This window comes from Scleropages formosus, chromosome 19, assembly GCF_900964775.1.
Source record: "Scleropages formosus chromosome 19, fSclFor1.1, whole genome shotgun sequence".
NCBI lineage: Eukaryota > Metazoa > Chordata > Actinopteri > Osteoglossiformes > Osteoglossidae > Scleropages > Scleropages formosus.
In genome coordinates, this window is record NC_041824.1 from 25,604,892 (window position 1) to 25,721,857 (window position 116,966).

Here is a 116,966-nt window from a genome sequence, read left to right on the forward strand (position 1 = left end):
TCGTGTTTTTCCACTTAAAAACAAAAATGGTGAGCAACAGCATAAAAGCAATGAGAAACTCGTGATAATACCGCAGATTGTGTTGCAAGTCACAAAAATAAACAACTGCATGTAAACACATTTCAGCCAACTAACCACAAGCAAGGGTGACTGACTCCATTTCTGCACTTTCACTTCTCTTTACAAACCACTTCCAGGACTGGATGTCAAGCAGATCACGCCGGTTGGAACTTGCAGTGAATCCAGCGGACATCCCATCACTGGGCTACTCATCTAGAATAAGCTATTTGTGAGACCACCTACGTGAGACATTTTATGGGGAGGGGGGCTGTCATACAACCCTTAGCTGATGTCGCTTTGTACCATGACAACACTGACATATTTACCTTAATCAAACACTAAAGTATCTCACAATTTTAAGCAAGTTGGGTGGCTGTGCTGTATTTCAGGTAAGCACCTTGGTATTGTGATTCAGGGACCTCAACACAGAAAACAAAACAGGCACAATTTAAAAAGGTACAATTCAGAGTGAACACTGTATTTGATGCTAAAATCACACTCATGTCTGTTCTGTGCAGATTCCTACAGGGTTATTACGCCATCCAGTGGTTCATTTCTACGAATGACAGCACAGTGTCACACAATGCAAAAAGATGCATTTGATTTTAAAGGAGGCACATTTTAATCAAAAGATCCAAACAATCAATACAGGAGTATTGGATGTTGACCTCTGGACAAACTGAGAAATAGTGGTATAATAAACCAGAAGGAAGAAAGCAATAATTGCATAGAGGATAAACATTTGCTCTGCACACAAGTACTGTACATAAGAAGTGAAGGCTGACACTATAATTATTATTTTTGTTAGGTTTACACAACAAATAGTCACCAGCCAATGTGAAGCAAACTCTATAGCCTGAAACACACACACCGGTACTGATGTGTAGCTCTAAACATAAATTAATATTTACCCATGAGATTTATGTTAAACAGAAATTTAACAAAATATTAACTTTTAACCAACTCTGGAAATGCAACAAAGATTAAAATTAAATTTTTGATCAAGACAACAAAACAGTTGAATTAAACCAATAAAAAATGAAATAAAAAAATATAAATATATATTTACTTATAAGACTTTTTGGAAATTCAGAAAGCAAACTAAGGTCCTGGAGGTTCGACTCTACTGTTTGTATACAGTCAGTGTCAAGGCTAATTCAGCGTATATAATCAATCACATTATCTGGCATTTTAAGTTACTGCTGCACTTGGAGCATCTCATTAAAAACAACTACGTTAGGTCCTTTTGAGCTATAGATTTTCAAAAATACAAACAACTTTACAGTAGGCCCCCTCCCAGTCAGCGGCCCTAAACTGAGCAGGAGTGTGGGATTGGATTCATTCACCAGATGCCCAGTGTTTGCAGCTCGTGCCTGGAGACTGTGAGTGGCCACAAGAACGGACAAGGTGACGAACACGACACACATTTACGGGACACATCTGTCAACAGTCCGAAGGTTATGGAAACACTACATTTTTGTTTTCGGTCATTTAAAATGATATTTAACTTAGTTTAAAAAAAAATTTTACTAATTTTTTGTTATAGCTACATTCAGGACTTATACAGAGTTTTAACAGGGAATAATTTAAGGCAAATCTTAAGTATGAAACATTTATAGATTGCATAAATTGCTAACAAAGAGATCTGAAAGCAATCAGATGTTGCCCATGTTTATGGAATGAACTGGTCAGTTTTGGGAAACAATGTAATTTCCTTTTCTGTAAATTTAAAATAAAGTTATTTTTATGCTGTTTCAAGTAAATAAATAAAATAAATGTCCTGTGATGAACTGGCATCCTGCCCAGAGTGCACCAGGCCTTGTGCACTGTGTTTCTTGACCACTGCAACCCTGAGTGGACAAGAGGCTGATGGAAATGAAATAAATAAAATTCTTCCAAGAGAATTCACTGTATTCACTGTAGTTTAATTGGAGGTTTCCACAGAATCTGATCCTAATCCATGAATACATTAGAGGGGGATTATTTCTATTATTAAAGTTTTACTGACTGTGATTTAGTGGGAAAAGCGACTGTGGATTTATAACAAATCAGTTCACAAAGACTTCCAGATCCAAATGTATTCATGAGCTGAGGACCCAGCACATGCACACATGGTCAAAGCTAAGCATAGTTCTAACTACTCTGCAAACACTGATACATACATCTCCTGCCATACTGTGCAGTACAAGGAGCTTTGCAAAAACCACAATGTTATTTGTGTATTATAATCTCTGACTTTACATGGATTTAGTAGTTTGGCATAAAATACAGTCATTGTTTTGTCACAATTGAATATTAAACATTACCCTTTACATTTACATATTACATTTATTATTTAATTATTATAGCATTTGCAAAATGTCGTTTTGTAATTATTTAACTGCAAGGTGCAAATATGATAATTTAACCTTTTCTTCAAGATTTCTTCAATGAAATCTGTTAAACTTTTAAAATAAACCAGAAACAATTTTTCAATATAGTACTGAAAACATTAAAAACAGAAGATTGTATCTTATGAAAAACACATTCAAAATATAAATATTCAGCATTTTATGTTACAATTAAAAAACATCCAAATAAAGCTTTTTAAAAATAGAGCACTTGAGGTATGACGCACCTCACTGCAGATGTAAAATGCACTGTTGTCACCTCCCCTACATAAGAATGGCCCCAGCAGCTATGCTGACCAAATTATAAGGTACGGCACATGAGGCTTTATCTGCTCTGCCATAGCACTGCTGAAAGGAGTATTCTTTATCACTTTAAACTAGGACAACTATCCGCACTGCACCTGTATTTCTCTTCACTGCGTTTGTAAAAAATCCACTCAGGTATATTAGAATAATGTACATATGAGACCAGGGGCAATACATAAAATTTCCTCCAGAGGAAAGCTTGGGACTTCTGAAGCTCCTACATACCACCATAGGGCAGTCTTCATGAAAAAAGGCAAAACACATTTGATGCCACTAAAAATACAGAAAACATAGATTTGACAAATATATGGAAAAGTATATAAAACAAATCAAAATTCAGAACCAACTACATTTTCTACAAAGAGACTCACAATATTTTAGCTACTGACAACTATTTACCCATGTACACAGCTGGGTACTTTACTGGAGCAATTCAGTAAGCATCTTGCTCAAGGGTAGAGACAAGATTTGAACCCGCAACCTTCGGCTCCAAAAGCAGCAGCCCAAACTACTACCCTGTCGACTGCACCTGCACCAATCCTTAGGTGTACGTGAGCCCCGTGTCAGCAGCCTGCTGAGAGCACAACGCTCAGCTGTCCACACCAAGCTTCCTGAGAGGGCTGTTCAAGGGCACGGAGTCTGGCATCTGCACTCTCCCGTTGTCTGGCTGTCTCTCGGCACCACCCAGCTCGACTGTGGGCAACAGCGATGCCTTCAGTCTCTGAGGGGGTCAAAAAAAGACAAGTGTGCCAATGGGGCTGAGAGTGAAAAAGATTAGCCCCAGCCCCATGCCAACTATGGCTTTTTGAAGGTGAGAGGACATAAGAGTTCCAGCTAAATGGGACAAAACCTATGAAGGTAACAGAATGTCCTTTTGCAGTAAGAAAATGTTCTGTCAGCAACAGAACCAACTCATTTCTTCATCAGGAATGCTGTGTTGTGTTGAGTTCATATGTATCTCACACTGTTATGATGGAAATAATTCAAGTAAATTTATTTTTATAGAGCTCTTCTCATGTAGTGACACAGAGCACTTGAACACAGGCACAGGGCAAAGAAACAAAGAGAGTTCAGACAAACAATGTGGCATCAATGGCCATTGCCCATTGAAAACGCCATCAAGGTTCCTTGAAACTCTGCTATGTTGTTTCTTTAGCGAAATCCTTGTCTTGCTAATGGTGACCTACTGTTAATATTTGTTTGTATCTCATGTTAACTTGTAATAAATTAAACCTTGAACACGCTGTCCTCTGAATGAACTGCACATTCTACAGCAGGACAAACTGAAGGTACTGTCTGAGATCACCTAGAGTGGTTCAGTAAATGTCCTTTTCTGTAGTAAAACAAAAATAGTGCTTATGATTACACTTAGCGAGTGACTACGAGATACTCAAGTTTGAGCAATTAAACCTATTTAAAAAGCCTTTATTAAAACAAGCTTAATAATTCTTATGTATGATTGCTTCATGGTAATGTAATAATTCAAACATTCATTAATCGCAGCCTTAATGTAAATCAAGGACTCCTAAACAAGCCCAAAAAAATCAAAAAGAAAAAAGTCAAAAGAAAAAGTTCTTGCAAGTTTAGTGTTTTAAGAAAAGTGTTCTGTTTCAGGGAGGCATCCCCATAAGGCCTGTTTACTGTCTGTATGTCCACATTTTCCAGAAACAAACGTGAATTTGTTGGCGCGTGTATAACTTTTTCACTGCACATGCAGCAGCACGCTCCATCTGGCACCGCTAGAGACAACGTGCCTGTCAATATCACAGTGTGCATGTGTCGTGCACGTGTGTGCAATGTATGAGACTGTGCTGCTCACATGCAGGAGTTTGCCCTTGCTGGTGCACAGCTCATGCAAGGCTCCCAGGGGGATCCACACAATAGACAGCAGGGAGATGAACCAGCCCAGCACTTCTGCCCATGCTGGATAGGTGTACGTCTTGCCGTATCTCGCTGGGGTGTATTGTACAATGCTGGAGATAAGGATACACTGCAGGAAAGAAACAACACCAGCCCAGTCAAAACAAACTCAGCAACATTCAGCTCGTAACACTTCTTAGTGGGGGCTTCCCACCAAAATGACCCTTTTACAAGACAGAATATTTTTAGTGCAGTTTGTATTGTGGGTTTGCCCTTTATGTGAGTTTAAACTAAGTAGTTTCAAAATACCACTATAAACCCTCAAGCATATTTTTGTTTAAACGCCTATACGAGAATTACAATACCAAGTATAGTTGTGCCGCTGGCCTCCAGAAGTTAATGCCAAGAGTGTCATATTGGAGATGTTAATTGCTCTGTTTCCACTGTTATTTTATGTAGTAAACATTATTTTTGTGCGTAATTTCTGAGCAAATGTAGCGAACAAGCAGCCTGCTAAGAGTGAAAGTGTTGGTAGTGACACATTCATGGCATTACATGGTGATACACTGAAGATGTCCAGTGCAAAGCTTCTCTCATCACTCACATCTGTAGGGTCAAAATTACACAAGCAATATTATTTTAAAAAATTAAACTTAACACTGTGGCATTTACCGTTATTCTTATGTCTAAAGTACATGAAATCTGAAATATTCACTATTATTACACATATATAAGATTCAATTTCTGGAACACAACTCTCACGTCAGAATCTTCCTCTATACCCTCTGTAGCTTCACCTTTCTCAAGAGCACAAAAGATGGAACTGACCAAAACTAAGAGGGGTGAGACAACCAGCCAGCAGATCTGGAAGAAGGCATTTGGAGGTTTTCCCAGCATCCTCTCCACCATGCAGGCAATGCGGCGGACTCCTGGAAGATGTACACCGGAAACATCATTTGTAGCAAAGCACTGTTCCTGTCATTCCCTTATTGCCAGGAGTGAACCACACACACACACATTTTCAGAACCGCTTGTCCCTTACGGGGTCACGGGGAACCGGAGCCCACCCGGCAACACAGGGCGCAAGGCCGGAGGGGGAAGGGGACACACCCAGGACGGGACGCCAGTCCGCCGCAAGGCACCCCAAGCGGGACTTGAACCCCAGACCCACCGAAGAGCAGGACTGCGGTCCAACCCACTGCGCCACCGCACCCCCTAGGAGTGAACCAGTAAGGCCTATTACTATGATCTCAACACAGACAGAGCAAGTGAGCCTTGTTAGACATAATGTAACAACCCAGCACTGCCTCTCAAGCCTTAGACAATCTTTTATCCATCCATCCATATTCCTCCGCTTATCTGGGACCGGGTCGTGGGGGCAGTAGTCCAAGAAGAGCCCCCCAGACTTCCCTCTCCCCGCACACCTCCTCCAGCTCCTCTGGGGGAACCCCAAGGCGTTCCCAGGCCAGCTGGGAAACGTAGTCTCTCCAACGTGTCCTGGGTCTGCCCCGAAGCCTCCTCCCAGTGGGACATGCCCGGAACACCTCACCAGGGAGGCGTCCAGGAGCACCTCAACTGGCTCCTCTCGATGCGGAACGCCTTGGGGTTTCCCCAGGGGAACTGGAGGAGGTGTGCGGGGAGAGGGAAGTCTGGGGGACTCTGCTCGGACTGCTGCCCCCGCGACCCGGCCCCGGATAGTGGAGGAAGATGGATGGATGGATGGATGAAAGTAAAATCATTCTGCCCAAATTTGACTGATTCATCACATGAGCATGGTCAGCTTGTTGCCACTTACAGCCTTACCATGTACACTACCAACATAAGCTTATTAATGCAGAGGCCCTTGCTTTGTTTGCAGGTCTGGTTCTGTAACAGTCCTTGATGTAGCCATAAGCAAACACGAGCTGTAAACACCATGGAAGCCAGCTTAATGAGGACAGTCCTGAGATCCTATTCTACTTCTGTGACTTTTACTGACAGCAAACATCAGGCTGCTTTTGCTATGCAACAGACAAAAATTTCAGAAAAAAGGTAAGTGACGAAAATGCAATTAAAAGACACACAGACACACACTGCAGCCTAACCCAGCAACACAGGATGTAAGGCTGGAGGGGGAGCGGACACACCCAGGACAGGACACCAGTGCATCACAAGGCACCTCAAGCAGGACTCGACCCCCAGACCCACCAGCAAGCAGGACCCAGTCAAACCCACTGTACCACCACATCCCCTTGCAATTATAAGAGATAATTAAAATGAAAGCAAGCAAACACTGAAAAAGTAACTCTTTAAAATATGAACATTCCTACCATGAGGAGTCAATATGCAGTGCTGTTTTTTACCTAATCTACCTGCTTCTATTCCCCGGACATTTCTGATTTAGTTCACTAAAACACTCCTGTCTCAGCCGACGGAGACAAAGCCAGGACTCAGAGGACCCAATCCTGTCCACTGGTCTTGCATTACTGTAATCAAGTCTGGAATTATGTACAGCATAGAGGGGGAACTGCACCTTGTGGGTTCTTCAAAAAATCTGCTTATCTCCTGTGACTGATGTCTCTAGTGATGTCCACCCAGTCCAAGCAAGCATCTATACCCAAGTTCTCATCTAAGTCCTCATCCAAGCCCATTCCTGATCATCGTGTCCATGTTCCCTTTCATCCTCGTTCCCACAAGTGATCACTGGGTCATGACCTGTACCACTGCACTTCTAACGAAACTTTTTACTTGGGCTCAAACACTTAGCTTACCTCTGGGTCTGGTTTCACAATTCCAAGTGTCCAACAGGTCTTACATACTTCTCACAACAAACATTGGCAGTCATTAACTTTCACATGAATAATTTCTGTTTCTTTGGTTTGCTGGTGTTCAGTGGATACTGCTTATGACTAAGCTGCAGGTTGTTCATTATTATGGCAAAGTGATTATTTTAAAATGATGAGTTTGCCAATTGTCAACATATTAGCAAGTGTAAAAAGGCTCAAATTCTGCTTTGATCAACGTATGAAACAACCGAGAAGCATCTGTTTCACACATGTTCAACACAAATTCTACATTAACTCTGTCCTGCTCAAATTCCCAAGGGGGGTGAAGAAGAATATAATCTGTAATTTATAAATTTATCACCCAAGCGATGCCATGTAACCTTGAGGATTTAAATATCTGCTTATGCCTATGACTCCAAGGCCTCAAGTGTACAAAGGGACAGAGAGTGTGTGGAAGAGAATGTCCACATCCTTATCTTTTCTCTCTGCAGCTGCCTGCTGACTCAGGACTACAGTCTGGCTGGAAGGCTTCCTCATCACAGTTTCTGAGCACAGCCAATGAGACCCAAAAAGTTTTTCAATTTAAATTTTTTTTTTTTTAAAGCACATATCCAAGTGCCCACTATCCTACCGATAGATACATAATAGACAGGCAGACGATTCTGTAAAAGCAACATCAGCTGCAGAAAACAACACTCCCGTTTTATTACATTCTCCGCCCTTTAACAATGTTACACAGAATGTAAACTCTTCTCATCTACACTGCTCAAATCTTCTTAGCCTCACCTCATTTCATCTTTAACATCACATAAGTACCCATAACTTCATCCCATTACCCACACACTATGAACATCTTCACAACCTTATCGCATCGACCACGCTGGCAACATTGTACTGAAATGCGACGGGCTGTCATAGTTACCGAAGATCCAGCAAACGGCAAGCACCTCGAAGAAGGCCAAGAACATAAGGGACACCACGGCAGTGTAATGATCCATCAGCTGAAAGACGTAGATCCCTCCCTGTTTTGGGACAACCGTGTTACAGCTGGCCAGCATCATACTCACATAGCACTGACGAGGATGGCAAGGCCCTCTGAGAGCCATCCGGCCAGACAACTGCAGGGTGGTATTCTCACCTGAGTGATGTGAGGGATTCCAAGAAGAAATCCAATGGTGCACACAGCAAGCACAACCAACTCTTTGTGCTTTAAGACCTTGAGGAGCTTTGGACCAACGCAATCCATGAGGCATGTCACTGCTACCTCCACCATGGCAAACTGCAGAGGAGCAAGACTTCTTTAAATAAATCCTCAAAAAGCTAGCCAAAGCTATCCACTAAATGACTTCTTTTCAGAAGTGGTATACATGTTACTGTAAGGGATAACTACAACTGATCACTTCAAGGAAACACTGATGTGAAGATTTATGCATAATAATCTGGAAGGGAGCACCTAAAAGTACTACTAACAGTCCACCCTCATTTCCTTTAACATAAACCCATTAATGCCCATAAATGGTCCTGGCAAGAGAGTAGTATCATTGCACTAAACTAGGATGTTTGGGGCAAACACTGATGATGACAATTATTTTGTCAAAATTTCATATTAAGATTAATAAAAAACAAAGAGCTGCAATGTGTTCTACAAGGCACATAATGACCAGGAAGCCATAGATTACATTTTTGTGTAGTACCTACTAATGCAAGTCAAAAACAGGCTTTAAAAAAGAAACATTAAGGGTTTAAAAAGTAATATTTTAGACTCCATAACAAAATCAGTTTATATATCTGAATGATCACTAGGATCTGAAAGGATTACTGTATACAGTTGTTAACTTTTCTTTATAAACAGGCATTCTTACATGATGTGTATCCATGTCTTCATTTCAAATCATTTCTGAAAGCAGTTTTACCCTTCAATGCCAAAAATAACTAGTGCTTATCATCTTTCCAAAGTCACAAGTGTGTGTGTGTGATCATACCTGTTTTTAAGGAAGTCTGTTTTTATGAAAGTACAGATCCATGTATGCCTACACAGCATGTGTTTGAGTGTGTGTGCACCTGGCTGTCCAGTCCCAGGCAGAGGAGCATCAGGAAGAAGAGGGAGGCCCAGAGCTGGGACACAGGCAAGGTGGAGAATATCTCAGGGTAGACTACAAACACCAGACCAGGCCCTGTAAACACACCCAGACACACACGTCTACTGAGACACACATCTCCTGAGAATCCTAGGAAACAAGGATCATGTTCAGCCTCCATTGTTAACAGGAAAGAGATAAAAGGCACCATCACACTCAAGTTACATTTCTCAGAAAGGTGAAACCAGCAGTAATCTGATGCAGAATTACTACGGTAGGATTGTGACCAATAAATCATGCCAAGGGCACATAAGATTTAGTACAGCGCTGGCCATTCACAAAACAGTACACTCACCATTCATGCAGTTTAATGTAATATACTGAGTTATAAAGTAATTCCAGACAGCTACCTGCTCTCTCTGATTAGCTTAATGACCTGCTTTACTGTCATTATAGCAATATGAAGAAAGAGAGCCTTGAGGTGAACCCTTGACCATAAACACAGATTCTCAGGCCGCTTCTATTATTGGTACTGCAGCTACAGGTTCACAATCTCTTATTCATCCCACTCACTGTGAATATTCCTGTGTTTCGCTGCAGAAATATTAATGTGTGTGATTACAGGGTGCTGCCCCAGACCCCCCTGGGGGTGTTACGTAATATACAGTACGTATATGCACCTTAATAACATTCTAAAATCTGAAAAATTATGAATTCCAACAACACATCTAGCCCCGAGGGTTTGGGATAAGGGATGGTGGACCAGTACATCCCAGCCCATCTTTCTATTAGAAGAGGACATATGGAAGCACTTTAAAAGATGAAAAAGCAATATCTGAATTATAAATCAATTTAAGAGATATCTGAAGAGGGACACATTATTAACTGCCCTGTGCTACTTACCATCCGTGGCAATGTTGTCCACTGGCAGATGGTGGACATGAGCCATGTATCCAATTGCTGAAAATATCACGAAGCCAGCAAGAATGCTGGTTGCCGAGTTGGCCAAAGCCACGATTAAAGTGTCTCTGTGAAAGAGCAACACAATTCATTTAAATTCTTGGGAGCAGGATCAAGTTGTGATACATTGCTAGTTGTTTCTACTTTATATGCACTGGTTCTTCAACTTACAAACACAACTGGGACTGGAAGCCCGTTTTTAAGTCAATTTGTTCAAACACCTTATGTCATTTTACCACTAATTCACAATCAGTAAAAGCTCAATAATACAGACATCTCAAATTACTTGCCAGTTATGTTCTGTAAAAACTTCAATATGTGTGTATACACATATGCAAATACTCCGACTTTTAAAACACAATTTTGAATGACATTAAAATTAAAACTATTTTTAAATATTAAGTCTCTACAGTACGCATTCTTATTGAATGCCAATAGTTGGCTGATTCTTCGCACAAAGATGCAAAGCATTCACTATCTTTTTATTGACCGTCAACATTTAGGAACACCAGATATGAACTGGAAACACTATTTGAATGAATCCAGTCCACCACTGCTGTACTACTTTGGTGCATCTTACAGCCAACAAAAAGTTGAGTCTACAGTGAATTAAGTTCACTGAATTACGCTGAACTTAAAAGAACAAGTAATCTTTCATGTGAATCGCAATGTCATTAATTTCCAGGTTCAAATATGTACAGTACTGTAAAAGCAAGGTCTAAAGTTCACAATAGAGCAACTGTATAAATAGGTTAATGTGTTCATATTCCAGGGAGTGGGTTGGACCGCAGTCCTGCTCTTGGGTGGGTCTGGGGTTCGAGTCCTGCTTGGGGTGCCTTGCGACGAACTGGCATCCTGTCCTGGGTGTGTCCCCTCTCCCTCCGGCCCTATGCCCTGTGTTGCCGGGTAGGCTCTGGTTCCCCGCAACCCTGTATGGGACAAGCGGTTCTGAAAGTGTGTGTGTGTGCGTGCGTGCATATTCCCTTATCACTGACTCAGTCATTTGTGGTGGATGAGACCATAGGTTGTGGCTGGTGCTGAGGAGGCTTGTCACCTGATGATGTTGTTGTTGAACTTGTTGTAGCTGGCCATGGAGATCATGCTGCCAAAGGCGATCCCAATGGAGTTAAAGATCTGGGCAGCAGCATTCACCCACACCTTAAAACAGAAATTTGATGTCTGCCTGTTTTGCAAGTGTGGCGCTGCGGGTTTGGCTGATGTCCGCTGTGTGGCGGGTCCAGGGCTCGAGCCCTGCTTGGGATACCTTGCGATGGACTGGTGTGCCCCCCCACATTTCCGGAATAGGCTCTGGCTCACCGTGACCCCGCTGGTTGTTGACATTGGTTGGTTGGTGTTTTCCACATATACATGCACTATACGAGCTACAAACGAGCTTTGTAAACAGCAGCTGTCATATGCAAATGTAGGCTGTATTTTCACTGATGCTACATAAACACCACTAATCAAGAGAGAGATCATGGTCACCTGGACTTCCAGTAGCTTGCCCCAGTTGGGCATCAGAAAGTAGAGTATTCCATCATTGGCCCCAGGGAGCTGGACATTGTTGATCAGTAGGGTGAACAGTATAAAGTAGGGGAACGTGGCTGTAAAATACACCACCTGGAAAGGATTTTAAGATGTTAGAGTATATATAAAGAAAGATGATAAAACTGATTTCATAATTCCTTTTCAGGTGTATACATTTACATTTTTTATTTCTCAGATGCTTTTCTCCAAAGCAACATAGATCTCATAGAAAATACAATGTGTACATAGATTCTTAAGTACAGTTAGTTTGTTTCTTTCCCCCATATGAACCATGTTATATGTTCATCACATGAGTAGCTGCACAAAATTTTCTCAGAATATTCATGATTCGTGATCACCTTCTTAGCCATTTTTTTGGGGAGATACATATAAACATTTCCATTACATTACAGAAGTAGCTGTGTATAGGATTATCCGGGCATGATCTTAAAGTTATAGTGCATGAATAATATGTATAACTTCTCATTGATCATATCTTTTTATTTTGCTCAGAGGTTAATTTTCCTGTGTATATCGATCACTAAAGTAGCACAGGGCAACTTAAGATATTTGGCAACATTTTTTCAATAACTATAGGTGATCCTTCACTTTTGATGGGGTTCTGTTCCATAAACCTTGTCATAAGCTGACTTTGCTGTAAGTCTCCAGTTCCCTTATACTGTATGACATAAACCATAAGTATATAAATTATAAGTATATAAATAAACAAGAAACTTGTATTAATGAGTAGCATAATGTATAACAGGGCTTTGAAATGTTTTTGCACTAATTTCACACATTATTCATATTAAATACTAAGAATACAGTATGAAAATTAATATTTCCATGTTATATTTTCATGCTGCACTGTTATTTTTAAATATGTTTTCTTTTTCTTTACTGCACCACTAGAACATTCTTGTTTTCATTTACTAAACATTGTAAAACCATGTAAAATGATGCGTCCTTCTTCAAATCTCTCTTGAATGGAATCAAAAACTAAACGTTCTGTAAGTAAAACCTTTTCTTTGTAAACCACTGCACACCGTTGCTGACAGACACTCAAACAGTGACTGAGACCAAACAATAGAAACACAGGTGTCATGGTTCAGTGTGGCTATCATGCTATCACAAAAGTGGAGCAGTTTGCAAAAGATGGGATGGCTGTCACAAGTACAATCTGTCAGAAGTTGCATAAGAAACAAGATGAGAATCACCTGTAGTTCCAATATCCACTGGTGCATATAAAAAGGGAATGCAATGAATTAATGGGGCTTTTTAAGGGACGGAAAATAGCTTATTGTGGTTTCTAAGATACTGCAGTATCCCAAAAAAAAAAAAACTGCATCAGTACAGTCCACTACGGATCAATTTCCTTATCTACGAAAAACACCAAAATAGACAGTCTCATTGTCCTCTTTCTCTGCTCACTCAGAAAGCAAAGTCCCCAGCTAAAGCCCTGCAGTATACATTAACACAGAAATACAAATGAGCAAAGGTTAACTTAGCTTTTGTAGACATCCATTTTAACTGAAAAATTTGCATCTCATTCCCCAAATCATATCGGAGACATAAACAGCAATGGTAGCACTGCTGCCTCTGCAGATAAGCACAACAGTCAATCCACCACCCAGTTAAAAAACTCCTGCCCACATGTGATTCTGAACATCTATCTCTGGAACAGTTGCAGATGAAGGGAACTCCACAGAGGGACAAAGCCATAAAAGAAAACACTGCAATATGGTGTGCAGAAAGGCTACACATGCGTTTCAGTGTTCCCTTAAAAACACACGAGATAAAGGAAACATTGCCTTTATGACTTCCATTTACATTAATTCATTTACCAGATGCTTTTCTCCTCAGGGAAATAAAGGGCATTTTACAGACAAAGCAAATTACATTTACATTTATTCATTTAGTAGACGCTTTTGTCCAAAGGGACATACATCTCAGCAAAAGTACAATTTATGCACTACATTAAGAGAAAGAGACGTAGCTGCAGACATAAAAGTCTCAAGTAAACCTAGTTTGTTAAATTAGATGTCAGATGACACAAGTAGCTGCCTACAGAACTACAGAACTGAGTCAGATGGAAAATACAAAGGTTAAAAGGGATTCAGCAGCTCTGAAGGATGGAAGGAACTCATTTCAAATAGGAGCCTAAAGTAAGAACCTGAATACTTTGGATTTCGGACTTGTGGTGGGCAAGACCGCCAAGCAGTCAGTGGTGATGGAGCAGCACAACATGGGGTATATGGAGTGGTCAGGTTCTGTAGGCATCAGTTGGATGGGCCTTCTAGGAGATGATCAACTGCAAAATCTTCGTACAATGGGTTCAGAAAATCGCTTCGGCGCTGTACTTAATACTGCCACAAAAATAATTTCATTTTGTAATAACAATGTGTTCTTGAGGGTTTATTCAACATTTAATTTTCACATCCTTTTGCAGAATAAACTGTCGCTACAACCATTCCACATGTAAAGGCTGTTACTGTTCACACCAAACACAAAGAACATAAGGCTTGCGTTCCACTTTTCATATGGTTAAATCTACAGGTAAAAAGATATTTTCAGTTGAGTCTTCTTTCATTCACAATTTTTTATTGTGTTCTGTTATCTTTTTTTGTGTCGCTTCTCCACCTACATTGCCTACTTCTGTTCCAAACTAGTGTGTGCTCCCTGGCAGGACATGTACTGGCACTGTTACCTGATTACACTGTTATTACCTAATTATTGTTATGTGTAATGTCAAAAACATATTATCATTAAGAAATTACCCAACAGGGGTCATCACTGGTACTAAGAGGCTTTATGCTTAGTCCTATTTGGTTCTTCCTTCTTTCTCCAAGCATATTTTAGTTGCAGTGGATGGGAGTCAATTCCCATAAATACACAATGTCTTTAGTATTTCCTGTTATTCTTAGGAATTATTGAGATATCCCGTCACTCTTCTTGCCTAATTTATTAAATTACAGGATTAGTCAAACAGTCAATTACAATGTGTAGATTTTACTTTATATCTGTATGACTAACGCATGCATAGTTTTTCAGTGACTGTATTGTTCCTTACTACCCTTTATATTACATATATTTTATCCAAATTACCTTAGAGTTAAAAACGATACAGTGTTACATTTTACACTCTATTCAAGTGCATCTTTTTACAGGGACAGCTTGTAGTGCAGGGGTTAGAGCTGTTGCCTTTGGACCCAAAGGTTGCTGGTTTGAGCCTCACTTCCAGCTGTAGTACCCTTGAGCAAGGTACTTACCCTAAAATTGCTCCAGTAAAATTACCCAGCTGTATAAACAGGTAAATAATTGTAACCTCAACACTTTATGTTGGCTTTGGGGAAAAGTTCTGGCTAAATGAATAAATGTATTGGAAAAAATGTGTAAAAATAGTCTGGCTCATACAATCTATAACCTTTCCTATTGCTAACTCTAGTACCTTGACCATTACAGTACCTGCTGCTTGGAGAAGCTGGCCTTGAGAGGACAGAATATTCTTTAGTTCCCCTCATTGGTAAACAGCCCATAGTGGTTAAGAACAAGTACAGGGACCTTTCTCAAGAACACAAGAGCAGGGAACCTTCAGCACTGTAGGCAAGCTGCTGACCTTCCCAGTGGACTTGACTCCTTTGAAAATGCAAAGGTAGACGATGATCCAGGCTAGCACGAGCAGGCCAAAGAGCTCCCAGCGTAGCTCCCCCATCTGCTCGATCCCATCGGTCATTTCCAGCAGCTTGTAACTGAGACAGAGAAATAGGGAATTTATCACACACAACCAGAGGGCCAAAATTATAGCCTGACACACATGAAAGTTCTGAACAAACCAGGTCATATGTCTAAGACTAAGACTGCCAGCAGAGACATTCAATAAAACTCAACGAGGCTTTGAGGTTACAGACTGGCAGAGCATAAATGGGAACTGGAAACAACAAATGTCAGCAGTGACATGTGGTCAACTGGGTTCCAACACTAGGGCAAGACTTAAAAGTACAGAGATCAGGCCATATATCACAGTAAAATTATCAGTGTAAGAATGCTCTTTTCATCAGTGTTCCAAACCAGGCTATCACACACACATTTTCTGAACCGCTTGTCCTATACGGGGGTCGCAGGGAACCGGAGCCTACCCGGCAACATAGGGCGTAAGGCTGGAGGGGGAGGGGACACACCAAGGATGTGACGCCAGTCCGTTGCAAGGCACCCCAAGCAGGGCTAGAACCCCAGACCCACTGGAAAGCAGGACCCAGTCCAACCCACTGCGCCACCGCATCCCCCTACCAGGCTCTCAATCTTTCTTTATTAACACACTTTAAAAATACAGAAACTTCTGAAGAAGTAATAAAAGGCAGACTGAAAGACATATATTGTCTCAAATGTGCCGAATGCTCAATCACATTCATTCTGACCACTCATCACACATTCCAGTCCATTTGATGTGCATAAAAATTGACTGGGGTAGACCAAGGCCGTGCCAATGTGCTAGGAACCTCAGATAGAGCTGGAGGTGTGGTGTGACTCACTCAAAGAACTGCTGGCTGGAGGACCAAAGGTGAGTTGCATTGCCAGGGAAACCCGTGGAGCAGTTGCTCACGAGGTTCCATGTGTTGTTGCAGGACTGCCATGGCAGAGGTGTGCCAAAGGAGTTGAAGAGATAATAGAGGGCCCAGGTCATGAGGACATTGTAGTAGGTGCAGAGTATGAAGGAAATGACCACAGTGGCAAGCCCCACACCTGGGGGTAGCGGAAAACTAAATGTAAATAATAGATCTGCAGTACCACATTACATGCGCCACAACTCCATCTTCTACCATGTGCACACATGTTCCAAGTTGTGATTCTTTCAAATTCTCAAAAAATTTAACATTTCTGCTACCGTTCCTCTTGGCTTATGCAGAAACACACAGACAAGTTGAATACTGGACTTTCTCATTTGAAAATGCCTAAAGATATAACAGTGTTACATTATTTTGTCACTAACAAAACCAAAGGCTTTTTCAGGAACAAATTACCAGAGGGGAAATAAGATCAGATCCAGGGAGCTTTTCTGAAAGGAAATGTATCGGAGCTAGAATGCATTTGTCTGCTTCAAAGTGGTCTGGCATGAGATGGAGGGCACAGTGGAATTTGAGCGAGCGATTTAGTACAGGAAGTCCTCAAAAAACTTCACAACAAGTTTGTGCCAAGAGACCAGGCGACACAGCACCGTTCCACTTGACATGAACCAAGTTTTGGAAATTTCACAGTCCCTCCACTCACCTGAACCTAAAGGTTTGGAGAATCAAGCATAAAGTCAAACTGCCTGTGAACAATGGGTGTGATTCTTACCGGACAAAAAAATGTCATTGCCCGAACCAGCATGTCACAGTGCATTTGGGCGGCTCATCGGTGAGTCGTCATCTGGCAAAACCCCCTTTTGTGCCCTACTGTACCGACACAGACAGGCCCCCCGTGTACCTTTTTGGTAATTGTCCCACAGCTTGCAAACAAAACCACAATACATTCTCACCCTCTCAGCCACATTTTGACATTGCAAATCATGAATTTATCACATAAAGAGAATAACACATGACAACTGGGGACCATTAAGATAACACAAATATTTTTACAGTGGCCAGTTTATCCCACGTGTTCTGTATTGTAATAATCACAATAATCACTAAGTAATAAGCTAATAACATATTTTTGCACAGATGAAACTGAGCACACGAAACCCTGACATTGCAGGTATTTCATTCAAACAATGAAAACCGGTGAAATTCCTCCATAACTTTCTATACTTTCTACTTCCAATTTAATGCAGTAGAATTTATATTCAGCATAGACACATCATTTTTTGTGTATGAAAGAGGCTTAAGGAGGCAAAGCAAAGGAATTTCCCACATAATCCACACAGTAACAGCCAGTGTATACATAAGCCTGGAAAAGGTAACCAGTTTTTCAAACTATAACTATAAATTCATTATGAGCCAGGAGTGAACTAAGAATTAACAACTACCGTAAAATCCATATCTAGCGCCCCCGGGGGCATTACATTTTCCAAAAGGGGGCGTTTATTTGAGGTCATATGGTAGTGAAATCAATCATCATTTCTCTCCCTAAAAAGTTCATGCAAATGCCACAAGTACATCAGGTATTACCCCCTAGCATCCTGTCAACAAATGACACCTTTTGATCTTTGCCGCCACTGTCCATTGATCTTCCCAAGAAGAATCGGCGGCAGACTGTGATGGTTTTGACCCAGATGAACTTCATGTGAGTGAAAATGTGCTTGAGAATGTTGCCGGGGGTAGTACTGGCCTTGCTGAGTGTGAAATTTCGGACTGTGAATCTGACCACTCGCATATGACAGATGGTGGACATTAATAAACCAGTGGATTATCTTTGTTGTTTACGGTGTGTAAATGTATTAATAGAGTTTAACAGTTGTCAATGTCAGTGCTTTCATGGAAGTTTTATGTGTTCGCATAGTTATTAATGTGTTTGCGGGTTGTTTCGTGTTACGGACTACGGAAGAGAATGGGATTTAAAACTTGGTACCGGTAATTTTTTTTTTTTTTCATTCTTTTCTGCTTACTCGAAAAAACATATACTGGGTATTTTCAGAAATGGGTGGGGGTGTTAAATAGGGATTTTACGGTAGTTAAGACACCCAGCACCTTGACCATACCAAGGTGAAGGAACCTGGAGACAGTCATCAAGAGAACATTTAATTATTGCACAAAGTAATAGGAAACCTTGCATGCAAGTTTTTTGGTAAATACATCATTTCTCTACTTTTAGTGCCAATGAAAGCAATATGAACAAGTGTAATGCACAATTTAATAAATTAAGTGAGGTGGACGTAGGCCAGTAATGCTAACAATAAATGAGAGTCAACACAAAAACTGTTCATTGTACTTCTTTTCAGAGATTTTGGTAAGGGTAAGACCACGTGTCATAATGTAGTGGTAAATCACTTTGGAGTACAAGTCTGATGCATTTGTTTCTTTGCCTTATGCTTATGTTAAAGAACTCTGTGTCACTGCATGAAAAGAGCGCGCGTGCACACACACACACACTGTCTGAACCGCTTGTCCCATACGGGGTCGCGGGGAGCCAGAGCCCAACTTGGCAACACAGGGCATAAGGCTGGAGGGGGAGGGGACACATCCAGGACGGGACGCCAGTCCGCCACAAGGCACCCCAAGCAGGACTCAAGCCCCAGACCCACCGGAGAGCAGGACCCGGTTCAACCCATTGTGCTACCGCGCTCCCGCATGAGAAGAGCACTCTATAAAAATAAATTAATTTGAATATAATTGTAAAAATCCTCAGCCCGTGAATCCTAGGAAGTCATGACAAATCAAATCCAGAATGCACAATCATTTGGGGGAAAACTTGAATAGCAGTTTTAACAAATTATGAGAACATAAATTCAAATACGGAACAGAAACAATTACACCAGGAAAAAATTATGCATATAAATATGACAGAAGGATAAAGGAAATCAGCTTTTTCTATAGCTTACTACTATTGACAGCACAATAATATATCAACAACCATGTGAAAGGATCAAAAAAATATACAGAAAGGACTACCTGCTCCAGGCCCTCGCTTAGCACTGAGCCAATATCAGGCTGAAATGATCGAAAAATCAAGTGACGGACCCATATGTTTTGACCGGGTAGACTATCTCTGTCTTTGAGGAGATAAAAACTAAGAAGAGAAATCTTCAGGTTAGAACAGCTGACAGAAGCAAACATTTTGCCCCATGAAAGGTGATGTCCGTTGATGGCTGAGTTTTTATTCCAGTGTCAAAGAGAACCACATCTGCATGTGCTTCTGAAGCTCCATAATTTTCAGAACAAATCTGTGCAGAAAGCTGCATGATTCTACCACAGAAGCCCGTGTCCTGAGGGTTGTTCCTTTCAGTCCCAGTTTATGCTGAGCTGGAAAACATTCTGGCTCCGATGTGCTGCAATCAACTCCCATCTCACTACACTTATGAAGGGTCTTAAAACACCTCTTCCGGACTCAGTTCTCCAGCAATCTCTTAAGTGCATCATAAACATGTAAATGTTTACACTCAATAATGTTGTGATTATAACTTTTGAATAACCTTTCTGGAGCTACTCGTGTGATGTACGTTGGTTCGTATGGTGGAATGCGACAAATTAACTGTACTTTTGAATCACGTGTCTGCATCCAAGTCTCTTCTTCTGTTGATGTAATGAACTCATTGTATCTTTCTGTGAGATGCATGTTGCTTTAGAGAAAAACATCTGCTAAATAAGGCTGTATAAATAGATATGACTGTAAGAGTCAACAGAAAAAGTAAGAGGTGTAGTCCTTCAGGGAGGCCAGCTAATGTGAGCTTCCTGTAGGTCAGATGGGAAAGAGATACTCCTGGGAACTGTCCAGTGCATCATTGTGGACTAAACCCTTTACAGAGCATATGTATGGCTCCCAACACATGGTTTATCTTAAAGGCACCGCTGATAAAAAGAAAAATGTCTTTGAAAGATCGTGGAGAACCAGAACACAAGATGAAATATCCACATTTCAATTTTCGGATTTAATTTCGATTTTGCGCGAGGACAGGTACCGATTTGTTGTAATGTTCATCAACTTTGCCTTGCAAGAGAAAATATCAAATCAGAAATCTTGCTGTAGGTTCAGCACAATGGATCTGAGCTACATGTGTAAGAGCTCCTTTCCTATCAGTTACTCTACACTGACAGCACATTACTGCCGTGTAGGAAACGCTTCCTGTTTTATGTCAGTGCAGAGCCAACATGCGTACAATGGCTCTGAAAGGGGTCACAAAAGGGTTACACGCAAAAGGCAGTCCCAAGTATATTTAAGAAGCTCTCAGCCATCAACAGATCATCAGAAAGAACTGTCACAGAAATATGCTGCTACAAAACAATTTTTCAATGACATTAATTTAAAGAGGTGGACTCAAACTCATTCAAATATGAAAAATGTATGTTAATTCTTTTGATTACAGTCCAGCAAAATGACATTAAATGAGTGCTTACAAGACAAAATACGACAGATTTCTCAAGTTTTGGTCTAAAAATTATGGCAAATTGCTGATCAGAAAACGTTCTTCTTTCTCAAAAAGTCTGAATTTTTCTTTGATGGAAATAATGGATACTTATTGTTTTTATTTATTAACGTAAAAGAACTGGGAATTTCTTTCTAATAAACATTTTTTCATGGTTTATGGTTTTGATGCATACCTACTGTCACTCTTGTATGAATATATTCAACTTTAAGGCTAAAGTTTCATTTATAAGTGAGTTGCCTGCATTCCCTTGCACAGTCACTTAAAGGGACATAATGTGTTCAAGTAAATAAAGAATTTATCAATTCAGCTGCATTGGAGACTTTTACTACTGCAGTTAGTTAAACATCAAATTATTGTTCTAAGTCATCCCCTTTCTTGTGTTTAACAGCAAGTACTCTCTCCAAATTCATTTATCAGTAAATAAATTTAAAAATGTAACAGAAACAAAGTACACTGGTTCCTCAGGTTATGAACTGTAGAATTACAAATTTACTCAGATAAAAAGTTATTTTTCTTTGTGGAGATGAGATTTGAACTGGCAACTTCTAGGTTTAACATTAACAGCCTTTGCTACTATGCAACCAGCTGATTGCCCACCTCCAGCTGTAGTACCCTTGAGCAAGGTACTTACCTTGAATTGCTCCAGTAAAATTGCCCAGACATATACATGCGTAAATAACTGCAAATAGCTTAACATTGTAAGTTGCTTTGGAGAAAGTCAAATCATCAAATAAATAAATGTAAATGTTGTATGTTTTTCTATTTCTTAACTGTTTTCTGTAGTTCCTATTTGCAGCAGAGAAAATATCATCTATGTTTACCCACCAAGCCAACGGTAAAGTTCACTAAAGAAGAATATAATGTGTGGGCCCACCTTAATTCAACTCAGTTCTATAGTGTTTACAGCTCACACTATATGTGTGCGTTTTTCTGTTTCCCATAATTAGGGACCCACAACTAAAGTGGGGGCTACAGTAGATTTACAAAGTGAGTTAAAAGTGATGAGGTGACTGAATTGAAGCTTGTGAAAACAACCAGTTTTCACTGTGAATAATTTTAGTTCTAATGTCACTTAATTAAATCAAAGGTAATCAAAGTCTTATGCGGTATTTTATTTATTATAGCTACATATAAGGTTTTACCTGCCTTATAATAAACAGAAGGACATTTATATTATCAGGTTCTCAAGATATCATGACCCTACACTGCACAAGAGCTGATTGTCAACGGATTGATGGATGAATGCATGGGCGTCTGGAAGCTTTTACTCACAGCGGCTTTGGAGCTTTGAACAAAATGAGCTGCAAACAGCCTTAGAGTCCTGAATGCATTTATAACTTGAGGAGCCAGTCTATTTTAGCTATTCAAAGATCCTGATTTTTTCCTCACCTTTTGGACACATTATTCTTAGACAAATCACTTTCAGGCTACCACAGGACTACAACAGGATGCTCCTTTTTCATGATGTGACTGGTTATGATGTCTCATTGCATGTCTGCTCTCAGTAACTGACCAGTATTTCAATATTAATTAAACACTGTGGAAGTGTTGATGGTAGTCATACTTCAGCTAGCGCATGCAGCGACATCAGTTCAGATTCTAACCTTCCATTAACTGAAAAAAACAAGCTGTGTGAGAAACTCATTGATGCCTTACAGAAACAAAACCCATAAAGTGAGGACACCATTCCCATGGGATGCAGTCCTAGCAGAAAACAGGAACAAGCTAGGACTGCAAAGTCCCTCCGTAGAGCCTCAGTTCCAGCTTTTCACCTTCCGTTGCCCAGATCCCTATAAATGCTCTCAAATTGCAGAGCACTCGTGAAAGAGCATCACCTATTTGCTGGACTGACTCACGGCAACTTAAAGAGGGGAAAGGACAGAGATGAAATTAAATGAAAATACAATGCAACATCACTTACTGCACATTGAACCCATTAAGTTCACCAGAACATATGATTCACTTACCTTTTAGCAAAGGGCAGATTTTGGCAAGCGTGAGTACTGGTCCCAGGCGAGTGTACTGCCCAATGGCAAATTCCATCAAGAGCAGTGGAATTCCACAGAGAAACAGCATGATCACATATGGGATGAGAAAAGCACCTGTGGTACAAAGAGCAATGCACAGAGGTAAAGAGACCCTTACTTTCAAGGGATCTTCATCGATAACACATAAACATGATCAGCTATTTTAAGCAGGACTTAGAATGTAAAGAACATCAGAAAACAAACAAGTCCTCTGCTAGTCCACTCAAGTAAGTGTTCTGCACCTGACTACAACAGCCAGGAGTAGTAGATAATCCCAGAGGGGGTTATAGGCATCTGATTATCAAGGAAACATGGTCAAAAAGAACATCTGAAAGAATTAATTTAATGCTGGACTCAAAGATTTTCTGAGAAGGTTGCAACACAGTCACTGACACAGCCATTAAGTCTACTAAAACCCTGTGGGTTAAAATAATATCCAACCCTGTTCCTAAAACAGAGTACTATACAGCACAATTTTTAGATTACACCCTTATAGAGGCAGTAGTTAATGCGGTACCACAGGGACATGAACTTGCCACCTGTAACATCAGGAATGCTGGGTCAAGGCCTACTCCCTCTTTTACTGTAGTACTACAGCAAGGCACTTACTATGAAAATAGGTGTGTAAAACATTAAATACCACCCTGCTTTGGTATACATGTCAGTTAAGCAACAAACTGTGTAGCAGTTGCAACATTTTATTACTTTACATAGGATTTACAACACTTTATTTTAGATTGGTGGATGAGTGCGAAAAGTCCTGAACCATCAGTGTGTCACTGGTAATAAAGGGGCCAACACAGCTTAAACAAGTCAGAGCAAAATAATATTTGATCAAGATTTTTCCAATAAACCCATCACCTTGAGCTGTGCCACACAAACTCAACCAAGAGTAGTGTGAGAAACCACGGGTGCCTTCCAAATTCCAGAGTGGTAATGGTGTAAAAGTCATGCTTTACAACATTTGGGGTTATATGATTACCGTGGAGGGACACAGATCTGCGGTACATTTAAGACCTCTGCATCTCATAGGCCAGATAGGATCGAACACAACAATAGTAACAGCAGAGCACACACAAACATAACTGTTCAGCCGGACGTTTCCTCATGCCTCCTATGCTCGACATACTCTTTGCAGACCAGTCACTCAAAGGTGTTCTGTGGGTGTGTTTGCTCTCTATGGTCCAACTAAAATAACCAGCTTGTAGTTTCAGATACTGTGGAGCAGTGGGGGTGCCCTGTATGGCCCTCAACTGCACATAAAAATTAACCAGATTAAGCACATTTCAAGACAACTTATGAAAAGAAGATGCATTACAGAATTGTACGTCTCCTCATCACCCTCAAATTATTCTGACAGGCCTTTCCAAGTGAGAACAGCTCAGCAAACAGGATTGAACAGAACACACACACACACACACACACATTTTCTGAACCACCTGTCCCATACGGGGTCACAGGGAACCGGAGCCTAACCCAGCAACTCAGGGCGTAAGGCTGGAGGGGGAGGGGTCACGCCAGTCCGTCGCAAGGCACCCCAAGTGGAACTCGAACCCCAGACCCACTGGAGAGCAGGACCCGGTCCAACCCACTGCGCCACCACACCCCCACAAATAGAACAACTCAAACCATTTTACTGTCATTCTAAATGCTATGAAGGACATCATGTTTACTTTGTTTTGTAAGCACAACCGTGAATAAACAAGAAATTAATAAATTCATGTAAATACAACATTATATGTGAGGTTTGGGGAGCGATCAGCCATGTAATGGTGATGAGTGGATTTGCAATTCTTTTTATGGATTCTTTGGATACAGCGAATGGAAGACTCCTGCCTTAGACTCCTTCTAATGAGTGATGAAAGTCTAGGAAAGTCTTTTCTCTGGTGTGGGATTCTCAAACCTGGTGAGACTGAGAACCAGAAACATGCTGCTTCCACAAGTTCATTTTGTAAATTTAGAATTATATTTATTCATTTAGCAGATGCTTTTCTCTAAAGTGACATACATCTCAGCAAAAATACAATTTGTGCATTATATTAAGAGAAAGAGACATAGTTGCAGACATGTGATTCTTAAGTAAACCTAGTTTGTTACTTTCCACTTGATGCACTGATGTTCATCGCTCAAGTAGGTGCATAAAACGCAGGACAGATGAATCCTGATAACCTGCCTCCATTTTTGTTAAAATTTGAGGTACACAAACATTCACATACAATGCTCGAATAGCGGCTGTGTAAAGGCTTATCTGGGGATGATCATAAAGTTACAGTGCATGAACATTTACACCACGCATGAGCTGGAAAGATCTTGGGCGAAGTGAGTGCGGAAATAGTGAGCTCTCAGACCCTTCTTGAATGTAGACAAGAGTTTCTGCAGTTGTGAGTGAGAGAGGGAGGTCATTCCACCACAACAAAGTCAGAACCGAGAACCTCCATGCTTTACTTTTCGTGCGTGGGACCACCAGCCGAGCAGAAGTAGACGAGCAAAGGGGTCTGGCTGGGGTGTAGTTGTTGATCAAATCTTGTAAATAGCTGGGAGCAGTTCTATTGATGCATTTGTAGACAATAACCAGGGTCTTGAATTTGATCCAGGTAGCCATAGAAAGCCAGTGCAGAGAAACGAGTAGAGGAGATACATGGAAACACTTTGGCAAATCAAACAAAACTAGTGCAGCAACATTCTGTATCAGCTGCAGAGATTTGATGGCAGTAGTGGGAAGGCCACACAGGAGAGAGCTGCAGTAGTCCAGACGGGATGTCACCATGGCCTGGACAAGTAGTTGAGCACAGTCAGTAGCGAGATAGGGACGGATCCTACGAATATTACGCAGGATGTATCTGCAGGATCGGGTTGTGGATGCGCTGAGAGAAGGACAAACTTGAGTCGATTGTCACTCCCAGACACTTGGCCGAGGAGGTAGGCAAAATGAGTGCGTTGTCCGGTTTGATCGATAGATCGTGACAGGAGGACAGGCCAGCTGGGGGGTGGAGGATCTCTGTTTTGGAGAGGCTGAGTTGGAGGTGGTGATCAGACATCCATGCAGAGATGTCTGACAGGCAGGCAGCAATTCGTGCGGAAATGTCTGATGCTCTAGGTGGAAAGGAGAGGATAAGCTGGGTGTCATCAGCATAGCAGTGGTATTTGAATCCATGGGAGGCTATGACCGGGTCGAGGGAGGAGGTTTAGATCAAGAAGAGAAGCGAACCAAGCCCTGCGGGACACCAGAGGAGAAGAACGAGAGCTCCATCAGACCACTTGATAGGATCGGTCAGATAGGTAGGACTCAAACCATCTTAGCACCACTCCTTTGATCCCAAGTAGAATCCGGTGGTTGACAGTGTCAAATGCTGCAGGCAGATTGAGGAGGATGAGGACCGAGGAGAGGGAGACAGCTCTAGCAGGATGGAGAGCATCAGACACTGCCAGAAGCGCCGTCTCAGTGGAGTGACTAACTCTGAAACCAGATGTATATCCATAGTAGATGGTTCCGGGTGAGGAAATCAGATAGTTGATCACAGGTCGCCTGTTCAAGAGTTTTAGACAGGAAAGGGAGGAGGGAGACCGGTCTGTAGTTTTGGACCGAATTGGAATCGAGGGAGGGTTTCTTTAACAGAGGTGAAATGAGAGCAGTTTTGAAGGCAGCTGGGAAACAGCCAGAGGAGAGCAAGGAGTTGATGATCTTAGAGATGAAGGTAGAGAGTTGCGAGGAAATGTTCTGTAGGAGTAACGATGTGATGGGATCAAGCGAGCAGGTGGTGGCTCTGGGCAAATATCAGGTCGGAGATTTCAGATTCGGAGAGTGGCTTGAATTTGGAGAGCATAGCTTCGCAGGGAGGTCCAGCGCGAACCAGGCAGGGTGATGCTGAGAACTTGTCAGTGATTGTTTTGACTTTGTCTCTGAAAAACAAAGCAAGGTCATCAGCAATGAGAGCTGAAGGAGGCGGCAGAGGACACAGAAGGGATGAGAAGGTGGCCAAGAGTCTGTGTGGTTTTTTAGATGCAGACTGTATTTTGTTGTGGTAGGAGGAGGTTTTAGCTGAAGAGACAGCAGAGTGAAAAGTAGCTAAGAGTACCACACCTGAGTCCATGATTACACCCCCTTGGGATCACCTTTATCTCTGACAAAACACTGCTCCAGCATTCCCAAGGTCTATGTGTCACAGAGACCATGGTGGAACAAGGTGCCATCCATGCTGTTTGTTCCCGTGGCAACAGCAATTGGCAGTGCGCGAAAAGACATGTCACTCCGTGGTGTTTAAAGGTCACCGACCAAACGCATTCCCACTCATCTTTTTAGCTAAAACCAACAGAAACCACCTCCCATCAGACAAGTAACCCTTCTTTCAGGGTTAGATCACACCTAAAATTATGAGACGGCACACCCAGCCAGTCACGTATTTCTTTATATTTTCCACTGAACCTTTGTTTTAAGATATTTTTACTTTCTTTTAGTTCCAACAATTTGCCTCTATTTTAGATGATCTTTACTTATTTTGCCTTTTTATTTACCACTGCTTATACTTTTACCATTGATGTAAATTATTAAAAACTGGTAACAAGGAAAGCACTGCAGTTAATATGTTTTACACACTCTCTGTCTCTCACACACAATGGGGAAACCTGAACAGTCTGTGGGAGGAAACTGGAGCACCCGGAAGAAACCCACGCAGACACGGGGAGAACATGCAAACTTCACACAGCCTGAATGGGGATTGGGGGTGCGGTGGCGCAGTGGGTTGGACCGCAGTCCTACTCTCCGGTGGGTCTGGGGTTCGAGTCCCGCTTGGGGTGCCTTGTGACGGACTGGCGTCCCGTCCTGGGTGCGTCCCCTTACGCCCTGTGTTGCCGGGTAGGCTCCAGTTCCCCGTGACCCCGTAAGGGACGAGCGGTTCTGAAAATGTGTGTGTGTGTGAATGGGGATTGAACTGACGTTCTCTTGCACCACCCAGGCGCTGTGCCACTGTGCTGACCACTTTACTATTCAGATGAGAATGGGTGTTGCTAGTAAACCCTTTTTTGCTGTGTCACAGCAGACACGAGGCAGTTGGTTGCAGCTGCGCTAGCAACATACTACAAACAAAACAGGGAGCTGGCCACAACAACACACATGCTCATTTTATCTGCCTAGCCATGGCTAATGAGATTAACAAAAAACTGAAAAAATCTTGTCAGTGCATAATTACTTTCAGTCTGAAAATGCTTCACTACTTTTCCATACTTGTAAACTATACTGCTTTTATTCTGTTGACAACTACAGTTCAGACATTAGAAACTTGCAGGTTTAAAGGTTTAAATATAATTATTAATTGATTAGCAGAGGAACAATTATATCTTGTTTCTATTTATAATTTTCAGAGTGGGATTTGTAACTGATGTCAACATGGAAACGGCTGTGTTTTTGAAAGGAGGGCAGACTTGGCGTTGGCACCTATAGGAAACAGGCTGCCTGTTAGTAATGAGAATGAGATAAGAAAGTCGAACAGGTTAATCACTGCTTGAGGACATGGCTGTACTAAGTTCAACAGTAAGAACACAAGATTTTCATGGACATTCCTTATTTATGTCCTTCTAATGATTCCTTAACAGCAATGATTATTAATGCAGAAACAGCCACTGAAAGACTGCAATGAGATGAACAAACCAAAACTCATTATTAAACCCCCCTCTTCACACACACACACACATTTTCAGAACCGCTTGTCCCATACGGGGTCACGGGGAACCGGAGCCTACCCAGGAACACAGGGGCGTAAGGCCAGAGGAGGAGGGAACACACCCAGGACGGGACGCCAGTCCGTCGCAAGGCACCCCAAGCGGGACTTGAACCCCAGACCCACCGGACAGCAGGACTGTGGTCCAACCCACTGTGCCACTGCGCCACCGCACCCCCCCTTCAGTGCAGTTAAATGTGTTAAACTGCTAAATAAAGAAAAGTTAATCACTCACATACACACACAGTCTGAAACCCCGTATCCCAAGCAGGGTCGCGGTGAACCGGAGCCTAACCCGGCAACACAGGGTGCAAGGCTGGAGGGGGATGGGACACACCCAGGATGGGAGAAAAGGAAATGTAAATGTAAAAAGATGGCTGTGTAAAAAGTTTTACCATTATTTGACTAGAGTATTCTCTCCTGGGGGTGTGGTGGCGCAGTGGGTTGGCCCACCGTCCTGCTCTCCGGTCGGTCTGGGGTTCGAGTCCCCCTTGTGGCAGACTGGTGTCCTGTCCTGGGTGTGTCCCCTCACCCTCTGGTCTTATGCCCTGTGTTGCTGGGTAGGCTCCGGTTCCCCGTGACCCTGTATGGGACAAGCGGTTCTGAAAGTGTGTGTGTTCTGTCCCTCCCAAAAAGGTCATTCAGCCTGGAGGAAATAACAGCTGATTGTAAATGTATTAAGTTTTCATAACACACAGGAATAAAGGCAAAAGAATGAAGGTTCCTGAAAACTAGTACTCCCAAGAAAACACTCTCATCTGGTACAGCTGACAATCTTTTCACACACTGTTTTGCTCAAACAAATAATTGTTCACACATGATCACCAAAAGGGTCTTTAACAGTATTTTTTCAAATTATGAGCTAAAACGCTGAAGCATCTATTATACAGGCAGTCCCTGGATTACAAACGAATTCCGTGTCCTCAGTCTGTCTTTAAGTCGGAACTTATAGTTATAGTGGGTATCTAATGTCAGTTTGTCAAATGTATGACTTAGTATATTGTATATCATGTACCTTTCTATGAATAAAAAACATTAAAGAAACACTTTGGATACACTAAAACTTCTTTAATGTAACAATACAGTAATATAATAATAATACAATTAAGGATAATACTATAATGAGATGTACTTTGCTTTGGAGAAAAGCATCTGCTAAATTAATAAATGTAAATCTAATAATAATGATGATAAATGTAACTATAGTATTTATAATACAGAGAGACACAGGAAGAGATAATGATACATGTTACTACTGTCATGATGAACAGAGGACACACTTAAGGAGGCTGACCCAAGTGCAGGATCATTTATTGAGAATCAAAGAACTAGACGTGTTCTCGTGGTTGGGGACGGGCAAATGGTTGGTCAATCGGCAAACTGAACAGAGGCGCGGACCAGAAATCGTGGTCGAGTGACAGGTGGGACTGGGGATTGATGGGGGGGTGTCTGGAGTGAGATTCCGCAACTGGGAAAAAATGTCTTTTGTAGCCGAGTGCTCTCTCAGAGAGAGAGAGAGAGAGAGAGAGAGAGAGAGAGAGAGAGAAATGGCACTGATAACTGCATAGAGTTCATCTGAAGTCGCTTGGAGAAAAGCATCTGATAAATAAACAAATGTAAATGTCTCACACACATTTTCTGAACCGCTTGTCCCATACGGGGTCGCAGGGAACCGGAGCCTACCCGGCGTAAGGGGAGGGGACACACCCAGGACGGGACACCAGTCCACTGCAAGGCACCCCAAGTGGAACTCGAACCCTAGACCCACTGGAGTGGAGAGCAGGACCCGGTCCAACCCACTGCACCACTGCGCCACCGCGCCCCCCTGTATGTCCAAATGTAAATGTGATAAATATAAATCACGTAAGCGATTCTTTGGCACAAAAGACCCTTGATGGGGCAGTTTTTTTTTTCCTTTTTTTTGCAAAATTTGTAATTTCAGTCTAGGACGATGACAAATTGCCAATTTGTAAACAAGCCAAGTGTGTTTATACAAAAAACCAAAGTACTTTATTTCTCTTAGAGACAGTAAACACTGGCAAGTTATACTGAACGGGAATCGCTGTGTGCGTGTACGTGCCGGTGCGCTCACCTCCGCCGCTCCTGTAGCAGAGGTATGGAAAGCGCCACACGTTTCCGAGCCCCACCGCGTAGCCGACGGACGCGAGGACGAACTCTAGGCGCCGACCCCACGTGCCTCTGTCCTCGTGCGCCGTGTCCGTCGGCTCCAGTTCCGTCTTCACAGCGTGCGCCCGCACGAGCCCCGTCTCCTCCTTGTCGCCCGCATCGCTGGCAGACAACTTCGACACGGCTTCTGTGTTCTCCGCTCCGACTCCCATTCCGACATGAGCTAACTTAAATAAAAATAAAACGGATTTTTTAAGCAATGACTCACCTCTTCAAACTGGTAACCAGTGCTATTGGAATATCACGTACACTACAACACAAACATTAGACAATATGCCTTGATGACATGTGAAATATAACATGCATTTTAAAAAAAAAACTGATAACAGCATCAGTAATTTACTGAGTAAATTCCCAGTTAGTTACACACAGTTACAGTACTGCTGACAGACTGTGCGACCATGGACCATGGCATGCGAAACTACCGAAGTTTGTCTTGCCTAAATCCCTCCGTATAGTAGTTTTCCTCCAGAAGACAGATAGAAAATCAATATTAACAAAAAACGTTATGCTTGTGTAATATAATATATCACCTGCAGTTATACAATTTCCAACCTCCCCCTTGCACCTCGGCGTCCTGCGCCGTTACAGTAGAACAGAACGACGCGTGCAGAGCTTTGAATCTCCGCCTCCTACACGTTACGTCACATACGTCGTTGAGACGTTACACGGGCAAGGGAGACGGCCTATACAGTGTGTGCAAAGTGTGTTCGGGGGGGCGGGGTTGTGTTGCTCGAGGGTCGCGTCAAAGTTGAACAGTCGCATGTTCCGAGAAAACAGACTCCCAAATAAATAGATAAAATAAAAGAAAACAGACTCCTATCTAACTTGCGGAGGTGATGAAAAAACAGATATAGCAAGAGCCGCCGGTGTCTGGACGCTGGACGAGCTCATTGTAACTGGCGAAACCAACTTGGAGTCTTTTTCCCCCTTGCAGAAGCGCAGTTTACACTACAGTACAGCACTCTTTCTGATTTAGCTCACATTTTGTGTCACAGCAACACCGAAACCCATCCTTCTGTGAATAAACATAATAACAATTAGATGAGCAAAACTTAAACTCAATTTCTGCCTTGTCTTTGTGGTTCAGAAATAAATAAAAAGCCCGCTTCATAATTTAGTCATAAAACACATACAAAAGAACAGCAAATGGTAAATATTTCAAACATCTGGAAGCTGATGAAAGATAATGTGCTTTAATGTGCTGAAATGCATCTTTACTTTTATTTTTAAAAAATTTTAAAACACCCAAGTAGTTACAAGAAATAGTCATAAGTAAATATTTAGATCCAAAAAGTGATCAGTGGGAGTGATGATGTGTTTTGTTGTGTACAAATGCATTTTTACTGTATTTCAAAAAATAAAATTTGGAAATGTGTTTTCAGGTAGGGGGTGCGGTGGCGCAGTGGGTTGGACCGCAGTCTTGCTCTCTGCTGGGTCTGGGGTTCGAATCCCGCTTGGGGTGCCTTGCGACGGACTGGCGTCCCGTCCTGGGTGTGTCCCCTCCCCCTCCGGCCTTACGCCCTGTGTTGCCGGGTTAGGCTCCGGTTCCCCGTGACCCCGTCAGGGACAAGCGGTTCTGAAAATGTGTGTGTGTGTTTTTTCAGGTATTGAAATGCAATGCTCTGTTTGAACAATAAAATTAAATCAAATTCAGCTCAGTAATGAAAAAATGTACTTGATATCACTGATGACCAATGTCCCTCTTCACAGCCTGGCCATGAATGCTCATAAATACACACACACTTTCAGAACCCCTTGTCCCATACGGGGTCGCAGGGAACCGGAGCCTACCCGGTAACACAGGGTGCAAGGCCGGAGGGGGAGGGGACACACCCAGGACGGGATGCCGGGACGCCAGTCCGCCGCAAGGCACACCAAGCGGGACTCGAACCCCAGACCCACCAGAGAGGAGGACTTGGGCCAACCCACTGTGCCACTGCACCCCCTACAAGAGAATATAATTAAAGTTAAATTAAGAAAATATACAGGGAACTGAATTAAAGCTAAAATGTAAAAAACAAAAATTGAGATTTAGGGAACAAAAAAATGTGCAGGTATTGAATATGCAATATGCTATATGCAATGATAAAGTGCAATGTGCAGCACTGATGAATGAATTGAACATTATGCCACCCGAGTCCTTAAAGTATGGGATGTGTCCATGTTGAGAAGTCTGATGGCCTGAGGGAATAAGCTCCTCTTTAGCCTCTCAGTTCTGCCATCAGACTACGATAGCGTCTGCCAGATTGCAGCAGGCAGAAATGTGAATTAGCAGGATGGCTGGGGTCCTTAAGAATCTTATCAGCCCTTGCTCTACATCTCCTGGTGTAGATGTCATGCAGCGAGGGAAGAGAAGTCCCGGAGATGTGCTCAGCTAAGCGCACCACTCTCTGCAGGGCTTTGCGGTCTTGGGTTGAGCAGTTCTCCTACCACACCGAGATGCACTGAGTCAATTCAATATACTCTCTATAGCCCCGATATAGAAAGCTTCCAGGATCGCTGGAGAGATCTTGAATTTCCTCAGCTGTCTCAGGTGGTACAGCCGTTGCCTGGATTTTTTCACCTGTGTTTGAGTGTGATGAGTCCAGATCTATTGGAGCGATAGGCAAACTGTAGTGGATCAATATTATTAGGGATGCATGATGAGCAGATAGTGGTTTTGATGAGCCTCTCAAAGACCTTCATAACTAACGATATAAGTGCTATGGGTCTATATAGTCATTTAGGCAAGAGGGCTTATTGTTTTCAGGCACAGGAACAATGACTGATTTTTGAAGCACGTAGGGACCACTAAAAATTGTGCCACTAAAAATTACACACTTGTTTAAATAGGTGAATAACTGTAGATAGCTTAGCATTGTAACCTACTTGTGTAAGATAAATGTTTAAGAAAAAATTATTAGGAATATGATTTATTAGGAATTGATTATTTGGATAAACCCATGCAGCCACTCGTGTGAGGAACGTTGCTAAATATAGTGAAAAGAAAAAATTAACTGCACTTTAGAATCACAGAGTCTGCATCTAAGTGTCTCTTTCTGCTAATATAATGCACACATTGTATTTTCTATGAGATGTACGTCGCTTTGGAGAAAAGCGTCTGAGAAATGAATACATGTGTGTAACGGTTACGCCCGGGTGTTTCGTGCGGGGCTGGCAGCAGAGGGCGCTGCAGCCTCGCGGACCCGCTGCGCTTTGGCTCCTGTCCTGTTCCAGGTGCTGCTGTTTGATCCCTTCCGGTCTCCGTACTGGAATGTTAACTGCATGACGTCATCGCCCGTGCCGACTCTACTTTGTAACTCTGTGAAAAAAGAGAACGAAGCGAACCTTTCGGTCGCCGAGAGAAGCGTGAGGGTTCCGTTGGCGCGGGACGTACTTTTCGCTCGGAGCACCATGTGAACTTCGGAGGAGAGACTTGTCAAGCGTGCAGCACTTAGATGGAGGAAGGTGAGCGGCGAGTGAACCCCGTCCAACGACGTCGAGTAGCTTTGTTTTACTGCGATGAACCGTGGTGGAGCTCCGAGTTCGAGCGGAGAATTCGGTAAACTCCTCACGGTTACGTCCTGTGTGTCGGTGCTTTACGGTCCCGGTCAATATCTATTTCTCTGTTGGTGCGGATTTCGAACTCTGCTTTACTCCACATCATTATCATGATCAAGGCTTATGGACACTTGACTGCGCAAACTGAGGCACTGCCTCCGCTGACCTTCCAGACGCTGCGCGAGTCGAGTGGCAGGTAAACAAACAAACAAACAAACAAACAAAGTAAAGTGTAGCCTGCAAGTGACACACACGGTCGCGGGCGGGCGCTTTTTTTTGTTTTGTTGCTTGTCACTTGTGTTGTGTAAGAATAACTCGTTTTTTGGAAGAGCCCATTCCAAAGTGTGACGCAATAAAGTGAATAAAGAAAGGAGCAGGTTTAACGAGTGTCCTCTTTTGCTTCGTGAAGCTCGTCTAGTCACTGCTTTGCCAGTGGGGGGCACAGTGTTTAGGACTCAAGTTCGAGTCCCAGTCCTGCGGGTTGTCGCCCTTTGACCTCTGCCTGCCGTCCTCTCAGTTCTCAGTCTTTTGCAGCCTTTCTCTAAGTGCGATTTCTTTACTCCCATTGCTGTAGGACTTCATGATTCGTCCTTCCCACCATGAATCTGAGCACAGAAAATCAGTGATGACCACTCATGTGCTCATTCATTGTATGTACGTCTGGATCTGTTCAGAGGAAATGAATGCCGGAGACTAATGAAGAACATCAAACGCCAGCTTTAGTTATTCTCTCTCACACACTTTTTTTCCCTTCGCTCATTTAGCAGATGCTTTTCTCCAAAGTGACTTCCAGTGAATGCGGTGTAGCACTACACACTTTTCCTACACAGAGACCTTTTCCCTCACGGTGACTTAGTGCTAGATACTCAATGAGTCACTGGACACTGGTGAAATACTCTCTCTCCCACAGGCAGTTTAGTCACCATTTGTCTTTGGACTATGGGAGAAAACCCACACGTACACAGGGAGAACATGGAGATTTCACACAGACTGAGCGGGGGGGTCGAACCCATATCTTCGGGCATCACCTAAGTGCTGCAAGACATCGGCTCTACTCTCTTTCCACTATGCTGTCCCTTCATTCGTTTAGCTGACACTTTCCTCCAAATCAGTGTAAGATATTGTTACCTACAGCAATTCATACTGCAGGGTAGTTTTGCTGTATCAGCTCACAGTGAGTACCTCACTCAGGAGTACTAAAACACTGGGAGGGTTTCGAGCCGCTGAGTCCAGAGGCAGCAGCATGAACCACTTCGCTACGTGCAGCTCCCAGAACAGAGGGACACACGGATGCAGACACATGATTCTCAACATACAGCCACTTAGTCCAAAACCACTGTTTACACACACACAGACAAGTGTTATTGTTTGCTAAATGAGGCCTATGAGTTATAAATTCTAAAGAAACAAAGTGTAAAACTTGCGATCCTGTCTAGGAATGAGGTTGGGTCAGAGGTGTAACACAACATGAACTCTGTTTTACTCTTGTTTTTATACACAATTATAGTTAGCTGCCAAATTTTAGACAAGAACAGCGAAAGCAGAGTGCAGGGGTTAAGGTACTTAAGCTGAGACACTTAAGAATACCCTGCTGTACATATGAGTAAATCACTTTGAAGCTGCTCACCTGTATAACATTATAGAGGTGTCAGCTAATAGTTGTAATAATAATACAAATACATACTGATATTTGTGCCAGCAGTCTTTTACCAGGCTGCCAGGTGCAGTCCCAGGTATTTAAAGTTCTCCTTGTTCCTGGTTCATAGGTAAAGAGGAGCTTCGCTGCGTTGGATGCCAAGGGACCATTCAGGACTCATTTTTTGTAAAGGTTGGCTGTGAGTCATGGCACAACGGCTGCTTTCAGTAAGTTTACCGCGGTACCTGTGCTTGGTCTAACCTTTGCACCTGCCAGGGTTCAGCTCCATGGTAACCTGTCCTGTAATTTCCAGCGGTCACCATGGCATCTGTGGACCTTGTAGGCAGGGTAACACCTCTCACAGAAGTTCAAAATTAACATGTTTGTAGTGTTTTTCCTTCCCTTTTTGTTAAACACTTGTCCTTTGCAGGGTCACCTGGGTCCAGAGACTATTCCAGAATGATAAGGCTTGAGGCAGGGTACACCCTCACTGGGTCAACAGTACAGTACATGGTAGGGCAACCACACACATTCTGTGCACCATTTAGAGCCACCAATATTTAGTGCAGATAATTGGATGTAATCGACAGTATTCCTTCCTTTTTTGTGCACACTTCTTTTAATGTTAAGATATGAGTGGGAGGATACCTGCTATTTTACATGGATGCCCTCCACCATGGCAATCCGTAACGCCGGCCGTTTAACGTGGTTATTATTTACCCTTCAGTCTAGTAATTCAGGTTTAGGCACGATAGTAATGTGTTCACTGTCAGCTTGGACAGAATCAGACATCTCAATTTCTGTGGACTTATTGTTGGTATGATGTATGGTTGGTTGGTGTCCAGCCCCCTTAAATCCCCAGCACAAGGGTTTGAACATCTTTCCCTGTGCATTATTGTATGATTAGAATTGCCTTAATTAGCAAATATATAGTCGTGATAAAAAGCTGGGACCCTTTAGAATTTTCTGGATTTCTGCACTAATGGCTCCTAAAATTTTATTCAATTTTCATCTAAATTATAATAGTCCTATTTAAAACTAAAATTTTACATTTCCATGTTTTTACAGAACATTTTTTGTGAACAGTAAAGGTCATTGATAGAGTATAAATCTCCAGTATAATCCAGTATCTTAATAAAACGGGGGGTGTAGATGGCTTTATTGTTATGGCTTAGGTGTAGTTGGAATGTAATTTTTACTGGTTGTGTGTCATCTCAGAAAGGAACAGAGCTCCACATCCCTACTGTAGGTCCAGACTTTACCACAGTTGTTGCAGACAGTTCTAACACACACTCTTTCGCCGGACACTTTGGCTTAATCATTTCCGAAGATTTAACTCTTCCAGACTCACCACAGGACTTTGACCACATTCTTTTATTTTATAAACCTCAGGTTGTTTTCAGTTCAGATTTGACTTGTGTAGCTTTTCTCTGATTGCCATAAGACTTTTTGACACGCTCCTGACCAGGTATCTGAACACAAAGTGAATGATGACCGTTTCATTGAACTTTGTGTGTTTTGTTCACATTTCATACATGTGTGGTGTGTGTCTCTTTAGATCTGGTTGTAGGAAATGACTGGGTGAGATTATAATAATAAGAGTAAATGGTGTAGAAATGCAGAATTCGAGAGTTCTGTCTTTCTCACATACACACACAGTATATTTAACCATAATAAGGTCTATAGACCATAAATTCCTAAAAGAAGTGTAGAACATGTGATCGTGATGAGGAATGAAGTTGGTTAGAAGGCATAACACCTTGGATGGGAAAAGCAAAAAGAGCCATATTCAACACAGCCCAAGAATTACATTGCAAGCAGCCTGTGCTTGGAGGTGATGTGCACTCCTCCTTCAAGAAGCTAGCTGAAGATGACTGTGAGATGGGCTGCTGCCGGAATGCCAGTGGTGAGCCCCTTCAGACGAGCCCGGAGGAGGAATGTGGCGAGAATACTTCTTCAGCCCCTCGCCAAGCAAGCACTTCCATAAGAGAAAAAGGAAACATTTCTAGAATTTAAAAAAAAAAATTTTAAAAATCTTGACGCAGTTAGGAGCCATAACAACAGACAAGGTCTGAGTGTTATTTGGAAAGTGTCCCAAGCACAGCAGAAAATAAACACTGTCTCCTAAACACTAAGTGGTAAAATTAGGCTAGGAAACATACACATTTTAAGGTGAAATTATTTAAGCGCGATTAAATTTTAAAATGTCCCCACAGCTGAAGCTCTACAGGTGTTAATGTGCTGCATCAAATCTATTTTTGGAGATGCCTGTTGTGCAGCTGTCTGCCTTTGGTTGCTGCACACAATTGGTTTTCAGGATCTTTTCTGGAAAATATAGTTTTTCTGCTTTTCTACCGTACTGACATCGTGCCATATGAGCCCTGCTTTGGCAGATGGACCACAGGCAGCTGTGTGTGTATGGTGGGATGCTTTTCTGGCTCTTTAGTGCAGTTTGTTTATTTGGTCGGATCAGTAGGAATTCCTCCTCTGGAATGTGAGGAAACCACAGAGAAACTGGACAATTTCTAAATTCGGAAAATTTGTTTTCATTTTTCACCCCTTATCTGTTGTTTGCCATGCAACACCCCCTTCCTGAGGGACCCCCTCCCCCCACCAAAATTTTCACAATTTTGTGAAAAGCAGCTGTTTTCTCCCCATCCAATAAAGTGACGCAGCTGGTTGTGTGAGAGAGAGGCGTGGGGCGAGTATTGTGCACAGGGCTGCCACATTCCCAGACACCGAATCAGAGCAGCGGGTCCGACAAGGCGTGTGTACCGGGGAACGTTAGATTGTGCACAATTTGCAGGGAGCAAGGATGAACATGTGTGTGCTTGTCCTAGACAGTTTTCAGCACTGCTCTTGTGGGTAAAACATTTGAGATTCATACTTGCTGGCTGCATGAACTTCATGTACACTTATTATTATTGACTGGGTATGTAGGCTGCTTTGAGTTACCAGGTGACATTCGTGGTAGGACCTTGTGTTTTAAACTCTTTATTGCATAACTGTTGTCGTTCATGAATTTCTATTTACTTTTAAAAAAAATTTCACACAATTGATGAATCCCTTTGCCAATGCTTGCTTGCATTCCTTAATTTAGAAATTCATTAATGCGGAAATGTATCTCAATCTCTCTTTGTTATAAAAATATAATAGCCCCAGGATGAGTTCTTCCACTGCTAATGTCTACATTATATATGTTCTGACATAAACACACTTTTTTGTAAAACTTTGTTTCAGTACATCTACAGTATGTGTTAGAGCTACTTGGCCAGTTAGGAGCACATTTGGCACAGAGGAGGTGACGACTGTGAGAGCACATGGGCGTGTTGTCAAAGCTGTACGTTTAGATTTACCATGGTTGTCTTGTACTGGGTGTGTCCCCAGCTGGGAAGGAGCAGGACTGTCGGCAGCGAAAGTGCCGGCAAAGGAGCTACCCGCCCCCTCCTTGCACTCAACAAGCTGCTCGGCCAGGGGTCTTTGGAACTAGAGCCATGTGTTCAGTAAGAGTCAACAGTTTTGCCAGTGTCATCACTGCAGTAGCTGCTGCTCTCCATTATGGAATGGATCTGTGAACATTGACCGATTTACACAGCGATGTAATTTTTACTGGAGAAGTTCAGGGCAAGTACCTTGGTGGGAACATGGAATAACATCGCATTACATTGCTTAATTTACACTTATTAATTTAGCTGATGCTTTTTTCTAAAGCAACTTACAATGTTGAGGTATTTACAGTTATTTAGCCATTTATACACCTTGGTAATTATACTGAAGCAACTTAGGGTAAGTATCTTGCTCAAGGGTACCACAGCTGGAGAGTGAACTTGTGACCTTTGGGTCCAAAGGCAGCAGCTCTAACCACTACACTGTCCCCAGCTGGTAGTTTAATTTATAAAGCGAAAGTCTGCTGTGGAGCACTACGTTTTGGTGATAAAGTTTGTGCCAATGATAGTGGGCAGGAAAAATATTCATATACACACAATAAACAAAAGAAGCAAATGGGCTTTTGTAATAATTAGGAAATTACATGTGAAATGCCTGGATGCCAGAGGAGCTGCGACAGTTCAAGTACTTGCAGGTCCAGTAAGTGCCCTCTTTCATTTTCTTGGAGCACTATCTGGGTTGCAAACCCCTCACTAAATCCCTCCTGTCGGTTTGTTAATTTTTAATTTTTTAAAAAATTGTTTTTTTTATTATACACAAACAGATTGGTTCATTGCTGCCAGTCTGAGCACGTCGGGGGCTACACGCTTCTGGTGTCGCATGCAGGCGATTCATTGTGTGTTCAAACTTAGAGACCTCTTTTCATTTGTGCTTGACAGTCAGGTGTTTTTAATAGATCGGTGACAATGGAGCTCTCCAAGGGGCCCTCACACGGCTCCTCCTGTGAACCAAGAGCCCCCAGGCTACCAGCTGGTGTCCCTCACTGTTGTACAGCCTCTTTAGAACTCTGGCGAGGTTGTTTTGTCTCGCTCCGGGACTTAAATCCCTGAGATTGTTGACACCGTGGTACACAGAGTATCCAGGCACAATGCCAGCCCCTGCCTTTCCCTGGGCTCCTTGATTTCCATCAAGGCCTGCTTTCATTGTGGAAAAACTGGAGTTTTCCTGCTCTTGGCCCCGTGTATTGCATGTGCACTGGACACCTGCTATCCTCTCACCAGCTACATGTCACCTTGGTCCCGGTGACTCGTTTTCTCCCAGATTAATTTTACAAACTAGCACTGCTGTAATGATGTAAAAACCTGTAGAATAAAAAACCTCTGGGAGCCCTGATGGCATGCAGATGCCAAGAGGGAGCGAGAAGCCGTGTAGTCAGTGGGTTTTTCTGTGATCCATTCATGTAGTCTTGTACAGCCGAACGCATCAACTGTGTGTCTCCCATGAATGGGTGGTTGTGAGTCACGTTGGTGGAGAGCAAACGGAAAAGCCCCCAGCACTGTGTAGGACACTTGTACATGTCTGGGGAGGTTTCTGTGTTTGTTCGGATGCATCTTACATTTTACTTGTGCAAAGTTCAATAGGACCTGTTTCATTTTGGAACATAACAGAAAGACATAACTAAGTAATTGGAACTTCACACAAAGCCCTATCACATCACATTGTCTGAACCGCTTGTCCAATATGGGATCGCGGGGAGCCAGAGCCTAACCTGGCTACACAGGGCGTAAGGCTGGAGGGGGAGGGGACACACCCAGGATGGCACCCCAAGCGGGACTTGAACCCCAGACCCACTGGAGAGCAGGACCCAGTCCAACCCACTGCGCCACCACGCCCCCTCAAAGCCTTATTGTTCTGTAAAAAATTGACAAATTATAAAAACTTGATTCTTGATTCAGAATCTTGAACTTGATGTCTTGCAGGTCATATGCTTTGTATCAAGCTGCTGTTTTCCAGGCTGGAAAATGATTCTTTCCATGAAGATGTAAATGTTGATTTACATTTTGATTTGTCGTAATTTTCTTATCAGTGTTTCATGCTTTAGATTCTTGTGCTCCAAATAAAATTCCTGATTTCTTTCTTGTACCAGTAACTGGAATGATGTTTTATTATGGAATACTGCTTACTGTTTCCTTAACATTTGAGTTGCATTGTGATCAGATTTAACCTATTTACAATTTTTGACTTATTCATAGTCTGAAGCCTTCATGACTCCTTCCACACCATGCATCTGGACACATAAAAACTAAGCATGAGATTCCTTTAACTTTCCTTGTTTCATTAACTTTTTGGTGTGTGTGTGTGGGTGGGTGTGGGGTCAGATCTGGAAATGAGTTGCCAAGAGTATGAAATCCCAGATACAGAGTAATATCATCTGTTAAATAAGGTATATAGACCATCAGTTCCAAAAAGAAGTGTAGCATGGGCTGGCAAGAAATACAGGGCTGTCTCAAACAAGGGTAGCCCAAAGTGGCAAGAATTTGGTGGTGGTTTAATTCTAGTGAGGACAAAATTTGGAATCAAAAATGGAGATAATCCAATTGTGAGTTTTTTTGTTTTATTTTTAATTATTGTGGCACTTGTTGCATTGAATTTCTTAATATTTTACCTTAATGTAATGTCTACCTGGACAACTGTTAACATTGAGTGCTACCATCCAGTCCAAAGAAACACTTATTTCCCTGAGGTGTGCAACAAGTTGAGATCCAGGTCTTTAGCTGTGGGCCAGGTTTGCCAGAACCTTTCTTTGTATGCACGCACACACTAGAAGATTTGGGGTTCTTTTGTTTTTTACCATAGTATTCCATGTGAAAATAGTTCATTGGTGTCCGCTTGTTGCGCTAAATGATCGTCAGCCACTTTAAAGTCGTAATAAAGTGCAATAAGCTGAGGCCCTGCTGAGGAATACTACGCTTGCGCTCGTCTCGTCCAGCATTTTTCTGCTTTTTCCCGGGTGCCATTGCACAGTTTCCTCGCATTGCCTGACTGACTGTGTTATAATGACGAGTGCTGGAATTGGTGCCCCAGCAGTGAACTTTGGCTCCATGTAAATTGTTCCCTTGACCTGTTTGCAGCCTTTATTCTGTTGGTTGTAAGTGTTGCCTTAGTTTCTGCTGTGAGAAGCAGCCCTGTTTCATTGTCTGTCCCGGACACAAGGGCAGTGCACTGAAAACCCATGGCAAAAAAGGGGCCTTTCCTCCTCCTGAGAGCTAGAGTCTTCAGCAGTTTCCAGGGGCGAAGAGATGGCTCCCAAAGTGCTCCACCAGTCAAAACGCTTTCCGATGAGTGCGTGGGACCGCGCCCTTCAGGTAAACGGAGCAAGCCACGTCAGGTGAACTCCGCAGGACGCTCCCACAAGCGGCGCTGTTCCAACCTTCTGTTTGTCCAATGGGGCGGGTTGCAGCACGTCTGAAGCACGCAAAGTCTATCCAGGAAAACAAGACAAAGCTCATCATTGAGCTCCCCTAGGTGACAAACACTCAGGTGTGTGTGTCAACAGAATAGTATTACCTTTTCCTAAATTTACTTTTGCAGAACTAATTTCTCTGCCCCCCCACCCAATATCTAATGCAGTACCTTGGCTTGCTAACCCCAGACCCTAAGATAAATACCTGCCTTGTTTGATTCTGCAGTGTGAAATTGAAACCCTCCTGTTTCTAGGCGCAGCTCCAAAGTTCCTGCTTTACCTGCCCTAACAATAGCGTCTTGATCAGATTTTCCCTTGTGTGCCAGGAGGTACTTTCTTCTGACATTCTTCGAAGTTTAGGTCAGCCTTATGGCTCTTGGGACTCAGATCTCATGTCTACGGTAAATCTGTTGTTTACAAAGTATGTCTTAAAGGTCTTTTGTATTGATGGCAGATTTGTATGAACTTTGACCTTGACGCTGAAGTCATCCCAGTGAATCACAGTATGTGCTTCTGAATAGGGCGTAAATAATCCGAAATGTGTTCTTTTGTGCAGGTGCTCGGAATGCTGCGACCGATTGACAAACTGGTACTATGAAAAGGATGGCAAGCTGTATTGCCGTAGTCACTATTGGGAGAAGTTTGGTGAGGTGTGTCATGGTTGCTCCCTGCTCATGACTGGACCTGCTATGGTGAGTTTTTATTCCAGTGTGTGAGAATACAAATGGTACTGCTGTTTCTGAGATGCTGGACCCAGCACATCTAGTGCTAGTAGTCATACGATGGTTAAAATTACTTAGATCACACATCTTGCCTATTTTAATGCATATTCAAGCAGTAATCAAACCTCTCGACCCTGTCTGTGCACTTTATGTATGCATTGCTACCTTGTGTTATGAACATTGCACTCTGGGATTTTCAAAGGTACAAGCATTTCTGTTTGTGCTTCACTCTATTTTAATAGTATTTTATTCACCATTTAGAAGTTTTGGTCTCTTATGAAGAGAGAACCTGCATTTCTGTGCAGTGTCATTAGTTGGCAGCAAAACGCACTCAAGAGAAATGCAGTGGTAGTGTGGGACGGCCATCATTCTGTGTACCTCCAACAGTGTCTTCAACTCTTTTCTGTGGTTCCTGATGTTGGTGACCAATACCAAGATGAGCAACACTGCATACATTTATGGGATGAATCAGTCAACACTTCTTTGAATAGGGGTTTGTGAAGGGAGTGCATTTTTTATTGTTGGTCATTTTTAAAATAATTTTAATTTGAATGTAGCTCTGAGTGTTGTTATTTTCCCTTGCTATGTCCATCTTACCTGTTAATAAAATAGCTGTCAATCAATTAATTATGCTTACATTGATGGTGTAGATGAAGAAGTTGTGTGTCCTGTAGCTAAATTAGTGGTCATGTGTAAGAGTGGTGCCAGATTCCTGCAGAACAGCTCTGTAAGCCTCTTTAAGCCTCTTGTCATTGTATCCTTACAGCACTAACAGGAAATTGTACAAAGTCACAATGAGATTATAATTGGTTCTCCCACTTTCATTCCAGCACCTTAAGAATTCAAAACACTATAACAGAGCAGACAATGTGTAACATGCTGATAAAGCATGGTAAAACATGCCTTATTTTTTTTTCCAGAACTTTGTCATCCCCACATTGCTATAAACATTATGTAATGACAGTTTTGCTTTATATATGACCTGTACCTATTGCCAGCTTCTACACTGTATTCTTAGCAAGGAGTCATGTCTCAGCAGAGGGACAGCTGGTGGCATAGTGGTTAGAGCTTCTCCCTTTGGACTGAAAGGTTGCAGGTTCAATTCCTACATCCTGCTCTACCCTAAATTGCTCCAGTAAAATTACCCAGCTATATAAATGGGTAAATAATTGTAAAATAACATGTAAGTCTCTTTGGGGAAAAAAAGCCTCAGCCAAATGAATAAATGTATATATATCCTGTCTAGCCAGGCACTGTAGTGCTTCCACAACCAAAGTGTTCAAAGATGTACATAGACAATGCAAGGCTTTAAGATGTGTAATTTAACTGTCTATTAAGTGGATGTGATCATGTAGTGTAGGATTTAGAGATGATGCCCTGCACATGTAGGACCTCGGTTTGAATCCCACCTCCTGCTGAAGTGCCTCAGTCAAGGTACTTACCCTGAATGCAAGGTAGGTAGGTTTGTATCCAAACTTAACATGTTAGTTGACGGGCATCGCGAAATGAATAGGTAGTAACTTCTGTATGAACGTTTACCGAAAAGCTGAGTGCAATAATACTTCAGCAGAAGTGTAGCGAGTCTGTTGAATGCAGCCACTCCACCAATGGCATCTAAGCACAGCCATCATATGCAGTTATGGTGGTACTTAGCAAAATCACAATCTGGGTTTTAGCAGACAGGAGCGATTACTGAGCCGTTTGCGGTCATTCCCCTCTGTAACCCGTTTAACAATCTCCAACAAGCCCTCCTTGTTTGCTAAAGATTTGGAACAGTCTGCCTTCATTTCTTCTCTTAGCTTTCTGTAGCAAGCTGCCATGAAAACATAAGTTGGAGACCATGCATGTCCACAGTGCTTATGATGGTCTCAGGAGATCAGCTCTCTCCTCTTCAGGTTCCCGTGTGACTGTATGCTCCATGGGAGCTAGTAAAACTGTTTATTTTACCATGTTATGGATGAGCTCATGGCTTCACAGTGGGAGCGTTGAGGTTGGGGATCTCTGGGAGCCTTGAATATTGTGTGCCTCTTAAAACAGCCGATTTTATCTGACAGACCAACAAATTTATACCTGACCAAGGTATAAATTCTGCAGAAACCAATCATAGCGAAATTGCTTTTTTTCGTAATTGGTTAAATGCAGATCCTAAAGTGTGCTTATAAAAGGTCTGTCGGTAGCCAAACAAAATAATAGGCCCTTCTATTTAGAATTGGCCACATGGCTTCCTAGAGAGATTGCCAAGTATTTTTGGCAGGGTCGTGTTGGCAGCTCTGTTCCTCGACCAAGAACCAAGTTGGCAATAAGTGTCGGAGCGTTTGTTTCCCAGGGATCCACACGGGACATACGCTTGCACTCTGTGTTTATGCTCACAACATGTGAAACACCCCTTTGTGTGATAATGAGGTAGCTAGGCTATGCAGTTCTGCCTCCACCCCAATGTTCACATCATTACTTCCTATTGACTAATATTTTACAAGTATAGCAGCAACATGCCTGTAAATGGTTTGTTAGGCCTCCTTCCATCCATTTTTTTGTTAGTGTGTGACCTCTGGTAAAATGGGGGTGAGGGGTTCTGCAAAATACTGTAAACATAATATTGGAATGCTTTTCTGTTCAACAGTTGTCCTGCATCTTACGGCAGCAGGGTTGTGTGTGTGTATGTGCATACAAGTGACTGTGTGTGAATTACATAACACACTAAGCCCCTGGTTTCCTGTGGCTGTTTCTGAAATGGGTTGAAAGGGGTTTGTGAGGAGGCCTCCAGGATGAAAATCGCTGCAGCGCAGCTTGGAAATCGCGTGCAGTCTGGCACGTTAAAGTTCCCGTGCGTGACATCAGTGCAACGGTGGCATGTGTGCAAAGCGCAAGTCTGCACTGTGACCATAAACGTGCAGGAATAAAACCGTGCAACTCAAACAGCCGGGTTTCGGCTGTTCGACTGTTAACGTTCTCTTCTGAAAGTGGGAGTTCTTTGCTACAACGTCTTGACGGAGTGTAAAGGCATTAATTGTCAGTGTGGGACTGTCTTTTTGAGAAGATGCAGCATGAAATATGAATAGTGAACCTGTTTTGTCCTTTGCTTCTTTCTAAGCCGTACGCACACGCACACACGAGATATCTCCAATGTCGTGCAATAACAACGTGAAGCAAACCTCCAATGAGGAGCTGTGGTGATTGTGTGTGTGTGTGTGTGTGTGTGTGTGTGTGTGTGTGTGTGTGTGTGTGTGAGAGAGAGACTGTTTGCAGTCCAAGACATGGGCGGTTCCTGATGTCACACCTGATTACTCAGACTGACTGACAGCAGAACAGGTGCTATCTGGTTGTTTTTTCGAACAGCGAGGGGGTGAAGACTGGGCAGGGCACTCACAGCCCATAGTCACTTTCATTAGAATGACACTTTACGTCGAATATCGTGGGAGAGCTGCGATATGTGACGTACTCTCTCCCCCCATGCTTCCAGGTGGCTGGAGATTACAAATACCACCCCGAGTGTTTTGTGTGCTTGAGCTGCAAGGTGATCATTGAGGACCAGGACACATACGCTTTGGTCGAACGCTCCAAGCTGTACTGGTAGGTTTTTCTGTCACGTTCTCCCTCCTGTTTCCTTATCATGTTACACTTTCCATTCGACTCTAGCAGATGTGCTGCCATGCGACAGAGTTCACGACAGAGTTACGTTAATGTAAACAGAGCTACTTTCCTAACTACATGTGTCAGTTGTTGCTGAGGATACAGGCCCCGCCTATTGTGGTATGTGATGATGTGACTTGTTCTGGGTACATCTGCCAGAGAGCTGTATCTGATGTATTTGACCCCATTTTTCCTAGTGGGAAGTGCCACCAGCAGATCGTGCTGACACCCATGCTTGAGAAACGCTTGTGCGACTCGGCCCTTGACTCCCTGCCACACACCGTAACGCTCATCTCGGTACCAGCTGCCACGAACGGCAAGAAGGGCTTCTCCGTGTCTGTCGTCAGGGATTGCGGCACTGGTTCTACCAGTGTTCAGGTCAAAGAGTACGTTGGGAGAAACCTTGTGTTAAAGAGTATGTTGGGCTAGCATTTTGCAAGGAAAGAGGTGAACAGCAGAAGTGTAGAAGTTAAGCATGGTATGCTTTTGAAATATAATGGTGGAATGATTTTGTGGTGACTTCAGACATAAGCATAATATGTTGTAGGTGGTACCTTGGGACCCTAGATTATAGATATATGTGTGTGTGTGAAGATCTTATATTTTTTTTCTGCTTAAGGGTTCGAGGAATGCATATTAGTCCAGAAGTGAGGAATGCCATACATGTTGGTGACAGGATTCTAGAAATCAATGGAGTCCCAGTAGGGCCGTTGATGGAGGAAGAGGTAGGTGAAGCTTCTGTCACTTTTACTGCAGATATTTTTTTTTTTTCGTTCTGCTCCCCCCCATCTGTATCTATGCTAGTTTGAGACCTGTCCCACATGTGCAAGACATGGTGCACCTCCAGCGAGAACCTTTTCCGTTTGTTAATGTCAGACTGAACATTAGGTTCCAAGATTGAATTACCCTACCCCTCATGGAATAAAACATGTCACTGTGATAAGACTTTGAAAAGAAATTTTTGCATTTTTCTCTGGAAACTGGGAAAGTAATAATGCATTGTTTCTGTGGTTTTCATTTGATTTAATCAGTCTTATGGAAACTGTGACTAATTCTTCAGGAAGAAACTACAATGGTGTGAAAATGGAGCTGCTAGATAATTTATCTATTATTTATGCATTACTGGGCTGCAAAAGGATGGTATTTAGAATACAGTAATGCCATAGTTGCTCAGTATTCTCACAGTTTTGACGCTGGGGTTATGTATCTGTGCTGACTTCATACTTCCATGTCTCAGCTTTAGTTAAGATTTCGCTGTGTCGTTCCTGGAATTCCCCTGGATATCCCTGTCTGTTTCGTACAATTTTTTTTTTTTGGTTGTCTTACAGGAAACATGTTAGTGTTGAAATCCCAAGCTTTCAGTTACCTTGTTAATATTCATTTGGAATGAGACATGGCTATAGTCCTAGACTCTTGGTCCTCTCCTCTTTACTGTAACATTTTGAGCTTTGCAGTTTAATAACTGCTTTTTTTTTTTTTTATTACCTAAGAAAGATGGGTAACGCTAAATCCCTTTAGCGGGTGGTTAAACTGCTAATACCTGAAAGTTGTGTTTATAATTGACTTGTCCAAAAGTAACCTTTGGGGAATAAGGTGTGAGCTAATACTACTACAGTGTTCATGAAGTCGCTTTGGAGAAAAGCGTCCTTGAAATTAATAAATGTAAACCTAGTGCACGGGCTGACTAAATTCTCCTTTTTTCCTCTGTGTCAACCAACCTGTAAACTGGACAATCCTGCTTAAAAATATGGCATAATCATAATATTGAGATATCTGACCAATCCAGCTACACAAGCATTTATTGAAAGCAACATTTTAAATGCATTTTATCATCTTTACGAATCAGCAGTTTTGTGGAATATGTCTATGAACAGCATTGTGGAGAAGTAGTAAACGGCTGTAAACTGACTGAATTCATTTAATTCTCTGTCTAGAGTAAGACTTGTCCATTTGATATGTAAACATATTTCTGTTGTTGTTCCCCACATGCCAAGTGTTTCTGACCTAAAGCTGTGTTGTAATATAACTTAGATGAACAAAGTTGTTTACATTAATTCATTTCGCTGTAGCTTTTCTCCAAAGCAACTTACAATGTTAATTTGCCTGAAACTACTTACCCATCCATCCATCCATCTTCCTCCGCTTATCCGGGACCGGGTCGCGGGGGCAGTAGTCCAAGCAGAGCCCCCCAGACTTCCCTCTCCCCGCACACCTCCTCCAGCTCCTCTGGGGGAACCCCAAAGCGTTCCCAGGCCAGCTAGGAGACGTGGTCTCTCCAACGTGTCCTGGGTCTGCCCCGAGGCCTCCTCCCAGTGGGACATGCTCGGAACACCTCCCCAGGGAGGCGTCCATGAAGCATCCAGAACAGATGCCCGAGCCACCTCAACTGGCTCCTCTCAATGCGGAGGAGCAGCGGCTCTACTCCGAGCTCCTCCCGGGTGACTGAGCTCCTCACCCTATCCCTAAGGGTGCGCCCAGCCACTCTGCGGAGGAAACTCATTTCTGCCGCATGTATCCGTGATCTCATTCTTTCGGTCATGATCCAGAGCTCATGACCATACGTGAGGGTAGGAACGTAGATCGACCGGTAAATTGAAAGCTTTGCCTTACAACTCAGCTCCTTTTTCACCACAACAGACCGGTACAATGACCGCATTACTGCCTACGCCGCACCGATCCGTCTGTCAACCTGCCGCTCCATTTTTCCCTCACTCGTGAACAAGACCCCGAGATAGTTAAACTCCTCCACTTGAGGGAGCAACTCCCCCCTAACCCGGAGGGGGCAATCCACCTTTTTCCGACTGAGAACCATGGCCTTGGATTTGGAGGTGCCGATTCTCATCCCCGCTGCTTCACACTTGGCTGCAAACCTCCCCAGTGCACGCTGCAAGTCTTGATTCGATGAAGCCAACAGGACCACGTCGTCGGCAAAAAGCAGAGACGAGATCCTGCGGCCACAAAACAGACACCCTCCGTTCCCTGGCTGCGCCTAGAAATTCTGTCCATAAAGATAATGAACAGAATCGGTGACAAAGGGCAGTTCTGGCGGAGTCCAACATGCACCGGGAACAGGTCTGACTTACTGCCGGCAATGTGAACCAAGCTGCTGCTCCGGTCATACAGGGAACGAACAGCCCGTAGCAGCGAGCCCCGAACCCCATAATCCCGAAGTACCCCCCACAGGATGTCACGAGGGACACGGTCGAATGCCTTCTCCAGGTCCACAAAACACATATGGACTGGTTGGGCAAACTCCCATGAACCCTCCAACACCCTAGTGAGGGTATAGAGCTGGTCCAGTGTTCCACGGCCAGGGCGAAAACCGCATTGCTCCTCCTGGATCCGAGGTTCAACTATCGGTCGGATTCTCCTCTCCAGTACCCCGGCATAGACTTTCCCAGGGAGGCTAAGCAGTGTGATCCCCTATAGTTGGAACACAATCTCTGGTCCCCCTTCTTAAAAAGAGGGACCACCACCCCGGTCTGCCAGTCCAGAGGCACCGTCCCTGAACTCCACGCGATGCTGCAGAGGCGTGTCAGCCAAGACAGCCCCACAACATCCAGAGACTTGAGAAACTCGGGGCAGATCTCATCCACCCCCGGAGCCTTGCCACCGAGGAGTTTTTTGACTACCTCAGCAACTTCAGCCAGGGTAATGGACGAGTCCCCGGCCTCAGCTTCCTCTACGGAAGGCGTGTTGGAGGGATTGAGGAGATCCTCAAAGTACTCCTTCCACCGACCGAGGACATCCTCAGCTGAGGTCAGCAGCGCACCACTTCCACTGTAAACAGTGTTGGCGGAACACTGCTTCCCCCCTCTGAGTCGCCGGACGGTTTGCCAGAATCTCTTTGAGGCCGACCGAAAGTCTTCCTTCATGGCCTCACCGAACTCCTCCCAGGCCCGAGTGTTTGCCGCGGCGACTGCCAGAGCCGCGCTCCTTCTGGCCCGCCGGTACCCGTCAGCTGCTTCAGGAGTCCCATGAGCCATCCAGGCCCAACAGAACTCCTTCTTCAGCTTGACGGCATCCCTTACCTCCGGTGTCCACCACCGTGTTCGGGGATTGCCGCCGCGACAGGCGCCGGAGACTTTATGGCCGCAGCTCCGAACCGCCGCCCCAACAATGAAGGTGTGGAACATAGTCCATTTGGACTCAATGTCCCCAGTCTCCTTCGGGACCTGGTTGAAGCTCTGTCGGAGGTGGGAGTTGAAGACCTCTCTGACAGGGGCCTCCGCCAAACGTTCCCAACAGACCCTCGCTATGCGTTTGGGCCTGCCAGGTCTGTCCAGCTTTTTCCCCCCGCCATCGAATCCAACTCACCACCAGGTGGTGATCAGTTGACAGCTCAGCCCCTCTCTTCACCCGAGTGTCCAAGACATATGGCCGAAGGTTGGAAGAAACGACTACAAAGTTGATCATCGACCTCCGACCTAGGGTGTCCTGGTGCCAAGTGCACTGATGGACACCCTTATGCATGAACATGGTGTTTGTTATGGACAAACCGTGACTAGCACAGAAATCCAATAACAACTCACCACTCGGGTTCAAATCAGGGAGGCCGTTCCTCCCAATCACGCCCCTCCAGGTGTCACTGTCGCTGCCCACGTGGGTGTTCAAGTCCCCCAGTAGAACGACAGAGTCCCCAGTGGGAGTGTTTTCCAGCACGCCCCCCCAGGGACTGTAAAACGGTCGGGTACTCTACACTGCCGCTAGGCGCATAAGCACAAACGACAGTGAGAGACCGTTCCCTGACCCGAAGGCATAGGGAGATGACCCTCTCGTTCACCGGGGTAGACTCCAACACATGGCGGCTGAACTGGGGGGCTATTAATAAGCCCACACCCGCCCGCCGCCTCTCACCCCGGGCAACGCCAGAATAGTGGAGAGTCCACCCTTGGTCGAGAAGAGTGGTTCCAGAACCCAAGCTGTGAGTGGAAGTGAGCCCGACTATATCTAGACGGTATCTCTCAACCTCCTGCACTAGCTCAGGCTCCTTCCCCGCCAGTGAGGTGACATTCCAAGTCCCAAAAGCCAGAGTTGGCGCCCGAGGTTTGGGTCGGCCGGGTACTCGACCCCGACCGCTGCCCAAATCACAACGCACCGGCCCCTTATGTCCTCTCCGGCAGGTGGTGAGCCCACCGAAGACTACTTACCCATTTAATTTTACTCTAGCAAATTAGGGTAAGTACCTTGCTCAAGGGTACTACAGCCGGAGGTGAGATTCAGACTTGCGTCCCTTAGGTCTAAAGGCAGCAGCTGTATCCACTATGCTACCAACTGTCTCTTGTTCAGCAAAGTCCCTGCCTCCCCACACGCAAGCACACACTTTACATTGCATGAGTCAAATAGGCACTGGAAACACCAGCATCGTGAACAACAAAAATAACAGTAGTAGCAACAAATAAATACTGAGAAACATGTACCTTGTGTAGCTGACCTTAACTGATGCACGCATGACTTTAAAATGTAAGAAAGTGAATAAGGCTACAACAGAATGTATACAACAACCAAGTGACAGAGAACCCTGGAGCAGATATTACATCACAACTAGAGAAGCGCAGGAATCTGCAGATACAGTGTGCAGAAGAATAAAAAACAGCTCAGTGGGACCAATCTACTGACAAAAAAGGCTTTGGAGAACACAGTGTGTGTGCTGGGTTGCTTTGTGACTGCAGTTTAGATGTCAAATGCTGCCTTTGTGCCTGCAAGCAATGGGTGTAAAAAAATCATGGTGTCTGGGTTGTAGTTCTCTTCCCCAGTCGTGACGTTTGGACTTTCACCGCTCTGTTCATTTCAAGCCCACCACCTCTCTTTACCCTGCACTGTTTGTGATCTCCATCTGCTTAACCTGTTCAAAAACTGCTCAGTCACTCCTCTGCAGCCCTGGTATTTGTCCTTAAACCCACCCAGGACCCCAAACTTATGCTGGGCAAACAGACATCCCCCCCCCCCCCCCACATAAAATCCAACCATTTTCAAAGCCACAGCCCTCAGTGGGATAAAGCATCCAGTGATGCAAGGACAGAACAATTCAGTGAAAAGCAGAAGCACAAACAAGCCTCACGGCTATTATACACTCATTGCAAACAAAACAGACAAGTATGTATTTCAAGGTAAAGAGTTGATTGTTTAATTTCCTCATGTTTATGTATCTGATGCTTTTCACCAAAGCAATCTGCAGTGATTTTCATACAGCTGCATAACTTTTACTTGAGCTTGCTTTTGATGGAAGTGTTTTACTCAAGGGTACCACAGCAGTGGATGGGATTTGAACCAACTGGCATGCTGCCTCACAAACACAAGTCCCTGCATCACACCGAATTGTCATTTTCAAGACTGCCATAGATGTGCTCACATGCCAACGCTGTGATGGATGCTCGCAGGTGGATGACCTGATCCACCGCACCAGCCAGACGCTGCAGCTGCTCATCGAGTATGACCCCGTGAGGCAGCGATTGGACAGACTGCGCCTCGGCTCCTCACACCTGCGCCTGAGCGGGCCCGCTACCTCCCGCATGCGCCTCTCCTCTCCCGCCGGCGGCGTTCTAGAGAGGACAGACCCCAGCGATGACGGTACCCTAAAGAGGAGAACACTGAGGTACAAGTAGCTGACATGAGTTTAGGGTTAGTGTAGTGAGTAACTCATTTAACAACATGCCCAAAGAAGCAGGTTCAGTGATGATTGACTAAGCTGCCCTGCAGGCCACTTTCAGGTTGTTGTGTTCTTTTTGAAGGCGCAGTAACAGCATCTGTAAATCGCCGGGGCCGGCCTCCCCGAAGGAGAACCCCATCCTGTCGCGGGACATTGGGCGTTCCGAGTCACTGCGGTCCACCAACAGCTGTTCGCACCGCATCTTCCGGCCTTGTGACCTCATACATGGAGAGGTGCTGGGAAAGGGCTTTTTCGGCCAGGCCATCAAGGTGCGTTCACCTTAGGACCTTTGTTCTCTTCATGGTGGAGGACACCGAGTTTTGACCAACTCTTTGTGTTTTGCATAATGCGCTTGTTGACATGAAGCTCATTGGGGAAGGCCAAAGTGCCGGTCCTACTGGGCTTCATGTCACTCTTGTTTAAGGAATGCACTCCTCATGCTCAAGGTGAAAAAAAAACACAGTTTTAACGGGTACAGTTTGGGGTTCCATGACAGGTTACGCACAAAGCCACAGGGGAGGTGATGGTCATGAAGGAGCTGATTCGCTGTGATGAGGAGACCCAGAAAACATTCCTGAAGGAGGTCAGCATCCACCCTGCAGGGACAGCAGTTTACCTCACATATACTGAGGATTATGTTTGCATAAAGTGAAATATTTGTACCCATGGTTGGAAACATTTGGCTTATATCTTCAAGTACAGGCTTTGGAAGTAATTTTAGACATTTTCACACACAGAAAATTTCATCCTGAATGCAGGACTGTTTTATTTATTTGAAATACTGAAAAATTAACTGGGTTCAGTGTCTTCCCCCCCCCCTCCTTCCCTGCCCTCCAGGTCAAAGTTATGCGAAGTTTGGACCATCCTCATGTTCTGAAGTTTATTGGTGTGCTGTACAAGGACAAGAGGCTGAATTTAATAACGGAGTTCATTGAGGGTGGCACGCTGAAGGATTTCATTAGGGACATGGTGTGTATAGGCCGCAGTTCTGCTGCTTACATTGTCGTGACACCCAATGGGTTTACGTGTGCCACGCTGTAATAAAAGCAGGTTTCAAGACATCTTCATCGAGATGCCTAAAGGGACCATAAATGGGTGCATGTCATTGTATTTGGGTTGCATTTTGTCCAATAGGGCGTTAGGCAATTTGGGTGTTGTGCCAACATTATAGTATATATACTATACAGGTGCCACAGGTGCCTATATCTTATACGGAAAAATTAACAACATGGATTTAGGACCAGACCCAGAAGCGTATCCCCCTCACCACCATGATGTTCATGTGCCTTGATCAGTAACACAGATGTTTAATATCGCTATCGAGTATTGTGTATAGATATGTACTGTACCATTATACACCTGGCAGCACAATCGCTTTTACATAGGATACACTCGCTGCGGGAAGATGCACTACGGCCACTTACATTAGCCGATTGAGTTTCCTCAACTCTGTTATAACCTTATGGGACGTCAGCCGTTGTGTGGAAGGACGTTAAGTGACGCATACCTGTATACCAGAGAATTCCTTCTTGCAGAACACTTCTGATTTTTATTGGAGAATACTTTGGATTTAGTTTGGGTAACCCACTCAGCTCATTGCTATATACACTCGGCAAAATTTGTATTTCCTGAGCATTGGAGCACATAATGGAAATTCTTGGAACTTTGAGTAATCTAGTGTTATGTGTGACAGTGTAACCTTTTCTTTGTTCATTCAGGTGACACCCTTGCGTGACCTTCACAAACTGAAATACTGAGATAAAATTTTACTAATCTGTTTTATACCAGAAAGAATAATATAAAGGAGGGAGAGTATGAAAAACATTTCTGAATTTTTCCATTGACACCCTAATGTACTATTTGCTGTGATTTTACTGGGAAGTTAAACTCCATGATTGGAGTCAAGTTGGAATAGAGGCATTATTCTCACCTCTGTCTTTCGGTTGTGACAGGATCCGTTCCCATGGGAACAGAGAGTCAGCTTTGCCAAGAGCATCTCCTCAGGAATGGTGAGTTGGCACGTCCTGAGACACACCTCTATTGTTTAAGGTTGTCGTCAGGGAAAGGATCGAGGAACCTACCAGCGCGCCACTGATTGTGAGTTCTGTCAGGGAAAGCCAAAGGGTTACATGTTGCCTGAGGTGCCTGGTTTCCGTGGAGATCGACTGTGTGTGATAGTAAGATGCAGTTTTAACTCTGGGAGCCAAAGAGCACAAATGTGGAGAAGAGCTCAGGGTGCTGTTGGGATTTCTCCCAAAGTGAAAAACATGAGTTCAAGTCTCGCTGGTTACCCTTCTGCCAGTGAGCCCCTTTCCCTGCTCTCAGCTGTGTGTGTGTATTTTTAACCTGAAAGTGCCTTGCTGTCCTAAAGCTAAACATTTCATTTTATTTGTGACCCCACTAATCTTTTAGGCTTACCTCCATTCAAGGAGTATTATCCACCGAGATCTGAACTCTCACAACTGCCTGGTTAAACTGGTACGTATCTCAGAGCATCTCACTAAAGACAGGAAGTTGAAAAACATTTCCCTCACACCACTGCAAAGCATCATGGGAACATTTCCCGTGACACACTGATACAGGGCTCTGACTCTTATCTAGAGATGAAGTAATAATCAGTGGGTGGTTAAATTCTGGGATAGAACCCCCAGCAGGTCCTTTAAGAGCCCCCACATGGGGTGCTGTTTGTATTCCTGAGCTGTTGTCACAATGCAGCGTGGGAAGATGCTCAGTGGCCAATCAGCAGACACCAGGAGTATTTTGTTTTGTGTGCTACCGTTAATCAGGACCCTCTCTTTCTCCCTGGAATCCTTTGCGGGAACTGCGGAATTTGACAATGCAAGCTGGCGGACATGGGCTCTAAAAGACTGGTGTAAACTGTGAGAAGAGTAGCTCATTAGTGGGATTTTTTTTTTTTTTTTTTTTTAAGTGAGACCACGTGTTATTCCGTTAAGTGTTGGTTTTTTCCTTCAGTTAATGTGCATTTGCTGCAGGTGAATCCTTCTTATACTGCTTCCTCATTTTATGAATATTCAAACTAGAAATTTGATGGTGATGGCGCCCGGTTTTTTCAGTAGTATTTTCTTTGTTGATTCCGTTGACTGAAATTTGACAAAAGCTACATACACTTCCACCACCGGCCACTAGGTGTCAGAAAAGTCCACAGAGGACACACACACACACACACACACACACACACATTTTCTGAACCGCTTGTCCCATATGGGGTCACGGGGAACCGGAGCCTACCCGGCAACACAGGGCATAAGGCCAAAGGGGGAGGGGACACACCCAGGACGGGACGCCAGTCCGTCGCAAGGCACCCCAAGTGGGACTCGAACCCCAGACCCACCGGAGAGCAGGACCCGGTCCAACCCACTGCGCCACCGCACCCCAGAGGGGGGGACATATGTAGTTATTCTGCGCTGCAGTGAGCTTTTTGCTTACGGCGAGTTACACTAAAAGTGAAGCCCCACATGATGACAAATAATTCCCCATAATGACTAGCAGTTTTTGTTCTTGTTTCTTGCAAAGCTTTGATCAATATTGATTTCTAGCATTTGCCTCTGTAGCTTGCCAGTCATACAATTAACATTATTAACACAATTAATGTGTGGATGGGCATCAGTCAGTCAATCTCATGATTTTATTGTATGCGCAGATGTGGTCAACAAAATGAATGTGATGTATCAGAGTAGAAAACTATATCATTACAACTTGAACAGTCATTTCCCAAGTTCTTTGGCTGAAAGCAGTCTGAAAGGTCTTTATAAATATTAGTTTTGAAAAGGAAACATTTTTCTGATCTGCAGTGTTTATAATATTACAACGAAAGGAAGAGGTTTTGTAATGTTTAGATTGTTTGGGGTCACAACTTTTAATTCTTTAAAATGGGTTTTCTTACATCTCACTTCCAAATTTCTGTGGACAATGATAGCCAAAGTTTTAGTGTGAAGAAAATACTAGTGTGTCATTGTGCTCTTTAGTGCATGATTCCAGCTTGATCATCTCACACAAGGACAAGTTTTTAAAAATGCCCTGTCCACACGTCTGTCATTTGAGGACACAGTTTCCAAAACTAAAATACTTTCATTTGTGACTGCATGTGTGTTTGAGATTAGGGGGTATGTGATTTGTGGTTTGGTTTAGGGGTTGGCTTTCAGGCTTAGGCTTCCATGGCTAGGGTTTAGAGCCTCTTTTTGGGTTAAGTTTAGCTTTTTAGGGTTAGGGGTTTAAAGGGTTTGTATTTTTAGGTTCAGTTTAGGGCTTTGGTTTCAGGTTCATTGGCCCCTGGATTGACAGGTCGCTTCTTCTCAGGACAACACAGTGGTGGTGGCGGACTTCGGCCTGTCTCGTCTTGTTGTGGACGACAAGGTGCGACTTCCACCCACAGAAAAGCCCAGCACTAAGAAGAGAACGTTTCGGAGAATTGACCGCAAGAAACGCTACACAGTTGTGGGAAATCCATACTGGATGGCCCCAGAGATGCTTAATGGTGAGGAGCACCTCTTTTCTCCCACATTGCCACGTGTATCCTCCAGTAGTCTGTGTTGGTGACAGTGACACATCGTGTTTCAGGTAAGCGATACGACGAGAAGGTGGACGTCTTCTCTTTTGGAATTGTGCTCTGTGAGGTAAGAAGCCACTGAATGTTCAGCAGGAACATGTCAATTCTCACATGCATCACATTTACATGTAATCATTTGACAGACACTTTTCTCCAAAACAACGTACATCTCAGAGGAAAAAGTCAGTCACAGAGATTCTCTCTTCTGTTACTGAAACATTGTTGAATCTCTTGTGTTTCTGCTCCTCTTCTGAATGCTGTGATCAAGTGATGCCTCCCTACTACAGGTGTGCAGTGAATCTGTATGATACACGCTGTGTGGAATAGGTCCCCCTCACAAGACCATCTGGTCTTAAACACTCATACCCTTGACTGCAGTGGGTGTCTGGGCAGAACACGAGCATTCCTTGCGTAATGAAGTTGTTTTCTGGGCGAGTTGCGCTCAGATTACCTTTGTTTCTTACAAGGGAAAAAGCATTGGCTCCTGGTTGGAAAAAGTCACCTTAAAGTTGTTAAAATTGGCAAAGAAGGTGTTCTTAGGTATCTTTATGCATGATGATGACTACACCACCATATTTGGTGCTATTTCTAACACAAATGAAGTATGCATCCACCACCTTTTTTTTTTTTTTTTTTGTATGGTTGTAGTGAGCACATTTTTCTCTAACAAAGATGTATAGCTTGTCTTTTAAGGCTGTATTTTCATTCCTCCATCACATGTTCAGTGCAGAATCATGGGCTTAGGTTCCCTGTTCCTGCCACATTGAGTTCACGTGTGTATGGTTTGTAAACTGCATACATCTACGGCAAAAGAGATCACAAAGCGTCCATTGTCCAGTCATCAGAGAATTCAATTGCTGATGTGCGCTGTTACCATCAGAGTCCTGCCCTTCTCTTTCATGCTCTTTTATTATTGTTGTTGTTGTTGTTGTGATATTTTGTTGGATCATTAGACTTTGTCATCAGAGCACTCGCTTTTGTCACTACAACACTTACACTGAAAGCTCATTGCACATTTTGTAGAGGCAGCAGTGCTGCTGAGTCACCCTGGTTCCCTTGATTGTGGTACCTAATGTTTACACTGCTGGATAATTTCTACCGCATTAGCACAGGGTTAATCACTAAGTGGCTCAATATTGTAAGTCATGTTGGAGAACAGCATCAGTTGAATACTTGAATGGTGTTGGATGTCTTTGATTGTGATAGTGTTTACAGTGTTTACCTCATTAATGCTTGTGATTAGCTGTGGTATGAGGTAGGGAATGTACACAGCACTTGGTTTTGGAAAGGTGAAATGCAGTGAACAATGAATACAGTAATTAATTTAACAAAAAAAAAAAACCCAAAAACCATGTAACGGACAGCTGGTACTGTAGTGGTTAGAGATACTGCCTTTGGACCCAAAGGTTGCAGATTGGATTCCTACCTCTGGCTTTAGTACCCTTTCATGAATTGCTCCAGTAAAATTTCCCAACTGTAAAAATAGATAGATAATTGGTAGTAACAATAATGTGTGGTGCTTTGGGAAAAAGTGTCAGGTAAATGAATAATGTAAAATGTCCTTGTACTGAATAAGCCCATGTTCTACAATGTATATTACAGAACATTTATCTTATGCCTTTGTTCAGTGCTCTGTGTCTGTATAAGAATAAATTGAATTGTATAAAAGAGGTAAATATAATTTTTGTATATGAAATTGTAGTGGTTTTTTACTGCATGGACCCACTACATGAATGCTAAGGGTACAAAAAAATTCAAAGATGAATGCTGGTGTTCTGCTCTGATACCTGTAACAAGAATTTAACTGAAATATATATCTCAAAATGCCAATGCTAGGAATCCAGGCTTATAGCTGCTGTTTCTTACAAACATCACATGGTGTCCTTATCTGACGTACACAGAAAAGCTCCTTTATACCAGTTTGTTGATGAGCAGATAATGTTTCTGTTTCTTGACAGCTGGTTTGTCCTGGAATTCCGGCAGTAACTGTTTATCTGTCCTAGTCAAAGTTCACAAAGTCACAAGGGTGATAAGGTCTGTCATGTTGTATTATCACGGTTGTAGTAACAGCAGTGTCTGTCTGGAAGATTATTGGGCAGGTGTACGCTGACCCAGAGTGCCTGCCTAGAACTCTGGACTTCGGACTCAATGTGGGCAAGTTCGTGGAGAAATTCCTGCCCGAGGACTGTCCAGTGGCATTCTTCGCCCTAGCGGTGGCATGCTGTGACCTAATCCCTGACAACCGGTGAGTTCAGCTTCCTTTCCTCCGGTCCCATTGCCAGGCCGGTCATTCGTGACATTTTCCTTCGATTGAGCTGTCGCACTCGAGGTTGCCCGTGGTGTCAGGCTCCGAGCCACCCTTAGATGGCATTAGATTTTTGAAAACAAATGGCTCCCTTACGTTTCTCTGGCAATGCCGCCACTCCATGCTGCACTCATATCCATGACCCCTGTCTTCTCCCTGCCAGGCTGGCCTTCGAGAAGCTGGAGGACTGCTTTGAGGCCCTGGCACTCAACCAGGAACTGGGCATCCCTCTACCTGCCGAGCTGGAGGAGCTGCACAGGAGCCTCTGTCGCCTCCATGGGCGTGCCGAAGCTGACGTGGCACAGAGGGCTCCCAGCCTGCGACCTGCAGAAGCTACATCGTAGCATCTCGCAACCTGGCAGCCAGTGACTTGTGCACTAGTGCTGGGGCAGGGGGGGAGGCAGGGTACGAGCTCCACTCACTCGTGTTTACTGGTCCACTCTGGAGACAAACATTTCAGTACCAAGTAGGTGCAGCGAGGAGTGTGTTCCGGGCTTTGATGGAGGATTACGCTTTCTGGAAGAACATGTTTGATTTAAAACATTACCAATATGAATTAGCTTTTTTCCTTTCAATATTTTTTTTTATTTGAATCGCGTACTTTATTACGTCCTAGTACCTAAGTGGATGGTTCACACTTGGTCGCTGTCCTTGGTCAAATGGGCTGCACTACTTCTCCATTTAGGTTAATGCTGACTTAGCATAACTTGCTCTGAATGGGGCTGTGGACACTCGAACCCTACGCTTTATGTTGTGACACACTGCAGGGCTTTCAAAAAGGACTGCAAGGACTCCAAATGCAGGAATATGAATTTAGACACAACCACAGTCATCGCTGAAACAGTCCAACAGAACACATTTGAATGACACCTGTGTTTCTGCCAGCCAGTGGCTATGAAGGAAATGTCATTGTGTTGCTGGGCGACTGGGACTTAGGGCTTCACCCGTCTGCAGAATTTTCTTTTCTCAGCACCGATGTTCAGATACTTTGTCCTTTGAGCCAGTGTTGGAGGGCACAGACTAGAGGTTTAGTCTTTCACCAAATGGAATACTTACCTCTCTCATGGTAGGATGTTTGTGCATGAAGCTTTTTTGAGACTTTCAGATGTTTTAACTGCAGTGATTATTTTTCTCCCCCCCTCCCTGCATTAACCACAGCAGGTGTTACAAACTTTTGTGAAAGTGGCTTGCATAAAACTGGATTTTTTTTTTTTTTTTTTTTTTTTTTTTGGATAAATCAATGTATAGAATGGTGTGTGTGTGTTAGCTCCCTTTGAGAGAACTGGGTTTACTGGTCTTCAGCGTAAAACTTCTGAATAGGATGTAATTTATAAACAGTTTTGTAGTTTGTGTTGTAAGGTACTGATGGGAACCACTAGCATTTGTATCACTACTAGTGTCATATCACTAATATTCACTTAATTAAAGTTGTGAATGTCTCTTCAGTTTTTACTGTCTGACATTGTGCAGAATGGTTTTGTCTGCTTCAAACTCATTAGTCTGGTGAAATTACTGTGATCATCCAGCTGTAGTACTGTGATCATCCAGCTGTAGCTGACCGGTGTACACAGTGTAATTTACCCTGACTCTAGGGTGACTGTTTAAAGAACAAATGATCTACGATGTACTGTAGTATTACAGAGAGAGCGTCAATCTACAATAACTGGATGGAGCTGTTGTGGAGCTCTTGTGCCTGAAATGTGTCTACATTTTTGTTTATTCATTTAGCAAGATACTTTTCTCTGAAGCAACTGCGTTGTTCAGCTGACACCTTTTCATCTTATGTCAGAGTGCTAGAAACACTGCAGTACATCACTTATCTGTACACGAGAGCTGTGTAACACACTTAAAACACATGTCTTTGGACTGTGGGAGGAAACCAAAGCAAGGGTAAAACAACAGCACTACTCTGTATCACCCATACATTTCAGGGGATGCAGGCTTTGTGCCTTTTATGGAGCCAGCTTTCCAAATAGAATGAAAAAAAATTTCTTTAAAAATAATTGCAAGTTAGCTGCAATTTTATTTCTTAAATGGTGTTTTTGGGGTTGGATGAGATGAGGATCCCTTTTAAGACCCTCCGCCTGCTCCTTGTTTTGGCCACTAGATGGAGCCATTTAAACATTTATCGTATTGTTCAGCAACATTTTTCTCTTGTCCTAGTTGCAGTTCTATATTGTACAATGATATTCTGTAATGTATATTTCTATAACGTATATTACAGAACGTTGTGCTGATACTGTGTATTATATGTATTGAGTTCTATAACGTGTCATACATTCTGAGCATATAATGATATATACATGAGTATGCTGCTGTATAAAGTGTTACATCAATGGTACAGGTAAAGCTCCTTGGCAAATCTGGTAGAGAGTGAGGAGTCAAAACTCATAAACAAGTACACATTCTGTGAACTTTTTTTTTGATATGGCCATAAAGCAGCGTACCTGTATACACAGGAGGGCCATTTTAATATACTATAATTTATTTCCAGAATGCATTAGTGAGACTAAAATACCTTAAATGTCACAAGGTTATTAGTTTGATCTATTTTTGGCAGTACATCATGCCATACTGGACCCAAATCACTGGATTTGGAGTTTATATCACCCTCTCCTCTTTTACCATATGAACTGTACTGTGCCTGAAGTCAAACAACACTCAAGCGTCGCCAGCAGCGGTAACTAGGTGTTTGAATCTCTGCATTTACATGAGAACCCTGAAGAAACATCTGTTTCGCTCTGTATGTTTTGTGCCACTTTCTTGCACTTTTTCCACTTTTCTACTGGTTAGAGCTGCTACTGGTTTGAATCTCAGCTGCAGCACCTTTGAGTAAGGTATTCAGCCTCAGTGTAAATGTTCATGGGGTGTCAAAAAATACATATGTACTGACCTTTAAATACTTTATATTTAAAATCCTTTATTTCAATCACAGCAGAACAAACTGTTGCATTTTAAACAAAAATAGTAACTGAATTGTAAAATGGAAAAATAGAACACACCTTAAAAATATTCAGTGCATTGATGTAAAAACCACCCCCCCCCACTACCCCCGTTAAAGAAAAACTGATTTGAGGAATTGTATACTGAAAAATTTCGGACGAGGGAGTAAATTGTGGAAATATTGCGTGTGCATCTATATCTACTCAAAAATTGACAGTGACATACAGTATGTACTAAAGTGTACGAAGCCATGAGATGTCATTCCTTATGATCTAAAAGTACAGTGAGTGATTGTTCCCAATGCCCCCTGCCAGCATGATGTAGCCTAAGAAACACTAAACTGAATATGCATAATTATTATAGTGTGGGTTCCCCAACAGCAGTGCAGCTGCAATCACCACTGTTACATAGGTGTATGTCCTACTTGCTGCAGTGAGAGGAAGGGCACATCAATGTGCCCATTTCCATAGCTACCTGAGACTTGGTCTCTGCAGCATCTCGCTGGTCTGCAGGTGAACAGCCTGCCTTCGCATTTCCGTGGGGCAGCCAACCAGCAATGTGCAGTCATACGGCACCATGCAGCAATATAGGTCACTGTGTTTGTGGGGGGGTCTTAACACATTCCAACAAAATGCAAGGCAATACATGCTGGGAAATAATGGGCCAGAATCAACATGTCAGTATGTAGCCTACAGGTGGCATAGCAGTTACGGCTGAACTGTGTCCTTGAGACACCAGCATTTTATTCCCCTAAAAGACTGTTTTCTTGTTCTGTGCACTGACTGCATAAATAGTAATTTTCCAACACTTTAAAAAAAAAAAAAAAGGCTTCAGCCTTTTTTTTCCCTCTCCTGATGCACCAGCTAAACACCCCCGAATTCCGACCCTCAGCAGCGCGACATCTCCCATATCGACAGCTGAAAAGTGAAATGGGACAACTGATGTCCACACACCTGCACCTGATGTAGCCGAAATTTAGTGCCGAAAAGTCCGAGAGCAGAGCAGTGCTGCCATCTGGCTCCAGGGCACAATGAAACATGATGACATATGAGCCATAATCATGTGCATGGGACTGAAACAAGAGTTTTTTTTTTTTTTTTTTTTCCTTTTCTTAAGCTCAGTGTCCTGCTCTTGTACAGAACCCCCCTCAACGTGTGTCTCTTGTGATGTTCAAAACATGAGTGTCTGTGTCACAAGTACGAAAAGAGCAGAAGCATCTCCAAGTTCCAGCTCAGTCCACATCGGGATGTTCAAGCAGACCTTCTAGCATAAAGGCTCTCAGGTCCGAGATAGGGGAATTCTGGGAACTGCTGCTTGTCCACAACCCGTTGCTGTCAGTTTCAGATTTTCACTGCGGCGCCGTGATCTCATGCTCCAGGAGTACCGGCCCTGCCCATAAGAGGGTCAGCTCCCCCCGCTGCCCCGTCCTCCTCACACGGGGTCTGCCGGGGACTCACAACAACGGCACTCTCCTCTGCCAGCTCGCAGGCCGGGTTTGAGAAGGCTGAGAGGGGCAACGTGATCCGTTGCATCTCCCGCTCGTACACGCGCTGCTCATGCTGCCGTTGCAGGTCCCGGCCCCTGAGGAGACAGCAGGAGGCGTAGTGCTTAGAACTGCTGCACTGCACTCCAAGGGTCCAGGTGGGAATCTCACCCTGCGCTGCAGTACCCTCAACCAAAGTACTTACCCTGAAGTGATATAGTGAAAATTACCCTGCTGTATAAATGGGTAAGTAACAGTCACATTGAGAATGAGAAGCTCACTCATATTCTGGTACATCTGAGCATCTTTGCAGCACCTGTCCAACTAACAGCACAAAGCGCTGTAGTTGGGTTGAACCCAAGCACCCCTGGAGCCACTGTGAAGACAGAAATACACGCCCCCGCGGCTGTAAAGGCACGTCACCCTGCTGACGATGACAAACACTGAAGCTGCTAATCAGCTTAAGAGCGACGCGCACAACCCCAAGGAGAGCGGCACTGAGAAGCTTTAAGACGTGTCTGCATGAGAGCAGTGTCCCTCAGGACTGGAGTCCACCGCTCATTTCTAGAAACATACAAACAGGACCTTAAAATAGAAAATAGTGCAACCACGAGCAGCTCTGTTCTCCACTGTAGCACGAATGGTGTTCAATGTCTACAAGAGAGTGGGACAGCAAAGCACTGCATGCAAGCACGCATGTGCACACGGAGCTCATCTGGACCCATGTGGAAAGCAAATTACGGATGTCTAATGAAAAGAGATGCTCACAAATGTAAAAGGGGCTAAAAATAAATGTGAGCTCTGATATAACACGCACCTCTTGTAGAAGTAGCCAAAGGTGATGCCCACACCCAGGAGGATGATGATGGCCATCATGAGAATACCCAGAACATAGCCTGTCCAGAGAGAAATGGAAAAATGAGTAAAGCCAAAGCTTCCTAGTGACACATTCAAACATTTACAGATACAATCAGAGCTGCTATAAATTGCATTGCTGTGAAACACCAAATTATGTAATTCCCATTATAATAACAAATGTTAATAATAATAGGTTTCAGCATAAAAAAACAAGGTTGGACCACCAGTCACCTACTGGAATAAGCAGCACACTGTAAATTAATTTTTCTGAGAGTGCAAAAACAACCAAAAAGAGTCCAATTTCAAGAAAGTTTCAAGAAAACAGCTGAAGTGTGTGTTTGCTCAAGGTGCAATGGCGACGTGAGGTGGACGTGAGGACGCACCCAGTGTCCCGAGATCTTTTTTCTTCTTGGGAGCACCATGGACACGCTGGCTGATCCCGATGACAGGCTGCACAGCGGCACCATCGCTCTGTGCCGGGAGCGACTCCGCCGACTCAAACATCTCCTTCTCCCCCAGGGACGGTGCTGCTGGCGTCTTGGCTTCCGCTATGCCTGGAAAACAGCAACCAGAACACTGACGAGTGCAAACGGACCGCTTCGCAGCTTCCCATTGAGTCCATTTCGATGGTTAGTATTAAATAACTGGGCTGACCCAAACCTACGGACTAGTAAACTATCCATCATATCGGTAGTACAGTCACATTACAGTTGGGAGTGCAGTCAAAATGTCATCGTGTGCGGATCTTAAACAGCCAGTAGGCCAAAGACACAGTCCTTTGAAGGTGGCTTTGTTTGTGTAGAGTTTGAATGTGTTTCCCTTGAGGTGCTCTGGTTTCTCCCCACAGCCCAAAGAAATGTGTTTCAGGTGGACTGGTAACTCTAAACTGCCCATTGTGTGTGTGTGTGTGTGTGTGTGTGTGTGTGTGTGTGTGTGTGTGTGTGTGTGTGTGTGTGTGTGTGTGTGTGAGAGAGAGATCTGTTCTCCTGTATAAACAGGTGAGTTACCACAGGGCATTTAACGCAGTGTGCCCAACAATGTTGGTCACCTCGGACAAAGGTGCCCACAGTTAATCATTGCTGTGTGTCGTTTTGGAGAAAAGAATCTGCTCAGAGGTTCAATACCAGTGTAATCTGGCTGGTTTACTTTGAGCATGTAAATTGTTTCTTTTAGCACAACTTCTTTAGCATGTAGATGAGCAGACAGGAACTCCAAAGCCCAACATCTGTTTCTCTGCATATGGAGACAATCTCCTCAGAACTTGTTTACCAAGTGCTGCCCGACTCTCAAGGACTGAAGTTCCTGTCGAATGCAGCCAATGGGACACTGTCTCTGCGGGACGTGTTCTACTTTTGACCAATCAACTGTAAGGGGGCATGGCTCAAAGCTTAACTCGACTCTCTCCCACTTGGCAACTGCAGCACAAGTTTTTCCTGTTACCTTGTGGACCACCTTGCTCTGCAGAGGGTAGTTATGGCTTTTGAAAGCACAACACAAAAGTCACAGCAGAGGAAAATGGGCATGAAATGGACTTGCAAGAAATTTTTTGGCGAGTTTTCTCTCTGCAACTGCTGAACAATACCACATGCTGCATTTGCATTTTGACTTAAGTACCACGCAACTGTTGAGCCAACATGTTCATAAAACCTTTGTTTGGCACAAGTCCAATTAATATTAAAATTTAAAAATCAAGTCCTCCGCTCTCACATCAATACAAACACTTGGACTTGTATCAATTTTTGGGCCTGCAAGCTGAAGGCAGTCGACTGGTGCTCAGACATCACTATGACAACCAGAACTGATGCAAAGCAAAGGCCTTCCACTTGAGCGTCAAAAATATAAACAGGGACCAAAAGTGAGTGAATGTCCGAGAAGCATATGTCACTGCGGATAACTAAACGCCACTGAATTCAGCCTACGTATCGTTCAGCGTTTTGGGGCAAGACAAAAACAAAGGGGGAAAAGCTAAAAATAACACCAAGGTTGAGCTGCAGAGCGAAGCAGTCACCTGGCCTTCCTCTGTGTGTGTATGTGTGTGTGTGTCAGAGAGGGGGGTGTCGTACCCGTGCACATATCGACAGCACACTCTTCCCTGTGGACCCCCCCAGCTTGGTCGCTCACATAGCACCAGGGCTTCTGCGAGGCATCCGGATTGCGGCAGTAGCTGTGGTCCCCGACACCTGAGAAACAAGTATAAACAAGGTTGACTGCCAAGCTGTAGACAGAGCAAGAGCCCGCGAATGTGTGTGTGTGGACGTTCGACCAGTAAAGGCAGCTGTCCCACAGCACACAGTAATAGCAAGAGCCTGCCGGGGGAAGCAAGATCTTCCAAGGACACCATCTCCAAGGGACATCCAGGCCCACAACACACACCACAATGCAAGGACAACGGGAGGCACTGTGGACACCCACTAATGTGAGCCCTCGGCAGGCATGTATTCTTGAGAGGAGTGTGATTCCCGTGAGACACCGTGTTCTTACCAGACTGCGTGTCCGGGCTTGCGGACACATTGTAGTCCCTGGTTGCGTTCATCCAGTTGAAACACGGTTGTCCACTGGCGCTCGTCTCCTGCTCTCCTCTGTACTCAGCCCCATTCGACTGGACGCACTCTGCACACAGATCCCAGGGGTGTAGGTATGTGTGACTATTTGTCGATTACTGGGGCATCCAAGCAGTAAGACCAGCAGTACTCGGCAGAGTAACCCACAAATGGGGGTAAAAATGTGTGTGTATGTGTGTAATACTCAAAGAGGTTTCATATGAATTTTGGGGCATGGGGGCCAAAACATGCTCAATAGTGATCAAAGTGTGAGATACACTGAAATATCAGGACACATTTATCTTGTTATTCCTGTTGGAAACCAATATTTACACAATAGGTAAAATAAAATGACTCACGCTGTAGCTTTTTCCCCTTAAAAAATCTAGTTATATATATATATATATATATATAGTGTCTCAAGTTGCAAAATTATATAGCTAAATGGTAGATTCGATACTGTATTGTACGTCGTCGTGTGTATATATTTCCATACAATACACATACATCATATATAATATACAGTCACACATACTTGTTGTTACAGCTACAACGTACGTGCGGACATGATGACTGAAAAGAGTGTGTGTGTGTGTGTGTGCTAGAACGCGCACTACGAAGTTGTTTACTCGGTCTGAAGTTGCACGTAGTGAGTGCGCGCGGCCCCGTTGGAGCGGAAATGGCTTTAAATGCCGTCGTTGGGTCGCGTGCGTGAGCGCTGGCATATACAGACCCGGGGTAAGAGAGGGGTCGCGCAACATTGATTTGTACCCTTCGAAGTGTGTGTGTGTGTGTGTGTGACCACCCCCACCGTACTCGGTCTTACCTCGGAAAAGAGACGCGCAGCCCGCGAGCTGAACCCGGAGCAGGACGAAGAGCAGCGGGAAAACGGCGTCGTCCGCGAGGAACATTCTGGAAAGGGCGGGGAAGTAGTGACCACCGGAGCGAGGATGGAGACCCTGTGCACCGTGTCGCGAGAAGAGCCTGCGCTGCGGCTGTCAGTCACACTGCTCTCTCCCCCGCAGTCAGTGTTTGTGCGCGATCCGATAAACAACCACAGGAGGAGCTGCTCTTGGGCGCCGCAGGAGTACGCGAGGTCCTAGAGCCGCCTGCTCCTCGACCAACCTTATCTCGCGGCGACTTCATGCTACTGCGTCTCAAATGATCATTTCATATACGTTTTGTTTTCTTACCCAAAAGTATTAAAACGTCTTTTTAGCTCACGGAAGAGGGGGTGCCAGAACAGAAGCGCATGTGGAAGGTGATCACAAGCCTGCGCTGCGTTGACTCCTTTATTTACCAAGAAAGGAAACATGATTCAATCACTCTTGCAGCGCAAAACACATCGATCGATTGTAAAATAACGAGCGTTGTGTTTAAGATTTTACACACCAACTCGGCATTGCATGAAAAGTATGTCGAAAAATAATGTAATGCATAATACTTGGATTCAAAGTAATGGAACAACCCAAAACACACACACATTTTCAGAACTGCTTGTCCCATACGGGGTCACGGGGAACCGGAGCCTACCCAGTAACACAGGGCGTAAGGCCGGAGGGGGAGGGGACACACCCAGGACGGGACGCCAGTCTGCCGCAAGGCACCCCCAGCGGGACTCGAACTCCAGACCCACCGGAGAGCAGGACTGCGGTCCAACCCACTGCACCACCGCACCCCCATCAACCCCAAACATTTTGTATAAAAAGTCTGCAAACCATCTGAGTGTCTAGTTAAGAAAAAGTCCTAACCCAGCACCCATGTGTTCCATGAACCCATTCCACCCGTATAGGTTGCAGTGGGCACTAGCAATTTTTCTTTTTGCTCCCTGATTGTTTGAATAGGACCCAATTACTGTCATTTCCTCATTAGTTTTTGCTCAGAATGTCAAGGCCTTTAGTTTCAGAGAGAGCACTTTATAGATTATCTATAAATTATCTTTTTTTTCACATAATGGTCCAACAAAAAGGCACACTGTGGATATTTTTAAGAGCACAAGTCACCCTGTCCCAGATTCTTGCCTTTTCAACAGTTTTATGTTTTCACTGTGATTTGGGTGGCATGGTGGAACAGTGAGTAGTGCTGTAATCTCACAGTGCCTGGGTGGTGCATGAGGATGTGTGGAGTTTGCACATTGTCTATGCGGGTTTCCTCCCACAGTCCAAAGTCATCTATAGTGTGTGTTCCACTGATATATGGATGAATGACCCATTGTAAGTAGTGTATCTAGCAGTGTAAGTCACCTTGGTGAATAAGGTGTGTGGGTTGATAACACCACTTAGAGCTCAGTGGAAGTTGCTTTGGAGAAAAGCATCTACTAAATTAATGTAATTGGGGATGCAATTCAAGTAATTTTCATTATGATGTCACTAACAACCGTATTAACTGTATTAATAAAATTTACTAAACCATCCAAAAAAGACTGGATTCAAAAAACATGCTATAATGTTTTCTTGCTTACTTTGTAAAATTTGCTGTGAGATACATAGCATAAAAATGGATTTCAGTTGGAGACTGAACAGACTGCTCATAAGCAGCTGGTCATCAACATAATTCCAATGATGTGGGGATTCTGCGCAAAAACAACTGCTGCTGCGCAAGACTCGACCTTTGTGCTCCTTCCATATATAATGGGAAACCATTTCCATGTGGCAGCTACACTCACACATTCTATTTTACACACAAAACCCCACACAAGCATGTGTATGCAGTGTTGTGTCAAGATACAGTACACATTAGCTTTACCAGTGAATATTTCAGAATTGAGGGGGGTGCGGTGGTGCAGTGGGTTGAACCAGGTCCTGCTCTCCGGTGGGTCTGGTGGTCGAGTCCCGCTGGGGGTGCCTTGCGGCAGACTGGCGTCCCGTCCTGGGTGTGTCCCCTCCCCCTCTGGCCTTATGCCCTGTGTGACCGGGTAGGCTCCGGTTCCCCGTGACCCCGTATGGGACAAGTGGTTCTGAAAATGTGTGTGTGTGTGTGTATTTCAGAATTACATTACTATGTCAACAAGCCGAGACAAAATAAATAAGAGACTCAGTTTGGCTTTCCTATTTAATACAGTACTTTAAAAGTACCACTTAAGCAATGTGAGACTACTGATCCAAACAGTTGGTTCAACTAGTATGTAGCTGTAGCAGTGGCTGAAGCACAGACCCATCTAGTTGCAACATAATCCCACATTACCCAATTTACTTTACCACTCAGGTAAAATTAAAAAATAAAATGAACTTTTTTCGGAAAAGTGGCTGGTTGGTTGTGTCTGACGAGGCACACCCTTGTTGCTCAACTTTCAAGTGCCAGTTCAACTCTGTGACAGCATCACCCGTTCGACTTGCTACCCTTGTTTTTCCTAGGCAGAGGAGAACAATGCTCAGACTGGGATCCAAACCTGACTGCCCCTTGCTGCATCTTTATGCTGGTCGTCTTTGATTTTATTAATTTAACCTCATGGCAAACTGCCTCTTTTATTCAATCTTTTATAAAAATGACAGCTTATTATTGTCTTAGATTTTACAACATTTTTGGACAGCAAGCATAACTAGCTTCTTCTGCATATGTTTTAGAGAGACTCTTTGCGGACAGTGGGAATCTTCGGATTCACAGTTCAAAGATTTCCATCCCCCTCCTGCTGCAGTACCTTGCCCTGAAATGATGCAGTAAAAACTGTTCAGCTGTGTACAGTAAAGGAGTAAAACATTTCAGGCATCTTACATTTACATTTATTCATTTAGCAACCACTTTTGTCCAAAGCGATGTGCACCTCAGCAAAAAGTACAATATATGCATTACATTAAGAGAAAGAGACATGGCTGCAGACATGTGGCTCTCAAGTAAACCTAGTTTGTACCTTCCGCTTGCCGCACCGATATTCATCGTTCTAGTAGGTGCATAAAACACAGGATAGACAAATCCTGATACCCTCCTAACATTTTTTTTTTTAATATTATAAGATACACAATTAATCACATACAAACATCTTAACATTGTAAGTGGCTTTAGTGAAAAGTGACCAATAAATGAGTAATTGTAAATGACCTCTTTAATTTCGCTGTACTGTACTAGAGAGGGCGAAAACTGCATTGCTCCTCCTGAATCCGAGGTTCGACTATCGGTCGGATTCTCCTCTCCAGTACCCCGGCATAGACTTTCCCAGGGAGGATAAGGAGTGTGATCCCCTATAGTTGGAACACAATCTCCGGTCCCCCTTCTTAAAAAGAGGGACCACCACCCCGGTCTGCCAGTCCAGAGGCACTGTCCCCAAACTCCACGCAATGCTGCAGAGGCGTGTCAGCCAAGACAGCCCCACAACATCCAGAGACTTGAGAAACTCGGGGTGGATCTCATCCACCCCCGGAGCCTTGCCACTGAGGAGTTTTTTGACTACCTCAGCAACTTCAGCTATGGTAATGGACAAGTTCCCCTCCGAGTCCCCGGCCTCAGCTTCCTCTACGGAAGGCGTGTTGGAGGGATTGAGGAGATCCTCAAAGTACTCCTTCCACCGCCCGAGGACATCCTCAGTTGAGGTCAGCAGCGCACCACTTCCACTGTAAACAGTGTTGGCGGAACACCGCTTCCCCCTTCTGAGTCGCCGGACGGTATGCCAGAATCTCTTTGAGGCCGACCGAAAGCCTTCCTCCATGGCCTCACTGAACTCCTCCCAGGCCTGAGTTTTTGCCGCGGCGACTGCCAGAGCCACGTTCCGTCTGGCCCGCCGGTACCCGTCAGCTGCTTCAGGAGTCCCATGAGCCAGCCAGGCCCGATAGAACTCCTTCAGTTTGACGGCATCCCTTACCTCCGGTGTCCACCACCGTGTTCGGGGATTGCTGCCGCGACAGGCGCCGGAGAATTTATGGCCGCAGCTCCGAACCACCGGACTCCATTTGGACTCAATGTCCCCAGTCTCCCTCGGGACCTGGTTGAAGCTCTGTCGGAGGTGGGAGTTGAAGACCTCTCTGACAGGGGCCTCCGCCAAACGTTCCCAACAGACCCTCGCTATGCGTTTGGGCCTGCCAGGTCTGTCCAACTTTTTCCCCTGCCATCGAATCCAACTCACCACCCGGTGGTGATCAGTTGACAGCTCAGCCCCTCTCTTCACCCGAGTGTCCAAGACATATGGCCGAAGATCAGAAGAAACGACTACAAAGTCGATCATCGACCTCCGACCTAGGGTGTCCTGGTGCCAAGTGCACTGATGGACACCCTTATGCATGAACATGGTGTTTGTTATGGACAAACCGTGACTAGCACAGAAATCCAATAACAACTCACCACTCGGGTTCAGATCAGGGAGGCCGTTCCTCCCAATCACGCCTCTCCAGGTGTCACCGTCGCTGCCCACGTGGGCGTTAAAGTCCCCCAGTAGAACGACAGAGTCCCCAGTGGGAGCGCTTTCCAGTATGACCCCCAGGGACTCTAAAAAGGCTGGGTACTCTGCACTGCTGCTAGGAGCATAAACACAAACGACAGTGAGAGACCGTTCCCTGACCCGAAGGCGCAGGGAGACGACCCTCTCGTTCACCGGGGTAGACGCCAACACATGGCGGCTGAACTGGGGGGCTATTAATAAGCCCACACCCGCCCACCGCCTCTCACCCTGGGCAACGCCAGAATAGTGGAGAGTCCACCCTTGGTCGAGAAGAGTGGTTCCAGAACCCAAGCTGTGAGTGGAAGTGAGCCCGACTATATCTAGACGGTATCTCTCAACCTCCTGCACTAGCTCAGGCTCCTTCCCTGCCAGTGAGGTGACATTCCAAGTCCCAAAAGCCAGAGTTGGCGCCTGAGGTTTGGGTCGGCCGGGCACTCGGCCCCGACCACCGCCCAAATCACAATGCACCGGCCCCTTACGTCCTCTCCGGCAGGTGGCGAGCCTACCGAAGAGCGGCTCCACGTCTTGGCTTCGGGCTAAGCCCGGCCAGGCCCCGTGGGCATAGACCTGACCACCAGGCGTTCGCATGCGAGCCCCCCCCGCCAGGCCTGGCTCCAGGGTGGGGCCCCGGTGACCCCATACCGGGCGGGATGAACGAGATCCTTGATTTAATAGTCATAAAGGGAATTTGAACCGCGCTTTGTCTCGTCTGTCACCCAGGACCTGTTTGCCTTGGGAGACCCTACCAGGGGCATATAGCCCCAAGCAACATAGCTCCTGAGATCATTCAGGCACTCAAACCCCTCCACCACGTTAAGGTGGCGGTTCGCGAAGGGGCCCTAGCCGTGGAACACTGGACCAGCTCTATACCCTCACTAGGGTGTTGGAGGGTTCATGGGAGTTTGCCCAACCAGTCCATATGTGTTTTGTGGACCTGGAGAAGGCATTCGACCGTGTCCCTCGTGGGATCCTGTGGGGGGTACTTCGGGATTATGGGGTTCAGGGCTCGCTGCTACGGGCTGTTCGTTCCCTGTATGACCGGAGCAGGAGCTTGGTTCGCATTGCCAGCAGTAAGTCAGACCTGTTCCCGGTGCATGTTGGACTCCGCCAGAGCTGCCCTTTGTCACCAATTCTGTTCATTATTTTCATGGACGGAATTTCTAGGCGCAGCCAGGGAACGGAGGGTGTCTGTTTTGTGGCCGCAGGATCTCGTCTCTGCTTTTTGCCGACGACGTGGTCCTGTTGGCTTTATCGAATCAAGACTTGCAGCGTGCACTGGGGAGGTTTGCAGCCGAATGCAAAGCGGCGGGGATGAGAATCAGCACCTCCAAATCTGAGGCCATGGTTCTCAGTCGGAAAAAGGTGGATTGCCCCCTCGGGGTTAGGGGGGAGTTGCTCCCTCAAGTGGAGGAGTTTAAGTATCTCAGGGTTTTGTTCACGAGTGAGGGAAAAATGGAGCGGCAGGTTGACAGACGGATCGGTGCGGCGTCCGCAGTAATGCGGTCATTGTACCGGTCTGTTGTGGTGAAGAAGGAGCTGAGTCGTAAGGCGAAGCTCTCAATTTACCGGTCGATCTACGTTCCTACCCTCACCTATGGTCATGAACCCTGGATCATGACCGAAAGAATGCGATCGCGGATACAAGCGGCAGAAATTAGTTTCCTCCGCAGAGTGGCTGGGCGCACCCTTAAGGACAGGGTGAGGAGCTCAGTCACCCGGGAGGAGCTGAGAGTAGAGCCGCTGCTCCTCTGCATCGAGAGGAGCCAGTTGAGGTGGCTCGGGCATCTGTTCCGGATGCCTCCTGGACGCCTCCCTGGGGAGGTGTTCCGGGCATGTCCCACTGGGAGGAGGCCTCGGGGCAGACCCAGGACACGTTGGAGAGACCACGTCTCCCAGCTGGCCTGGGAACGCCTTGGGGTTCCCACAGAGGAGCTGGAGGAGGTGTGCGGGGAGAGGGAAGTCTAGGGGGCTCTGCTTGTACTACTGCTCCCGTGACCCGGTCCCGGATGAGCGGAGGAAGATGGATGGATGGATGTACTAGAGAGCAGATTTACACTAGTATCCCACAATTCATTCTGTGCAGGTCGTCCTCCAGGCCATGGTGAGCTATCTGGACTACTGCAACTCTCCTTTCTGGCCTTGGGTCCTCCTCCAGCAAGCCTCTCCAGCTGACCCACAATACCATGGTATGAGTTGTTTGACTTGCTAAAGCATTTTCAGGAGTCCCCCCTCCGTGTCTTTCTCCATTGGCTTCCTGGTCAACACTCTGCTTATGGCTCCCTGATGTCTACAAGATCTCATTACTTGCTACACCCCAATCAGACTGCTACACTCCTCCACCTCAGCCCACTTGGTGGTCCCACATACAGGAGGCCCAAAATCAAAAGCACAAAGGTTTTTGGTTCTGGCTCCAATATGATGGAATAACCTCACCCTGTGACTCATAACTGCTCAATGAGCAAAAATCCACTTTTTATTTTCTTGTAACATTTTGCTTAAAAGACAGCAGTTTGATAACCATTTCATCACAATGTTACTTCCATAGAGACTAAAAAATTCACAAAGCCATAACTGAGAATTTCATCCAGTATCAAGTCGCATGAACCTGAAAACAGAGGCGTGCAAGGGGAGAGCAACCAATGAGGACCTCTTCTGTACAATTTGCAGAACTGAATTATTAGTTATACTCATTATTGCTTATTTAGTCATTACCAAAGGCTACTGTGTGTTTACGGTGAGTCAAACTCAGTCCTTTGGGGTTCCAGCACACTTATGTTCCATTATGAACGCAGCCCTGCTTTGCTATCTCCTGGTATTACTGCTGTGGCATTGCTGTCTGTGGAAAATGTATTATATAAACCCTGGATGTTAATTCCTATTATGACACAGCTGCTTACTAATGTGATTAGGAAATCTGCAGATACACACCTGTGGTGAAACAGGTTCTTCTAGGGAATGTTCGTGCCTTTAGAAAAAACATACCTATGAGTGACATTGTGGTACTGCACCTTGTCCCATTGTTACAAAGAACAGTGTTGTACCATCTGCAGCTGGGCCTTCAGCACATTCCTGCGCCCTGAGAAAAGGAAGTGCTTTGGTTCACATCTCGCACGTGCCACAGTTATACAGAATTTAAAGAACGGTCTGATAAAGCAATTGCAACTGAATAATCAAATCTGCAAGTTTTGCATTGTATTCTAACAGAGAAAGCAGTGGCTTCTTACCGTTGTTGAAATTCATAAGTGTAAATGAAAAGCAAACACAAATATTCTATAATGCAGAGCAAGTAATTTCACACTATATAACAAAGTTATTTTCAAATGTTTAGGTCTTCAAATTGTTGAAATTAAGTACAAAAACACTGAAATGATTTAACAATGAAAAGTGGTTAATTTCATTTCACACACACACACACACACACTTTCTGAACCGCTTGTAATTTCATTTCATATTTTACAAATAATATTAAAGTTCAGTTGCAATGTATATCTATGTGCATGTCACTGTGATATAAAAGTGTTCTATAAAAATAAATTGAATTGAAAGAAATATATACATGTATGTATGTATGTAAGTAGGGGTGAATAAATGGAGTTCAGAAAACTGCAGTGTTGACTATACTACACAACACATACAATTAACTCAAAAGTTTCTCCTCCATGTGAAAAACCAAATTTTGCATTAGGCTCTTACTATACATTCCTGGGCACCACTATCTCACAGGACCTGAAGTGGGAGCCCCACATAGACTCCATTGTAAAGAAGGCCCAGCAGAGGTTGTATTTCCTTTGCCATCTGAGAAAGTTCAACCTGCCACAGGAGCTACTGATGCAATTCTACTCCGCAGTCATTGAGTCTGTCCTCTGCACCTCTGTAACTGTCTGGTTCGGCTCAGCTACGAAGTCAGACATCAGAAGACTACAGCAGATAGTTCGGACTGCTGGAAGAATCATCGGCGCATCCCCCCCAGCTCTCCAAGAACTGCACTCGTCCAGAGTCAGTAAAAGGGCTAGCAAAATCATTCTAGACCCCTCACATCCAGGCCACTTCCTCTTTGAACCTTTGCCATCTGGCCGGCGCTACAGAGCACTGAGCACCAGGACAGCGAGGCATAAGAAAAGTTTCTTTCCTCAGGCCATCTACCTCATGAACACCTAAATCCCCCCCTAGAGAGTAAACCAGTGCAATACATAATGCTATTAATATTTATAACTTTTTATCACATCATATCTCTTACTCACACTCCCTTGCATTTGTAACTAGTGACTATTTTTGTATATAATATTGGGTACTGTATATTTTTATATATTTTTTATCCCTTATTCATATACTCTGTCTTCTCATCTATCTTGTCACTGTCATTCTGTCTGTGCTGTGGAAGTTCCTGTCACCAAGACAAATTCCTTGTATGTGTAAACATACTTGGCAATAAAGCTCGTTCTGATTCTTATTCAAGCCAGAGTCTAAATTGCACAGAGAAAACAGTTCCTTTCGCAGCAGGAAAGGATAAGATGCTTTTGTGACGTAGTATTGCCACAAGGCATGTGGAGCGGAGCCACTGCAAGGACTTGGAAGCGATTGGTCCTTGATGTCTGACACACCCGGAAAATGGATGCTGTCTTCAGGAATGGCAAGCAGGAGGTCCAGCATGCAAGTACAGAGCACTCAGGTTTATGCTACTGATGGCATTAGATCATGGCTGGGGTCCCAGGTTCTGCGTGGAACCTAATTAGGAACAGTTGGCGCACCACCAACCAAGAATTTCACCCTTGTGACAGAAGGAGCGCCCCATGCGGTGTGCAGTGGCACTGCAGGGAAGCAGCACCGCGAGAGGCAGTTCGAACCAGTCTGGGGCGGATGGGGCCAGGCAGCTGTAAAGGGGGGCTTTGTTTTGCTGGGAACCCCGCACAGCATTGCAGGGGCTTGGGCCATGCTGAATTAAGGTTGAGAAGCATGCTGCTGCCACGCTGTTCAACCAAATATCTTGTCTGAGCTCCTCTGCATTTCCTCTTCAAACAGCAGACAGAAAATGGAGAAGTCCATGACGCATTTGGCCATTCAGACAACCATCCTCATTGTGCACAACTATTGTGCCCTTATCTGTGCAAATAAAGAAGTTCACCTGATAAATATCTTCTGTTGAATTTTATTACAATCCAAATTTCGCTCCGTAAAAAAGTCAACTAATAAATACAGTAGAAATACATTCAGAATGTTTAAAGGATTGGTTTAAAATGTTGCAATTACTGACCGATAACCCTCAAATATACATGAGACAAACAGCATTTGTAGATCAAAACATGGTTCTCAAGAAGACTGGGGAAGAAAAAGGACCTGGTCTTCTCAAAAAAAAAAAAAAAAAAAAAAAAGAAAAAGAACAGATTAGCTGTTCCCTCTCTGCATGATTGTGTGTTGCTGCTTGCTCAGGGTCATAGAAATGCAAATAAATAGTCAACCTGATAAAACTGCTGCTTAAGGGAGTGCTGTAAGCTTAAGATTAATGGAAATTTAAAGACCGATCTGGATTTAGAAGCAGCTCCCCAAGAGGAGTGGTGCTTTCACGCAGGCAGTTCTGACTCAATGGCTGCTGCGATGGCACTTGGCAAGAAGACACCGTGGCCGGAAAGGAGCTTCTGCATGAGCCGCAGGTCTGCGTGCAAAGCCATCTGGTTGCACTGGAGCGTCAGGTCCGGCATGTTTTCAAGCAGACGCAGTAGGAACACAGCCCTCACGAACAGGCCACACAGGGCCCAGTGGAACCTGGGCTCCATCAGCAGGTTCAGCCAGGAAGGGGAGTCACCTGGAACAACACAAGGAAATGTAAAAACAAGAATATAAGAATAAATTGAATGGAACAGAACACGAGAGTCTGGTTAGTGGCCAAGAAACACAAGCAAGCTCATTTATCAACTGCAGTAATTAGTCCGTCACTTGGCTAACGCTTTCATCTACTTCGACACACCTTTGTAATCTTTAAAACTTTTCCAAAACTTTCTATTTTTCTGCAAATTTACACACACACACACACACACACACACACACACATTGTCTGAAACCACTTGTCCCAAGTGGGGTCGCGGCGAGCCGGAGCCTAACCTGGCAACACAGGGCGCAAGGCTGGAGGAGGAGGGGACACACCCAGGACGGGACGCCAGTCCGTCACAAGGCACCCAAAGCGGGACTCAAACCCCAGACCCACCAGAGAGCAGGACCCGGCCAAGTCCACCGCACCCCCTCACTGCAAATTTATATAGTACGTTTTTAAGTTATACACTTACAGAGATTTGAACCAATTTTCCGGTACCACGTGACAGTTGTTAATAGCATGTTTCTGTTCTACCACACAGCAGCAGGGGGTGTAGTAGTCAGAGCTGCCCTCTTTGGTCTCAAAGGTCTATAGCTTGAATCCTACCTCCTACTATAGTACTCATGAGCAACACACTTACACTAACTGCTAAAGCAAAAGTTACCCAACTGTATAAATGGGTAACTAATTGTGGGTAGCTTACCATTGTAAACTGCTTTACAGAAAAGTGTTTACTAAATGAGTAATTTATTTTGTGTTCACAAGCTGCAAAACACTTCAAGTGCCTCAGTAAGGAAGGTCAACTACTGTGGAAATTCATGTAGAAATGATAAAGTTGCTCAAGGTAAGGAAAAGCCAAATGTTACCCATCCAGCCATCCATTTTCTTACCCACTTGTCTTACTAGGGTCGCAGTGGGAATAGGGAGAGCAGAGCAGCCCAGACATTCTTGTCCCCTGCAACTTCCTCAAGCTCAACCCGTGGGATCCCCAGCCGTTCCCAGGCCTACCAGGAGATATAATCTCTCCAGCAGGCTTTGGGGTCTCATCTCATTTGGCCGTGCCTGGTATACCCCCAAAGTATACCCCGGTATACCCTCTACTCTGAGTTCCTCCGGGATGGCCGAACTCCTCACCCTGTCATGGAGAGAGAGTCCCACCACCCTGCAGAGAAAACTCATTTCAGCCGCTTATATCCATGATCTTATTCTTTTAGTCATTACCCAGAGTGCATGACCATAGGTGAGGGTAGGGACGTAGACCGACTGGTAAATAGAGAGCTTTGCCTTACGTCTCAGCTCACCGTTTACCACTGTAGTCTGGTACAGCGACCGTAATGCTGCTGCCGCTGTTCCCAGCTTGCAGCCTTTTCCGTGAGAGAACCATGGACTCAGACTTGGAAGTGCTGATCCTCATACCAACTGCTTCACACTCGGCTGCAAACTGTTCCAATGCATGCCGGAGACAGCCGTGTGACGGTACCAAAAAGACATCATCATCCACAAAAAACAGAGACATCCACTTTCCGGCCCCCACATAGAATGCCCTCCTGACCTCGGCTGCACCTTGATATTCCGTCCATGAAAACCACAAACAGGAATGGGGTCAAGGCACAACCTTGGCGGAGTCCAATACCCACACTGAACAGGTTTGACTTAATGCCAAGTATGCGGACACAGCACCTTTCCAGCACCCTGGCAAAGACTTTCCCAGGGAGGCCGAGAAGTGTGATACCCCAATAGTTGGCACACACTCTCTGGTCCCCTTTCTTAAGAAAGGGACCACCACCCCAGTTTGCCAATCCAAAGGCACTGTCCCCAAGGTCCATGCAACATTGCAGAGGCATGTCAGCCATGACAACCCCACAACATCCAAGGCCTTAAGCAATTCTGGGCAAATCTCATCTACCACCGGTGCTTTGCCATTATGAAGCTTTCCAATAACCTCAGTGACTTCCACGAGGGACATGGACTCTGATACCCCAGAACGCTCTGGCCCTGACTCCTGTAAGGGAGGCATATCGCTCAGGTTTAGGAGTTTTTTGAAGTGCTCCTTCCACCTCCCAACAATGTCCTCATTTGAGGTCAGAGTTTTGCCACCTTTGTCATGTACAGCTTGAGTGAAGCTCCTCCGACCCTTCCTGAGTTGCCGGATGGTTTGAGGCCAACCAAAAGTCATTTTCCATAGCCTCTCCAAACTCCTCCCATGCTCTGAATTTTGCTTCTGGAACCGCAGCCTCTGCTGCCTTTTTTGCATTCCGGTACCTGTCTGCTGAGTCAGGAGTCCCCAAAGCCAATCAGGCCCTAAAGGCCTCCTTCTTCAGCTTGAAGGCTTCCCTCACCACCGGTGTCCACCAGTGGGTTCTTGGGTTGCTGCCATGACTGGCACCAACAAGCTTTTGGCCACAGCTGTGCCTGGCTGCTTCCACAATGGAGGTTTTGAACAGGGTCCATTCAAATTCTATGTTCCCTACCTCCTCCAGGACATGTGAAAAGTTCTCATGGAGGTAGGAGTTAAAATCATTCCAGACAGGGTCCTCCGACAGTCATTCCCAGCATACCCTCACTATGTGCTTGGGTCTACCGGGTCTGTCCGTCAGTTTTCCCCACCATCTGATCCAGCTCACACAACATAAGGCCTCAAATCAGATGAAACTACTATAAAGTCAATCATTGACCTTTGGCCCGAGGAGTTCTGGTATTAAGTACACTTATGAGCATCCCTGTGCTTGAACATGGTGTTTGTTACAAACAAACCATGGCTAGCACAAAAGTCCAATAACATTTCACCATTCGGGTTTAGATCAGGAAAGCCGTTCCTCTCAATCAATCATCCCACTCCCGATTTCGTTGTCATTACCAACGTGAGCGTTGAAGTCTGCCAGCAGGACTATGGAGTCTGTAGGTGGGGCCCTGTCCAGAACCCCACTCACTCTCTCCAAGAAGGTCAAATACTCTGAGCTGTTGTTTGTTGCATAAGCACACACAACAGCCAAAGTTTTCCTCTCTGTGACTTTAAGTCACATTGAAGCGACCCTCTCCTCCAACAGAACAAACTCCAACTGTATGGCAGCCAGCCAGGGGCTTGTGAGTATCCCCACACCTGCCCGGCACCTCTCACCCTGTGCAACTCCTGTTACCCTTGCTTTTGTAATCAGTTGTTCACCTTTTGCAGTTGATTTGTAACGTGCAATCATACTTCACAAAATTTTGACTTAAACAAATGAGCACCTAATTAATTGATGATGAATGGGTTGCTTGTTACCTGGGTTGAATGCTTTGCAGATGGCAATGTTTTCAAGTATTGGCTCAGTGTTCTCTCTGGCCCAGCGTGCCACCAAATCCCCGAGTTGGGCCGATTCCGGGACCTTCTCCACCAGCTTGAGCAGAAAGGGGAGCATGTACTCGGACATCGCTGCAGGTTCGCTGAATACATTGGCCTCATCCTTCTCGTATAGGCAGGACGGCCTGGCGAACCATCAGGTAGGCACAAGACAGCAATAGAAAAGTCCAAGTGTTGCGTGTTTCATGTATTAAAACACTAATAAGTGAGCAGGAGCAGTACAGTGACAAGACATTTTTGTGGAATCTACAGTCATACAAGAATAATTTAGTTTTTATTTTAACACCCTTACATCTGGCACAGTTAGTTCAGCTCATGCTGTGTTCTCACCCTCTATGAGCCAATGGTTGTTACTTTCATCTGTTATATCAGCCCCATCTGAAGTTTCCAAACAACACCTACTTGTTCAGTGAGCGCAAATTCACTTGTATTGTTTTCATCGATTTTGCTTGTCTTCAACAGTTGGTTTCTGGACTAAAGGTTCAAATAACATAAACATTGAGCATCTTTTGTGTGCATGTCTTGTTTGTGAGCCTTAAGCGTGTAGTTGTCTAACCCTAACCCTCATTGGGTTAGGCTCCGGTTCCCCGCAAGCCCGTATGGGACAAGCGGTTCAGACAATATGTATGTGTAGTTGTCAATTTTGGGGCTTGAGAATGGATGAAAAAAAAATTGCCATTGAAACTAAAGATAGTTGTCTTTGATTTAGGACCTTGCTAGAACAAATAACCTTCGAAAGATGAGGCAGGCTTACTGACCAAACACTTGAGAGACATGGAGAAATGCTAATGATCATAAAACTGATGCGAGACACTCACTCTGTGCACTGTGCATCCCTCAGTACGGGATCCAGGTCAGCCTCCGGCAGGTGATGCAGCAAGATCTCCAGGGTGTATGGACTGTCCCAGAATTCCTCCAGCAGCAGATCGAGAAGGAACAGAAGGCAACGGTTCACCTGCGTCAGGAAACAGTGTCCCCCTGTGCTGCCTGTCCTGGCACGAGCCAGTGCAGAGGTGAAGCCGGCCACCTCTGTCCTCACCTGCAGGTTGTCGTCTTTCAGCAGGTAGATTCCAGTGCCAATGAGCCTGAATAAACCACAGGTAAGAAATGATGGTTCCTTCTTTGAAGAGAAACTCAACTTTGTTTGACTTTGTTTCACTTTGTTTGCTTCATTATCCATACCATCAATAAAAGTGCTCACAATTTTCTGGGTAGGATATATAACAGTCTTGGACATGGTTATAAGAAACAAAAATATGCTGTACAACTTTTAACATTTTCAATACTTTTGAGCTGTTTTAAAATTAAACATTAGATCTATGCAGTGCCGGATGCCTCCTCTGTTCGGTTGGGTTAGAACATGGAACTGCAAGCGACATTTGCTCCATAACAATTCAATTCAATTTATTTTTATAGAGCGCTCTTCTCACAGAGTGACACAGACACATTTTTGAAAATAGACAAGTTAAGGAAGTACAATAAATAAATTAGCAAAACAAACTCATGTGTTCATAACACAAAAATTGTCTTTGCTTAAATTAAATCAAAACAGCTTTTGGATAAAACTACATAACTAAAAGTGGTTGGGATTATACAGGCATCAAGTTTGTGACATTTACACATACCTTACTGAGACATCATGAAACCTTAAGCAAATATTATTTGTTAAGGTGAAGTGTGAGACAGTACATGCAGTTTGCTCCAATTCACAGATTGTGCAGTAATGTTACCTGACGCTCAGGGCTGAGTCAGCGTTGCGGCCCTTTGGAGGTGGGCTCAACAGGAGGACCCCTGCCAAGCGCAGCGCCTGCGCACAAGCTAGTCTCAGGACCGTAGGGGCCTCAGGGACCTTGTGTATTTCCAGTAAGCGGCACCAGCGATCAATCAGCAGAGACTCAGCTCTGAGAGGGGAGGAAGGAAAGGGCTGTTACGATTATCTGCATGTTACAACTTTACAGTACACCTCATTGCCAGTTCATTTGAATTTCACGCTTATCACAAGGTTCTTATGGCTGCTGTGAAAATTTTGCTGTGAGGGGTTTGCTGGAAAAGTGGTTGGAGCTGCCTACTTGAACTCAAAGGTCCCAGGCTGAATTCCTGCTTCTTGTTGTGGTATCCCTGAGCAAGGTACTTAGGCTAAACTGACAGTTTAAAAAACCAGCTGTATAAATGGGTAAATGATCGTAAGCAGCTTAGCATTTAAAGTTACTTCTGAGAAAAAAAGTCTTCTATATGAGTGTAAATGGGATTTGCTACCTGCCACAGACAGCTGTAGCCAATATATGAGTGTGATGTGGAGTTGCTTCAGTTACAAGACCACCACAATAATAAAGCTTTTAAATGTTTTTATAGATGTCTGAATGGGACCTGCTCATAACCAAGAGGCATCTCAGGCTCACCTGAGGGGCAGCAGCAGGCTCAGCACCTGCAGGGCCTGGGAGAGGAGCTCAGGGCCCCACATGCCACTCTCCAGGACCACTAGCAGCAGCTCTGCATGCTCCCCTGAGGATGGCTGTTGGGGTGGAGCATAGGGGAAGTGGAGATCAGCATCGCTGGGGGTCATCACAGCCAGCAGCGCTGCCAAGTACATCTTTCTGTACTCCACACTCCCGTCCAAAAGCGCTGCCTTCAGGCTGGCCTACAAAATATAATTGGGGCTCTTTTAGGTGACTGATCATGGAAAGAATGTAGCTGAAATTCAGTGTACACAGTGATATAGCACAACACAACATTAATGACATTTTAATATCTGATTTTTCACATTTCTCTGCCTCACCTTCCAACTCCTGCAAGCACCTGAGGCACATTTAATTTCATCTAATGCTGGAAATACTCATGTCATTGAAATTACAGTAAGTACAACTGACCATAACATTTTAATTAGTACACTTGAATATGTGGTTGGATTATCTGGCCCTCCTCTTAAGTGGTTCAGTTTGCACTTTTCAAATCAAAAATTTGTGCAGAAATCTGATGATAGAGTACTATCATTTTTGTCTATGGTCCAATATGGTATGCTTCAGGGTTCAGTATTGGGTCCATTATTGTTCTTGCTCTATACACTACTTTTGGGGAATATAATTCCAAACATAATATTAGCTTTCTTTTCTGTATTGACAACAGACAGTTCAATAACATCTATTTGCAGTTTTGCTTTACTCTCCTCCATTGCTGGCTGGCTGCTTCATAAACACTTAATCGTCACCCTGTCACATTAAAGTACGTCGGTGCTGACTGTATTTCATTCATTTGTTGACATAACTATACTTTTTTAAAAAATCTTGTAAATTTGCATTGTATGTGTTGGCCAGTCATTTGTCTTTGGTTTGCCATTTGTTTTATCTGCAATCTGTGAACATGCCCCAAGATGTCCTCACGATACAGTGTTATATAGAAAGAAATTGTATGGTATTGTACTGGACTGCCAATAATTTCTAGTATTTAGTCTGACTAGACTACGGCTGCACAATTACTGGTCATAAACAGAGTGCTTATAAATGGCCATGTCTAAGATTAAAAATATTACTGAAGAACAAAATGTTTTTCAACTTTTTGCTACTGAGCATAGCCTTTCATTCAATTAGCTTTTTACTGTTATTCCATCAGAAAAACCACAAGTCTTAAATCAAATTTTTACTGAAGGAAAGGAAATCCTATCTTTGTTTCAGTCAGCAAAGTCTTCCTGATTAGTTTTCAGAAATCAAATGCTGAAATCACAAAACACCTATTTTTGTGAGAGAGATCCAAAACTGTATTTCCCCACGCAGCTTCAACAAATCTTGAAGGCTTACATTTCCTTGTATTGTTTTCTGCCAAAGCAAAAAGTTTCTGTAAAAATAAATTACTTTTCCATTATATGCGAACCTTGAAGAACATATTACCTTGAGGGCTTTTTGTAGCACCTGCTGCATGGTGGTACCTCTCCAGCAGTCACCCTCTGCTGCCCATCTAACCAAGGACAGCTGCACACTGGCGCCCTCTATTGGCAAGTTCTCCCACAGCTTCACGGCACATTGGGGTTCGTCGAGCTTCGTTGCTTCTTCACACACAAAGCGGACAGCATTTTCACAGAAGCAAGCTGAACCTACCTGTGAGAACTGTAAAGTTTCTGCAGTTTGAATCTCCAGGGAGATGACAGCATTGGACCCTTTAGGAATTCCCTACAACTGTTCCAGTACAAATAAGCTGATACCATAGTGGCTGGATCTAAAGGTTGCATGTTCGATCCCCACCCCTGGCTGTAGTACCCTTAAGCAAGGTACTTACCCTAAATTGCTCCAGTAAAGTTACCCAGCTGTATTAAATGGGTAAATAAGTGTAAGTATCTTAGCATGGTAAGTTGCTTTGGAGAAAAGTGTGAGCTAAATGAATAAACATAAATCCCTGCTTCCATCAATAGACTAGTTATTTTATTTATTTTATTCATTTAGCTGATGCTTTCCTCTGTCGCAAGATTTTCTAAACAGCAGGGTAATTTTTACTCAAGCAGTTCAGAGTAAGTACTTTGCTCAAGGGTTTGAAAGCAAGAGGTAGGACTGAGACAGTAAGTAGTTTGGTAGTAGCAGTAGTCTCAGTTTGGTGAGAATTCCAACCTAATTGATCATATACATGTTCACATATTCATTTAAAATCAAACACAATAAAATACTTCATATGCTAACCATAAAGAGTACAATTATTCATCAACAACCACTGTAGGCTGAGATCATAAACTATTTTTTAACTGCTCATGTTAAATGGTCTGAAGTGAGGTGTGATCTGCAGAACCAATGTACCAGGGGCTCTTGAGTGTGGCTCTGCAGCTGTAGGAGCAGCTCAGTTTGCAGCGAGTGCAGGAAGCTGTGGCTGCAGAAGCGGGTAGCCAGCATCACCACCTCCAGGTATGCTGATCGGACCAAGGGGCACAGCTGTGCTGGAGTCGCCAGCCATTGCCTGGTCTCTATGTGTGCCACCACTTGGCGCAGGACTTGCTGGTCATCACTGCAAACACAAGATACTGTTGCACACTGAAGGTAACATTCATGCACGCTAAATGCCCGAGCTAGACCTTTTACCATGTGGTCATCCACGGACATGGTATGAAGGTTACAGATCTCTGTCCAGATGGTAACTGACTCAAAGATGAGGACAAATCCTTTTATTGTAGCCCTGAGCAAGGTGTTCACCAAGAAAAAAATCCAGTTGTACAAATGGTAAACATGGAATAATGACAATTTTTGGGGTCTACATCCTTGCATAACTGAACGAATGGGGAAAGGGGTATCTGTTCATGCTACTGAACACCAATTCCCATTTCCACATAATGTATGTGTTTTTTCAGTCACTTTGACATAATAGTAATCTTGTTATACACAAATGTTTTCTAAAAAACTAATTTTAAAATTTTGTATTAAGAGTGGTAGGCTTGCAACTTGAAATACTGAAATAAACTTATTTAACAAACTGCGTTCCATTTAGTCCTTCGATTGGGGAGAAAAATTCCCAGTGATCGTAGTGACAGGAGAAGGCAGGTGCAAAGCATACAATTCCTTCTAGTTCTGCATCTATAAATTTTTTTATTCTGTGTATTGAGAGTTTTATGTTTGAAAATCACTATAAAACGTAAAATTAAGGGATTAAAAAACAATTTGGGTTTAATTTTGCCAATTAGTCAACAACTTTCTTTCAATTTCTTTTTCAAAAATTGTAGAAGAAATAATATCTTGATTCAGACTGCCCAGTCATTCAAATATCCGGTCAACCGAGGTCCTATCATGCATGGATGAACTTCAATAACAACAACAACAACAATAATAATAATGTTTTTTCCATTCCTTTCCCATCTCCCCTACCTGATGGTGTTTAGAGCTCTGTCCAGGAGAGCTCTCATCTGCAATAACTGTCCATGAAGGAGGTTGTGACAGCAAGAGTCTTCTGGGCCACACAGTTCTCTAGCCAGCTGCAAAATAACCTCCATGTACTCCGCTGGTGGTGTCATGGCAACCAAGGCTTTGGATGCCATCACTCTGACGTTGAAGATTGGGCTGCCAGCAAGCTGGAGCAGAGACTCTTGGAATGATGAAAGAAACCTGGGGGGAAAAGTCACCTTAACACTACATGAGACCAGAGGTTTAGCTTGCAGTCTGAACTCAGCAGTCCAATGTAAGCTGTCTTACTGGGTCTCCTCGCTGACCCCTGACTGCAGTTTGGCCAGAAGGGTCAGCACCGGAAACAAGGAGGGGTGCAGGCGCAAGCGGGCGTCCCCCAAGTGACCCTGCAGCTCACTGGCAGCACTCCGCAGCTCCTTCAGGAGGAAGGGCTGCAGGGTGGGGTAGTGGGAAAAGAAGGCACATGGTGACATCCTGTGATGCGTGGACCCATCATCGCCTCCCAGGCATGGACCCAACAGCCGAGAACAAAGGGAGCCTAGGAAAGGCAGCAAAAACTGGGTAACGTACAGTACAGAAGCTGAAAGCCACAAGAGCCATGGTTTGGTTGCATTTCAATGGGAGTTGACAGCATCACGGCAGCTGCAAGTCCCTCCAAGGGCCACGCCTTGGACTGTTTCCTCAAAGCACAATCTCATCTGCCACAGGCAATGGGTCTTACCATACTGAGTAAAGAAACCAGATGCTGTACATCATTACACTGAGTGCTCAACTTAACATAGCTGGGACCAGAAATCTGCTCGTAACCTGATCTATTTGTAAATCCAACAGCTACATTACAACCAGTAAAAGCTTAACATAGATATCTCCATTTATTCAGTCTGGACTGGAGTTTATAAGAATTCCAGGTAAAGCTTTAATAAATTCAAAATTCACTGCAAGACTAGTTTTTTCTACTTTCATGAACCACTCGTCCTGTGCAGAGTTACTATGCTTTAGAGCCTTTCCTGAGATTAACTCATATGTATGTTTGTCAGCATTTGGTCACTTTCACTCTGCTTTATTCCTTACACTGTCAACAAAAGTGCAATAACGACGACATACCTCGAGTTCCCTACTGTGTACCTTCTGTAAAACTCCTAGATACAGCTACAATAAATAAATATAAACTAACACTTTTTTCTTTTATTAACTTTAAGCTGCACTGAAATGCAATTTAAATTAAAAATAAATGTAAGGTTCCTCAAAATTCCAATTTAATGCTTTTTGACCAATTCAGCCCACAATACACATTGTGTCATCTTGTTATTGACCACGGATACTCACAAACACCAGACAGAAGTTGCAGACACAGTGAAAGTGACTTGAAGATTTACCCAGTCTCACACTATTATTCTGGTTGGGTGCCTTTTTCTGCCAACTAGTGTGTGTGTACTAGGCTGGATGCAAAAACACACGTGACATTCGCTTGGCAACAAACATTTTTTTAGGGACAAATGAAGATAACAATAAAGCGAAAAATGTTTGTATCTTCAAAAATTTGTAACTCAAAACATCTGTAACTTGAGGAACCACTATATAGCCCTGATATCCTTAGATACCCTTGCGGTGGTGTGTGGAGCCAGGACTCTTACTGTAGAGCTGCAGTGCTGCATTCCTCATGGCCCAGTAGGGGGAGCTCAGGAGCTTAAGGGATAGGATGGTTACAGCCGCAGCGTACTGGAGCATGGCCATGCCCAGGGCAGAGCCTCGAACAAGCGCCTGAAGCGTGTGCACTGCACATACCTGACAGAAGGGGCAGAAGGCACAACCAAAGCCATTGTCACAGACCTATACAAGGCATGCAAGATGTGATCCAAATGAGACACGACTGCCGTTCCTTTAAGCACTTTGAACACGATGCCTTAATCCTTCTATCCCCAAACTGTAAGTAATTAACATTATTATTAGTTATGTAATTTTAAAGGAGCCAACAGAGTTTAAGTGCTTTTACAGGAATGAGTGAGCGAGCGAGCGAGCGAGCATGGATACACGGTGTGTATCTGAGTGTACTGCACCTGCGGAAGGTCCAGCGTCTGGTCCCAGTCCTCAGGCAGGGGGCTACTGGCTGTGTCCATGAGGGTCCGCACGCAAAGTGCCAGCAGTGGCCTGGTCTTGTTGGTCTCCTCAGCCGCTACAATACCGAGGACGAGCATGGGCAGCCCTGCCGCCCGCCTGGTGATAGAGGCCGTGCTTGGGGACTGGAGAACTGACAGAGCCTGAGAATCAGGAGGGCAGAGATTGAGGGGTGTCAGGGAGCGATAAAGCCCTACCACTAGGTGTCATAAAATAACCAGGGAGAGTTGGGAGTCGTGTCCCTAGTATAGTGACAGCAGGGCACATAGTGGTCAGAGTTGTCACCTTGCACTTGAAGGAACCAGCATCAAATCCCAATTCCTGCTGTGGTAGCCTTGTTCAAAATACTTACCCTAAAATGATACCAGTAAAAATTACCCACCTGTATAAATGAATAAACTTTAAGCCATTAATACAATAAGTCACTTTGGAGAAAAGTGTCTGCTAAGCAAATTAATGTAAATGTGATGGGTCGTGATTCAGGGCCAGCCATACCTGCTCCAGCATGAGAGCTGGGATCTCCCGAAACTGGGGCTCTTGGCTACATAGCAAGGCAGCACAGAACCTTGCGAAACCCCCACAGCAGCCCTCCACTGCTCCCTGCCAGGGAAAAATACGGAACAAACCATCGGAGGGTGTTACACATACACACACTTTCCATGAGGATAGATCCTATTGCGGCTGTAACCAGAAAGGAATGTAATCCATACGCAGTGGCGACACTTAAGCAGGATGTCCCTGAATATCCCGGCTGCCCTTTTTAAATCGTCGGCAGTCAGGGGGCACTCTACCAGGGACGGCATTTCCAGGATCTTCCCAACCAGGCCACCAAGTAACATACCAATCTCCTATCAACAAACAAAAGTAAAGCACTCATCAGAAACAAGAGCCTTCACTCTTGGGTTGTGTTTGAGGAAAATTTCTATTTTTGGTGTTTCTGTCCAAAAGTTGAGCAGCCCTTTGTAACTATTAATAAAGGAATTATGAAACATTTACTCATTTTGATGACACTTTGACTTTCAATTATTCATCCATTTTTACAGCTGGGTAATTTTAGTGGAGGAATTTAGGATAAGTACCTTGCTCAAGCGTACAACAGCTGGAGGTGGGACTTCAACTGGAGACCTTTGGGTCTAAAGGCAGCAATTCAAACTACTAGACTATCAGCTGCCCATTAGTGACCCAGTGTTGTCTTACACCCTCTAAAGAAGTTTATTCCTAATCACTGTCACAAGTACTTTTTTTGGCATTTATAGCACACACACATTTACCTCCCCTCCGCAAACCACCACCTTAACATGGTGGAGGGGTTTGAGTGCCTGAATGATCTCAGGAGCTATGTTGCTTGGGGCTATATGCCCCTGGTAGGGTCTCCCAAGGCAAACAGGTCCTGGGTGACAGACGAGACAAAGCGCGGTTCAAATTCCCTTTATGACTATTAAATCAAGGATCTCGTTCATCCCGCCCGGTATGGGGTCACCGGGGCCCCACCCTGGAGCCAGGCCTGGCGGGGGGGGCTCGCATGCGAACGCCTGGTGGTCAGGTCTATGCCCACGGGGCCTGGCCGGGCTTAGCCCGAAGCCAAGACGTGGAGCCGCTCTTCGGCAGGCTCGCCACCTGCCGGAGAGGACGTAAGGGGCCGGTGCATTGTGATTTGGGCGGTGGTCGGGGCCGAGTGCCCGGCCGACCCAAACCTCAGGCGCCAACTCTGGCTTTTGGGACTTGGAATGTCACCTCACTGGCAGGGAAGGAGCCTGAGCTAGTGCAGGAGGTTGAGAGATACCGTCTAGATATAGTCGGGCTCACTTCCACTCACAGCTTGGGTTCTGGAACCACTCTTCTCGACCAAGGGTGGACTCTCCACTATTCTGGCGTTGCCCAGGGTGAGAGGCGGTGGGCGGGTGTGGGCTTATTAATAGCCCCCCAGTTCAGCCGCCATGTGTTGGCGTCTACCCCGGTGAACGAGAGGGTCGTCTCCCTGCGCCTTCGGGTCAGGGAACGGTCTCTCACTGTCGTTTGTGTTTGTGCGCCTAGCGGCAGTGCAGAGTACCCAGCCTTTTTAGAGTCCCTGGGGAGCGTGCTGGAAAGCGCTCCCACTGGGGACTCTGTCGTTCTACTGGGGGACTTTAACGCCCACGTGGGCAGCGACGGTGACACCTGGAGAGGCGTGACTGGGAGGAACGGCCTCCCTGATCTGAACCCGAGTGGTGAGTTGTTATTGGATTTCTGTGCTAGTCACGGTTTGTCCATAACAAACACCATGTTCATGCATAAGGGTGTCCATCAGTGCACTTGGCACCAGGACACCCTAGGTCGGAGGTCGATGATCGACTTTGTAGTCATTTCTTATGCTCTTCGGCCATATGTCTTGGACACTCGGGTGAAGAGGGGCTGAGCTGTCAACTGATCACCACCGGGTGGTGAGATGGATTCGATGGCGGGGGAAAAAGCTGGACAGACCTGGCAGGACCAAACGCATAGCGAGGGTCTGTTGGGAACGTTTGGCGGAGGCCCCTGTCAGAGAGGTCTTCAACTCCCACCTCCGACAGAGCTTCAACCAGGTCCCGAGGGAGACTGGGGACATTGAGTCCGAATGGCCTACGTTCCACACCTCCATTCTCGGGGCGGCGGTTCAGAGCTGCGGCCATAAAGTCTCCGGCGCCTGTCGCGGCGGCAATCCCCGAACACGGTGGTGGACACCGGAGGTAAGGGATGCCGTCAAGCTGAAGAAGGAGTTCTATTGGGCCTGGCTGGCTCATGGGAGTCCTGAAGCAGCTGACGGGTACCGGCGGGCCAGACGGAACGTGGCTCTGGCAGTCACCGCGGCAAAAACTCGAGCATGGGAGGAGTTCGGTGAGGCCATGGAGGAAGACTTTCGGTCGGCCTCAAAGAGATTCTGGCATACCGTCCGGCGACTCAGAAGGGGGAAGCAGTGTTCCGCCAACACTGTTTACAGTGGAAGTGGTGCGCTGCTGACCTCAACTGAGGATGTCCTCGGGCAGTGGAAGGAGTACTTTGAGGATCTCCTCAATCCCTCCGACACGCCTTCCGTAGAGGAAGCTGAGGCTAGAGACTTGGAGGGGAACTCGTCCATTACCCTGGCTGAAGTTGCTGAGGTAGTCAAAAAATTCCAGCACTGGACCAGCTCTATACCCTCACTAGGGTGTTGGAGGGTTCATGGGAGTTTGCCCAACCAGTCCATATGTGTTTTGTGGACCCGGAGAAGGCATTCGACCGTGTCCCTCGTGGGATCCTGTGGGGGGTACTTCGGGATTATGGGGTTCAGGGCTCGCTGCTACGGGCTGTTCGTTCCCTGTATGACCGGAGCAGAAGCTTGGTTCGCATTGCCGGCAGTAAGTCAGACCTGTTCCCGGTGCATGTTGGACTCCGCCAGAACTGCCCTTTGTCACCGATTCTGTTCATTATCTTTATGGACAGAATTTCTAGGCGCAGCCAGGGAACGGAGGGTGTCTGTTTTGTGGCCGCAGGATCTCGTCTCTGCTTTTTGCCGACGACGTGGTCCTGTTGGCTTCATCGAATCAAGACTTGCAGCGTGCACTGGGGAGGTTTGCAGCCAAGTGTGAAGCAGCGGGGATGAGAATCGGGACCTCCAAATCCAAGGCCATGGTTCTCAGTCGGAAAAAGGTGGATTGCCCCCTCCGGGTTAGGGGGGAGTTGCTCCCTCAAGTGGAGGAGTTTAACTATCTCGGGGTCTTGTTCACGAGTGAGGGAAAAATGGAGCGGCAGGTTGACAGACGGATCGGTGCGGCGTCCGGAGTAATGCGGTCATTGTACCGGTCTATTGTGGTGAAGAAGGAGCTGAGTCGTAAGGCGAAGCTCTCAATTTACCGGTCGATCTACGTTCCTACCCTCACCTATGGTCATGAGCTCTGGATCATGACCGAAAGAATGAGATCGTGGATACAAGCGGCAGAAATTAGTTTCCTCCGCAGAGTGGCTGGGCGCACCCTTAGGGATAGGGTGAGGAGCTCAGTCACCCGGGAGGAGCTGAGAGTAGAGCCGCTGCTCCTCTGCATCGAGAGGAGCCAGTTGAGGTGGCTCGGGCATCTGTTCCGGATGCCTCCTGGACGCCTCCCTGGGGAGGTGTTCCGGGCATGTCCCACTGGGAGGAGGCCTCGGGGCAGACCCAGGACACGTTGGAGAGACCACGTCTCCCAGCTGGCCTGGGAACGCCTTGGGGTTCCCCCAGAGGAGCTGGAGGAGGTGTGCGGGGAGAGGTAAGTCTGGGGGGCTCTGCTTGGACTACTGCTCCCGCGACCCGGTCCCGGATAAGCGGAGGAAGATGGATGGATGGACACATTTACCTGAAATGATACCGCATATGTGTGTGCGTGCGCAAACTGCCAAGTGTGACATTTCATGCTCTTTACTATGGTCTTTTCCCTTCATTTCCTAGCAATTGTCCAGACTAGACTAGACCCATCACAGATGTAGAAGTGTAAAGAAAACTCACAAGTTCAACAAAACTGGCAATGATTATTGTTGTGTTCAGATGCCTGGCATGGAGAATGAAGCATGACGCCTTGCGGCAATCAAAGAAGCCATATTTAGGATAGATTACAGTTGTGATTAGGTCAGATCTGGCCAGAACACAACCTGAGGGTTAAAGCGGCTCATGGCATAACGGATCTGTGCACAAGATATTCCTGGTAATGTGAGATATTAATAGAAGGAAGACAAATTATCAGGTAAATGGTGCTAATTTCTTCCAATTCATTGCTGAGAACTCATCAGTGTGGAAAGTTCCATACCCTCATAGCAGGCTAAATACTTAACTGGCTTCTTTGTGTATTCAAGGCGACACAGACACACAGCAATTCTTTACAATATTTTTATGAACAAGTACTTTTACATTCCAGTTCCCTCCCTTATTAAATTCCAGTTCATTAATTCGCAATCTGGGAGTGACACATGGTGCACCTTGAAGGAGACCCAACAGCAGGTGAGGACTAGGCTGTGCTCCTCCAACAGCAGTACGCAGTCATCCTGCTCCCCCACAGCTCGGTCCCCGTCCTGAGCAATGAGGGAGCGGATGGCATTTCCCATTGCACAGAATGATGGAGAGGTTTCTGACAGAGAGACAACACTTTTACACTTATTCATTCAGATCAAGCTTTTCTACAAAGCGATACAATGCTACGCTACTTTCATCAAGTATTTTTACTATTTTACTTTAAAAAATATTTTTTAAAGAGCTATAATGAGTAACAAATGGTCTTAAAATATTGGATTCAAATAAAAATGAAATGAGAAAATATTAAAGAAAATTATCTGATATAATAAAAAACCTTTTAAAGACAACTAATGAAAATGCATAAATCATCACTTCAAAACGAGATAGTGCTGCTAATGGATAAATAACCTTAAGTAACTTAATGCACTGGAACATAAAAAAAAATGTGTTTTTCACATCAGAGGAGTGACCACCTTGCTTTTTGGAACAGCCAGCCGTGTCACCGTACAGGACACCCAGCAGCAGGAGCGCTATCCTCTCCAGTAGGCCAAGAAGTGCTCCTACCTCGCGGTGGCTCATTGCTACCCCCTGCTGTGCGTTCTCCAACAGGCACCTCTGCAGCGCACACAGGACACCTAAAAGTGGGAGTACAAACTCTTGCTGAGAACTTGAAGTTACTGTCTGGTGGTCAGAAGAGTAACACTCATGTCTGGCTGTACAAACTGTTCTTTACTGGAGGACAGCTGTTTGCGGCTCTCACCGTGTATCGGCGAAGTGCGGGCAGCCAGCAATAGGTCCGACCGTGCCGTCAGGTACTGCAGTTCCAGTTCCTGAAGTAGGCGTCCAACCACTGCACAACCCCCGTTGGCATGGTCCCATGTCCTTTGGAAGGGGACAGATTAAAGAAAGCAGGGCATCAGAACTGTTGTAAGGCCTGTTCCCCAGAGACCCTGGTTGGAACACTCCATACTTCTGGATGAGGACCTTGGCGAGGACAGCTCCAGCCTGAGCCTCCGGCACACGGGGGCTGCCCAGGAGCTTGTAGGCACGCTCCAGCAGTGCAGTCGTGAGGTCGTCTGGGAAATCCACGGGGAAGAACTGCAGGAGCAATCCAGCAGCCAGGTCCCTGATCTAGATGGGGATGTGAACACAATCGATCTTGTCAGTTACTGCAGTGCTCATTTGTTTAACAGTGCCACCCAAACAGGCTTGTTTATGTTTTAACCTTAAAACAGATAATGTTTCATTAGCACTCAAAATGACAGCAGCAAGGCACCTACTGTAACATGAACCAGCACCCCACTGGACTAGCTGCTCAGTAAGTGTCAGCAAGGGTTCAGCTGGTACAAAATGGTCCTCCAAGTCATTCACCTCATTTGTTCCATCTTCCAAGCAGCTAATAAGGACCATAAGTTTGGACTTTGAGAAGAAATCCCAGCATCCACTACGTCTTGCCCAGTTGATCAAAGCAGATATGTTTGCTGCAACACAACACAAACAAGGTAGTTCAGTGGTGGCAGTTAGAGCTATGATACTGGACCCCAGAGATGCACGTTTGAAACCGACCTCCTGCTGTAGAACTCTTCATCAAAATACTTACCCTGAATTGCTCTAGTAAAAATTACCTTGCTGTATAAATAATTGCAGGTAATTGCAAGTACAATCGTCGTGAATCGTCGATATTCTGAGTTTTATGCAGCTACTCGTATGATAAACATTGGTTCATATGGTGGAAAGAAACTAACTGTACTTAAGAATCACACGTCTGCATTTAAGTGTCTTTCTGCTAATGCAATGAACACATTGGATTTTCTATGAGATGTACGTCGCTTTGGAGAAAAGTGTCTGATAAATGAATAAATGTAAATGTAAGTCACTTCGGAGCAAAGTGTTAGCTGAAGAAAAATGTAAAGAGCTACAACAAATCTGCACCTGTTCAACAGTGGAACATACTGTAAAGACAAAAATAAAGCCTGAAAATATCCTGGTAAACTGCAATGAAAGTGAGGTAATGAGGATATGACATGAAAAAGAATAACTACAAAAAGGCAAGATTAAAAAAAAAAAAAAAAACAAAGACTGAGTCTAACACAGCAAGGTATTGTGACTATGTTACTATTTCGACCTATCTCGGTCCTTTCTCACAAGAAAAAATATGCTCATGACACATTACATGGTTTATCATTTTATTGGTGGCGGTTCCTGTTTTTCTGTTGAGTTTCTCAGTATTCAACCTTAATTTATTGTCCAGAATGATTCTACCTGTCAGACAACCACTAACATTGAGCCCTGTTACACATTTATTATTACGCTATTTAGCTGACACTTCACTCCAGAGGATCTTAGTGTTAGGTTACTTATCCGTTTTTACATCAGGGTAACAATGTATTACTTCAGGGTAAGTACCTTGATCAGCAGGAAATGGGATTGAATCCTGGGTCCTTTGAGGGTAAAGGTGGGGACTCTAAACACCCCGCCACCTGCTGTCTAAGACATAAGTGTAAGCTTAAGAGTAATAACATAAATAATTATAGTACCCAAAATGGAACCGTGGGGTTTAGCGCCAATATTGTTCCATTCAACTTAATATATGTTAGGATTTAAACTGAACACATCTATATACCAAGGTCAGATCTTAATATTTATGGTCCTGTAGGATCATGCCCAGTGGTTTTTCTGGCTCGCCTTTCAGCAGAACAGAAATGTTCTGGAATCTGGTCTTACGTTTACATTTACATTTATTATTTAGCAGACGCTTTTCTTCAAAGCGACGTATATTTCATAGAAAATATAATCTGTCCATTAAAAATTTGTCTTACAAGAAGACCTCACCATCATCCACATGGAACAAAAAACACCTTCCTACCACAGACCTGGCGGCTGGCCTTTCTTCCTGTTTGGGCTCCAGGTGTCTGTGCAGGTTTCCAGAACAGCATAAAGCAGCAGCAGGGCTGTCTTTTTCCTCTGGTAACTGTAGCCCGGTGCCAGGGAGCTGAAGGACAGCAGTGCCAACCAGTCCACAAAATCTACAACAGGGCCAACAGTCCTTCAGTCAACCCATAGTCAATCCACATGAGCAACGGGAGGAGAGGACTAGTCTACACACACCAAAAAAGATTTTACAGGTGCTGTGTAATGACGTGATCCAGCTTGGGAAAACAAAACCAAACCGCACCGTGTATTAATTACTAATTATAAATTTACTCATTCAATTAGTATTCCAATTTGTCACGTGTACATTGTTTGTAATAATCAGAATCAGAATCAGAACGAGCTTTATTGCCAAGTATGTTCGCACATACAAGGAATTTGTCTTGGTGACAGGAACTACCACAGCACAGACAGAATGACAGTGACAAGACACAGATGAGAAGATATATGTGAGCAAGGGATAAAAAATATTTAAAAAATATAAAGTACCCAATATACAAAAATAGTACAAAAATAGTCGCTAGATACAAATGCAAGGGAGTGTAAGAGAAATGTGATAAATAGTTATAAATATAAATAGTATTATGTATTGCACGGTTTACTCTCTAGGGGAGAGATTTAGGTGTTCATGAGGTAGATGGCCTGAGGAAAGAAACTTTTCTTATGCCTGGCTGTCCTGGTGCACAGTGCTCTGTAGCGCCGGCCAGATGGCAAGGGTTCGAAGAGGAAGTGGCCTGGATGTGAGGGGTCTAGAATGATTTTGCTCGCCCTTTTACTGACTCTGGACGAGTGCAGTTCTTGGAGAGCTGGGGGGGATGTGCCGATGATTCTTCCAGCAGTCCGAACTATCCGCTGCAGTCTTCTGATGTCTGACTTCGTAGCTGAGCCGAACCAGACAGTTATAGAGGTGCAGAGGACGGACTCAATGACTGCAGAGTAGAATTGCAGCAGTAGCTCCTGTGGCAGGTTGAACTTCCTCAGCTGACGAAGGAAGTACAACCTCTGCTGGGCCTTCTTCACGATGGAGTCCATGTGGGGCTCCCACTTCAGGTCCTGTGAGATGGTGGTGCCCAGGAACCTGAATGACTCCACTGTTGCCACAGTGCTGTTCATGATGGTGAGTGGGGATAATGCTGAGGTGTTTCTCCTGAAGTCTACGATCATCTCCACTGTTTTGAGCGTGTTCAGCTCCAGGTTGTTATGACTGCACCAGACAGCCAGCTCTTGGACCTCCTGTCTATAGGCAGACTCGTCGCCATTCCGGATGAGGCCGATGAGTGTGGTGTCGTCTGCAAACTTCAGGAGTTTGACAGAGGGGTCCTTCGCGGTGCAGTCGTTGGTGTACAGGGAGAAGAGCAGTGGGGAGAGCACACATCCCTGGGGGGCTCCAGTACTGATTGTGCGAGTTTCGGATGAGAATTTTCCCAGCCTCACTATCTGCTGCCTGTCTCTCAGAAAGTTGGTGATCCACTGACAGATGGAGGTGGGCACGGAGAGTTGGCTTAATTTGGACAGGAGGAGGTGTGGGATGATGGTGTTGAAGGCTGAGCTGAAGTCCACGAACAGGATTCTCGCATAAGTCCCTGGTTTGTCCAGATGTTGCAGAATGTAGTGCAGTCCCATGTTGACTGCATCATCCACAGACCTGTTTGCTCGGTAAGCAAACTGCAGGGGGTCCAGCAAGGGTCCAGTGATGTCTTTCAGGTAGTCCAACACCAGTTTTTCAAGTGACTTCATGACCACAGATGTTAAGGCGACAGGTCTGTAGTCATTAAGTCCTGTGATTTTGGGTTTCTTTGGGATGGGGATGATGGTGGAGCGTTTGAAGCAGGAAGGAACTTCGCACATCTCCAGTGATCTGTTGAAGATCTTTGTGAAGATAGGGGCCAGCTGGTCAGCACAGGTTTTTAGGCAGGCCGGTGAGACACCGTCTGGGCCTGGTGCTTTCCTTGTCTTCTGTTTGATGAAGACCCGACGCACCTCCTCTTCGCAGATCAAAGGTACAGGAGGGGGGGAGGTGGGGGTTACTTGAGTTGTTAAGTGATTGGTGGAGAGAGGGTCTGAATGGGTGTAGGGTGTGAGACAGGGTTTATCAAACCTGCAATAAAACTCATTCAGATCGTCGGCTAGTTGTTGAGTTGACACGGTGCCGGGGGGTGGTGTCTTGTAATTTGTGATGTCTTTCATGCCTTTCCACACCGACGCAGGATCGTTGGCTGAAAACTGTTTCTTCAGCTTTTCAGAGTAGTTTCTCTTAGCCACTCTGATCTCCTTTGCCATAGTGTTTTTGGCCTGTTTATACAAGACTCTGTCCCCGTTCTTGTAGGCGTCTTCTTTGGCCTGACGAAGCTGTCTGAGTTTTGCAGTGAACCACGGTTTGTCATTGTTGTATGTTAAACGAGTCCTGGTAGGGATGCACATATCCTCGCAGAAACTGACGTATGATGTTACAGAGTCTGTGAGCTCATCCAGATCGCTAGCAGCAGCCTCAAAAACACTCCAGTCAGTGCACTCGAAGCAGGCTTGTAAGTCCTGCTCTGCTTCCCCAGTCCATCTTTTAACAGTCCTTATTACAGGTTTAGCTGATTTCAGTTTCTGCCTGTAGGTCGGTATAAGATGAACCAGGCAGTGATCAGAGAGCCCCAAAGCTGCCCGTGGAACAGAGTGATATGCATCCTTTACTGTGGTGTAGCAGTGGTCCAAAATATTACTGTCTCTGGTGGGACATGTAATATGCTGTCTGTATTTTGGCAGTTCACGGGAGAGATTTGCTTTATTAAAGTCCCCGAGAATGATTATAACAGAGTCCGGGTGTTGTTGCTCTGTGTCAGTGATCTGGTCGCCCAGCTGTTGCAGCGCTGCGTTCACGCACGCTTGCGGTGGAATGTAAACACTTACGAGGATGAACGAGGAAAACTCCCGCGGCGAGTAGAAAGGCTTGCAGTTGATGAAGAGCGCTTCTAGGTCGGGACAGCACATCTTCTTCAACGCTGTCACATCTGTACACCACCTTTCGTTGATGTAGAAGCATGTCCCACCGCCACGTGATTTCCCCGCTGATTCCGCGTCGCGATCCGCTCTGAACAGCTGGAAGCCCGGCAGATGTAGCGCGCTGTCCGGGATGGCTTCATTCAGCCAGGTTTCCGTGAAGCACAGAGCAGCAGAGTTGAAAAAGTCCTTGTTTCTTTGGGACAGGAGGAAAAGTTCGTCCATTTTGTTGGGTAAGGAGCGGAGGTTCGCCAGATGAATACTAGGCAGCGCTGTTCTAAAGCCGCGCTTTCGGAGCTTGACAAGCGCGCCGGCTCGCTTTCCGCGCTTGCGCGTCTTGGAGCGCTTGGAACGCTTGAGCAGCGCCGCTGCACCTCCGACTACAATGTCCAGCAAAACGTCAGAATAGTCGAAAACCGGTAAAATGTCGGGTGGTGTGTACTGCCGAATGTTCAGCAGTTCTTCCCTGGTAAAGCTGATTGTCGGAGTATAACTAAAGACAGGGCAAACTAACAAAAACAGTAAAACAACTGTGGAGCTCCACACCGAGGCGGCCATCCGCGGCGCCATCATGCGTAATAGAATCAGTGTTTTTCCAACAGCTAATAAAACAAAACTTGTTTTTCCCCTTTATTCCCCCACATGCAGAGACTTTAAGGCAGGCAGAAAAAACATTTGATCATGAACCTTGCAATAACAGGATGCCACATTTTACGTGAATTTTTTTGGAACCCACTTGCCACACTACAGCAGGGTTTCACTGTATTTCATATTTAGAAATTATTTTGATAATTTTGTCATCCATTTATTGTGTGAATTTACCTGCACAGGGAAAAAAATCCCAATTCAGTGTCTCAAAAGCAATCAAAAATTCTAGGCTTCCTAAGTTTTGATAGTTGCTACCCAACACCCTCTCACAGCCACACAGACTCAGAAGTCCTCAAACCCCTGCTGTCCCCAGACTCACCAGCTCCTTGAATGAGCACAGGATTCGCCTCCATGCGTCCATCAGTGTGCTCTGTGGCCACTCTGCTCCTGTCCTGGAGACAGGCCAGGCAGCTATCCCGCACTCGCACCAGGAACTTCCTCACTGCTGCCTGAAGCTGCTGCCGGAAGGGGGAGGACTCGCTGTTGAGGTTGAAGGGCAGGAACTGCCTGAGCATGGTGAACTCCACTGGCGCTGGGGGCTCCCTGGTCTTAGGGCTGCAGCAGATAAGGTTCAGGGCAGCAAGTCGAACGCTGTCATCGAAGGAGCAGAGGGCCAGCCGGAGAGTCTCCCAGGATGACCTGTCCTCCAGGGGCCAGGAGCCACTCACTGCCCGCTGTACATTCATGAGGCAAGCCCAGGCACGGAGGTGTCCCGCTGCAGGTATGGAGAGCAAGGTCTGCAACAAACCGAAGGCAGCGGGAAAGGTGCGCAGCGTCCACGGCAGGAGGTGGTTGGAGGCATTGCTCTGCAAGAGGGTTGTTTTCGAGGTAAGGGCTTTGAGGAGCACAGGCTGCCACCGCTGGGCCCACTTCACTGCTAAATCCTGCTCTGAGGGAGGGGCTGTTTTGCAGGATGGGTCCCTGCAAAGTTCCATCCTCTGCTGCTGTATCAGGGACTTGTAGGTCTCTGAGGCACATGGTGACAAATTGTTAGCAGACAGGCACTTCAGAAGGTGATGGGGAAGCTCAGGAAACTGCTCAAGCACCTGGTGAGAAGACAAGAAGAACCTGAACTCCCAAGATATGATGAAGTCACTTTGTCTTTACCTCAGACTGGTGCATTGAAAAATAAATACTTTTCTCCACAGCAATTCATGATGTTAGGCTACCTACAGTTATTTATACATTTATAAAGCTGGGTAATTTTTACTGGAGCTATTCAGGGTAAGTAGTGTGCTCAAGACCACTACAGCAGGAAGAGGGATCTGAACCTGTGTCCTCTGAGTACAAAGGTGGTGGCTCTAAACACCACACCGCCTATTCTGTTCAATGTCTACAGGGAACAAGTTGCAGTAATGCACTGGCAGCTAAAATGATGCCTCAGTAACACTGCCCAGACTTACCACATTGGTACCAACATACGGGAGAAGTGCACACAGTGGGAAGTACTTGACTTTCGCCTCCCAGGGCAGAGCAGCAATGCGATTCAGTAGGGAAAAGTAGAGCCGCTTCTCTCCATCCTGAAAATGCTGCCATTCCAGCTCATAGATCTCCAAGAGGAGACGGAAAGAGCTGTGCACAAACTCGGCGACACCCTCTACCTGCAAGAGGAATGCCACAGAAACTGTCAGGAAACCACAGTGGAACCAACAGCCAACAGCTTCCAGGTAAAGGTTCCACAGTCAGTAGTGGACTTTACCATGTTCTACAGCAAGGAATCAACATAGAAATGATTCTGGAGCACGGGCTCCATTCACATACACATCCACAGTCCTTTATGTGAAACCCCTGTGGCCAGATGTGTTTCCATTTATTGCATAACACCCTTGGGGGAGGGCATAATCAAACACATTAATATTTCTGCAGCGAAATGACCGAATGAACATTCACACTAAGTGACACAAAGACCATATTACAGTTTATACTATATTGTAGTAAATAAAATAGTTGGATAAATACCGGCTGTAGATACTTCTTATTTCTAAGAAAAACGTTGAGTAAAACTTCAGACGTATACAGGATGAGACTGAGCTAAATACCTATACTTATACATGCCATAAATGTTCAGTACATCTGGTTACTTGAGCATCTTGAAGAAGAGGAAAACAATGTTGCTACCATCATCAGGTTTGTTTTTACAGGTCTGGCACCAAACTTATGGAAAAACTGTTTTCAGAGCTTTGCGGCTTTCAAAATTGCAAACGGAACTGTGGACCTGTACTGCTAGAAATGACAGAAAAGATATGACCACAACAGAGAAAACTGGAGAGGGAGAAAATACTTTTCTATAAATTAGGAATTAAGAGAGATAACTTTGTACCGGACTCTCGGCACTGTTCCAGATGACTTGGACGAGTTGCTGACACAGGCTAGAGTCCTCCTTCAGTAGAGGTGTTCCCCTTGCACCCCACAGCTGCCTAAGGCACTCCTTAACACACTTCAGCCACAACGCCAACGCTGTCGATGGAAACAGCGGGAGAACGAGGGACTGTAAGAAAGTCAGTCTGCATTTTTTAGACACGTGAAAAGCCTGCTGCCCAAAACTGTGCTGGTTTCCCATACCTTGGAAGACGAAGTAGTGGCACTGCAGGTTCTCCTTGCACAGCGCTGAAATGATGGGAAACAGTCCCTCCAGGAGTACAGTTTTCTGAGAAACAATGGGAAAACCATTTAGTATTTGTACACTGAAAGTAGAACTGACAAAAAAAGAATTTAAAATAAGACAAAGGTCATTAGTGACTCCTTCAGAACTGCTGAATCCCTCACAGCATTCAAAAATGGGTCTGAAAAGATGAGTCTTGAGGCCATTTCCCTCCCAAGCGCCAGAAACCACTGTGAGTCAGTCGTTCACCACCTGCTACTCTTAATCTACCTATTTTCTGCTTTATAAGACACTTCTATGCGTATCTAGAAGAACACATGTGCTATGACAACAGCTGTATTAAACAAACTATGCTTTGGTAAGGTAACGGTGTGTATGTATTTAAGTTTTATAGTAGGACAGCTTTTCTTTACTCTGAGTGATACACTGCTTTAGAGAAAAGCATCTGCCAAATGCATAACTGTGAATGTAAATGGATAACAGATTAGCCAAATTTCTGTTTACCTCTGCATGTGGTACCAGCAACAACATTATGGGTAAATGTGCTAACAGTGAATTTCGGTACCTCTTGGTTATCTAGGCAACAGACCAGGAGATCCTTGCGACAGCAGGTCAGCAAACCCCTGCAAATGGCCAGTCTCTCCACACCGTCCCCCTCTCTGGATCTGCACTCTGCCCTCAGCTCACCAACACATAGGTGCCAGTTATCTGAGAAAACAGTGCTGTATGTAAACAAAGAGTGCATCAGGATTTGGAGCTGTAAGTCAACCTTTGCAGGTTTAAGTTTGTAGAGGGGCCCTGCTGTTGTAGCATTGAAAGAAGTATTAATGTCAACAATGCTGTGACAGAATAAGTATACTTCCTGTAAAATTTGGTCAGTTCAAAAATAGACACAAGTGGATGTTTGAACCTTGTTTAAATGCTGTCAATGGGTTACAATAAACAAGCGAAATAGCATATATTTGTCCTTTGCCATCATTTATAAAACGATTCTTTAAAAATGCAGTGTTCTGGGTTGAAAAAGGGGAGTATACACCTAGTTTCAGTGGACTGCAGCATGATCTTTATTTGATTCCAACCACCGAGATAACACAGAATTTACCTGACCGCAGCATACAATGTGGGAGGCTCTTGCTATCTCTACTGTAAATGTACAAGACTTTCGCAGGGTTAGAGTACTTACAGTTGTTTACCCATTTATACAGCTGAGCAATGTTACTGGACTTGCAGGTGTGTCAGCTCTGGCATTTTACTGCTGTTGGGCAATGTTACAATTTAGGGCAAATACCTTGCTAAAGGGTACTACAGCTGGAGGTGGAGATCAAACTTGTGGCCTTTAAGACCAAAATCAGCAGCTCTGATTGCTATGCTACCAGCTGCCCTATTTATGTAAAAGATGTTTGTAGAAAAATAAGTTATCGGAGTGAATTTATAATTCTACAGTTCATAACCTGAGGAACCAGTGTACCTGTTTATACTAAATTTTTAAATTTATTTACTGATAAATGAATTTGGAGAGAGTACTTGCTGTTAAACACAAGAAAGGAGGTGACTTAGAACAATAATTTGATGTGTAACTAACTGCAGTAGCAAAAGTCTCCAATGCAGCTGAATTGACAGAATTCTTTATTTACTGAACACATTATGTCCCTTTAAGTGACTGTGCAAGGGAATACAGGCAACTCACTTATAAATGAAACTTTAGACTTAAAGTTGAATATATTCATACAAGAGTGACAGTGGATATGCATCAGGACCATAAACCAACCCACCCACCCACATACACACACAGTCTGAAACCACTTTCACAAGCGGGGTTGCGGCAAACCGGAGCCTAATCTGGCAACACAGGACGCAAGGCTGGAGGGGGACACACTCAGGATGGGATGCCAATCTGTCACAAGGCACCCCAAGCGGAACTCGAATCCCAGACCCTCCAGAGAGCAGGACCCAGCCAAACCTGCTGCACCACCACACCCTCTCTGGACCATAACCCCTTTTTAAAAAATTCTTATTAGAAATATTCTGTCTTTAGAAAAATGAATATTTTCTGATCAGTAATTTGCCATAACTTATGTACCAGTTCACTACGCAGTTTTTACTTTACTCGCCTCCATTACCAACCCGCTACTTCAACATTTAAATCACTTTACAATCAAAATTTGCATTGGTAAATTGGTGATGACTGCACTTCCAGTATTTATTTACATATCCATTCATTTATTTATGTAATTTATTTTTGTGCTTTGTTTTATTTGTAACTTGGGAAAAGGTTCTGAGTCTGCCTGCAGGACAGAGCACAATATATGAGGTTCAGTAAAAAGGATCCACAATTTGTATGCAAATTAATAAAGATAACTCCAGGCACTTTGTGACATTCTCATAAGACTAAATCGTACTGTACTGGAGTGGACTGAATCCAGTGGGGAACTAACTTTTTCCAGCCTAGGAAATTTCAGTTCTGTTTAATTCTATCACATAAATTCTAAGCAGTGCCATCTGTCAAATGTGGCCAACTTAGAGTGATAAATATTTAAATGAGGAACAGACACTAGTTTTAAATGACAACAGTGCAGGGGGGGGGGCTTACTTTTTCACACTGCTAATTCTTCATTCTTATGAAAGTGCTTTACTGGTGGGTAAATTGCAATCTCTTAGTCGTGTAACATGGCATTCTGGATACATTTCCATACATTTACATTTATTCATCTTCAATTGCCATGTTGATCATTTACAATACACTGGGACAGCTGGTAAAATCAGGGTAAAATAATCAACGAAGCAGTCAAATCAGCTGACTGTACTGACTGGAGTGTCTTTGAAGTTGCAGTCACTGACTTGGACGAGCTCACTGATACTGTGACATCTTACATCAGTTTCTGTGATGAGGTTTGTGTTTCCACCAGGACCTGTTTAACATACAACAATGATAAACCATGGTTCACAGCTAAACTGAAACAGCTTCATCAGGCAAAGGCCTACAGAAATGGGGACAAAGTCTTGTACAAACAGATCCGGAACACCCTGACAAAGGAGACAGGAGTGGCTAAGAAAAGCTACTCTGATAAGCTGACAAAGAAGTTCTCAGCTAATGACCCTGCATCAGTGTGGAAAGGCCTGAAAGACATGATCAACTACAAGACATCATCCCCCAAGTTTGAAAAGGCTGGACCCCACACCCACTCCAACAGACCATCAGCACCTCCTGTCCCCCCCATTACTCAAACTAGTCTGAGAATCTAGAACCTAAAAACCTGTGCTGACCAGCTGGCCCCTATCTTCACAAAGATCTTCAACAGATCACTGGAGATGTGCAAAGTTCCTTTCTGCTTCAAACGCTCCACCATCATCCCCATTCCGAAGAAACCCAAAATCACAATCACTTGACTACAGACCTGTCGCCTTAACGTCTGTGGTCATGAAGTCACTTGAAAGACTGGTGTTGGGCTACCTGAAGGACATCACTGGACCCTTGCTGGACTCCCTGCAGTTTGCTTACCGAGCAAACAGGTCTGTAGATGATGCAGTCAACATGGGACTGCACTACATCCTGCAACATCTGGACAAACCAGGGACTTATGCGAGAATCCTGTTCGTGGACTTCAGCTCAGCCTTCAACACCATCATCCCACACCTCCTCCTGTCCAAATTAACCCAACTCTCTGTGCCCACCTCCATCTGTCGGTGGCTCACCAACTTCCTGACAGACAGGCAGCAGCTAGTGAAGCTAGGAAAATTCTCATCCAATACTCGCATGATCAGTACTGGCACCCCCCTAGGGATGTGTGTTCTCCCCACTGCTCTTCTCCCTGTACACCAACAACCGCACCGCTAAAGACCCCTCTGTCAAACTCCTGAAGTTCGCAGACGACACCACACTCATTGGCCTCATCCGGGATGGTGACGAGTCTGCTTACAGACAGGAGGTCAAAGAGCTGGCTGTCTGGTGCAGTCATAACAACCTGGAGCTGAACACGCTCAAAACAGTGGAGATGATCGTAGACTTTACGAGAAACACCTTATCATTATCCCCACTTACCATCATGAACAGCACTGTGGCAACAGTGGAGTCATTCAGGTTCCTGGGCACCACCATCTCACAGGACCTGAAGTGGGAGCCCCACATAGACTCCATTGTGAAAAAGGCCCAACAGTGGATGTACTTCCTTCGCCAACTGAAGAAGTTCAACCTGCCACAGGACCTACTGATCCGGTTCTACTCAGCTGTCGTTGAGTCTGTCCTGTGCACTGCCATAACTGGCTTAGCTCAGCTACCAAATTGGACAGAATTAGGCTGCAAAGGACGGTCAAGACAGCTGAGAGGATCATTGGTGCACCCCTGCTTACCCTTCAGGTCTTGTACGAGACCAGTATGAGGAAGTGGACGGGCAAAATCATCACTGATCCCACACACCCCGGGCACAAACTTTTCACACTTCTCCCCTCTGGCAGGCATTACAGAGCACTGTCCGCCAGAACGACAAGACACAAGATCAGTTTTTTCCCCTTGGGCCATCACCCTTATGAACAGTTACACTCCCCTGTAGGTCTCCTATCAGTACAATTTATCCCACCACTTTTGTAATTTTTTTTTTTTAGTATTTATCCTTTGTACTCTGTAAATATGCTATGTATTTATTCTGTGTCTGTATCAGCAGTCTGTCTTGTCTGTTGTCTCCAATACTGAAAGCAGCAAGCACCAAAGCAAATTCCTTGTGTGCATCAGCACACTTGGCAAATAAAACCTCATTCTGATTCTGAAATACAGAACAGAGGTATAATTCATCACAATTTTTGCAAATTAATTTAATCACTGCCACACACTCCCATCATTTCCAAACAGGATGAGCAAGAAACAATGTACATTACCAGACAATGTAAAAGCTTTTAATTAAAATCAGAAGCTACCAGAAACTCTCCCTTCCTAATGTCTCCTGCGTCTTTAACCAGCCATTGCTTTGTCTGGATCCATGTGTTTGGTGTCTGTGTTACACCCCTGTTACCCTGTTACTCAAACACAAAATGCAACTCACCTTCCTGTGTGACATGAAGTATACTCCATGCTGCTGCGACTCCATCCCTGACCACCGGTGCTGTGTTGATCAGCATGACGACGGCTGTTCCCGCCAAAAGACGCGTATCCCTGTCGGAGCTCTGAAACAACCGCCATCGTTAAACACTGGATGAGTCAAACCCCATGAAGACCTTCACTGCAAAGAGCTCCCGCTGTGCTCCATACCTCTCCCAGGACGATGTCCATGAGGTACGTCAAAATATTCTCCACTGGCAAGATCGAGGAACCCTTTTCCCAAACCAGAGGGGCTACCTCTCCAGGCAACAGCTGGAACATCTGCAGACACACCTGCAAGTCCATTGATTACTTAGTAACTGATCCTTAAAGAAGGTGCCCAAACACCGCTGACTGAAAATGTAGATGCTACCATATCCAGACTGCTGACACACACGTCACTTCTGCTTCTATATTAAAATTTTGATGCGAGTAAATGCCTCAGGTTGCAAATCATATAGTTGTTTAGAAATCAATACCAAAATAAAGTGATTTTCAAACAACTGTGATCTATTTCGGAGATTGTCTGTGTTTTATTTCTGAAAAATACACTTAAGAATAATATTGTGATGGACTGGACTTTCTAGTCCTTTCATTATGTGGTTACCCAAGGTCCGGTCAGGCATTGATACTGAGTGCAAGTAAATATTTAACACTTCCATAACCCCAGAGTCGTGTGCATAGCGAGTGGGTTGAGCCTGACCTTCACAGCCATGTAACGCAAGTCTCTGTTTCTCAAGGCCTGCTGCCCCATGACTCTGCAGAACACCTCCTCCACCCTGCAGAGCACAGCAGGGCAAGAATGCCTCACAGTCTCATGGCCCACAGTGCTGTCCTCAAGGAACATGCTTACTGTCGAGAGACATCACACACATACACAAAATACGCATTTATGAGACATTCCACATAACAGCCCTATCATGGAATACAAACCATCTCTTTATGTTGCCATAGGACCAATCTGGATTTCGCGCATCTCCTGACAGCTGTGAGGTGCAAGACCACAGGCCCAGTGTGGTCTTCTTTGACTCATGGTGCATCAAGTTCTCAACCCCCACTAGCCCTTGTTTGCTAATTTCACCTGTTATAATCTCAGCAATCATGGCCCCATTTGACTGTCTAAGCATGTCCACTTTTTTCCAGTCAGTTCATTTTCATTGTTTTCACTCATTTCTTTTGTCTCTGCTGTTTTTGCAAAAAGTCATAAATGTTTCATATCATATGTACGTATGTTGTGTCGATGATGGTGTGTGTGCTTAACCCTACAGTATTGTAACAACCATTGTAAAGAGATGATGTGAACAATGGTTGCTGGTATACGTAAAATAGGTCCTGGAGGAAAGGGGGTTCCTGGGACCGAGAGCAACCAGTGCTTTTGTGCTCGCTGAGTGCCAGTGTTGTAACGAATGTTCATGGCAGCACTGTGTCTTTTTGCTCCATGAGAGCCCCATGAACCTGTGCTTGCTGCACTAGGAAGGACCTAGGAGGAAAGAGCTCAATGGGCACACACACATACAGAATAATAATAATAAAAATAAAGCCATACAGCTCTGTAGACTAATACTAATAGTGGAGGGAAAGAAGACTTGTGTAACAGTAGAGCAATGCTCACTACTCGAGTAACTGTTTTCATGAGACTTGGTGACAGTTTGACTGGTGGAGCCTTACAAAAAACCTATCACTCAACAAAAAGGAGGAGAGAGAGTACGAATAAACTGACCTGTTTGTAGGTCCTTCACCTGTAAAGCCTGTCGGAGAGGAAAACAGGGATTAAATGAGGCCAGAGGAGCGGGAGAAGAACGGAGCCGCTCCACGGACGATACCTGGTCCGAGTCCAAGACGACTGCGGCGAAGCATCCCCGCACCTCCTCGAGGACCAGCACGCGCCGGACTTCCGCCAGCTGCCGCATCATCTGTAAGCACAGAGCACGCGGGCGATTCAAACAGCGTGTACTACTTTGCGCAGGACTGACACAGTAGCACGTGGGGGGTCCCGACGGACGAGCCCACCTGACCCAGGGTGCGGCAGACAGTAGAACTGTGCGCGCTCTCCAGCTGAACGCACAGCAGCAGCCGCATGAGGGGGCGAAGAGCCGCGTCATCCAGAGAGCACAGCTGCGCAGCGGAGATACTCCGCAGCAGCCGCAGCGCCTCCTCGGCGCGCCTCTCTCTGCTGCGTTTCGGCGAGCCCCTACAGAGACACAGGCGCACGTCACCCGGCGAGCGACAACAGTGGCTGTGCGCGCGGCCCCGTGAAATAACCGCCCTACCTCGTGCACTCCTGCAGTTTCTTTACCAGCTCCGACAAAGCGCTTCTCAGTGTGTCCTGCATGATTTTGTCTTTGCCTGCTGCGTTTGCATAAAGTGAGCGGCATGCTTCTACGTGGAGCTCCACCGACCCGTACCGCTCTGGAATCATTTCGCACATTTACAAGCGATTTGGTTGATAACACGGAAAACGGGCCACCTAGCTAAACTAAACATTGAGCCGCGAGTAACCTCGCAGACGGCAAAGTACGGGGATCGAGCGCTCCCTATCTGAAGGGAGGCCTCACTGCTCTGCGGCTCGCAACGCAAAACCTTCGCGTTTAATTCGGCTCGCGAGAGAAACGCTTTGTCACCCACCAAGGGATTACATCAGTACTGCTTAGACTTGAATGTTCTTAACCACTCGCTCTAGTCAGGCTCGCGGTGGTCTGGAGCCTGTCCCAGGAGCACAAGGCACTAAATTAATAGATAAGATACACTGCTTGTCGCCGCTCCATATTTTGCAGGACACACTCTCAAACGCAGTACATTAGCCTAGGCAATCTGGTGACGATGATGATGATGATGGACGTGCCATTAAGTCGACCCAGACTCACAGCGACCGCTGGCATGGATTGCAAGGGAAATGGTTATGGGTAATTTAGTTGCCAATTAACCTGAAACACATTCATAGCTATTGCTAGTATTTCTGGTCCTCCAATACCTGACAAGCTGTAATGCTACTGCAGGCAGAATATAAATGCTCATTTGAAATAGTGCTTGTAACGGTCAAAGTGCTTTACAGTTAAAAAAAAAAAAAAACAATACTAAAATGAGGCGGTGGCGCAGTGGGTTGGACCTCGTCCTGCTTTCTGGTGAGTCTGGGGTTCAAGGCCTGCTTGGGGTGCCTTGCAACGGACTGGCGTCCTGTCCTGGGTACGTCCCCTCCCCCTCCAGCCTTGTGCCCTGTGTTGCCGGGTTAGGCTCCGGCTCCGTGACCCCATATGACACAAGCAGTTCAGACGATGTGTGTGTGTGATGTACTAAAATGAGAACAGAGTTTACAATAATGCATTTCATTAATGTATCATTCAGTCTCCATATGAATTGTATCTGGCTGCATCTGCTCCAAAACAACAAATTACCTACCTGTTGTAAGCGGCATACCTCTTCCTGATATCAGGAAAAATGCACAATGCATAGCATTAGCAAAACACTCCTTAAACAATAAAAGCTCATTGTTTTACAATCACACACACACACATTTTCAGAACCGCTTGTCCCATACGGGGTCACGGGGAACCTAACCCCTATTACCTTTGGCCAACAAAAGCAATTCCGCCTGAAATCTCGAAGGCCATTCCATTGGTGCGTGGTGCAGCTGCTTGACAGCAGCGGTGGTATGTCACCGAAGGCCTGGGCAGAAGCTGAGTGGCAAAAGCAAAGGACGGTGACTAATGGCTACACAGATGTATCCCAGTACCATCCACTGAACCGCCTAGAAGCCAGCTACACCAACACTGCTGGGAGCACCTAAACCGATTATGCCCCGGACACAACCGATTTAGGGCACACGTACAAAATGGGACTAGCAGACAGCCCTTGATGCCCATGTGGAGAGCAGCAACAAACTGCAAAAAATCTGCTGGATTTCTGCCCCACCTTCACACCCATACCAATGGATTTGATGAACATCGATGACACATATGTTAAACTTTGGCCACATGAAGCCAATTTTACAGCATAAAGCTTGACCTATGTTACTGAATGTCTTTAACTGAATCCATGTCTTTAACTGAATGACAAATGGTCTCCACATGTTAAAACAGGGCAAAGGGTTCTGAGTCCTTACTGTATACAGTGGGCTCAGATAAGGACAGTACTCACACACACACACTGTCTGAACCACTTGTCCCATACAGGGTCACGGGGGAGCCAGAGTCTAACCCAGCAACAGAGAATGAAGGGCTGGAGAAGAAGGGAACACACCCAGGATGGGACACTAGTCCATCGCAAGGCACCCCAAGCAGGACTCGAACCCCAGACCCACTGGAGAGCAGAACCTGGGCCAGTCCACCGCTCCACCGCATCCCCCCCAGGCCAGTACTGTAAAAAGCAATTCCTAAGGACTTGCAGACTAAACCTCCCGCTGTTTCATGTCTTGCTGGGCAACATACCCCCCAACTGCTCCAATGCATTTAGCCAGCTGTGTATTGTAATACCTTGTGGCATTATTTGTCGTTTGACTGGTGAGTGGGTTTGTTGTTGTGTTCATGGGTTTTGTTCTGTTAGGTAGTTTCTTGTTCAGCAGCCCCTTTTATACAGTGTTGTGAAAAAGTATTTGCCCCCCTTCCTGATTTATTTTTTTTGCATATTTGTCAGTTAAGTGATTTGAGATCAAACAAATTTTATTACACAAAGATGGGGGGGGGGGGCGCAGTGGGTTGGACCAAGTCCTGCTCTCCAGTGGGTCTGGGGTTCGAGTCCCGCTTGGGGTGCCTCGCGACGGAGTGGCATCCCGTCCCGGGTGTGTCCCCTCCCCCTCTGGCCTTATGCCCTATGTTGCCAGGTAGGCTCCGGTTCCCCCAGACCCCGTATAGGATAAGCGGTTCAGAAAATGTGTGTATTACACAAAGATAACCTGATTAAATACAAAATGCAGTTTTTAGATGATTTCATTTATTAAGGGAAAAAAAAGCTGTCCAAACCTACCTGGCCCTATGTGGAAAAAGTAATTGCCCCCTCAACCTAACCCTAACTGCTTGTGTCACCCTTGCTAGCAACAACTGCAATCAAGCATTTGTGATAACTGGCATTGAGTCTTTCACATCGCTGTGGAGGAATTTTGGTCCACTCTTTGCAGAATTGTTTCAATTCAGCCACAGTGGAGGGTTTTTGAGCATAAGCAGCCTGTTTGAGGTCCTGCCACAACATCTCAATGGGATTTAATTCCACACTTTGACTAGGCCACTCCAAAAACCTTAATTTTTTTTTTTTTGAGCCATTCAGAGGTGGACTTGGTGGGGTGTTTTGGATCATTGTCCTGCTGCATAACCCACGTGCGCTCGAGCTCACGAACATTCTCCTTCAGGATTTTCTGGTAGAGCGCAGAATTCATGGTTCCGTCAATTATGGCAAGTTGTCCAGGTCCCGAAGCTGCAAAGCAGCCCCAGATCATCACCCTCTTTGACTGTTGGTATGATCTTTTTATGAAATGCTGTTAGTTTTACAACAGATGTCACAGGATGCACACCTTCCAAAAACTTCAACTTTTGTCTCATCAGTCCACAGAGTATTTGCCCAAAAGTCTTGGAGATAATCAAGATGTTTTTTGGCAAATGTGAGACAAGCCTTTGTGTTTTTTTTTGGTCAGCAGTGGCTTTCACCTTGGAACTCTCCCATGGATGCCATTTTTGCCCAGTCTCTTTCTTATTGTTGAATCATGAACACTGACCTTAACTGAGCCCAGTGAGGCCTGCAATTCTTCAGATGTTGTTCTGGGTTCTTTTATGAGCTCCTGGATGAGTCATCATTGTGCTCTTGGAGCAATTTTGGTAGGCTGGCCCCTCCTGGGAAGGTTCACCACGGTTCCAAGTTTTCTCCATTTGTGGATAATGGCTCTCACCATGTTTCGCTGGAGTCCCAAACCCTTAGAAATGGCTTTGTAACCCTTTCCAGACTGATACATGTCAATTACTTTGTTTTTCACCTGTTCTTGAATTTCTTTAGATTGCAGCATAATGTGTTGCTTTTTGAGATCTTTTAGCATGCTTCACTTTGTCAGACAGGTTCTGTTTAAGTGATTTCTTGATTCAACAGGTCTGGCAGTAATCAGGCCTGGGTGTGGCAAGTGAAATTTAACTCAGCTTTCCAAAAAATGTGGTTAATCACAGTTTATTCATGATTTAACAGGTCTGGCAGTAATCAGGCCTGGGTGTGGCAAGTGGAATTTAACTCAGCTTTCCAAAAAATGTGGTTAATCACAGTTTATTCATGATTTAACAGGTCTGGCAGTAATCAGGCCTGGGTGTGGCAAGTGGAATTTAACTCAGCTTTCCAAAAAATGTGGTTAATCACAGTTTATTCATGATTTAACAAGGGGGGGGGGCAATTACTTTTTCACATAGGGCCAGGTAGGTTTGGGCAGCTTTTTTTCCCTTAATAAATGAAATCATCATTTAAAAACTGCATTTTGTATTTACTTGGTTTATCTTTGTGTAATATTAAAATGTGTTTGATGATCTCAATCATTTAACTGTGACAAAGATGCAAAAAAACAAATAATCAGGGAGGGGGCAAATACTTTTTTGCAGCACTGTAGATTAGAACCTTTATAAACCCCAGGCCTTTTGG

General features: G+C 44.8%; 4 protein-coding genes across 8 annotated transcripts; 1 reads left to right on the forward strand and 3 right to left on the reverse strand.

Annotated features, from left to right (window-relative positions):
- Positions 1-3,228: 3,228 nt before the first annotated feature.
- Positions 3,229-31,557, reverse strand: LOC108932577 (sodium- and chloride-dependent GABA transporter 1). Of its 4 annotated transcripts, none has more exons than XM_018749081.2 (14): positions 31,469-31,557; positions 30,841-31,098; positions 22,975-23,109; positions 16,476-16,686; positions 15,563-15,695; positions 11,905-12,039; positions 11,474-11,577; positions 10,363-10,487; positions 9,443-9,555; positions 8,520-8,660; positions 8,304-8,403; positions 5,445-5,545; positions 4,576-4,746; positions 3,229-3,477 (listed from the first exon to the last, which is right to left on the reverse strand). In XM_018749081.2, exons 2-14 carry the CDS (start codon positions 31,085-31,087, stop codon positions 3,346-3,348), a joined length of 1,848 nt encoding a protein of 615 aa, XP_018604597.2. In that variant the 5' UTR covers positions 31,088-31,098; positions 31,469-31,557; the 3' UTR covers positions 3,229-3,345. The 4 variants fall into 4 exon arrangements, with proteins under 4 accessions (XP_018604597.2, XP_018604595.2, XP_018604596.2 ...); XM_018749079.2 differs by having other exon boundaries at positions 30,841-31,102; XM_018749080.2 differs by lacking the exon at positions 31,469-31,557 and adding an exon at positions 31,376-31,454 and having other exon boundaries at positions 30,841-31,102.
- A 2,645-nt stretch (positions 31,558-34,202) lies between these two features.
- Positions 34,203-62,276, forward strand: limk2 (LIM domain kinase 2). Of its 2 annotated transcripts, XM_018749122.2 has the most exons (16): positions 34,203-34,385; positions 36,245-36,341; positions 43,521-43,656; positions 47,147-47,256; positions 47,514-47,702; positions 47,936-48,041; positions 53,697-53,911; positions 54,048-54,234; positions 54,462-54,548; positions 54,803-54,934; positions 55,918-55,974; positions 56,378-56,443; positions 58,283-58,460; positions 58,544-58,599; positions 60,620-60,777; positions 61,001-62,276. In XM_018749122.2, exons 1-16 carry the CDS (start codon positions 34,376-34,378, stop codon positions 61,179-61,181), a joined length of 1,965 nt encoding a protein of 654 aa, XP_018604638.2. In that variant the 5' UTR covers positions 34,203-34,375; the 3' UTR covers positions 61,182-62,276. The 2 variants fall into 2 exon arrangements, with proteins under 2 accessions (XP_018604638.2, XP_018604639.2); XM_018749123.2 differs by lacking the exons at positions 34,203-34,385; positions 36,245-36,341 and adding an exon at positions 43,319-43,365.
- Positions 62,277-63,773: 1,497 nt separating this feature from the next.
- On the reverse strand, positions 63,774-69,787 carry pik3ip1 (phosphoinositide-3-kinase interacting protein 1). Its single transcript, XM_029246098.1, has 6 exons — positions 69,488-69,787; positions 68,603-68,731; positions 68,185-68,301; positions 66,505-66,675; positions 66,081-66,159; positions 63,774-65,361 (listed from the first exon to the last, which is right to left on the reverse strand). The coding sequence occupies exons 1-6, from the start codon at positions 69,570-69,572 to the stop codon at positions 65,148-65,150; spliced, it is 795 nt and encodes a 264-aa protein (XP_029101931.1). The 5' UTR covers positions 69,573-69,787; the 3' UTR covers positions 63,774-65,147.
- Positions 69,788-78,707: 8,920 nt separating this feature from the next.
- LOC108932594 (thyroid adenoma-associated protein homolog) lies at positions 78,708-112,865 on the reverse strand. The gene is made up of 31 exons (XM_018749128.2): positions 112,637-112,865; positions 112,377-112,557; positions 112,190-112,279; positions 112,087-112,114; positions 111,070-111,218; positions 110,538-110,660; positions 110,332-110,452; positions 105,864-106,006; positions 105,259-105,343; positions 105,017-105,153; positions 104,100-104,297; positions 103,016-103,742; positions 99,003-99,155; positions 97,501-97,610; positions 97,100-97,260; positions 96,890-97,011; positions 96,603-96,764; positions 96,096-96,244; positions 91,865-92,002; positions 91,650-91,754; positions 91,097-91,297; positions 90,674-90,824; positions 89,328-89,577; positions 89,004-89,240; positions 87,948-88,152; positions 87,054-87,269; positions 85,572-85,810; positions 84,903-85,073; positions 83,991-84,257; positions 83,095-83,297; positions 78,708-79,826 (listed from the first exon to the last, which is right to left on the reverse strand). The coding sequence occupies exons 1-31, from the start codon at positions 112,792-112,794 to the stop codon at positions 79,585-79,587; spliced, it is 5,622 nt and encodes a 1,873-aa protein (XP_018604644.2). The 5' UTR covers positions 112,795-112,865; the 3' UTR covers positions 78,708-79,584.
- Positions 112,866-116,966: the final 4,101 nt, after the last annotated feature.

Bases quoted from the DNA above. Each gene is read 5' to 3' on its own strand.
- LOC108932577 (XM_018749081.2), bottom strand. From the start codon at position 31,087: ATGGGAGTCGGAGCGGAGAACACAGAAGCCGTGTCGAAGTTGTCTGCC. The intron at 8,661-9,442 runs GTGCACACACAC...GCTCCTCTGCAG, and splicing joins GCCTGGGACTGGACAGCCAG to TTTGCCATGGTGGAGGTAGC. The intron at 5,546-8,303 runs GTAACTATGACA...TACATCTTCCAG, and splicing joins TGCCGTTTGCTGGATCTTCG to GAGTCCGCCGCATTGCCTGC.
- limk2 (XM_018749122.2), top strand. The intron at 53,912-54,047 runs GTACAAGTAGCT...TTCTTTTTGAAG, and splicing joins CTAAAGAGGAGAACACTGAG to GCGCAGTAACAGCATCTGTA. The intron at 54,549-54,802 runs GTCAGCATCCAC...CCTGCCCTCCAG, and splicing joins AGAAAACATTCCTGAAGGAG to GTCAAAGTTATGCGAAGTTT.
- pik3ip1 (XM_029246098.1), bottom strand. From the start codon at position 69,572: ATGTTCCTCGCGGACGACGCCGTTTTCCCGCTGCTCTTCGTCCTGCTC. The intron at 66,676-68,184 runs GTACGACACCCC...GCTGTTTTCCAG, and splicing joins TGCTGTCGATATGTGCACGG to GCATAGCGGAAGCCAAGACG. The intron at 66,160-66,504 runs GTGCGTCCTCAC...CTCTCTGGACAG, and splicing joins AAAAGATCTCGGGACACTGG to GCTATGTTCTGGGTATTCTC.
- LOC108932594 (XM_018749128.2), bottom strand. From the start codon at position 112,794: ATGTGCGAAATGATTCCAGAGCGGTACGGGTCGGTGGAGCTCCACGTA. The intron at 91,755-91,864 runs GTATGGATTACA...TTTCCCTGGCAG, and splicing joins TGCTTAAGTGTCGCCACTGC to GGAGCAGTGGAGGGCTGCTG. The intron at 89,241-89,327 runs GTAAGACAGCTT...TTTTCCCCCCAG, and splicing joins GGGGTCAGCGAGGAGACCCA to GTTTCTTTCATCATTCCAAG.